The following is a 116,658-nucleotide window of genomic DNA, read 5'->3' as shown; positions in this document are numbered from 1 at the left end:
CAACACTAATTCTGAATCACCCCTTATGTTAACATTTCTCGCCCCCAGACTAATTAACATTTCAAGGCCTGTAATTAGAGCCTCATACTCAGCCTCATTATTAGAACAAAGCCCTTTGATTTTATATTTGAATTTAGTTGGAACTTTATTGGGGGATATTATTAAAATTCCGATTCCAGTTCCATGTTTGTGTTTCGAACCATCGAAATACAAAATCCAAGGCTCTGTATTGACATAATCTTGCGGCATTTCGATCACTGAGTGATCTACAATAAAATCTGCCACAATTTGACCCTTAACAGATTTCAAAGGCTTGTACGTTAAAGAATATTCTGTTAATGCCAAAGCCCATTTTCCAATTCTACTGTGTAAAATAGGTTTTGACAACATGTGCTTAATAATATCATAATGAGAATATACATAAACATCAACAGGCTTTATATATTGCTTAAGTTTTGCACAAGAGAAATACAAACAAAGACAAAGTTTTTCTATGGCAGTATATCTAGTTTCTGCACCATTTAGTACACGACTAAGATAATAAATTGCATGCTCTATGCCATCATCATCTTCCTGAGCCAACATGCTACCAATGGTCTTGTCAGACGCAGCAATATACAACTTCATAGTCTTGTTTCGACTAGGAGGCATTAACACAGGAGGCTTGATCAGATATTCTTTAATTTCATCGAAAGCCTTTTGATGCACTTCATCCCATTTGAATGGTTCATCTTTCTTGAGTCGAAGTAATGGCGAAAAAGTTTGAGCTTTGCCACTTAGATTCGAAATGAATCGCCTCAAGAAGTTGATTTTTCCTAGCAAAGACTGAAGCTATTTTTTGGTCGAAGGAGGCTTCGTCTCAAGAATAGCCTTTGTCTTGTTTTGATTTATCTCAATGCCTTTTTTATGCACCACAAAACCAAGGAAATCTCCTGCACGCACACAAAAAGCACACTTTAATGGATTCATTTTTAATCCATGTTTCCTCATTCGTTCGAAAGATTGCCTAAGGTAATCCAAATGGCTATCTTCTGAGGAGGATTTGATGATTATATCATCAATATAAACTTGCATAAATGTGTCAATAAAATCATGAAACATGGAATTCATGGCCCTTTGATAAGTGGCCCCAGCATTTTTCAACCCAAAGGGCATAACCACCCATTCATAAGTGCCTAAAGCACCAGGGCATCGAAATGCTGTTTTTGACACATCACTTTCAGCAATAAATATTTGGTTATAACCAGAATAACCATCTAACATGCTTAAAAATTCGAAGCCAGCTGCTGAATCTACCAACATTTCTGCTACTGGCATAGCATATTCATCTTTAGGTGTAGCATTATTTAAATCCCTAAAATCTATGCATACTCTAAGAGTTCCATTCTTTTTAATGACATGGACTATATTTGCTAACCATTCGACATACCTGGCAGATCTGATGAATTTACACCTCAGCAGCCTTTCGATCTCTTCCTTAATCTTGGACATGATTTCTGGTGCGAATCTTCTTGGTAGTTGTTTTACTGGTCTTTTTCCCTCCTTAATAGGTAATTTCATTTTGACCATTTCTCTGCTTAACCCAGGCATTTCGTGGTAATCCCAAGCAAAACAGTCTTTAAATTCTCTAAGAAGAGGCACCAACTTTTCTTTTAGACTTGAGGTGATATTGGCACTGATATAGGTTGGCTTTTTTATCGAGCCATCTCCAATGTCGATCTCCTCCAAAGGATCTTGAGCCTGCATCTTTGGCGCCTCACTTATGGGATTTTTCTCAAAACCCAGTGGCTCATCATCATAAATGCAGTCCAGTCTTCGATCCTTTGTTTCTTTGTTTTCATGATCTTCGATCTTGGCTTCAACTGCCATATTTTGTTGGGATTCAGCCTCAAAGGCCGTATTTAGTCTATTTTCGGCCATATAAGCCGTAATTCTGGCCCATGCAGTGGCCTCAGTCATATTAATCTTCACATATATTCCACCCAGTTGGTGGAATGACTCCATCTTCAGAGAAAACAACATCAATTTCCTCTTTCTCCCATATAAACCCATAGGTAGGATGGAGTTTGACAGAGTGGATAACATTGTCACTTGACTCGAAAACAGCCTCCTTGTCACCACAAGGTGCTATGTTAGCCAAATTTTTGTCAAAGGTTTGTGGAGTAACATTATCAACCTCTGACTTATAGAAGCTTTGATCTGCCTCTATATTTTCAACAATCCCATCCTCCCTCCAGATAATGAGTTTCTGGTGGAGAGTAGATGGCACAGCCCCAACTCCATGGATCCATTCCCTTCCTAATAGCAAGTTAAAATTAGCCTTGGACTGTATCACCAGGAATAGAGTTGGTCGAACTATACTGCCTACAGCAACATCTATTTGAATGGCTCCCAAAGAATAGCCAGTTTTGCCCTCATAATTAGAGAGCACAATGTTGTGAGCAGATAGATCAGTGTCATGTTTCCCGATCTTGTAGAGCATAGATCGAGGCATTAAGTTAACAGCCGCTCCTCCATCTATGAGCACTTTGTTGATTCCAACATTCTCAACTTTTGCCCTGATGAAAAGAGGTTTGAGATGACTTTTCATCTGAAAATCTGGCTTTTCGAAATAAGCTAATTGTTCTTCCACACAGCCATTGTTCATAACATAGTAACATACTGGCTTTGGGTCAGCCATATCAAAATGATCGAACTCACTTTCGATCTCAGTAACTTCAGACTGGACATCATATTCAGATGGCAAGATAGATACCACACAGATGACATCAAAGTCTGGTTCAGAATCCAGTAGATCCTCATCCTCCATCTTATCTTCATCCACTGGAGGCAGGAGTCTCTCTTTTACTGGCCTCCTAGATACTTCTTTATACTGGCCCGTTTGCAGATTCTGTTGGGCCAATTTCTTCTGACGCTGGAACCTACGCCATTGGGTCCTCGTCATAGGATTCTTTCCTCTGTAATTGTTCCTATAAGAGTACCTATTAGCCTCCTGTGGGCCAATTTGCTTCGTTCCACTCGAACCACCTACTTCCATGGCCCCTTTGTTGAACCTTATGAGTCCCTGGTGCATCCATTTTTCGACCGGAACTGAACCAGGAGGAGCGAAAGTATTCGTTCGACCAGACTTCTGATTAGTGTTGGACTGCACCATAACCCTTTTGCCTTTATCGAAACGTTGGTTCTGCTTTGCCCCCTTGTTAACAACTTGGTATTTTTTGAGGCCCTCAGTAGCCTCCCTATCACATACTGCACTGCAGCGAGGGCAGAGCATCACAATCTTGTTTTCGAGTTTGCATCTGTTCAAGAAATCAATTAAATCCTCCTCAGCCTGAGGATACACAACCTTCATTTGTTCGTTGTAATCCTCTTCAGATATGTCCTGAACTTGCACCTGAGACAACTCCATTGCCTCGACCATCATTATTTCTTGGGGCTCTGCATAAAGAGTTTCAGCAGCTTTAGATGTTTCAGCATTTGCCTGGGCAGCCTTTGGTTTCTCACCAAATTTGAGCCTCCCTTCGTTGAGAGCCTTTTGAACCAAATCCCTGAAAAGAACACAACGTGAGGTTTTATGGCCAAGGAAATTATGAAATTTACAATAACCCCTTTTCCTCTGTTGTTCGATTGGGGGTACTTTCAAGCCCTTAGGAACAACAATTTGGCCATCTGTGACTAATAAATCAAATATTTCATCACATTTAGTTATGTCAAATGTATAAGTTTTAGACACGAACTTATCATTTTTAGGTTCAACAGGGTTTTTCCCATTGGAAGGTCTAAGGAGTTTACAAACATAAGGAGGTCCAGGTTTTAATTCTGCTAAATCAACCTCATTGTCTTCGATATCTTCATAAATAATATCGAACTCCTGGTCACTGTCATTGGTTTCGACATATGCAACCTTTTCCTTCTTGTGGAACTTAACATTTCTAGCCTTTTCAACCTTCAATCGTTCGAGTTGTCGAACTCTATCAGCCAATTGAGCCATATCCCTTAAATACTGGGTATCTAATTTCTTTCTAATCGAATAGTCTAGGCCACCAGCAGCCATTTCGACTAATTCGTGTTCAGGGACTTGGGTGAAACACCTTGCTTTTAAGAGTCTGAATCTGTTCAAATAATCATCAATTGATTCAGGTGCCTTACGTCGAACGCTGGCTAACTCTTTAAGGCTTATCTTAGACTGTCCCATATAGAATTGCTCATGGAAAATCCTCTCCAATTGGTTCCAATTATGTATGGAATGAGGAGGAAGGGTTGTAAACCATGTGAAAGCATTTTTAGTTAAGGAATTAGGGAAATATTTCATTCTTAAATTTTCATTATTAGCCAAGTCCCCTGCCTCGACCAAATATCTAGCAACGTGTTCGACAGTGGACTCATTTGTTTCTCCTGCAAACTTAGTAAACTTAGGGATTTTCACACCCCTTGGTAACTCTGTCTGTAACACATACTCAGATAATGGAGACACAAAATTGGGCCTGTGTAAGCCCAAGTTCAAACCATTCTGTACTAAAATTGTTTCGACCATTTGGGCCAGGTTATTCTGCCTATCGAAACGGTTTTGTTGAATATTCCCTATTACTTCATCAGCATTTTGGTTTCTATTTACCAAAACTATACCAGGGTTTGGTTCGACCTGTTGGGCTGGTGGCTCTATGTGTGCCAATGGTTGTGGTGCTTGAGCCATTTGCATCCCTGGATTGTTAGGCATCTGTATCTCTTGGACAGGCGCCTGTATTTGGATCTGTCGAATTGGTGGTTGCTTATGGGTGGTGCCCCAAAAAAGTCAGCAATTCGACTTATTTGATTTGTTAACATTTGGTAACTATCATTTGTATTTTGAATTAAGGGGTTAATGACAGTTCCTATTTGTTGTGTTAACATGTTAACCATATCATGGTTACTTTCATCCATTTGTTGTCTGAGTGACAAAACGGATGTATTGGTTAAATGTTGAGGAATTACCCTACCTTGATTGCCCGCTACAGACCCTGATGGAGAGGACATATTAAGATTCTCTATATTTGGTTGAGAGTTTTTCAACCCTGCCATCAAAGATGTAGGCATACCGTATAGAGGGTTTTGAAGCGGTCGAAAGGGACTTCCACTGGGATTCCCTAAACTGGGGTTATTCCATGGGGCAAAAGCAGACGCTGACGTGGTCGAACTTGCCAACGTCATGTTGGTCATGGGAGAAGTTACCCCTGTCTGATTCATAACCGTCGAAGCGGTCGAACTTATCGTGCCAACAGTTTGGTCAGGAATTGCTCCTATGCCAGAATTTATATTGGCATTACTGACAGATGTCTGCGTTGGTTGCCCCTCCATATTTGGAAGGTCATTGTTTCGATTACTTGGGGGTGGTCTAGTCATCCTTGTACGAGTTTTAAATTCTGTTAAGTGTGGAACAGATTTCCCACTTCTTAAATGCATACAAGATCAAAACAATTAAGAGTGCAATAAACCAACAGCACTAAATAAAACTTTAATAATAATTTAAAGCAGAAACACACAATTGACCGGTCCCACCGGGCGTGCCAATTTGTTTACGCTGAAATCTGGTAAACAATCGCTAGTCTAAGTTAATTGCTTGCGAGATCAACTAGTGAATCTCAGGAGCATGTCATTTGTGTGTTTGCATTAAATGTAAAGCCTTTAATGCTCATCATTGCAACAAACATTCACTGGTTTGAGATTTGCAGAAAGTAAAATTCTTTGACAGAATCGAAATGCTGGAAGTAACTTGACAAGGGAAAGGTAAATTGCAGAATTTAAAGGATCAGCGAGTTCATTCGATCGAATGAACCATTTAAAAGGCAGGAATTATAAAGTGAAACGTAAATTGCATTGCACTTGAAATGTAAAGTTTACAGAAACTTAAAATGGTTCACAATCATACATTCTCCTTGCGTACTCGTTTCTCTCTGCACTGGGTACTTTGAGTGTATAAGGATTTGTAGAAATGATTTGCGACCCCGAAATCTGACTAAAAAACTGCTATATATAGACATTCGAAAATAAACTGCCCTAACGGTCGAAATACTATCCTAATGCCAAGTGTCCTGCTACGTACACCTTGCATGCACATAACTGCTCCTTAGAACGGTTATCCATATCGCTCGAAGTCGAACTAGTTTTGTGAAGTTTTGTCAGAAATTGCGCTAAGTCCAGAAATCTTGTTGCCTTGACTTCGATTCGACCATACGCCAGCTCGATTCGCCCAATGGTTTGAAGCCCTCTTTCTTGTCTTAGCCTTATATTTTGTAAATACTTCCTTGAACCTGTGAATCCCTTTCCATAGACTCTTCTTTCTTTTCGATTCAAACAGAATCTGACAAAATTCGTATTTAGAGCATATTTTTAGCTCATCAAAAATATGGGCTAACAATACCCTAACACGGGTGTCTTAGTTGATGGACAACCCTTTCGATTAATACTGCTGCCTTTCAATTAATACGGTGGTTGATCAATTATATCGGCTAACTTCAATGGTTTGACTAAAGGAAAGTTCTTCTACCACGACCCATTTAGTCAACCCCATTTTTTGGTGTCAATACATACTAAGTAATATTGTTCATAATGAAATAAAAAAATAAGGAATTTAAATAAGTTTTTCAACCATAATTAGCTAAGGAGTCAAGTCTGTTAATCTTGTACCAATAAAATAAAATAGAGACTTTAGAAAATAAAAAATATTGATAGATTAAACTTTTCAATATATATAATAACCCAATTAAGATGCAACATAATTAATTTTTATCAACCAAATTAGTAACTCGGGTTGATATTTGGCTTACAAAAACCAAGTTTGATGATTGATTCATAAACCGCAGATTGAGTAGGTTTCATCCTTTTCAAATTAAATTAAGAACAAAACTTTAGACACAATTGTAGATACAATTTTTTTTTAGCATACAGTTGCTCTACACACAGATGCCAGTCTGTTTTCCCTACCTTTCATTTTATTTTCATAGTTAATAATTAACAGCGATTAAACGAAATCACTTTTTTTGGCACTACTTTCTCATGGATAATTGTAACCGAAGATTTAACACAAAGTATGTCAAGAGGTGGTTGTACGTGAATGATGCTTGTAGATACTGCATTAATTTTTTAGTGGTATCTTCTCATATGCCAATAATCTGTGCTGGTATAGGCCAAGAAGCTATTCCATGGTTTTAGGCAGTTTTTTTCCCCTTTATTTGTATTTCTCTGTAGCACATCTTGTGTATTTAATGATATCTTTGATTGCTGATAAAAAAAATAAAAAATAAAAACTTATGGTTCTAGACCAATGTTGAACTACCAGATAAGATGCCTATTTCAGAACAATGTAAAAAGACTTGACTTGACTTGACTGTCCTTCCTCTAACTTTACTGTCATGTGATAATGAGATAGCGTGTGTATATATAACCAAGATTAAAAAAGTATATGGCAAGACATTCTGGAGTGCATGAAAACAAGTTACTGTACAGGTTCTCCCATAATAAGACCGGTTTTTGTAAACTGAAAGCATGAAAATATATTAAGAAGAAATAAAAAGAGGGTGATGCGGGATTTGAAGTGTAAGTGAAAGTCCAACCTCTGCATAAGCAATTGGTACTAGTTAGTATGGATAACTTATGTAAATAAGCTAAAGACATCTTATGGACTATTTATATGAAAATAAGTATTTCTAGTACAAGATAAGTAAAAATAAGTTATGAGTAATGATAAATTTTTATATTATATTCTCTTATTATCTTTTACGATAAATATTGAATGAAAAGTAAAAATATTTATTGTTATAACTATAAAACAACACATTTAAAATTTACCATAAAAATAATATAGGAAGATTTGTAGGAGAATATAATAAGAGAGTTAAGAATTATTCTAAAATAAATCATAAATGAGTGTCTGATGTATTATTAGTCCTTTCGAAATTGCTGGTAGCTAAACTCGGGGGAAAAGATGCTGTTTTGGTGCGTGATATTTATTTTGCATAGTTAATGTCTATGGAGGTCACCAAGTGGACTTGGTCGTACGCTAACATTAGTCATAGCAACGTCATGTGTTGACGTAAATTCGATGACATACGAGAAATTTCATGTCAGACTATTCATAAATGTCTCCAAGTAACAGCAGTACTGGTCCGTGTTAATTTTAAATAACATTTTTTATTTCTAAATAAATAGAGCAGAATGAATTTAATTAAAATATGCTGTAAAAAATTATATTGTTTAGTTATAAATCATTATATATATATTTTTTAAAATTTTAACAATTGCTTCGAGAGTTATCTATAAAATACTAATTAATTAATAATTTAATTTTTTACATTAATAATATATCAAATTTAAATTTTAACAAGACACTAAAAGGAATTTCTTTTAACAAACACTTGAAGTAATGTATGATTAGAAATTGTATTTATAAATTATAATACATATTTGTATAACTTTTTATAAATTTTTTTGAGGGAATATAACTTTTTATAATGAAAAAAATGACATGAAAACGAGATTAATGTTTGAGATGAGATAGTCGATATAGAAAACAAGATATTAAGAATAATTTTTATTTTTTTGCTAAATTAATCTTTAACTATAAATTTTATATTAAAATCTGCGTTTAGATGACTAAACTTACATGCAAAGTGATGCCTCGAGCTCCAATCCTACAATTAAAATAAGCACTTTTGCAGTTTTATGTCTGCAATTAATCATATCCACATTTTTTTTGGGAAGACACTTTCGGCGGTGCCGTATATGGTAGTTCAATTATAGACTTGAACTGATGTATTTATTAATTAATTAATTAACTATTGGACAATTGAGATTTGTAATCTACAATTAGTCAAAACTGCTTACAACTCATTAATCAATTTGGCTTACATGTGGTAATATATATATTAGGTTTAATAATTATTTTGATATTTGATTTTTTTTAGTTAAATTTATTTTTTTATTTGAAAATTTGAATTTGATATTTTAATTTATTTATTAGGTTTAATTTGACCTTTATTTTTAATATTTGCTACACATTTCATAGTAATAATATATATTTGAATGGATCGGATAACTGACAGGTTAAATCTTAAACCAGTACGACAGCCTGTATATTTAGATCTAGTTGTCAGGTCTCTAACTCTACAATCATGTCTGGGAGCAAAATGTTTTATGGTAAGGACCCCTCTTGGTAAGTTGTTATATGATTGCCCTTAATTGTTGAACACTTTTTCAATGACCTTTTGTTTTATCTTTCTCGTTTTTTGTAGGAGCTGAGCTAGCTAGGGTACCCGTAGTACATTTTATATGAGCAATCAATAATGACATTGTGATTGATGCATTTGCTTGAATCAAAGGTATGACACTTACACAGATTATGGTTGAGCAAAGTTAGTGATGATCTTATGCAACATTGTTGATGCGAATGTATAGGATCCTTCCAACTTCCTGGATCTCCCATATATAGATGACTCTTATTGATAAAAGTTGCTTTAATTCTCCATATACAATACCAACATAGTCTTCTTTGTCATCATCATGTTGGAGCAATAAAAAAGTCAATTTTTTTATGTTTAAAATTTGTTTATGGGAGATATAAGATGAATTGAATAATTAAAAAAGAAAAAAAAAGACTGAAAAAAATACAGTTTCGATTTCATCTATTGTTATAAAAGGATGAATATATTTTAATAAATTTTTGGTGTGAATATTTTTTATGATTATTATAATATTTTCCCATTGTTTTACTATGGATATTAAAAAAGGACTTAAATGTATCTTGGTCTCTGAAAATATAATTAATTTTGGTTCTGATTTTTAAAAATTATTAGTTTAACTCTCTTAAATTCACATATACATTTAAGGTTTTCTTAATAACTATTTAGTGATAATACGACATGTATTTAAATATGTTAACAACTATTCTAAGATAATACTATATAATGTAATGTGTTTTGTGTAGTGATATATCAATAGAAAATGTTTTTAAAAATTGTTGGCCAAACTAATACAAAAAATTAAAGGATGAAAACTAAAATTTATTACATTTTCAGGACCGGCATCAAACATTTATTGATACCATAGAATATTAATAAAAAGTGAATTGTCATTTTTTTAGTTAAATAAATTTAAAAGTTAAAACTTATATAATTCATTTATTTTTAATTTCTCTTCCACTCATCTAAAGAAAGAAAAAAACCCAGTTATTTTAATTCATTCAATCATATTTTTCTGATTTCTTTATTTAGACAAAGTAGGTAATTAAGAATTTTAATGAGTATTTAAATCTCCATATATTGACGGATCTAATTGGCCTAGCTTATTTTCAGCTAAAGAAAGAGCTTAAAAAATACTATAAGTGTAGAAGTTGTTTGTTAAGTTTTTATTAAGCTTAAAAGCTCCTTCAAATCTAAAATTGTTAGGTTAAAAAAATTAGAAGCTTTAGATTTTTTTTAAAAACTAATAATCATGTACAGTGAAAATCATATTTATAAAATAAAAAATATTGTGGAAAAATAATTTTATCTATATAAAATTGTTCTAAGGATAATAATTTTTCTTAAATGCATTTATTTAAAACTTTAATTTTTAAAAATGTCAAAAACTAATTTAATTAATAAAAATTCATCTTAATGATGATTCGAAAATCGCTTATTATATACCATTAATCGAATAGATTTAAATATCAATTACAAAGTATAAAATGTTTAAAACTTCTACTTATTTTTAATAATATTTTTGTAAAGAAACATATGTAGACATAATAGAATAATGTCAAATTAAAAAGTGATGTTAAGGAAAAAAAGTCAATGACACTTTATCTTACAAGCGTTAACCTCTTGTTGCAACAACAACACGATTACTCAGAATAAAAAGAACAACACGATGACCAATAAGCTTTTGGTTCGATGGCCAATTGTTTCATAAATACCTCCAGAATATAGCAATAGGTTGTGCCGTTGTGGTTTTCAAAGAAAAAAAAAATAACAGTTTGAATGTCTACGTTTTTTTGTTGTTGTGAGGAGATGAATGTCTACAGGTTTAGAACTTAAATGAATGGCTTAAAAAAACTGCAAAATCTACTAAAAATGCTCCTCAAGATAGATTTTATATATGTTCCTTAATTTTTATTTTTCTTTTTACTAAATAAGCTACTTATTATTTTAAAATTTTATTTCAAGAATTGTTTAGCCCAAATTTCTTATTTTAAGGAGAAAAAAAGTTATAAGAAAATAAGCCAAACCGAATATACTTTTATTTACTCCGCAAATTCCCACTTGTAAACTTGATGGAGGAAGCTGCAAATTTCATACAAAACAAGTTTTGGGAAAGGATTTTTTGGAGTGCAGGAGAGAGAAGAAGACATAAAAAAAATAAGAAAGGATATTTTATGAAAAATAATAATATTTTAATAAATTATTTAAACATACAACATATTTATTGCTACTTTTAATTTGCGTGTAAGACTTTAAAAATAAAAATTTAGGATAAATATTCAAATACTTTTGTAAAAATGTGAGGCTTGATAAATTGGTTTTAAAAAAATAAAAAATTTAAATTTAGTTTCTATGAAAAAATAACATAAATTAGTTATATAAATAATTTAATAATTTAATGATAAGTTGATTTTTAAACTTTGCAACATAATATTAAATTGTTTTCTAAAAATATAATTTATTATTAAATTGGTCCTAAAATATAATTTATTATTAAATTGGTCCTTAAATATTATAATTTAATAATAAAATTATCTTACAAATTTAACTGTAGAATTAATTTATCGTATTTTTTATATATTTAGAGACTAAATTTATATATTTTTTATTTTTTAAAACCAATTTATTATCATATCATACTTTTTTTCGAGAATAAATTTCACTATTTTTTTATAATTAATTAAATCAAAATTGAAAAATAAAACTGTTGTTTTTTCCTCTCCCGCCACGCAAAATGCAATAAAAAAAAGGAATTGAATGCGATAATAATCATATTACTGAAACATATAATAAATAATCAAGTTTTAAAATTAAATACTTTTTCTAGTATATTTTTAAGGGTGTGTTTGATTCGCTAAAAAAATAAGAGATTGGACAATAAAAAAATATTTGTCGAACGTTTGATTTAAAAAATGACTAAGTGACAATATAAAATAAAGAATGATAGACTAAACAAATATAAAAAAACTTGTAACTCATTAAATCACAATACAACTTTTTGTCTCATGGCTAACAAAAGTAAAAATATAATATTATACTTATTTTCATACTTTTCATTATCCCACATTTTTTTTCTTTTTCTATATGTACCTCCTTCTCTAAATCTCTTTATCCAAATGTCGTGCTTTGGGCGCTGCCTGCTGACAAGAGTTGTATGGACTACTGTTATTCCTTTTTTACTCATTATTTTTTTTCTTTTCATTGTTAATTTATTAAAATGTTTTCATCGTCATCTTCCTTCTTCTCGCTATGTTTTTTTTTTCTTTTGGCCAATGTGAATTCATTGACAAATGCACTAATTCGTCCAAGTAGTATTTTAAACGGTAAGACTGAGTATCATTTTCGCAGGAATTTTATTTGTACTCAAGACAGTGTATACCTAATTTGTGTGCAATTAATGAATGAATTTAAGGAATGTGAATTGAGTCATTTTGTTTGTAATTTAGATATTTATGTGATTTTAGACTAAGACCGAGCAAAGAAAACAAATACTGGAAATGACAAAGAAATGTGAATGCAGAAGTTGATTATATTGGGGGCTTCCTACCGAGACTTCTCTTGACGTAAGATCATTAATTTTTCTCTATTTAATTGTACTCTAGTTATCACCTACATTTATTAAATTACTTTAACCGTGATTCCTCACATGAGAGAGTCTAATTCCCGTAGTTTCTTTTTCAAACCCTCAAGAACTAAACTAGTTGAACTGCATGATTAATAGAGATGTATAAATCGACTAAACTACCTCACACTATCCCTAGTAATGAAGCATTTTAGATGTTCTTCTAAGTTCTAAAGATTAACCACATTTTACAATACTTAAACCTTAACATAACATATAAATAGATGATCAAACCAAATACATGGAAATAAACACAGAAAGAGACAATGAAACTAGTAATAATATTAAATAAATAGTGAGAGTCTTTACATCAAGAAAGTTTGGTGGGAAGCTCCCCAACAATGGGTTGTTTAACCCTTCATGGTCATGAAGGGCTTAACTATACAAAAAGGGTGTAAAATATGAAGGGACAAGGAATGAAGATGAATCAGTGGAAGAGGATTGACTCCTAATGGTTGTCTTTTTCTTCTAGCTCAAGCTCTAGGGCTCTATTACGTCTGAATACAAACCTCATTTTCTTTTCTCTGTTTTTCACTTAAAAACCATCATGAGCTGAGATTTTGCGATTTTGCGCCGAGAGCGTCAGCGCACTAAGCGCGAGTAAGTGATTGGACGTTAAGCGCCCCTTCGCATGACTTCAGATTCTCCAAGCTGCTTCTTTGTGCTAAGCGGAAACCTTCCCGCTAAGCGACAATAGCTCGCTAAGCGAATCTTCAGGCTTCAACTTCTATTCCTATCCCTTGTGTGTATTTTTACAAAATAAAAACCACCAAAACAGTATGAATTAGCAGTTTAAGGCACCTATTGCACAAAGGCTAAGAGGATGCCAAAATTTTAATGATTCACACAAAAAAAGAAGCAATAAAATGAAAGAATATTGTTAATTCTTATATGTTTTAATTACATAATCTACTTATGCACATCAGTTATCCGTCAACTCTGGGGTGACGCCATCGTCATGACCTTATGGCGGCCTCGCACCGCAAAGCCCTGGGCTCGGTGGCGTTAGGGGTCACGCCTCCTCCGTGGAGATGCCTTTCGTTTATTGCATCATCAAGGTGCTGCTAATGCACTTAGGGTTTATAATAAAATTTGCATTATTTTGTCCAGGACATAAGTACATCAAATAAGATACAACATAAAATTACTTGTACCATGCATTGACCATCAAACAATGTATAGTACAAAAAATTGTCTTGTGACTATGTTACCTATCTAGTGTTGTTCTATCTATCTTGTCTTTCAAATCACACACACCCTAAAATTAACTTATGATCTATTTGGTTGGAAGGAAGAAAAATGAGAAAAATAATATTATTTTTAAATATAAATTAGAAAAATAAAGAAAAAATTTAATTTTTGTAGCAACAAAACAATTTTTTCTTTCATTTTTCATTCAATCAAATAGAAAAAATATTTCATTAGTCCGTTTTTTTTTCTATCCTTCCACTTTCTCTCTTTTCATTTTCTTTGCTAGGTATCTTCTTTTAAGAGATCTCAATTTGAGATCTTAACCACCTTTTTGGTGGATCTCATATCCCGGTCACATGCCACCCACCCCACCCCCACTCTCCACTCCGCGACAAACCCCACCCTCACCTCCATTCGCTGCGAACCCCACCCTCTACTACACGACAAACCCTCATATGATAAAGGTTTGTCTATTTTTCAACTCAATTTAATTAAATATAATTGGGTTGGATTTGGTTGAATTTTTTTTATTTTGTGAACCCAATTTAACTAATATAATTTTAATTGGATTGGATTGATCTATTCATATGATAAAGTATAAATATGTACACTAAATATTATTCATAAACAATACATTATCTTAAAATGAACAAAAAAAGATACACTCCCCAAAAAAAATTATTATTTTAAAATAAATAGTGTATTATCTTAAAAATGTTGTGTACTTAATTCACTGTTCGGATTCCAAATTTTAAACTCACCTTCCAATTTAATTTTAATTGAATTTATTAAATTAAAATTAATCAAACCCACAAAATTTAAGTGAGTTGAATTGAATTCAACAAATTTGCATGTTGCATGGGATACCCTTATAACCCTAATACATATAATTTTGGCATGCATTATTGTCCTTTTGAGATTTTAGATTCCCTTTCTTTACTCCAATGACCCAAGTCTTTCGTCGAGCATTTGTCATTTAGGGTGGTGCAAATGATAAAAGTGGAATCGACTTAAGCCACACATGTGAAGTCATTTCATGCGATAGGGAAGATCACGGTTGGAATGAAATTAAGATGGACTACTTTTTTTTATAAACCGAAAATTTTATTAAAAGTAAATTTAAATGACATTTTCTTAAAGTAATAAAAATAATTTGTTAAAATCATTATAATTCCTTCAAAAAATATTTTTAATTCTTGAGATGTAAAATTAGTTATTTTTTATAGAATGTAAAATTATTTATTAAATTACAGTAATAAATCTTGTTTAGCATTTTTTGGATAATAACAAATCAATTTTTTTTTTGAAAAATTATTATTTTTGGGTCATGTTTTATTAAATTTGAAAATTTTATTGTAGACATTTCAAAGTAATCTTTTTCCAATAAATGTATTATGTTTATTTACACAATATGAATGTAATATTGTTAAAGAATAATTGTAATTCTTACTGCATATTTAATTTATTCAATTCTGATATAAATTTTTGGTAACTAAAAGAAAAGTTAAGCAGTTTTTTTTAAAAAAATATCGCGATTAGAAACGAAGAGGAAAATTATAGCATTAGTTAAGAAAAATACTGAAGTAACAGATGAGATCTTATGAGTGAAAAAAAAGGGATCAAAATAAAATAAATGATTTCAAAAATATATATTTATTTATGTTTAATAAATTAATATTATTTTTAATTTGCTATTAACTTTTAATTTATACCTTAAAATCAGTAATTATAATATTTATTTAAGAGTCTGAAGAAATGAATTTTATCCTTGATGTTTTTTTTTGGATTAGGAATAAAATAAATAAAATAAGCAGGAAAGAAATAAATGTTATAGAAATATAAGAGAAATAAAATGAATTTTTTTTTGAATGGATAAAAATTGAAAACGAGAAAATAAATGTGCTTGTTTAAATGGGAAAAAAGTGTTTTTTGATTGAATAAAAATTGAAAACGATAAAATAAATGACTTTTTCTTTTCTTGTTTAAATGAACAGAGAAAAAGGGGACAAAAATATATAAATCATACGAAAAATATTTTATACCAATTCAAAAAACGTAACCTTAATCTATTGTTTTTTAAAGATAATTTTTTTTATTGCATCTCCTGAAGACCAAGTCTTGTGTGAGGTGGGAAAGTCACATGATTGATCAGCTATGACTCAGTCAATCTTCTAACCCAACTATACGCCACTGCAAGTGGATTTACACTCTGTTTGATTTTGAGAGCTCAAACTCACTTTAAACTTTTAATATATTCATGCTTCCACACGTTTTTTAGGGTCATAGTTTATAAGTTATTATCTTTCTTTTCTTCTCTATTTTATTCTTATTATTTTATTAAATTCAAACGTCCTTTATCTAATTTTATGTTTTTTTCTTTGTTTTAAAATAATATTAATAAAGTATTTAAATGTAAAAAAATGAAAACATTTTTAGATTACCATACTATAGGAAGGTTAACATTTCCAATATAACAAATCCAAAATTAAATAATCATATATAATAAAATTATTAATTCTTATAATAATTATTTAAAAGTTATAATTAAATTAATTTCTAGTTAACAACGTAGATATTATATTAAAATTAATTATTTTAAAATTTGATATTTTTAACTTTGTTTGTAAAAAATAATTCAGAAAAATAATCGTGAAATCATATATCATTGTTACAATATTCGAAACATATTTTGAAGTTTATAGGAGGAGTAAAAAAAAATTCTTTCTAGTAAAAAATAGACTTTCTTATAATGTGTAAAATTGTATTTTCCATAAGATTTTTTATATTTTTTTGTAAATTCCACAAAAAATAAATTTTTTTCCTTTCAATTCCAAAAAACACTAGTTAACAAAATGCAAAAAGTAATCAATATCGATTGAAATACTTGATGACATGTAGGCAACCGTACCGAAAAATATGGGTTTCTCATTATACACTCATAATTTTTTAAGTTTTATTCTTGTTCCATTTTTTGTTGCAAAAATATCATTGTTATTTTATAATGGTTTTACCTGTTTTAAGTAAAATTTTATTCAATAAAGAATATCTATAATCTATAATCTATAATCAGTATAAAATGTATATATTTTAGAAGACTAATGAAATTATTATTATTCTTTTGAACGTATTCTTAATATTGGTAAATGACAAATTAGATTATCAAGATGATAATAATTTGAGGTTTGATATACAATTTAATATTTTAAAAGTAAAAAAATAGCATTTCATTTTTTTTTATAGCTGATGCTATTTTATAACTTGCTTAATTCTAATGTTATTTTAAATGGAAAATAAATAGTAAAGGGACTCTAGTGAGTTTTTCTTCTTTTTTTTTTACTGTGGGACTATGGTGAGTTAGTGAGTTTTTTTTTTTTTTTGTTACAATAGTGGGTTAGTGACTAACAGTTTGCTTAATAGAAAAAAAAATAGGCGAGAGATCCGATGAATAAAAGTGAGGAAAAAAAAAGAAATATCTGAGGAAGTTTAAGAAAAATAAGAAGAAATTGAAAAGAGAGAGAAAAAAAAAAAGATAATCGAATACCATTCACGCTTATTTACTATATAGCAAAAAGTTATTATTAACCTAAAATATATTCCGAGTGATTATACGTTTTCAGTTTTAAATTTTAAAAACAAAGACATGTTTTAGTAAATGGATCTCAATTAAATTCTAGTTAAGTTTAAAAATATTTTTAAACTCATTTTTAAAACTCACAAAAGAGTTTTAAGTTGTATTTTATTCTATTTTTGTTTTAAAACTATTTTGCAAGATAAATTTTGAAAAGTCTTTTTAAAAATAATACAAAAATTAAAATAATTTTGATTTTAAATATACCATTTAATTCCCTTCATTTCATTCAAAAAACATACATATTACAATTGTGGTTGTCTTTTCTACTTTTACCACCACTACTAATATTATCATTAATTTACCCATATGAATATCAATTCTTACTCATTGTTATCATTATCCGTCATTATTGTTCATTTATTGTCACTTCTACCATCTTCCACTCTCCCATTATCACCAAACAAGCCCACATGACAAAGATATTAGATTTTGAATATTAAAAATTTACAAAACAAAAGTTACATTTGTTATTTAGAAATATTATTTATTAAAAAAAGTAGAAGTGAATTTTCAAAAATTTTAGTATTTTTATTTAAGGTTTTGACTAAATCAATTTTTTGACTATTAATAAGTGGCAACAAATAACTTGTAAAAAGCCTAAAATTATATCTATATTTTCAACTAAATATTGCTTTTATGATTATAATCAGACAAGATATTTGTTTTCAAGAAAGCCCTAAAAAGTAACAAACTTTTTATAATGTTTTTTAATAAAAAAAACTGACCTAATTTTACCATGCATCATAATTCATGGATAAATTCCGTGCAAAACCATTGTTTTAAAATTTTAAAAGTTTGAAGGCGATTACGTCAATGGTCTCTGGAACTATTAACTGCCTAATGACTGTGACAAATTTATCAAAAAAAAAAAAAAATTACACTGAGAGGTGAGTTTTTCTGTTAATTGTTTTATTCTAATATATATATATATATATATATATATTAAACTCTTTTATTAATCACAAATTAAGTTTAATGATATGTTTAATTATTATTTTGATTTTCTAATTTAATTTTTAGGTTTCTAATTTTGAATTTAAAACTAAAGAAACACATAGAGTAACAGCCACAGAAATTAACTGCGTTGTTCAGAAAACTTTCATGGTTTGTTGTCCGACACGGCTGCCCAAACCGTATTGTTTGAACATAGTCTGTGCTCCTAAGTTAATCTACGTAGCATGGTGTGTTGTCATGCTCTTTAAATTTATATATATAAATTTAAGAATATAAAATAGTTTCCGATAAAATAAGTAAAATCAGTCAGCTTTTTAAGATTCGAATTTCACTTGTCATTAAAATGAGTTTTAGAATAGTTTGTTTCGGATACGATTAAAAATTTAAATTAAATATATTTATTTCTCATCAAATAATACATTTGCAAGATAAATTGGTCCCTAATTGATTTACAATTATTGTCAAACCGAAATTATACCATGAATATTAATATGTAATTGATCTTAATTTTTATTGTCACCTAATATGTAATTAAGTGTAATTGGTAATTTAGTTATGTAATAAAATTAATTATAGTAATCATCCTGCCGTTACTATAATTACTTGAATTGATATATTATCTTAATAATATTTATTTATTAAATTAATCTAATAATTAATTAAATTAATAAAAAATTAACAATATCTAATATGCAAGATACAGTATAATTATTATAATCATTTTAATTATAAATTAGTGTAATTCAAAATATAAAAAAAAAATTACTAGATTCATGAAATTCTGTCTAGACTATATCATTTATAATTTCACTGCCTTAGTTATTTTTTGTGCAATTATATGACAACTATCGTAAAGGTAAAATCTTGATCATTTATTCATATTGTTTCAAGTCTCTTTTTCTCTTTATCTAATATATATACTACAAGATACAACTGTTTTTTTTTCATTTATGGATAAATTTTAATTTGTAATTCAATTAAAAATATATATAAAAACAAGATAAAGTATAACTAAAATATACACTCCAAATATTCAAGTTTATGCCATATAATTTATCATGTTTATCAAAATATTCATGGCTTATATATTGTTTGTAATTGATCATTTTTATAGCTTTATTTGTTTAGCTCATAAAAATACAGAATTATACTGATTATCATGAATATATACTTTGACTAAATGAATCAATTATGAATTATATGGATTTTAGTTTTATATATTATGGTAATCAATTTGATTAATCTAATGGAATATTCTTTTAAATGCAATAATCATTATAGCGTTCCTAAAAATTCTTTATAGTATTTAATCAAAAGTACATTCCATTTTCATTTTTAAATATAGGTTTCTCATCTTTTTTTTTTCTCCAATGCATTGCACGATGATTATTATTTATATTTTCATTATCAATATTTTTATGAATACATGATTAATTTATGGGATTGATAGAATTTATGGAAGCTGATGGGCGTGTTTCTTAGCTATTTTTTACGTACATAAATCTTTCAAAATAAAGTAGGCAATTATTTGATGATTTATTTATATTATCTAATTATTTAATTTTTGTGAAGACATTTAATTATTTAACATATGAAAAGATGTTAATTTTTAATAAATTTTAATTTAATTAGAATGAAACATGTTATCTTTTTTATTTATTTATGGATTTTAATTTGCATTTTAAGTATAAAATTTATTTCAAAATAATAAAAATAACTCTCAGCCACACAATTTATTCGTGAATCACATCGTATCTAATTAAGAAAATGAATGTGATATCTAATTATTTTATGTATGCATTCTTATATTTATATTGTTTCGTTCTTTCATTTAATTTAATTTTCAATATTTTTCACAATCATAAAGTAATTAACTCCATAAAAAAGATTTTAATGAAATAATAGGCGACTTCATTTAAATTGTACTCACATCTAATTATTTTATGTATGCATTCTTATTTTTATATTTTTTATTCAATTTTATTTTAATATTTTTCCACAATCATAAACTAATTAACTATATGAGACAATGACCAGAGAGTACTACTATGACCCACCTCACCATATTTTCATTCCTAATAACATTTTATTTTGGTCAATATAAAATCATATTTTTATAAAATATTTGCATTTAAGATTTTTCATATCTACTATCTATTTGTATACAGGTATATTTTAAAACTATATATCACTACAATATTAACATGAAAATAAAAATTATCATTCTAATTTTTTTTTTAAAATATCATCGTACTTCATTTTACTAATATTGTTAAAACTTATAATCCTTTTATACAACAAGTCTTAAAATAATACATTTTAAAAACTGACATATTAATAAAAGATATATTACCTTTAAAAAAATTAATATCACATATTAATTAAATTAATAATAATATTAATTTCTCCTGTATTACAGGGGTTTATATACTAGTTTCTATAAATATATCTAATGTAAGAATATGTTTTTTTTAAATTTCTATAAATATATCTAATGTAAAAGACTTTGTACCTGATTTCCTCCGAACCAATCCAACCGACCACAGGATGGAAGATGCGCTCACGTGTTTAAATAGATCTTTTCCACATGGTTTTTGTCCATTGTACTGGTGACCTCTTTATTTAATTAATATTCGAGATAATCAATCAAGTTTAAACAACTTTATGCTCATTAATTTATGCGCTTGGTGCTATTGTTACACCTCCTTTATGTGTATGTACTTTTCTTAGAAATATATCAATAAGTTCTAATTCTAGATTTATTAAAATGCTTCTTAAAAAGTATAATTTGTTAAATTATTGTTTTAAACAGAAAACGATATTATATTAACAGTTATTATATAATACCTGTGCGATGCAGGGAGAATTTTTTTCATATAAAAATTATATTAACGATTTTATTAATTTTATATATTGTTGAGAAAAATTAAAATCAATTGAAACATCCCTAATATAAAACTTATTTATTAATAAAAAAATAGTAAAAGATTTTTTTTGAAAGTATTGTGGATGGACATGCATAGACGTGATGATCTAACTCTTCATTTTTTTTCTCGTGTTGTTAGATTTTTTTATATATAGTGTTGACCAACTCACATGTTTACAATGTGTTTCTTTTTAAGAGTTGTATATATATACACATGTATGCATGTTGTGTGTGTAACTTCATGTTGAGTTGTTCTGGTAATGCATCTTATGATAACATGTTGAACTATCATGAGGCACATGATTTTATTAATTTGATCGTTTTAGATTTAGGCATTTCATCTTGAAATTGTGAGTTTTAGTTTTTGACGATTGGCATTCATGAATAATCTAATTGAAGAGTTTGAAATAAATTAAAATAAAGTTTTTCATATTGATAGTTAGCATATAGCGATGATGGATCGTTCCAAACAAGGGAATGATTTATGTCTCTTTCGATTTACAAAGGGTGGTTAGCACTCCTTGAGCTAGAGAAATATAAATATAAGAGGGGGTGACAAAAGCAAGAAGGACATCACGAGGTTATAAGCTTAGATCTGGCAAAAGGACTAAGAATTAATGATAACGTGTTTGATGTACAAAGGGATATGTTCTATGTTTCTAGTGTTATGTCTTATGCAGAATATGTTTAAATCTTGAATGTTTCATGTTATATGCTTTATGTGAATATTAATGTATGTTCCTAGGATATTCATTGAGACATTGTCTCTCTTTAGTTTATTTTAATGTAAAAGCATCAAAGGCTCATAAACACAACTCAAATCAATGCAATAAAACTCCTACAACTGAACAAAAGATAACAAAGGAAGCTAAAGAAATGGTGTCGAAATGATATACAAAGGAGCACTAGTTCTGTCAAAGGAGAAACAGAGGGTTTCTTCAATAAGAATATGAATCCTTTATACTAGATATTAGAATTCAAATCGACATCAAATATTTTAGGGCTATCAACATAGCCATTACCTGGATTTCCGTTAACCATGTTAGATTGTAACTAAAAGTGTTAAAACAAACACTAAGAATAAGAGGGCTTAATGTGTGAGGACTAGATATTATAGAGACTAGAACTCGCATCTTTTTGTTTGATATGAAATTAATTTGTCTAATACAGAGAGCAAAATATTATTTTAACATTTAAAATAATAACAAAACAGTAAGATTTGTACATGGTCCACAATAGGGACGATAAATAAAAATAAAAATAAAAATTGAAGCCTCCCCTGCATCCTTATATAAATGCATGATAAGAAATACTTTAGGCTTATCTTTCTTGAAACTGCTCACTCGTCACTTCCCTCTTTCCACTTCCCAGCTCACCAAAGGAGTGTCTTTTCTTTTAATCAAGTTAGTTGTTTATATTTAACAATCTAGAGTTAAGGATTTTTGTTTTGGTTTTGTTTTTCGTGCTAAGATTTAAGGATTTTAAAGAATGGACACAAAAGTGCTTTCTTCCGGAGTTCAGTACTCAAATCTACCGGAGAGTTACATCCGACCCGAGTCGGAGCGACCTCGTCTTTCCGAGGTTTCGGAGTGCGAGGATGTTCCTATCATCGACTTGGGTTGTCAAAATAGAGCCCAGATTGTTCACCAGATCGGTGAAGCCTGCAGAAACTATGGTTTTTTCCAGGTCCTCTCCCCTGTGTTTCAACATTTTCTCAAGTTTTTACTAAACTACTATATGTATTTTTTTTTTTAAAAAAAAAAAAAAGAAGAAAGAAACTCATGATATAATTTTGAATAAATTAAACAGGTGATTAATCACGGGGTGGCTTTAGAAGCCGCAAAGGAAATGGCAGAGGTGGCACATGGATTCTTCAAGTTGCCAGTGGAGGAGAAGCTGAAATTGTACTCTGAAGACCCCTCAAAGACAATGAGACTGTCCACTAGTTTTAATGTTAAAAAAGAGACGGTGCATAATTGGAGGGATTATCTTAGACTTCACTGCTATCCTTTGGACAAATATGCTCCTGAATGGCCTTCTAATCCACCCTCTTTCAAGTAAGTCTTCTCTTCCCTCTCAGCCATACATCTCTCACTCGACAATTTCTGCTTGCTGACTTGGTCTGACAAGCTTCATGTCATGTTTTATGTTTTATATGCATGTGACACTTTTGGTTTTATTAAGAGTTAATAACTTGTGATGCAATATATATGACGCCTCCTTTACTTTATATGATGTCATTGATGTTCCCTTTTTATAATTAAATTTATTCCATAAACATAAAAACCTTTCCTATATGCTAACACTTTAGATTTGTTTTGGCTCAAAAGACAATAAAAAAAAAGATGTTAACACTTTTTTATTATATAAAAAATTTATATAATAAATAAGAATCATTTAGTCTTTTAATATGAAAACCACATTTCTCTTTTCATTCAATTCACCTTTGCGCGGACTAAAATAATACAGGATCTTTCATAATTTTTTATGTTGTCTTACCGACTCAAAAGTCGAATGAAATATTTAATGTATAAGTTACTTAATAATGCATGTTGATTATATGAAACAGATATGAGTTCGATTTTTTATAATACATTTTTGAGGAGGAGTAAAAAGTCTTGGCTATAACTAAATTTCTGACTGAATGATTGTTGTTAATAATAATAAAAAAAAAGCCGAATGAAATACTTCTATTCTTTGTCGTTGTATGTTTCTTCTCTCTTCATTCTCTCGTTTCAATATAGAAACCACCTCTATCTTCTTATTCTTTCTACGTATGAATTGCAAAAGAAATAGTGAGTCTCACATTTTTTTTGCGTTGTCTTCCCTCCTTCTACCACACTGAATAGATGAAATACTTTTATCACCTTTTACTGTTGTCCTACGTTTCTGTCCTCCCTATTTTCTCTTTTCAAACAAAATTATTAATGTAAAAATATTTGCATGATTACTTAACTAAAATTTATTTCAAAATATTTTTCAAGTAATTATTATAATTTTTTTTATCAAATATGACTATATTTAGTTGGATTTCAGTATAAAAAAATATATTAACATTTTAATAAAATTCTTTTTATATTCTCTCATCATCATTATTATTTTATAATTAGTAAGTTAAAATACGTTTGATAAGATATTTTAATTAATTTTTATTTTTTTTATTTGTCGAAAACTTAGTTAATCGTTTGATAAACAAATTTTTTTTAGTATTTTTATAATAATTTTTAGTATTTTTTAAACATTAAATTTTAATTTATATATATACTTTTAATATATTTATAAAAAAATTAATATTTTTTAAAAATAAATTATAATTTAATTATTTTTTATTTTTAAATTTTCTTTTATTTCAATCATATCAAATACTTATAATTTAATAAAATGATTTTTCAAATTTTAATTATTAGTTTTCAAATAATTTGTTAACTTTTAATTGAATTTTTAACTAATTTTATCAAATATAATATTAATGAAAAATACAAAATTATATATAAAATTAATACTTTTAGAAAGTACAAAGTACAAAATATACTTTTTAGTTATGCACGTGTCTGTTTCAACTTTCATTATTTATCTTCTTTCCTTTTGGGAAATTAAAGTGGCGCAAATTTCATGATAAAGTAGTGTGGTCCTGTCGGGGATCAGAATCGTATTCAATAAATAAATAAAGAGACTCTTTTGGATAAAATAAAAGAGTCTGGCTATCTTGTGACCCAGTCTTACCTTTGATTAATAAAATTAAAAATAATTTTTTTATTAAAAATTATATTAGAGTGTATCTCTTTTGTTTCATATTATATGAAATTTTTATACAGTTATTAAAAATGTAATTATATCTTGAATTTTATAAAAATATGCTGTAATTTTTTAATATATCATTTACCTTTTCAATTAATTATCTAGTAACAATTACTCTAATAAAGGATATTTAATGAAAAATAATAATTAATATTTTGTTAAATTTATAAAATAACAATTAATTTGAAATAATTTTCCACTAAAACGTCATAAAATAAAGAGTATTTAAATATTATAGAAGAATGTATTTTTGTGAAATCAAATAAAATATTTTTCTTTTTATTTTCTTGATGCTTGTGAAAATAAATAAGAGTCTCGTTAATTAATGTTTCAATCCTTACTCCTCTGTGATAAGTAATGTTGGATGTCTCAATTCTGATCTCAACTTCTCAGGGCAGATTTTAATTATGAAAAACTTGATGTATATTTGATTTTCAATTAAAATTATTGTGACGTGTGCTCTAATATAATTCAACAAGTAAAAGTAAAATGAAAACAGAAGTAAAAGTGATTAGCAAAAACTATTTTAACCTCAAACATACTTTTTTACGTTATTTCTAAACATATACTTAAACCAGTTATGCTTATTAAAGTTGAATCGAGTAGAAATAATTTGTGTGTGTTTTAAGTTTTTTCTTCTTCTTTTCATTTAAAATTAGCTATCTCGTTATTCCTCACCCAAAAAAAAAGTAGCTATCTCGTTAACCCACTACTTTCAGCATAGTGAAGGAGAGTATATATGTCGTAAATAAAAATATATATTTCGTTTGAACTAAATAATTTCCAATAGGGACGATAAATAAAAATAGTGAATTGAAATAAACAAATATATAAAAACTTATATATGTCATAAATGAAAAAATATATTTTTAGAAATAATATATTTATGAAAATCATTAGTAAGTTATGATTAAATATGATTTCAAGTTTTAAATTTCAATTCGACTAAATTAAAAAAAAATCAATTTCAATTGGACTGAATAATTTCCAAATTACAATACAATATAAAAATAAAGGTTATTTGAGTAAAATTAGTTAAAAAAATAGTTGCAAGTTAGAAAGTTAGCTCAAAAGTAATTTTTTTTTATTAAAGTTAGAAGCTGAAGATGTAGTTTATTAATTTATAAGTATTTGGTAAAATTATTTGTTAAAGTAACTTTAAAGTGTAAAAAATAATAAAAAATTAAAATTATTATTTATTTAAAAATGATAATTAAGGAATTTGATAAATATATTAAGGATAAAAATATAAAAATCAAGAAATTAAAAGGTAGTGTTTTAAAAAATGCTACTAAAAATATATTTATCCAAACAAGCTTTTTAATAAAAAAATAAAAATTAACTAAAATATCTTGTAAAATATAATCAATTCAAATAGTATGATTATCGGTTGAGGTAGAATTGTGTGTATGCATTATTATTTTACAATGTGAATGTTTCATAAGAAATCATGATGGCATGAAGACAGAATAGTAATCAAATATAAAAACATTACAATTGTCCTTAAATTTAAAACGTTACACTCTTGACTTTAGAGTCTTGTTTTGCAAATTTTTAAAGGAAAGATTTGGTGGAGTCTAGACAAAAAATGAAAGCGAGTGAAATCGATAAAAAATTAATGTGTCCAAATTAAATTTTAATGTAAATAAAAATTATTTTAAAAGAACTCTAAGATTTAAGCAACTTTGTAAAATTATCTTACTTTTATTTTATCATTTCTATCTATTTCCTTTCATTTTTCTCCTTAGACTAAAGATACCTAAGCATATGTCTAGTTAGGCTGAAAATAAGAGAAATGATTTTGAACGGAAAGAAAACATCAAAATTTTCAATTCCATTGTTTTTTTGGTAATGCTAAGAAAGAGGGGAAAAAGAAAAATTTATGTGAATACTAAATAAAAAAGAGTTTATTTTCAAATTCATTTAAAAATGAAATGATGACACTCTTCTGTAAATAAAAAAGAAACAAATATAGCATTCACACAAACTAAGAAGTTTAACCTTATTGATTAAAGAAGATGTATAAATTATTATAATTTTTTTGGTATTTTTTATATTCTTACATATAAAAAATATAATATTTTATTTTTATTTAAAGTATTTATATTATATAATATATATTCATATTTTTTTACTTTTACCAAATAACACAAATAATATAAATTTTTGTGTTTTCTTTCTTTCTTATTTTTTTTCCTATATCAAATGCTATAACTCAAGTAAAATTTATCACCCTTTATATAAATAGTGATGCTGTGTAGACATCTATACATGTCATTCACTCTATGAATACATATAATTATTTTCTCATATTAGTTTTTATTATGTCTTATCATGTTTTTTCTTACTCCAAAGGGCAATTTGGACCCATGTGTCTATAGAGTATTTTTCTTATATAAATTTGACTTATTGGTGCATTAATTTGGCGGTGACGTGGGTAGATATTTCCATCTTGACGTAACCTCTTTGATTGATTGATCCTCAGATTTGATGCTTGTCCCTACCCCGCTACCACCATAACGTCTTCCTTTTTTATAGTTGAAATATTCTTGTCATACTTAATTACTTATTCGATTTTATTATAATTATCCTTTTAGATTGTTTTATATACATTAAAAATATTTAATGAAAAATTATAAAATTAATCTTACTGTTATTAATTGATTTCAATTTTTTCACCATGATAATATCATTAAAAATATAATTAAAAATAATAATTAATACTTTATTAAAAACTTAAAATAATAAATATTTAAGATTTTTTTTTAATTTTTTTCTACAACTATTATTACACCAGAGAGGCACGGAGGGATACAAATATTATAATGACAAGAAAAAATTAAATCCGCCTACAATTTTTTTTTATCAACTCTCTTGTACATTAAATATTAAATGCATTTCATATTGTCTATATGTTAAATATATTTATTTTTTATAAAGTAGAAGAAAAGTTATAAAAATATATGGTAATACTCTTTTAAGAATAATTTGACTACAAAATTTTTTAAAATATTCTTTGATACGAAAAAAAATGTTGATTATCGTTTATAATTTTTAATGAAATATTAAAATTTTATATTAATTTTCACCCTAATAAATACTATTACATTGATACACTTGAAAGATGATTTGCGGATATTTTATACTTTTTTAGTTTCAAAAATATTGTTTTTGTGAATAAAACATGAGAATGTTATTCTCGACTATTTAATAAAAAAACATATTTGATTAATTATGAAATTAGTTAAAAATATTTTTATATTTTCATAAATAATTAAACATATATTTGGTTAAATTATTTTTTTGGAAATAATTATTATACTTATTAAAATATTCTTATTATGTTAAATATGTTATTTCTTATTAAATAAGTAATTTTTTTATAAAATCAACAAATGACAAACAAATGGTTCAAATTATTATATATCTCATGTTTCGATATAAATTTTTTTTCTCTACTCCTTTAATATTTATTAGAGCATGATAAAAAAAACATAAATATACCTATTTGCACCACATTAAAAATGTAAGGAACAATTGGCCATGAGCTCATCACGTGGTTAGTGATACCACCAAAACCAACGAAGTGTTGTTACCCAACCAAGAAGTTCACCACTACAACACGTCATTCAAATATTTAATGGAATTTCACTCAAACCCAACATATAAGAAAGAAGTAAACAATAACTCAATAAGTAGCAATATACGGTTATGGTTCTATTACTTCGGTGTGAGTTTAAAAGCTGCAACTATAAGCATGTTATCTTATAACATGGGAGTGTGATGATGATTAGGAAAAGAATATATGTGTATTTTTACTCAAGGAAATTTTTGTTCCATGTAAATAAATATTTTATATCCCTTACCCGTGAAACAAATATTTCCGTAGAGTGAAATTAAATGGAATAACAAAAAAAAATATTTGTAATAAAATAGTTGATGAAGATGTGAGATCCAACCTAATTTTTGAAAATTTATTCTCAAATTCATGATATAGTATTTTTACCGAACAAGAAATTATAGAAATTAAGAAAAAAATATTTTAATAAAATTGACTCTTAATAAATGCTATTATTTTTTTGGTAAGGCTAATAAATACTATAGTTATCTTAAAAATAATGATTTTTCTTAATTGATGTAAAAATCAATTAAAATGGAGGAAGTACACGATGAGTTAGAGTAAAAAGTTCATTTCCAATAAAATCCCCACACGTCCGATTTGCGTTGATGAGCATCAGCATCATTCCAATTATAGAAAACGCAAACCCATGTGATGGATGCTATTTAGGCTTTTAAGTCGAGCATCAGCATTATTGTAATTTTTTTCTTATTATTTTTTTTTCTACAGTTTGATTTTTATTTAAAAAATTTATAATTCTGATTAAATTCTCAATGTTTCATATGTTTTTTTTTTCTTTTTTCAATTCAACATTAAATCTAACATATTTACCGAAGATATAATCAAAATTAAAAATTAAACCAAAATTACATATATTCTAAAATAAAAAAACTAAATCAGTAAATAAAAGAATCAAAATTATAATTTAAGCTAACATTTTTATACTCACCCCCCTCTTGATTTGGCATTGGCAGGGAAACTGTGACAGAATACTGCACATTAGTTAGGGAATTGGGGTTGAGAATACAGGAGTACATATCGGAGAGTTTGGGCCTAGAAAAAGATTACATAAAGAATGTATTAGGGGAACAAGGGCAGCACATGGCAGTGAACTACTATCCACCATGCCCAGAACCAGAACTTACCTATGGATTGCCAGGGCATACTGACCCAAATGCACTCACTATTCTGCTCCAAGACCTTCAGGTTTGTGGCCTTCAAGTTCTCAAAAATGGCAAGTGGCTCGCCGTTAATCCTCAACCTAATGCCTTTGTCATTAACATTGGCGATCAACTCCAGGTATTTCTAACTAACTTCCTCTTTATGTGCAAGCCTCATTTCTAACTCAAGATATATAGGAGCATTCACTCATACATACACACCTAATAGTCATTTGTTGCTTCAAGTATTCAAGTTTCAAATCTTGTTGTTTTTCTTTCACATGAATTTCCTTTTAAGTTCATTTAAAACATGGCTATAATATATTATTGGTCCTTATAAAACCAATGAGTATTAAATTGATCTCTATAAAAGTTGTTCTTATTTTCATTATTTTTGTTCTTAGACAATAAGCATATTTTTGTTCTGCCTTACCTAATTTATTTATTTTTATTTACATCCTCCAAAATTTAAAATTATTATTTTTTATTTTTAACTTTCATTTTAAGGTAGATAAATAGTATTTATTTTGGAGATCTAGAAAGATAACAGAGTTATGACATACTCACATGATATTACATACACCAGTGGGTGCCACTTAAAAGATGGGCACTTGACTTTTCATTAAAGGCACAAATATTTAATATTATAAGGACCAAAAATAAAGATTTCACCTTCTTAGGAAATAAAAAACAAAGCAAATATTTTATAAAAACTAAAATCAAAATTCGTTATTGTTTTTACATGAACTAAAAATATACTTTTTATCAGAAACATTCTGTCTCCTATGTATCTCTTTCCTTGTAAAGTGATTTGATACTTTTAGTGGAGTGTAAAGGGATGCAAGACATAAATAAATGATGTCAACCTAACAGTACCTGAAATTTTGTTTTGCTTGATTTAGCTTTTCACATAGCATGTCTGCTTACTTTTTATAGTGAAGCCTAGTCTGGCATTGGAGCTGACGCATGGCCTACACCCATATGGGCTTTATGTGTTTGGGCCATAATTAGCCCAAGTTAGATAATTTAGATAAGGTCAATTAGGTATAGCTAGGATTGGATAAAAGCATATGGCAAAGCCTAAATGCTATAAAACATAGCACACATATAAGAGTAAAATTGGTATAACTTTTACTAGAGCAGTTTGCAAATGGATGATAAAATTAATATATTTTTAAAACAAATTTAGTTTCACCTTCATAGAAAATGTAAAGGGAGACACAGTGGGAATTAAGGGCAGAAAATGAAAATGTTGCAATGCTGGCTGTTGCTTCCTGCACTCTTTTTGGAATACTTCATTTTTTCCTTATGGATTGATAATTACAGAAGTTAAAAAAGGCATGCATTCTGGAATATGATTTTAAATTTCAGATTGACCAGTTTGGATGACAAAAGGGAGTGCAGGAAGCAATAGCCGGCAATGCTCCTTAGATATATATATATGCGTGTGTGTGTGTGTTTCTTTATTGGGCTGGATCTTGTCTTTTGAATTTAGCCCATTGTTGTAACAACCAATTTGATACTTGCCCTCGAGTGCTTGCAGGCTTTGAGTAATGGGCTTTATAAGAGTGTGTGGCATCGTGCTGTTGTCAATGTTGAGAAACCAAGGCTTTCTGTGGCTTCATTTCTTTGTCCAAATGACGAGGCATTGATAAGCCCTGCAAAACCACTCACGGAAGGTGGATCCGAAGCAATATACAGAGGATTTACATATGCAGAATACTATAAGAAGTTTTGGAGCAGGAACTTAGACCAAGAACACTGTTTGGAATTTTTCAAGAACAAGTAACCCAAGGGTATCTTAATATTTTGTTTTTCACTCCTCCTTGTTAGTGCCACTTGCTTTTGTTGTTTTATTGTTGGTGCATTTGGTTAGTGCAAATTGTAGTTTGTTACACAACTTCTGTGTCAGACGCTCATGATTTCTCTTGTGGTGATATAGCTGCAAGACTGAACTGCTTATTCCTTTGCTTCATGTGGAAGAGGTTACATTTCCCGAGAAGCAATCGTGCTATAGTAGCTTTATCTTAGGAAGAGAAAAATGTCTTGTAATATTCATATGTTGAACCTTCAAAATTTCCTATTGCTGCTCATGCATTCTTGGTCTTAGAGAAGCGCTAAGGGAAAGTATCTTAATTTTAGAACTTTATTATTGTCATAATTCTGAGAATATGTTCCATAAATATCAGTATCTTGGGTTGCTTCCTATCTTTTATACACCGAAGAACCACTGGCCACACAGTGTCCCCATTGGACTGGGGATAATGTGTTAGCTCTTTATTATAACGTTCTGTTCATTCAAAAAGATAATGGATTTACCACCAAAGAAAATTATAGCCATGGTTCAGTGAAATTTCATTACTTTATGTACGTATGTATTGGTAATATAGCAGTTAATCAAAGGAAAAAGGGTTGGCATTAAGGAGGAAACACAGAACTATATATGTAATCCACAATATGAAACTTGTTATTTGATATTGGCACTATACATTGAATTTATTCATTATTCCAGGAAAAAATTACATTTTTTCCGATAAAGCTTTGGAAAGGAGCACCTTGATATGAATCCACGCCAAAGAACTTAAACCTTTTTGAGAAATTCCATGACGTAGGTATTGAAAGCACAGCACAGGACAAGGAAACCTTGGAATCCAGAGCCTTTGGCCAGAGCCTCAAACTCTTCTTCTGTTCTCTCTTTCCCACCTGGATTGTGAGCCAACATGATCACATCGCCGTGAACCACACCCTTTGTGGCCAAGCTAGAGTCTGGAGCCACCGGAAGAATGCATTCCGCCACAATCACTTTCCCATTATCTGGTAGTGCCTCATAGCAGTTCTTCAAGAACTTCAAGCAGTGATCATCACTCCAATCGTGGCAAATCCACTGAATGTGTAAATGATATCACAAGTCATTAACATAAACAAGTGAAACATGAGTTGGTGGTACCAAAAAGTAACGGCTCAAAACTTGATTCTGAGAAAAGAAAACCTTGAAAGACCCTTTAATTTCTAGAGTTGGTAAGACAATGGAATGGATTCAGATTTTAAAATTCACCTTCATAAAAATAGCATCAGCTTTTGGAACACTGACAAACATATCTCCACCAACATGCTCCACTCCTAATAAAAAATATCAATGCCAATTTTGATGTTCGGTAACCATTAGTCAAACAATATTAACCAAGAATTTTCTTCATTGTAATTGTAGAGTGATCAGTCATCCCCTTGTTGAAAACCTTGTTAAACCTTGGATTCTGTTCCATGGTATTCGAAGGCTGTCATTCCATACGCCTTGTTAAATGGAATGCCCCCGTCAAGGACTGCATCTTTCAAATAGTACCTACAACAACACAATCGTGTTAAGCCCTGATTTAACTCTTTATCAAGTAGTTTAATTCAATTATTTAAACATAATCGCGTCCATGGTGAAACTCTTCTTAATTGTTTAGTCCAGGTCAAGATCACATAAAGTAATTTTGGACGAAGTTGATACATTTAATCAGCCATATATACCTATTATATAAAGTCCCTACAAATAATACTACTGTTTTGGACGAAGTTGATACATTTCGTTGGTTCAACTCCTCGCGTCATATAGAGACACGTGTAGAGTAATTGTTGAGTCTTGACAAAATAATTTGTTGGACCAATATGGAATTGTGCTGCTGCTCATATTGAAAGCCTGAAGAAAAATAATACTACTATTTCACAATCACACTCACGCTTCCGCCGCCATTGGTGATTTGGTGGTAAGTGAAACGTGACCTCTCATAGTTCTGACTTTGGGCAGAATGTCATCGGACAATCATCGTCAATATTACTTTCAGTCTTTCAGTAGTAACTTTTTAAATTAAAGTAAAATATAAAAAAATGTCAATTTTCCTAAAAAAGTTTAAATTTTATTTCTAATATTGTTTTCATCTTATCTTCCAAACAGACTCCATAGAAGTAAAAAGAGGATAATCATTCTTTTCTAGATGATAATCATTAATAACAAAACAATCTTCCTAAAAAATAGGAATGCCTACTATAAATTATTAGTAAGGAGTATTTATGATGAGAGTTATTTAATAGATTACTTAATAAAAAAATATTATTTTGATGTTGCATATTGTGATTTTGAATTTTTTTTAAATTGAAAAGAGTCATCTATATAAATAAATTACTACTCATAAATTACTTAATTTTGTATTAAATACAATAAAAAAATAAAATATTTATGAATTAAGTAACTTGTTATTAGAAATATCCATTAAAGAAGATTAAGATTAAGATTGAGGTGACATAAATTGGATATATTATCACACTTAGAAGCAAAGATGATACTATTGGCTAATTTTAGAATCTGGAATTGATGGACAAGTAAAACAGAGAAGGACTTAGAAAATGGTATAAGAGATTGAGTGAGAAAAAGTGAGATACCAGCTTTCCATGAGGACTTTGTCCTGGTTCATGAGGTTGAGAGCAGCAATGGAGACAGCATCTTCGTTCCTGACCAAGTACTTAGCAACAGGGGCAAGACCATAGAGTCTCTCTCTCTCAACCTTGCCATGCGGGAGAGTGCGAAGAGAAAAAGAGAGGATATTATAGCAAGCCAAGAGGCGCAATATGCGGTCCAACAAAACGGGTGCATCAGGGTTGTGTGTTGGGAGCCGAGAAGCAATGTCGGAGGGGGAAAGGTGAACACCAGGGCCAGCCTTGGCTATGATTTCCAACAGATCAATCTCAAGATCTGATTTGAGAACAATAGGGAGTACTGAGGCACTGGCTAGTTGCATGGCGAAAAGGTTTGCCTCTTTATCAGATACGTGGGTTGGAGTAATCTGAGTCTCACCTAATGAACCCATGATTCAAGATTTTGTATATTGGAATGAATGTTTTTGCTCTGTGAGCTTGTGACCACAAAGGTGGCAAGTGAACTGGTTATTTATGCATAGATATTTAGCAATGATTTAATGGCCCACCCATCTATCCTTGTTTCCTGCCCCCAACCACCCCACCATGGCCCCACAAAGATCATTCGTACATACGTCAATCGAGATTGTACTTGAATAGTTTATGTCTTTTTGTTATGCTTATGCATCAAATATTAAGAGAAGAGAAGAAAAAAAAACTTATTAATTGACTAATTAACTTGTAACCTACCTCACAAAGAGATAGACAAATTCGTCATTAGGTGGCTGATATAGGGAGTTGGTGGGATAGAGGTGTGAGATGATATTGAAGGTGGAAAAGACTCTTATTTATGTGGGAGGAAGAGTTGCTTGGAGAGTGGATTGAAGGGTGTGTGATATCTATGGTAGAGGTCGCAAATATATGGGTACGAAGAGAAGATACATCCCACATTTATTCGTGTGATTTGTTTAGAGGGTAAAAATAAAGAAAATAAAAATAATAGATAAATTTTTAGTATAATTTTTTTTCCAATAATATTATTTTTTCTCTCTACTAAACATACCATTAGATCAGCATATAAGGTTATAATGATTTATTTTTCACCTGATTCTATTTTTATGTTTGAAAGGAGTCTCCACAAAGGTACAATTTTTTGTTTGAAATTGTCTCCAAACCGGATATCGACCTTGTCGAATTTAGCAGGTGGAAGAATTATACCAAACAATGTCAATATGGGTATAGGATGTAATAAGGAAGTAGCTTGTATAATAATACAAGTATTTTTAAAAAGGTGGGGACAGAGTGTTTGAGTTTTGGTGGTGGGACACTGACTCATAATTACTCAATGTTAACTGATTTACAAGTGTATCAATTTTATCACAAGAAAATAATAATAGAAATTAAAATTACATTAATAAATAAGAAGAATAATTATATTATAAGAGACTTTGGCTGCTCGGCTTCAATTGAGGGATTTTAGTCTCTCATGATAAGAGGCTTTACACTTAAAAGACTAATAGAACAAGTCAAGAAAAAGGGAAATGAATAAGAAAAATGATTTCTTCTAAGGGATAGACCCGAGGTTTTGGATAACCTTGAGACTTATTTTTTCCTTCTACTTCCTCCTCCTTATATAAACGTAACTTACTTTTCATGCTGATTTCGCACTTAGCACAAACTTTCACGCTAAGCGCACCTTTGAATTTCGTTGTGTGTCCTTTCGCGCGTTAAGCCTAAGTTGCACGCTAAACCTAGGTGGGGCGCTATAAAGCACTTGAAATTTTTTTTTTTTTGAATTCTGCTAATAAAAAATTATAAAAATGTTAGTTTCTTTATGATTTCCTTAAAAACAATAATAAAGTATATAAATTACACCCATTTATTAGTCAAAATTGACTATCAAATTAACTTATATTTCACAGTTATCACTCAACAAAGAGCACCTTTATTATTTTTAATTTAGAGGAATTATTAATTGTGATGCATCAAATATGTAACTAGATTCTAAGTGGTGTGGTATTCTATTGTGTGGACAATTTGAGGAAATATAAATTAATTCACCTATGTTTTCAACAATAAAGAGGGATTTGGATGGACTATTGGAAAAGATTAAACTTCAATATTGGAAATGAATCACCGTAAGAAATGAGTTTAATTATTCACTTTCCTATTGACTTGATTACTCACGGGCTTGTCTGGATGCAACACAAAGGAAGCTGAGGTTGAGGATGGGCGTCACTAACATAGTAGTACAATATATGTGCAATTGGTGGAAGGATGTCGATGCTATGATGCTTAATAATTAATCGGTGAAATTTTGATCATGGCACTGTACATGGATGACATCTTAATTTTGTGTTTGAATTAGGAGTGATATAAATGGGACATAAATATGAACCATATAAATAGAGGGAAGATAGAGTAAAAAAACATGTTTGGATGGCTAGAAATAGAATGGAAAAACAACAACAAATTTCTCCTATAAGGGTTGGCACTTAAGAGAACGCGTAGCTAGAACTATATATGAACCAGAACCACAATATGAAACTTGTTATTATTTTATAAAGGCGGTATACATTGAACTTGTTCGTTATTCTTTTCATAAAGCATTAGAAGAAATTTACGTTTTTCCGGGAAAACATTCGTAAGTAGCACCCCAAGCAGAGTCTCAAAGTCAAAATCCAAATGCAACTTGATATGAATCCACGCCAAAGAACTTAAACCTTTTTGAGAAATTCCATGACGTAGGTATTGAAAGCACAGCACAGGACTTGGAAACCTTGGAATCCAGAGCCTTTGGCCAGAGCCTCAAACTCTTTCTCTGTTCTCTCTTTCCCACCTGGATTGTGAGCCAACATGATCACATCGATGTGAACCACACCCTTTGTGGCCAAGCTAGAGTCTGGAGCCACCGGAAGAATGCATTCCGCCACAATCACTTTCCCATTATCTGGTAGTGCCTCATAGCAGTTCTTCAAAAACTTCAAGCAGTGCTCATCACTCCAATCGTGGCAAATCCACTGAATGTGTAAATGATATCACAAGTCATTAACATAAACAAGTGAAACATGATTTTGTGGTACCAAAAAGTAACGGCTCAAAACTTGATTGAGAAAAGAAAACCTTGAAAGGCCTTTAATTTCTAGAGTTGGTAAGACAATGGAATGGATTCAGATTTTAAAATTCACCTTCATAAAAATAGCATCAGCTTTTGGAACACTGACAAACATATCTCCACCAACATGTTCCACTCCTAATAAAAAATATCAATGCCAATTTTGATGTTAGGTAACCATTAGTCAAACAATATTAACCAACATATAACAACTTATGACTAATTGACAATGGTAAGTGATCTAATATAAGCAGGACCTCTAAATTTGACATGATGATGATTCAATTTAAAATACCTGGATAAGATGGGGCATCTTCAATGACATGGGGCAAATCAAAATTAATGCCCTTAATAGTGGGATACTTTGAGACAATCATGTTGACTACAGCTCCAGTTCCTCCACCAACATCAACCAGGGATTTAAGTCCCTCAAAGCCTGTGTAGGTCTCAAGAATTTTCTTCATTGTAATGGTAGAGTGATCAGCCATCCCCTTGTTGAAAACCTTGTTAAACCTTGGATCCGTTCCATGGTATTCAAAGGCTGTCATTCCATATGCTTTGTTAAATGGAATACCCCCTTCAAGGACTGCATCTTTCAAATAGTACCTACAAGAACACAACCGTGTCATAGTGATACAAAATTCTTAAATCAAATAATTTATCATACAACCAATTATGCATTTTAATTAATTTAGTTATGTATTGATACATACACATAATTTAAGTTAATAACAGTTCCTTTTATTTTAACTTTCAACTCTCAGTAAAAGGTTTAACTTCCCTGATACCCTTACTCTCCCTTTTCTTTTCTTCCCTTCTATTGCTCCCATAACAAAACAATCTTCCTAAAACATAGGCATGCCTACTAAATGTAATCTTCCTAAAATAAAAAAAGATGACAATCGGCAAATTTTAGAATATGGAATTCAGTTCATGGAAAAGATAAAGACAAAGAGTGAGAAAAAGTGAGATACCAGCTTTCCATGAGGATTTTGTCCTGGTTCATGAGGTTGAGAGCAGCAATGGAGACAGCATCTTCGTTCCTGACCAAGTACTTAGCAACAGGGGCGAGACCATAGAGCCTCTCAACCTTGCCATGAGGGAGAGTGCGAAGAGAAAAAGAGAGGATATTGTAGCAAGCCAAGAGGCGCAATATACGGTCCAACATAACGGGTGCATCAGGGTTGTGTGTTGGGAGCCGAGAAGCAATGTCGGAGGGGGAAAGGTGAACACCAGGGCCAGCCTTGGCTATGATTTCCAACAGATCAAGCTCAAGAGCTGATTTGAGAACCATAGGGAGTACTGAGGCACTGGCTAGTTGCATGGCGAAAAGGTTTGCCTCTTCATCAGATACATGGGTTGGAGTAATCTGAGTCTCACCTGTTGAACCCATGCCTCAGATTGTGTCTTTGCTCTGTGAAGTGAAGTGCTTATATATGCATAGAGTTCAGAAATGAATGATGATGTTAATGGTCCACCCACCTACACTTGTGCCCCACCCCAACCACCACACCCGAGCCACAAATATGGAATATGATATGATCCATGTGAAATGTGAGGGTGGGTGAAATTAAATAAAATAATGTGGTTATATATACATATTAACTAAAGAGGGAAAGTTATTAATTTGCTAACTTCGCAAAGAACTCGACATTTTAAGCCATGCTATTTTTGCTCAAGTTTCATGAGGTTTTACATTTTGAAGAGATAACGGAGTAAACATACATATATAGCTAGCCAAGCTACCATGTCAAAACTAGTGTGCCTTGCCCAAATTAGTCTCGGACGGGTTGCGTTAAATTTCATTAATTGAACCAGAGTTCGTAAATTAGTAAATTTATTAAGGAAACACATATGATCTTGTTTTGCTTAAACTAAAAGTTGGTGAAATTTTCCAACGAATGGTAGGAAGTATTAGAAAACTCAGACAAAAAAGAAACACTCGTACGACTAGGTCAATAGCATGAAAAATACTCCTCTTCATTTACGGGTATTTTTTAGTATGAGAGATATAGACACAAAAATTTTGCAGTAGGAGAAGTATAGACACAATTAACAAGTCCGAGTAGGAGAGAATCCCAACCCCAATACTAAATACTAAATAATAACGACAGGAAAATGAAATTCCAATCAGGAGCACTTTTCTGTAGTGTCCTGTCCACATTTTTCTCGCTCGAGTATTGAAAATGGAGCATCTATACGTGTTACGTAGTATGTCTCTGTTAGACTTTCAACTAATGTACATAAGAGTCAGCATTTGTAGCTACTCCAAAGTCTAACCTGTCCTACCTACGTAGACAAATGGTATTCAAATTCAGATATTCATAAAAAGAATTTATACATTATTAATGATGAGCTATGCATGTCATTGGAGCCACATGGTTCAAGACCATCGAGATTGCAGAGTAAGTAGTTCATTTCCTTAACCACACCATAGGAAGAGCACGAAGTATATGTTTGGAGACCCACTCACACATTTTAGAAATTTCAAGTCAAATGGCAAAACAAGAAGAAATGTTTAGAATATTGTATGTCCTATAACTCGCGTTACTTTATATTTAGACAACAATTATATAATATATAGTTGTGATTTTTGTACTGATTTCTTGTGAGTCACTTAACTCACCTAGAATGGTGAGATAATTGATTGCAGCAAGTCAGGGCCATGCCATGGTTTGGTAAGGACGAGAAAAGAACCAAATAAAGACTTCGCCATGTCATATGCAAGAGAGAACCAAATAAAAAGGTTTTAATTACAAGACTTGAATTTCAACATTCATAATTCACAATTAAAAAAAAAATGGCGTTATAACATTGACTAGGGAATTGAGAGAAGAGTTTAAATTTATCTCACTAGAAGCTAACAAACTAATGACTTGTCGATCAAAATATTTGAATTATATTTATATAAGCTAATGTTAATTTATTATTATTTGTATAACAATATTAAATTATTTTTCTGTAAAATTTTTTTTGGTGATATTTGGTTCATTTTATGTTTTTATTCTATCTTTTAACTCTGGAAACAAATGAAAAGTGTGATAACTAATAAAAACATATTATATATCTTAAAATGACAAAAAAAAAACAAATTAAACACTCCTAAAGGCAAGAGGAGATTTTCCATATTTCAGAATTAGTTTAAATCACCAATTTAAGTAAAATCAGAACTGCAGTAAAGTTAAGAATAGTTGCTCAACATTTTCCCAAAATTAATTGTAGTTACTAAAAAGTAAAAACAGTAGTTCAGCTTACCCCATATTTATTAAGGAATATGACATCCTAATAGTTTTGGTAGCATCTCCACGTTAGGCTAGTTCACATCTTACCTAATTTTTAAAAGAAATGGTACCAAGTATAATTAGAGGAAATAAAAGAAGGTGGAACCTACTAGTGTTTTTTTTCTTCCTCTGTTTGGTGCTTGAAGCCTACTAGTGTGTGAATGACAGACCCGTGATCTTATATTCTGAGTTTGTTTAATAATTCATTTAGTTATTATGATTTTTAAACTTATTTTTTTTACTTTTTATAATTAATAATTAAATTTTTTAGTGTCTAAAGTTTAGATCATGATAACTAAAAAATTTATTTATTAATTTTAAAAATAAAAAAAGATAAATTTAAAAACTATACAAATTAAATAAGTAATTAATAATTTAACTTTTAATAAACCCAAAACAAATTCCACAAACATATTTAAATTCCCACCACCTTTGGGTTTCTTGCTCCTGTTTGACACCACATACGAGGAAGGGAGCGCGACTGCTTCAAACTAAAATATACAGTACTTAGATAATGGTTATTATGCACGATTAGTTACATATATTTTAATAAAAGAAAACCCTATACACGTATTAGAGAATATAAAAAAAATGCAAATATTAGAACACTAACATTTACTATATAACAGTTGTCTACTTTTCAAAAACATCTTAATTATACAATAAACTCATTTTAAGATTTCCCATAAATAATTATAAAGTTCATTTTAAGAATTAATTAAGATTTTTCCTCCTTAATGACTATCCTCCAAAGGAGGACAAATACTTGTCATCATATGTAAAAATAATGCGCAAACACACAAAATATCGATAAGAATTTCATACTCCATTAATGGAATTTTATTCAATAATACTCCTTTTAATCCTTAATACGAGGTGCTTGCAATATAATTATACAGACAAATAAAAGTAAGTAAATCAGTAAGTTTTATAGGTTTTTTTTTAATATCACTAATGTATTAATTTTATCCTTGTTAATAGTGTGACTTGTTATGATGAAGTGAAAACATTACAGTGAGCATTATACACCACTATAAAAAAAACACAAATACTTAAAAATATTTTATAAGGATAAACAATGAAAAAAATTAAATATTGCAAAGAAACTAACTTTAAAATAATTTATAAAATAATCATTAATTCTTTCTACATTATGTCTTATATTAAGAACTCCAGGGAGTAGTTGTCAAGAGAATGCCATCACCTTTATAAAATTAACTAAACATAGTAAATATTTTAGTGATTTATTATTTTATTTTTGAAATAAAAAGTTATAAGATCAACTTTTATTAAAATTATTTTTTTTACCATATTTCACCCTTTTAACATAAATGTTATGTAAACACTATCACATTAAAATTATTTTTCTAAAAAAAAAATTTAATATTTTGATTTAGAAACGAGAGAATGAAAATTGAAGATTTGAAAGTATAAGAGATCCAACATTAGAATTTTACCTTTTTTATTATAAGCTTCACCTAATTAAAAGATAAATTACAATAGCAAATAATTAAAAAAAAGAATATTAATGACAATAATAATTTTGAAAAACAATACTACTTATATAATTTTATATTTAAATAAAAAATATGGTTAAGATATCTTTATACAAGTTATAAATTATTTTTATAAATTAGTATAAAGAGTTTCTTGAAATAATTTGAAGACAACTTATAAACATATTAAAAACCATGTAATAATTTTTTAATTCAAATAAGTTATAACTATTTTTTTAAATGGTCTTTCTTAATTAAAAATAGTTTCGATTTCAAAAAATACTCATTTATTTTTTTAAAGCCTCCTTAATTTTTGAAGAGTTCCTTAGGGGTGTTTGGTTTGGTTGTTTTCTGTTTTCATTTTCACTGGAAATAGAAAATGGTGATAGAAATGTATTTGGTTGGATTTCTGTTTTCATTTTGAATGAAAATATTTTTTCAAACAAACCAAAAAATGAAAACAATAAAAAAATCTTGTTTTCAGATGAAACTAGGAATCTCATTTTGGATAAAAATAAAAATACGGTGACAGTGAATCCAATTTTAAGCAAATCTAAAAATATATTTCCTTTTAAAAACACATTTTCAGTATTTTTATTTTTTGAAAGCAAAAAACAAAAAGTTAAACCCAAATATATTTTCAGAATTCTAATATTTTAAAAATAAAAATAATTTTTAAAAAATAAAAATAAAAAATAAAAAAAAAATAAAAATACAAATCAAACATAATCTTAATTTCTTGGAAAGGAAAGGCCAAATAAAAAGGTGGGCAGCACAGCATGTAGTAGAGTCTGCAACGACGCCGCATTAGAAAGGGAAAGTGAAGGGTCACATCATAATGAGATTCCTAATTTGATATGGACAAATTTTATCCGATGCTTTAATGGTATTGGATAAACAACCTACACTAGAAATATTTTTATTGGGAATTGTATGGTATATAATATTTTTTTTACGTTTTTTATAATTTATCTAATAAATATTTATTCTTTTAGTATTTTAATAAATATGTTTAGTGATGGAGCTCTGAAATCGGAATTTCTTGGGAGGCAACCGGACAGGGAGAGAAAGGAAAGAAGCAAGAAAATGGAAGAAGAAAAGGGAAAAAGTTCAGACCTTGTAATTCTATCTACCAAAGAGGAGACTTCAGTTCCAGCCCTAGTCTGTCTGAGAAAAGAGGACATTAAACGTTTCGAGGAAACCGAGGAATGCTTCGTCTTAGACTTCGATCCATTTCACTCGCTCGACTTCTCCAAGCTTTCCTTGGACCATCAAGATGTCTCCATTCTTGCTGAAAAGGGCGAGGTATACATTTTACTTTAATACTTTAATTAAATTATCATTATTATTACTAGAAAAAAAATACTCAGTGCCTCTCTAATTTTTTTAAAATAATAAATAATAAAATTAAAATAATATTAGTTAGTTTTCAGAATGTGAGTGAAGTGTGAATAGTTTAGGGATTAAAAAAATTTAAAAAGGTAATTTTAAGAATAAAAAAAATGTATACACCAAAATATTTTATTTACTTTATTAATCGTATACATGATTTGCTTCAAGTGTCTATTTAGTTCCCCTGATTGCTGTCTGCTGGCTTGAAGGGTGTGTTTCTGAATTAGTCTCACGTTGGATAAATTTTTCAATAAGTCACTGGAGGAATTAAAATAAAAAGTAAAATAAATTAGTTTTTTTTTTCATAAAAGTTAATTTATTTATGTAAAATTATTTTCAACTCAATGAAAGAACCTTAATTATTTTATCTTCTTATTTTTTCGGGTTACATGTGGTTGTACTAGTGATTTTTTTGTTGTTGACAAATTTATAGGTAGCTTGCAGGGATTACCCGCATCCAAGGCATTTGTGTGTCAAATTTCCGTTTACTGCAACACCTCACGGGAGCTATTGTGAAATGGTAATGATTGGAGTTGCTGTCTTTATTTTTTGTTTGTAGTCCACCTTGCCTCTCACCACCAACTAATTCTGAAATCTCTTTGGTCAAATGCAGTGTTACTGTTATGTATGTGATTCAGCTGCACCATGTAAGTATTGGAACCCATCTACACTCTCACACTGTGATGCAGATAGCGATGATGACTGGAAGGAAGAAAGGAATCGGAAGAAATTTCAAAGTATTCTCGCTAGTTAGAAACAAAATGCAGAAGGAAAAACTCTTGTTTAAATTTAGGTCCCCTTGAATGTGCATGGAAAGTAATGGAGGACAAAATCAAATTGAAATTAAGCCAAACGTAGCATTTTTAACGTTTCAACTTTTAGTTAATTTCACTGAACATAATCTTTATCTTCCATCTATAGTGTAAATATTAGAAAAATAAAATATTGAGTTGTATTGAGAAGTTAATCCAAATTCACTTTTAATCATTCCCACAACTAGAAGTAGGTACATGGATTGTGACCCATAGATGGCCTGCTTAACTTACAATTTGCTCTGGTTGCGGACTTTAAAATATGCAGCAATTTCGAATGTTGACCTATTTTAAATTTTGTTATTATATTTTTTTAATTACGATTTACGCAAGGTAAATATGAGGCAAGAAAATGAAACTTGTTTTCAATATAAGCGAATTTGGTTAGGTCAACCTTTAGTGTCAGGTCAAACTTGTGAGTCAATGTAGACTAAGTCAACACAAACTACATTAACCTATATATCTACCTTTAGTCAAAACACATTAGTTTCTTCTACTTCCATTTAAAATTTTAATATTATTGAACATGGTTATTTATTTATTTGTCCAAAGAAAACTCATAATTTATTTTTAAAAAGTTTTTTTTTATCTTTTTACCCCATAAACTTTTTAGGACTTTTGCTTTTAATTCTTAAACATTTTTGACTGATTTTATTCCTTTATTTTTTTTTCTGATGTTTTACTTTTATCCTATTGACTATAAGACTAAAAGTAAGGACATGAAAAAAAAAGTTAAAAGATTAAAAGTAAAGAGGAAAAAAAGAGTGCAAGGGAGTTAGCTAGTAAAAAAAGTTTATGACTAAGCATATTTCCAAACATAAATCCTAACAAATTTAGGGGTTAAAGATATGCTAAACCCTAGGAGGTGCCTGATAGAAGGAAATTTTTTTCATGCCAGCACATCATGATTTTTAGGAATAATTAAATTTTTTTTGGTTGATAAAAAATATTTTAAAGAATATTTATATAATTTTTTTAAGAATCAAAGAGTTAGTAATATTTTTATCAAATTTTTTAATTATTTATCACATTAAATAATCTAATAAAAGAGTAATGCTACAATGAAACTTTTTCAACTATTTTTTTTTAGATTTTTATCTCTCCTCGTGAAAACAATCTTGTTGAAAATAACTTAAAAACATTACTTGAAAACTTTAGGATTAAATAATCTAATAGAAGAGTAATGTTACAATAAGACTTTTTTTTATCTCTCATCGTGAGAAAAATTGTGAGAAATATCTCAAAAACATTACTTGAAAACTTTGGGATTGTTACTTTTTTAAAAAGTAAATCAAATTTTTTAAACTTAGATATCCGATTTTTTTTAAAAAAAATGTACCAAACGTCCCTAAAAAATGATAATGTGTATAATGTCAAAAACAAAAATTATTTACGAGATAAAAAAATGAAGGAATATGAAATACTCTCACCATTTTTCTTATCTACTTTAAAAGTTATTTAATAAATTAAAAAAATAAAATTAATATTCTTATTTTATATTAAAATTACCTTTTGACTTTTTAATATGACCTCTACTACTTTTTTTTCTTCTCGTTCATACAAATGCATATAATGTATTAGGTAGAGATAAAATCATAATCCAACAAGAGTAAATCTTTACATTACTTCGCAAAATTGTTCGAGTTAGACATTTTAATCCTTAAGATGTTAAGTCTTCCATTAGTTCTTAATTTTTCATAATGTCATTCACTTTAATTCTTTTGGTGTAAAATGATTATAAAAAATAAGGATCAAAATTATTAAAATGAATGACTTTTTGGAGAGTCATGAAGTAACAGAGATTTTTCAAATTTAAAAAACTGAAATATCATACTTATACAATTTGATGAATAGTTTAAGGGTTTCATTAAATAATTAATATTATTTTTAACTTTTAACAGAACATAAATAAAAAGAATATTTTTCTTACAAAAGCATAAGAAGAATTCGAATAGTAGAAAAACCATGCCAATCTAAGAGAAGTAAAACCTTTTAAAAAAATTGAGTAAGAAGGAAAGATTGCCTCGAACCAATATTTTTAAATTTTTATATGTAATATAAAAACATTATTATTAATTGAAAGAAAATAATGATAACGGTCATATTTGCTGGAAATCGAAGATTGGGTATTTTGAATTTCATCGGCTATTCCACTTCCACTCCCCTATATATTGTTATGATCATCGTTGAACCCTAAGAGGATGTGTTGTGAAAGAGAAGAAGAAATTAAGATGAAAACACCCACCACCAAAGTGGCGAAGACCCTTTCGAAACGTACACGACCACAATATGACATCGACATTGACTCCCCCATCAGGGCCATAGCTTGTCTCAAAAAAATCGACGACATGCGCCGCTTCGAGGAAACCGAGGATTGCTTCATCCTAGGTTTTGACCCTTCCTCCGCCGCCGTTCCCCTCTTGGTTGATTCTTCTGCCGATGATGTCTCCGTCATTGCTGAAAAGGGCCAGGTACATTGCAGTACAACCCTTCTTCTCACTCTTTTTTCATGGGTTTTAAATTATTGAGGATAAAAATAAAAACCCTTTCTTTGAGGTGTTGGAATTCAAGATTTTGAGTTATTGTGGCATAGGTTGCTTGCAGAGATTACCCGCACTCAAGACATTTGTGCCTCAAATTCCCATTCACGACCACGCCTCATGAGAGCTATTGTGAAATGGTAATTGAACTAGCTTATTGCTATCATCATATTATACATGCTACTATTAAGTTAGTCTTGTGAAATTTCACCTTACATTTGTGACAGTGAATAATGTTTTGTTGAGTGCAGTGCTATTGTTATGTTTGTGATACGGCTGCCCCGTGTAAGGACTGGAAGGGCTGGCATTGCAATGCAGAGAGTGGTATTTACTGGAAGAATAAAAGGAGTTTGAAGAAAATTCAACCAGTGCGTCTCTATAATTCTCAACCATGAAGGATGAGTGATTGGAATGGTTGCACTATGATCGTGGCAGAGTCTTATTGTATTTGGGAGACTCTCACACAGTATGGTTTAGTCTGGAAATGTGGTAAAAAAATGTACTCAACTCAAACGTTCTGTGTGAAAGGGGTTTGTGGGCACTATAGATAAGTAACAAAAATGTACCCAAACTTGTGAAAGGGGTTTGTGGGCACTATAAGGGTTTGTGGCACCCTGATGTGTAGATTCTTTCTGCTCTGGGATTAGGGGATTTTCGAGCTATTACTGCTGGATGGATCTATTGAAGTTATATATTTCATGTTCTTCAAGAATTCGTTTTGTAATTACTGGTTTTGTGCGTGTTTGTTTTTTTTACGCACGGTCATTTTTCTGGGCAAACTTCAGTTCATTGTGATATATAAGGGGCACACTAGAAGAATGATGTTATGCTTGTTGTCGTGACTAATTGTGTTGTGTCAAACGCCAAGCAACATTGCTACTCCACAAGTTAGTGGACGGTCATAAGCAGAAGCTACAAAACTGAAGTTTATTGAGTCTAATAACTAAGAAATGTATGTATGCCATGAGAAGATGTGATGCAAAGAGACTGAGAGGAAAAAGAAAATGATATGGCCATCACGCCGCCACTTTGTCATTACCGAGTCCCATTCTGCGTCTCTCCTTCCCCATTTATTTGCTATTTCCCCCTAATTATTATCGGATTCATTTCATAATTTAATTAGTTTTGGGCAAGTTCTCTTGCGTTTGCATAAGTGACACGGATCAAGTTCCCCGTGTACACTAATCGGAATTAGCAGAGATTGGATGTATATTATACTCTTCGTTTGAGTTTGGTTATAATTTTCTTGTAAAAATAAAATGGAATACCAACCGGGATTTCTGATTCAGTGAGATCCTTGAGCCAAATTGAATAATGATTAATTGGTCTTTTTTTTTTTTTCCTGAATGTCTAGTTTGTTGCTTATTTCAATATGAAATAAAAAAGGGATGAAAAGCCGTAATAAAAATAAATAAAAAACATATGACGCTTGATTTGACTGTTTAAAGTTTTCATTTTTAAAGAAAATGTTAACTCAGTGTTATTTTTTATACATATTTTCTAAATTTTGAAAATTAAAAAAATAAAAATTATTTAAAAAAAACAAAAACAAAAAATAAACACTTAAATCTAATGCCATCTAAATAGTTAGAATAATAGTATCCGTAGCTATTTTAGAAATAACTTAATAAATATTGATGAGGTGATATATAAAAGAAATCAAACTAGAATCATCATAGACACACACAAATGTAAGGTGAAACAACAAAATACAAATTCTCAAATAAAAAATATATAGGAAAATACAAAAGGTGATTCTTCTCTTCAGGGACAAGCGATCCTGGCAGCGGAGCAATAATGACGTGGTCAACCTAGTATTGACACCGTGTCTATTTGGGGGGGTTTAAATAGCAATACAAGAGGTTCAAATTATAGGCCCCATATTTCTCTTAGTAAAGAAAACTGGGCCCAATAAACTTGAAAACCCTCGACGGTGAATGAGCAATCCCTATCTATATCTACTTATCGTCTAAGCTCAGTGATCAGAACCTACGCCGAGTGAAACCCCAAATACCAATCCAATCCTCTCCCAACTCACAAAGCCATGTCTCCAGGTCCCGTTGTCGACGCTTCCCCTGAGGTTGATGCAGAGCAACAACTTCCCTCCGTCGATGACGCCACTCAGAAGAAGATACCCCAACCACAGGTTCCTCCTCACTTATTACTACTGTTGTTTTAATTTCGATTGTGTTTAGGGTTTCTTGGGTTGGACTCGTTTCTGTTCATGTTTGATGTCTCATTTCCGTGAATGGTGTCAGGAGGACGATGCTCCCCTTGTCGAGGACTTGAAGGATGATGACAAAGACGACGACGATGAAGACGACGACGACGACGACGACGAAGATGACAAGGAAGACGATGCTCAAGGTCCTCTTCTCTTTCACTGCGTTTTCCTCTGTTTACCTCTTAGCCTGATAAAATCCTTATTTGGTCCTTTTTTATGTTTTTGTTAGTAAACCCTATGGTTCTAATCGATTATTTGGTTTCCGCGTGCTTGTGCATTTTTCTGGGGTTTGTGTGGAGTTCTGTATTTATCCGTGAGACCTAATTCATGTTGGAAGCATTATGACTCCTATTTGTGTTAAACAAATTGACATATAGATTGGATTTTATTCTTATTATCATACTGGAACGATCTTAACAAGGTCTCTAATCATAGAGAAATTTTAGCTGTTTGCTAGCAGTAACAGTTAATGTTCAACTTCTTCATCCCTTTGCTGTTATTTGTATGTATTTATTTGTTCATTGGCTGTTAGTCTTTGCTGATTGTTGTTGTTTTTGTTGAAGTAAAAACATTGTTTTCATGTGGGACTAGAGGCTTGGCAAAACCCTAAATTAGTTGTCACTTGATTGATTGGAATTTATATGTTGGGGTTTGAAAAGCATATCTGAGCTACATTCTATTGTTATTTGTCGCTAATGTCCAAACTTCTGGAATGTGAATGATTGGTAGCATAGTCACTAAATATTTATCTGAGAATTTTAACAAAGGTGACTTGGTCATAACGTGTGTTCCTTGCTAAAGAATGATGTTACATTAGCAAAAGAAGAAATTAGTAACATATTTGATTAGTTTGCATTAATTTTCACTGTAAATTATTAACTCAAGCATAACATTTTGGAGAATGTAAAATAGATGTTCAATCTTACTATATCCTAAGGTGGTCTCTGCTCTGAGTCCTAAAGATTGACCACTAGTTCTTTTTTATCCCCCCCTTCAGCTTCACATTTTATGAGTAGATGGTTGGATCTTTGTTTTATCTTTATTTACTATAGTTATCAACAGATCAACTAGGTGAGCACCTCATTGAATCTGCAGCACCTCAATTTGAAGAGGGATGACCCTTTTTGGAGATCTTCAGAGTACTGCTTCTGATCACTGAGCTCTTTCTTATACCAACATTATAATTTTTGTGATTCTTTTTCTTGATGTTGAACTGAACATCTTAACTATATTCAGCAACTACTGTTCTTTGCTTATGATTTTATAGGATGAATTGTTTCGATGAAAAAGAGACACACTTTATAGCTGTCACATAGTTTTGGAATAAAGGGTTTTACCAAGAGAAATTGATGTGTTTATGTACTGTTACTTTGCCCTCTGTTGCTGCAGCCATTTCTATGCTCTATTTGTTTGGCTTGTTATCTGTTGACCTTGTTCATAAATTCGTTTTATTTGACTTTGAGATTCAGGTGGTGCTGAGGGTTCAAAGCAGAGCAGAAGTGAGAAGAAGAGCCGAAAAGCAATGTTGAAGCTGGGACTGAAACCTGTTACTGGTGTTAGTAGGGTCACAATCAAGAGAACAAAAAATGTGAGTCATTATATATTATTGTTCTTTACTGTGATCTATCTGGAAGATGGATGGCTTCTAACCAAATTATTTTATGCATTAGATTCTTTTCTTCATCTCAAAACCCGATGTCTTCAAGAGTCCAAACTCTGAGACCTATGTCATATTTGGGGAGGCGAAAATAGAGGACTTGAGCTCTCAGTTGCAGACACAGGCTGCTCAACAGTTCAGGATGCCAGATATGGGATCTGTAACGGCAAAACAAGAAGATGCTGCAGCTGCAGCAGCGCAACCTGAAGAAGAGGAGGAGGTTGATGAAACTGGTGTCGAGCCCCATGACATTGATTTGGTGATGACACAGGCAGGAGTGTCAAGAAGCAAGGCTGTCAAGGCTCTCAAGACTCACAACGGGGACATTGTTGGAGCCATCATGGAACTCACTACTTAATTGGGGTTTATGTTCTATTTGTTTGTTTTTTGGGAATGATATTAGAACTAGTGCCGTTTCTATGTTAAACCGAATCAACATAACCGTTATATGTTTGGGATTTGGGTTTTACCCTTTACATCATAATTTTGTTGCGTTCTAAAAAAGTTCTGAATGATCATATTATTGTTTTAGTTTTTTTTAGTACTATTGGTTAGCATTTCTCACAGAAAAATAGGGTTTCTTTTTAAATAGTGTCAAGGGGAGAAATTTTAAATTACTCTATTGAATGCTTTTAATTAGTATTAGTATTTAGAAGAATCAGGAAGTTGAACAATCTATTTCATAATCCAATTCGTAGGTTTTTCAACTGAATTTACTGGGAAAGATTGGATTAACTATGCCTTCGCCCTCTTTTATTGTAGTTATAATGGCTTGAAATTGTAGTGAAAGCTGGTTTTTGTTCGATATTCCACTTGGTTATCCAATAATGTGACTGATTCTTTATTATCGGCACAATGATTTGTTACATAAATAAAAGGTGTTCCTAAGTTACACGGTAAACTATATTCAAAATCTTTTGGGGTTTAATAAAATATAAAGAAAATTATACTCAATATCTTAGGTTGATTAAAATTACCTCTGGTACTTATTTTTAACATTTTTTGGACTTTTTAATTAACTAAAAGTGATCGACAAAGATTATTAATTAGCAAAGTTGATAAACACTTTGTATGTGATAAAAAAAATATCCTTAGGCTTTTATCAGCATATTTTATGCTGCTAAAATGTGAAAAAAATATGCTGCTAAAATATTATTGAGTGTCAATAACATTTTTTTAAACATATTTTCTATTGTTAAATTTATTAAAGAATATAAGATTAGGAGTAAAACTCATTATGTAAAAGAGGGGATCCATACAAGGTTTAGATTTTTAATAAATTTTAGTTAATAACAGATAGTGTATTTAAAAGAGTGCATCTTGCAATACCCAAAAAAGTCCCAAGGAAATAATGGGCCTAGGAATCCAAAAACCCTCAAGACGAGGAGGGAACGAATGAATAGAAGAAAAGGAGACTCATCATCATCATCGTATCGTATCTGCAACAATTTCTAATTTCGGGCTTCACTGTTTAGTGTAACTCTCAAGCCATGTCTCCGGGTCCCGTTCTTGACGCCGGCGCCGACCAACAAATCCCCTACGTCGACGACGCATCCCTCAAGAAGAAACCTCACCCCCTGGTCCCCCCATTTCCTTTCGATTCCGTTTCTATTTTCCACTCTACTCTGTCTCTCATTCGCTTCCTCGATCTGTTTTTTCTCAGGAAGATGACGCTCCTATTGTCGAAGACGTCAAGGACGATGACAAAGACGAAACCGAAGACGAGGACGAGGACGACGATGACAAGGAAGATGACGCCCAAGGTCCTCCTCTGTTCCTTCCTTCTCGTATCGTTAATTTCATAATCACAATGTTTTCTGTTTTGTATTTCTTTTTTTTATGTATCACTGTTAATATTGATTAATGGATTTACATATATAGATTTACATCTGAGAAATGTTAACTATTTAGCCTTGTTGTAGAAAATGAACTTGATATGTTTACTCTATTTGGCTAATATTTCTGTGCTTATGATTCTTATATAATTTTGATATTTCTCTCAATGAGAAAAACGATGAGTTTACATGCACTGACAGTTTAAAAAATAACCAATATGAAATCATTGTTAACTAATACTATAATTTTTAAGCTACTTATTATAAAAGTTTACAAACTTAGTATACATGATAGTATTTCTCGTTGGTTTGTTGAGACTGTAAAATATCTTTACACTGTCAGTACATATGTTATTTATTCAAAAAGGGATTGTGCTATGCAGTTGTCTATTGATTTGTAGTGTTACGGGTGTTAGGGTTTTACCTGAAGAAAAATGCAATGTACATCTTTTAATTGTTCGTCTTCTATTGCAACACCATATCTGTTTATCTGTTTTCTTGGACTAAATGGATTTTAAGATGCAGGTGCTGCTGAGGGTGGGAAGCAGAGCAGAAGTGAGAAGAAGAGCCGAAAAGCAATGCTGAAGTTGGGACTGAAACCTGTTACTGGTGTTAGTAGGGTCACAATCAAGAGGACAAAGAATGTGAGTCATTGTTTATATTGTTATTGTTCTATCCGTGATCTATCTTGGAGGTTGATGGTTTTTAACCAAATTGTTTTATGCATTAGATTCTTTTTTTCATCTCAAAACCTGATGTCTTCAAGAGTCCAAATTCTGAGACCTATGTCATATTTGGGGAGGCAAAAATAGAGGACTTGAGCTCTCAGTTGCAGACGCAGGCTGCTCAACAGTTCAGGATGCCAGATGTGGAATCTGTACTGGCAAAACAAGATCAAGATGCTGCAGCTGCAGCAGCACAGCCTGAAGAAGAGGAGGAGGTTGATGAAACTGGTGTCGAGCCCCACGACATTGATTTGGTGATGACACAGGCAGGAGTATCAAGAAGCAAGGCTGTCAAGGCCCTCAAGACTCACAACGGGGACATTGTTGGTGCCATCATGGAGCTCACTACTTAGTTTCGGTTTATGTTCTATTTGTAGTTGTTGATTTTTGGGGATGATTTTGGAACTAGTGCCATCCTTATAATTTTGTGGTAGCCAAACCATATCTCTGGTCCTTATGGTTGTGTTTACCTTATAATTTTGTTGCTCTCTAAAATTTGTGGTACAATATGATGATCAATGATCATATTCTTTTGTTATTTTTACTTATAGTAGCCTTCTGTGAGCTCTATATCTTTGTGCGCTTAAGCTTTTAGCCCTGAAATTCGTTTGTTTGTTTGTTGTTTAATACGGCTAAAATTCATTTCTGTAAACTTTAGGCATATATGGTTGGTTTATTATATCCGTACCTGCAACACTAAAGGCTCATGTCCCAGGGCCTTTGGAAATGGGGGCCATCGAGCCATGAATTTTTGTAGTCTTGGGAGATATTGATGATTGGACTAAATTGAATTAATTTTAAAAATTGAAGATGATATTTGTTGCATTTACAAGTTTAAAACGAGAAAAAGACACTCAAAGTAATTATTTATAGATGTATTGACGAACCTAAACGTGAAATTTACTAATTTATCATTAGTCCTCCACGATGTCTAGCTTGGATAAATATACGCTGGTTGTTGATAGAGATGCATTGTGATTGGACGATCTTTGCAATATGCAAAAAGAAATTGATTTGGATAATGTGAGTAAATTCTTGTGGCACATGACAAGCTATCTATTTCAGGGCAAACAGAAAGAACTTTGATTCACCGACAGATGAATGTCAGTTACGTTAACACACACATACACACAAAAAAGAAGCAAAGTTACTTGCTCTGTAATCAAGCAGGAAAAGAAAAAAAAAACTCAGAAGAAACATGACTTAGAATTTGTAAATCTTCTTTGCTGCAGGCACTTGAGTCCTTCACCACTATTGCTAACTATTGACCACCCTGCAATTTGTTCTAATCTCTCCAGCATTACCTTTTAAGACAATGATTTGACCCATCTTCACCATTGCATCTGCAAATTGACTTGCCCATAAATAGGGATCCCTGGCATTTTGTTTCACCTGGCTGGCTGTTTCAGCATTAGTTAAGAGAGTTTGGTCAGATGTGAAGAGGCCTCGGTTTGCTAATATATCAACATAGTACCCCACATCAGCAATTCCAGGACTTGAAGGGTCCATTGGAACCACCAAGTTTTGGTTCGTGCTGCCTTGTGGACATTGCCGCTTCAGAAGTGCTGCATATGAGGGATCTAAACTTGGATCCTGGCTTGAAGTGGTACTGAAGTTGTATAATCTGCTGCTGAAAGCCGAGCAATGAGAGCGACCGATGGTGTGTGCTCCTGCATGCACAATGTACATGCCATTAGCAAATTTAAGCTACAAGCAAAACCATAAAGAAGAGTTATGTTGAAGCTCAATGTATACCTGAAAGGGTGACCATTTCATCTTGTGTTAATCCCTTTCTTGCAAAGAGTTGAGTGAGTTGGTTTACATTGAAAGTTGGAGGAGGTAACTCTGTTCTTGTATCTGAAGCTAGTGAGATTCTGCCATCTCTTCTTCCTGCTGGAACATCATAACCAAGCCCTCGAGCCTGTGTGAAGCAAGGAATAATACAAGGTCATTTTCTTGCTTTCAAAGATGTTTCTACTTTATAGAACAAAGTAGGCAAACTTACAAACTCCACACTGTCCCTTGCTGCAAATGCAACAATGTCAGCGCATGAAACAATTCCTGGGCATACTGCTTCTAGTTTAGCCTTGGCATTATCAATGACTTCATATCCTCGGAGACTTGGTTTATTTGCGGGAGAGTCTTTCTCTGCAGTGTTTAAGGGAGTGGAATCAAGAAGCACTGATGCATCACACCCCTAAATTTAACAAAGCGGTTAAAGTTTTACTACAGAAAACAGGTAATTACCAAATTTTACTACCAAGATTTAAGGGGAATGGATAAATAATAAATGACTTCATATAATGAGTTAATGACTTACTCTAATAAAGCAATCATGAAAATGCATTCTTACAAGCCCAGCTGCAATTCCAGGATTATTAGTAACACCTTTTCTGACTTCATCCTTCACAATGAACTCAGCCATGCTACATGAATAGCTGTAATACCCAACCTGCAGCTCAGAATGAGCATTTTGATTGAACAAATATAGGATAAAAAATGTAGTTATACATTTAAGCTTATTTGGCTTCATTTTCTCTGAAAGATTGTTTTGCATTTAAGTACGCTTATGACATAAGTATAGCCTATTTATACATGAAAGGCAATGATTAAGAGGGTTATTCTGCCCTTAGTGCCAAGTGATAAGGCAATAAGCTGGATTATTATTATGATTTGATCCTCAAGAATGCAAGTGATTGGGGAGCTATAAGAAAGGACAAGTAGAACAAGTTATATCGCGCTATTATTGTAGTGGTCCAATAAGAATAAACGTCCACCAACATTTTTTTCATCCAATATTCTTCTACAAACATAGTTATGTATTAAGTATATATATATAAATATGATTAACTTGTCTCCTGAATAATTAAAAATAAATGAATATAATTTTATATAATTATCAATACATGATTAATATTAATCATTTATGAGGCAAAATTTACTACTCCCTCGGTTCTCAATTACAACACACAGTGGCGGACCTAGGTTCATTTGAGGGGGTGCACTTGCACCCCCTCATTTTTTAAAATTTATCAAATTTATAAATAAAATTTTATATTTTTGTATTTTATTTTATTTATATTTATATAATTAAACTTCTTAATTTTATTTTTTATAATTTACACTCACTAATTTAGGGTCTTGGATCCGTCACTGACAACACATTTATAACTAATTCACATATATTAAAGAAGTTAATTAATTTAGTTAATAACATTAAATTGTGATATTTTTTTAAAAATTACTCTTAAAATTATTGTGACTCACTTTTTCTACTTAATTATTTTTTAATTAAATAAATAATATACGGAGACAATAATAGTAATGGAGTTTTAAGTTTTAAAAATAAACTCTTGAGTTCTCAAATATTCATAAAAAAGATAATTCATAACAATTATTATTTATGGATTAAAATAATTAAGGATATTTTGATAAAATAATAATCAATGAAAAAGTTAGAAAATAATAATATAAAAAGAAACAGATAAATTTCAAAATAATTTTTTATATTTAGGGACGGATGGAACATTATTAGACATTTTAATAAGCTCATGACATTGATCACCTGTGAGACAAAGTTAATCTAGACATTTTAATAACCTCACAGAAATATTAATCACACATTAATAGTTATATATAATCACGTTTTTTTACTCTTAATCATTTATGAGGCAAAAATAACCATATTTATTTATATATGTAGTTTTTTTTTAAGATTATTTATATATTAATGCATGCAGTTAATCATGTGTGACAGTCAATAACTGTTTGACACTATTAATTACTTGAAAATTAACTGTACGACACTATAAATAATTGTATATAATTACCTTAATTTACTTTCAATCACTTTGTTAAACCGGATTAATTATATTTATACAAGTAATTAATCGCGTCTGCTAGATGAAAACGGAACGATTATCAATAGTGCTCTTATGATAGTATGCCACTTTTCAAGATTTCACCTTAAATCGATTTTAGTTGACTTGAGTGCACGAAAATCCAAATTAGTTGTTACTGGAAAGTTTAAAAGTTGAATACATTAGTAAATATGATAGCCAAAAAAAAAAAATTGTGTTGGATAATGTACATGCTAGGTCTACGAGTTAGTTGTTGCAACAACTTTTACATTCCTGGAAAGAAGGCATGGATTAGGAAAAATGATTTTCAGACTTAGCATTTAATATCCAAGACAAATCGATAAAGTCACATTTTAAGACTAGTTATATGTTCTAAACCATTATTTCTCATGAATTGATGTATTCCAATGGGATTAGGTGTAGCTTTGATCGTGACTGAATGGTGATCTAAATGGAAACCTAAACCGTAAAGGACTTTAGTTGTTAAGTCAGATGCTTTTCTTTATTCAATTGCTCTACTTAATTTAGACTTATGGGAATCTTAAACATATACTAAATTCCACGAGGCTAGGTAGCAAATATATGTGAATAATGTTAATGGCGTATCTTTTTGAATCTTGACTGCCCTCAAGGTTTTTTTTTTCTTTTCTTTGAGACTCTATAGAGTTTAAGCATCCCTTCTTAGAACATTTTTTCCCTTTTACACATACATAGAGCTAAGTTCAATTATTTTACATTTGCGAGAATAATGTTGTAAAATGAAATACATTTAGATTGAAAATGTGACTATTGACAACCGGCAGAACTGTTAAAACTTAAAAGCATTCAATTTGCTACCAATATTTTAGAAAATGTTTGCCGAAATTCTTTAAAAAAAAATTTGGTCCGTTTTAAAACCAAACTAAAGTACTCCGGTTCAGTTTTAAAACCAACAAAAACTAGGAGTAGATGAAGGCAATGGGGGTAGAACACTGAGATAATAAAGATAAAGACAGCCACAACAAAAACAAATGAAGAAATCAAGAAATAGAGGTAATCAGAAATGATGAAGAATGTAACTTGTAAGCCGTTAAAATCATTCTTATGTGGTAAATCCATTAAAATCATTCTGATACCGTGAAAGACTGACGCTAATAACTTTGGTCAAACTATAAACTATAGACTAATCCATTAAAAATAACCAATAATTTTCACCAATTTTATGGTGATGCTAAATGCCTTCAAATACCTAAAACAATACTAAATGTTGCAACAGAAACACAATACCTAAAGCATACACATTTGTTGAACCAAAACACAAACATTTTGTTGTACCACAAATATATAGCATCAAAATTCTTTAGGGACAAAAACAAAGGCTCCCGATAGCACAAGAAAGGAGTACTTGGAAGTAGCAAGTTAAATTTCATAAATTCAGGCGCAGTTTTAGCAAATAAACAGCAATCGAGTAAAGTGGCCTTTGAAAATAAAAAACAAACAAATCAAGACTCCAAAGCTCGATTAATTTGGAAGACTAAATGGTCTGTTCTTTGGCAATTTAACAACTTATTTTTTCTTTCACTTGCACTTATTTATCAACATGTGCAAGTGAGCAAGCACACATTAGATAAAAATAAAGTCTGACATTGTTATATACAAACAAAGACTGATAAAGACCAAATTCTGCAATATGAATGTCTGATTAAAGATAATAACCCTAACCCATAAACATTTATTCAGTCATATACTCAAAACATAAACATTTATTGAACCATATAAAATAACTCTTATAGGTTTCAAAACCGGCCTACAAGCTTTTCTCCACATGTTCCCAATCTGATGCAAAGCCATCGGAGTAGTAAGTAGGAGGCTGAAACTCACAGGTTCCACTAGGCTGAGTTTCTTGATTGTCCTCCGAATCCAGATGAAACTCTTTTGGGATTGACTTGTCCACGGCAGTGTAGGAATTGAGATGCACCACAGCAGGATTTACATGGACGTCCAAACTTTTACCCTCAGATACATATGTTGAATTTGTTGTGTCATCCATTTCTTTGCCAGCAGATCCATCTCCATCTAATTGCTTCCCTTCTGAAGTAGAACTTGAACCTTCAATCCGGGATTTAAGAATATGAAACCTAGCCAGAACAGATGTCTCATAATCAGTACAGTTTTTTTCAGGAATAGGAGAATCTTGGGATAAACTAACTTGGTTTTGATTATCCCTCCCTCTAGGTGATGACTTGTCTGCTATGTCTAATGGTTCCTCCAGATTATCAATGGATGACTGGTCAACCCGGGCTTTGAGAACTTGGTATCTGGCCATAACAGAAGACTCATCATTTCTTTCAGCCTCATCGTCTGAGCAGGGAACAAAATAATTATTGATGAAGCTATCCAGGTTTTGACCACCTTTTCCTTCAGGTGTCATTGCATTAGGCTTGTTCATATCAGTGGAAATATTCAAGCAAGATAGTTCCTCCAGATTGGTTGCATCCAAGACACGAAATTTAAGGGCAGCAGAAGAATCAGGGTTTGGATGATGCACTTTAGTTGCAAAACTCTGACTCTGGCTCAAAGACGGAACAACCTCAGATTTAGATTGCTTCTCCATCTCTACAACATCATACAAGATATTAGCTTAAAAATAAATCAATTTTCCAGGTTATTTATCCAGGACATTTATAACAATGGATCATATTGAGATAAAGAAAAAATGTCAACCTTTTTCCTGGTATGAATGTTTATCCATTTCAATCTTTATTTGATTATAGCGAGCCTTGTAATAGACGGAACAAAGTGCAGCTTCAGCCTCAAGCCACAGGTTCTTATATAATACAGTCTGAGGCTCTGCTCCTTCATCATCATCATGGAAATTCTCACTAAGAATCCTCTTTAGATCCTATAATTCAAAAAGTATGAGTATGCCAACAATAATTAAATATTTCCTTTCTGCTGTAATTTACCTCCTTTATAATTGAAAACATGTATTAGTAAACAGAGAGAAATAACACTGCCTGGATTACCTTAGTCATGTTACAAGCCTTTGTCATTTCTGTCTTGGTTAATTGTGGCCTCTTGAAACTTGCATTCTGAGAATATATTCAGAGAACTTACATAAGTAATGCAGGACTAATAATTCGTTCAACATATAAACATACACAAAATTCCACCTTCAATATCATGGAATGAAAAAAACCAAGAAGCCCCTCTTTTTCCTTCAACAAAATGGATCTATACATGCTATAAATTAGGGAACTATTTCATGCAGCTTCTATAGCTATGTATATCTCTTTTCCATCATTACATTTTATGCAATATAAATGTGTTAATCTGTGTTACCTGTGGCAGGGTCTTTACATAAGGATATCAAAGTAAGATCCACAAAACAAACAAATATATTTAAAAACTGAACTAGAAACCAACATAATTCATAATCTATATTCAGAGGACAGCACCTATGACATAGTGAAAACCAATTCTATCCTCTTCCGAAACCCAGCAAGCTTAGCAGTTAGCATTGTATCAAAATAATTCTTCTCTTCTTTTTGCTAATGATTCTCCAAATTTCATTATTTTAAATAACAGGTAAAGCACTCTTTGACCTACATTACTACAATCCATTATTATCCCAAACTCATCACAAGAAAGCCGCATTAAAATCATTGTAACCACAAGTACATTCTCATATAGCTTAATCACCAAAATTTATGGTATCCTCTCCTAGTTTTCAAATGTCAACTCAACATCAATGCTCAACACTTGAGAGGACTTTAAGCTATATATTCACTGATTGCTTGATTTGATTTGATGCAAAGGTTATTGTCACATAGAGGAAAAGTTAATTTACTAGAGGTGGCTACATTAGTTTGGAAAACTTTTGTTTTTTATGCTACATGTGTGAAAGCATGAATTACAATTGTTGTTAGATTTTTATCATCAAACAATGAGGCAATATATATATAAGTTTTTATGTCTACTCATAAGTAATAAAAAATGTGTTTCCAATACACTAGAGAGCTAGGTTTTGTTATTGAATATAAGAAATAAGAATATACCTGGTGAAACTCACGTGATTCTCGAGCACTCTTAGAAGTTTCTGGCTGATTGAAAAAACATTCTTGTGCAGGGGCAATTTGTTCAGCATTCTTTAAAGCACATGTATTAAGATTACTGATCACGTTTTTAAGGATATTACAATCTCGCTCTTTCAATTCACAGGCATCATTTAAGCAATGATAAAGAAGCAATTCTGATAAATTTTGCAATGTATCAAGCAGCATTTGGACATTTAATTTTTCAGTTGATACTTTCCTAGCTGAATTTTCAGGTGTAGTAGTTGTATCTACTACTGAAGAAGGTGAAGGCGGGACATGTTCAGCAGAGCAAGATGAACTATATTCCGAGCAATTATTCACATTGCATCCAGAATCTACATCACCTGTACATACTAAAGCTTGCTGTTTCTGAAAAATAATAAATTCCTTTAAGTCTACATGTTGAAGCCCCATCTGAGAAGATCCAGATGCACAGTCAGTTGGCTTGGCTGGTGGCACAGTATTTTCCTTCATTTTGGTAATATCCAGATAATGAAGTCCAAAACCACAGCTAGGCTTAGATTGAAAAGGACCATCATTCACAGCACTACCTGACTTGAAATATTCAGGTGCAAACTTTGTTACCAAAAATTTCCTTGGAGAACCTGCTGAACTTCTTTCCTGATTGACAATTTTGGTATGCGTTTGATAGCCATTTGAATTTTCACCTGATTTTTTCATATTGTTTTCTGTATCAAGCAGAATATTCTGAGGCTCCTGAATGATAGAACCAAAGCTGATTTCCTTTTTGTGTACATATTCTTGAGGCAGAGCTGCAGAAGGTTCAAAATGAGAAAAGCGAGCAGCAGAAGCTCCCTTCCAGCAAGGTGAGTCTTCAGCCGGATTGCATTGGTCAACACCCTCAAAAGATTTCTGAACAAAATTGGCACCCTCAGTAGCATTAGGTCTCAATCTTAAATTATCCACATTTGCATGACTTCCTCTAAATATATAATCAACAACATTCATCGAAACATTCTTGTCTGAAATCATTGCTTTGTTTGATGAGGAAGGCTCATTTCTTCCTAGATGCATATGGATAGGACCTGAATCAAAGAACCCAGCAGTTCCAGGACTAGGCATGTGAGAAGCCTCCTTTGTATTATAGAAATCATTGTGCCCAACATGTTCATCTGCTATAATATCCTCAATATTCAAATCTGTAACCAACCCTGTTCTAGGCATTGAAGAAACAGTATCAACTCTTGAAGGTTTATCACCATGCCTTGAGTGTTTGTCATATGAACCAATGTTCAACGAGTGATTGTTCCCTGAATCAGAAACTACTTTCAAAGGGGCCTCTTGATGAGTTTCTAGAGACATTGAAGGGGATCGCATAACAGATGTACCAGAAAATTCAACTGGCATGGGTTTGATAGTTCCCCACCAGTTAGATGTATCATGTATATGATTTGCACTTGCAGGCATATTGTAGTTTTCCCAATCAATAATTTGTGGAACCTCACAATTAGCAGAGTCCTTCACATCTTGATTCCCTGCATTAAATAATAATAATAATAATAATAAACGCTTAATTTAAACATAAAAGATGAAAAGTTTATTTCCCACATAGCTCCATCCAATTACAATATTTATTTTCTTACTTTAATTGTTCTGAAACTCAACTAGAAACAAAGAAGAGAGCATTGATCTAAAGGCATAAAATTTATATGAGATGAGTTAATTCAAAATACATAAGAGTAATACTCTCAACAGCCCAGATTTTGTCCATATTTTATTATGTTATATAGTATCAACACTATAAACGTAATACGATGAGACAGACATTATAAACAAATTAAAAAAACGCCAAAACAAGACAAGGGAAACAAAACAAGACAAAACAAAACACACCTTGGTTCCTCTTTTGTTCACCAACCGAACCAGCCACATTTGTTTCCTTTGAGGAGAGACTTCTCCCAACTTCGATCAGTTTCTCTTTACTGCGGCTATTGAACTCCGGAAACTGGTCCCAGGAAACACCACCTTGACCAGAAAACCCTAATTCGGGTGACTTATTAGCTACCCTAAGCGAAGGCCAACCCGAAGAGGGAGCCTCAGAAGACCAATGATAAGGCGCCGCCGAATTAGAAGAGTGATCGTGAATTGCAGAAGACGCATAGTAGGGTTGGGCTTCAACAAGGCTTGACCTTGCGGGATAAGAAGGCAAACCCAGATGAGGGAATTGCGCACTGGAATCCAATTGTCTAACGGGGCTCGAAAAGAAATCGTACCCGTAGGGCTGAAAGTGAATTGGGGGCACAGTTTCTGCGGATTCGGCTGAATCCATGAACTGAGACGAAGCCTCACTGGAAGTGTAGGGATTCACACTAAACGGCGCCGCAAAAGCTGATAAATTTGAAGCCGGCGAAGAGTAATAGGGCCAATCGTGATATCCTCCCACACCCTTCATCGCTCGCTTGCAGATTACGCTGCGATGAACGAACGATCAGTCAAACTGGTGCGGACCCACCAGAATTCGGAGTGGTTTTTGATGAAAACGAGAGCAAGTTTGGAACTTTGGGTAGAAAATTTGACAGATTTATTGATTTTGTAACAGCAATTGCAAAAGAAGTTGCGAAAATGAAATCGAAATGATAACAAATAACAAACATAAAGGAAGAAGAGATGGCGAGAAAGAAGGGGGTGCAACTACAACGCAAATGGTAAGTAGTATCTTGTCAAATATTGCGATTCGGAATTTCAGTCCAAACACAACAGCACGTAGAGAGATCTCTGCATTCAATTTTTATTTATAAGAAAATTACCGAATAAATCTATTACAGAATTAAATAAGGAAATACGTATTTACTGTATTATTGATTGAATTCAAATACATTATTATAATCATATTTTTTTAAAATTAAAAGATAAAATTGCTTTTTATGTGATAGAAGATTTTCTTTAAAATCTATTTATTAGTAGAACATAAAGTTTGTTTGAATTGACAAAGATAATGTATTTATTATTGATCATTAATCCGTTCCTGCGGTAAGTTTGTTAAATATTTGTTGAAATATTTAAGATGTAAGATATCTGATCAAATGTTTAAGATTTTTTTTTTAATTTGGTTTAATTTTTATTTTAGCAACAACGATTTGAGTAAAAAAAAATTGACCTTTAATATAAACAATAACAAAATAATCGTCAAAACTAACAAGATATTTGAAAGACTTGTTAAATTAATATTTAAATAACAACAAATTGTTGATTCATATGATATTATATCATATGATATTAGGTATAGCTTATTTAAGAAAAATCTTAAATTTAATTTTTATGATAAAAAAATATGATTGTGATTGATTAGATTTTTTTGACGAAAATTAATTAATATTTTATATCAATTTTACAGGGATAATTTTTTTTTTAATTTAGGCTATTAGAATGAGAGTAGATAAAATGTGAAATATTTTTATTTTAATAAAATCAAAATGTTTGTTAAAATATTTAAGATGTAAGATATGTAACAACTATTTGAGTAAAAAAAAATTGACCTTTAATATAAACAATAATAAAATAATCGTCAAAACTAATAAGATATTTGAAAGACCCGTCAAATTAATATTTGAATAACAACAAATTATTGATTCATATGATATTATACCATATGATATTAGTAGGTAAAGCTTATTTAAGAAAAGTCTTAAGTTTAACTTTTATGATAAAAAAATATGATTGTGATTGATTATATTTTTTTTTGACGAAAATTAATTAATATTTTATATCAATTTTATAGGGACAATTTTTTTTTAATTTAGGCTATTAGAATGAGAGTAGATAAAATGTGAAATATTTTTATTTTAATAAAATCAATTTTTTTGGGCACATTTTAGACATTATTATTGTTGTGCTTTATCACGGTGGAATGGTGGATGATCATGGTTCTAGTGGCAATGACATCTCCACCACAATACACTTGTACATTCCAAACTAAAAAAAGGAAATAACTAACTATGCTCCAAATTAAAGAAAGGAAATAATAACTAGTTAACATTATTAAAGTGTCAAATTTAAATGAAATTAAACTTGATTTTCTTAAATAAGATATTAAATTTGAGTATTATCAATAAAAATAATATAGTTGGAAGGAAGATCCACTAAATGTGGACAATCAAGTTTTTTTTAAAAATAGAGTAGTTATCAATTAAATTGATAATACTCACAAAAATGTCATGATGACAAAATAAAACTAGTTAGTATCACTCTTTAACCAGTTGGGCTTTTGAATCTTTCCTTTGGACTCTTTTCAGGGTAAGGCCTCCCTTTATGATTGTTGAAGTGGACCAAGAGGCCAACTATCAAGAAGTTTAAATGAAGAGTGAAAAGTCTAGAATGAAATTATTCCCATTTCCTAAACCAGCATATGCCTGAATCAGACCAAAATGCTTGCCTACGATAATTTTTGGCTGCTTTTATACTGAATTTAACACCATGCATGATTCCAAATGCATTTTTCCCTCAAAACCACCTTCCATCGTAATATTTTTCACCTTGTATACCAAAAGATTTTAACATGACATGAGATAAACAATAATAGCAACAAAAAATTATTATGACTAAGAAAAATCATAGAATGACCCCAATTATATATATGCATCACGTATCTTGGTTAACTACAATAACTTACTTATTTTAACAATGCAATGGTGACGAGCCTTAGTAGCTTGAGTAACAATTAATTAATCAAATTTTATTAAGATTTGTTAAGTGGCTATGTGGGGAATTTGCAACAAATATGATGTGCTAGCAAGTGTAAGTATAGCAATAGAAAAGGTGTTTGTTTTTGTAACCAAGACAATCATTTCCTAGAATTCACCGTTTTTCATAGCAAAGCGCTTTTCAGCTTTAACTATGGCTCGGTTATAAGTTTGAAAGCATGGGATTAGAAACTTTCCTTACCTCTCTTGCATAGAATTGCTTTTTTCGACCATTTGGGCTTATTTGTCCTTTGCATTATACATTCCCTTTTACATTATGTACTGAAATTTTGGTGGTTTCTTCATTGAATCTAATCTCTAAATATGAAGATGCTTGATATGGGCCTTTAAAAAGATCTACCCCTTGGATTGTTGGTTCCTGTTTCCAATTATGACCATTATGATCACAGTAAATTCTGCATCACTGATCCATTGAAATCCAAGTATTTCTAACACGATAAGGCACCCAATTATCATTTGAAACTCAATTTAGTTCGGACAAACCTATGTGTTGGCAAACAACAGCTAGCCAAATCACATGGCATATTTCCGAAACAGGCAAATTAATATATTCAATGCATGCATCTACCAAATTAAAATATTTTCTTTTGATAAGATAATTGATACAAAAATGCATGATTTAACATACCCCTCATGTAAGGGGTTGAATGGGAGAAATTCAATACTAAAAATAATGAAAGTAACCAGAATTAATCTCTCTCACACACACCTCATTAAGGCTGCAAGTTGTTCAAAGGGAGTTCTATTGTTGAACGCATACCACATGACAAAGTCCTACATGATAAGTTGATAGCAGATTCATTTTCACCACGATGATGGCCACCATTTACCTGCGATTAAGTGAACCCACCACATAAACATAGCATGTGAATCCATTTCTTTCTTTTGATACCATATATTTTATACCAAGATTGAGGTAATCATCTCATAAAAATTTGTTAATTATGACATGCCTAATCCCCACAGAAAATGCTAGATTTCAAACCTTTTTGGGCCCAACCGCTTACGCTTTATTATATATGTCATATCAATTCCCCACCCCATAATTCAAAACCCTCTTGGCAAAAAGTCCACTTGTATTAACTACTAAACCCATAAAAAGAGAATGAACTTTGCTTCTAGGACCCTGAAGACACTCCTCTATGTAAAGTTCTTCACTTACAAAAAAATATGATAATGGTAGTGAGCATGATGGAGATCTTGGGAGAGTACACGGCGGTGCTGACAAGAGTAACAGAGAACCTCCTTCCAAGGCGTAGCACACGATTAATTGGTGGTCTCAGGAACCTTTTTGCTTCCACAACTTTTTCTCCAGAATCAGCTTCTTTTTTGGTCTACTTTTGATAAGTACGTGTAACTGTACTATATGTAAGACATATATTTGCAAAAACATGATTCTGTGAGGAGTGATGAAAATTGTAAGGAAAGGCTTTCCTTCTGTCAAAATATGAAATGAACGAGGATGCAAAGCTACAAAGTTCACACGGGCTACAAGTACCCACGGGTGCACAAGCAGAAAGGATAAAAGAGTAAATTATTGAGAATGCCAACTCGGCAGGATTAATAACAAACTCTCCATCCAGAATTATTCATTTTCTGTTTTTTGCTTTTCTGTTTTGCATTTTCTTCTTATATAAATAACAGGCACCAGCCTGATGTAATTTTCATGGATTGAAGTCAATGCACAATTTTGCACATTACCTCCTTCCTTGCTTTTATTTCTTAACACCTTCCAAGGGGGGCGTGTTAGATGTTTCAGCATTTGATATGTTATTATATGAGACCAGTCTCTTAGTTCTTTGGTTAATCTATTTTTCATTTAATTAGACCTCACGCTTTCTTAGATTGTATTTTAATTACTAGTTGACGTATTCCGGTAAAAAAAAATGAAAAAAAGGTTTTTTTAGTAACATTGTTTTTCATTTTTTAGAAAAAAAATTATTCCCTTTAATTTTATTTGTCTTTTTAAAAGTATAAGACAATAATTATTATTTTATAAATTATATTTTTTTCCACCTAATTTTAATTGTTTTACGTATACACACATTCATATGAAAATAAAGATAAAAGAATAATAGATGACAGAAAATTAACCCATAAAATAGATAAAGGATATGATAGAAAATAAAATAAAATAAAATTTATAATAAAAATATTAATATTAATTATATGTACTAATTATTCTTGTGCCACTACACAGTACTTATAAAAAAATGAGTATAGAATATGGACAAAATAAAGTACTTATCAACCAGGGAATGCATGTTGTAAAAAAAAAAATGAAGGGATTGGAATTCATAATTGTTGCAAATGTTAGTTTATTGTTTATTTACCATATAAAGCTAGGTCATTTATATTTTATTAAAAGTTTCATTATTTGAATATAAAAAATCAACATTAATTATGACATCATATATAATTATTTTAGTCATCTATTATTTTTACATACTCCCATCTTAATTAAGTTATATATATATATATATATATATATATATATATATATATATATATATTAATTTTAATAATAAATTTTGCATAAAAACTTGCGTCATGATTAGTGAAATTAATTTTGCTCCCAAAACATGATTAGGAAAAAAACTTATTAAAAGTAGTCATTTAGAATTTTTGGCAAAAGATTATTTTTTATTAAGAAAATTGATAGATTTTTTGCATCAATAATAATTTGATGATAGAAAAATAAGCATCCAAGGATAAACTGAATCTTAGATCACGTTTAAAGAAACTTTTCTTTTTTATTCTTAACTCAGTTAGTAAAGGAACTTAATTTGAACCTAGTTATCCAATGAGCCGAGTGAAATGTTTAATTAGTCAATAATGACGGCAGATCATAATATATAGTATGTATTCCATAAAAATGAAAATTTATGATATATAGGGCATTTTGGTATTTCCAATCATTGCATTGCTGGTCAAGATGACAATTTTCCTGGGTCTTAATTATCCCATTCTTTAGGGAGTGCACTTAACCAGAATAACAATTATTCCCCCTTTTACCGTTCATATTTCTTTTCAGAAATCATTATCCTTTCGCAGTTCATCATTAGCGTGTGGTGTGGACACAAAGAAGAATAAGAGTCACAAAAAAATTAATTGTGATTATCAATAGTTGTATATGATTTTAAAGATTTAAATATATTTTTAATTTTTGAAATTAAAATTATATATATTTTTTAATTTTTTAAATAAAAAATTAATTTTTAATTCTTAAAATCTGAAAAATATTTGTTTTTTTTCCCAAATATATTAATGTGTGAAATTATAAAAATTGGTATATTTATCTTTCCTCTTTATTTATCGGGTGACTAGTTTTTTTTATCATAAATGATTAGTTTCCTTTTTAGTTCTTAGTTTAGGGGTTATGAATTTATGATGTAATTGTCTAAAGTTACTCATCTTTTTGTTCTTAATGAAATTTTTTATTTTTTTTTATTAATTATCTTTCTTTCTTTAATGTTTATTTGGAATCTATCATTCTAGTAATAAATTATTTTGCATGTAATTGGTAGATTTAGATAGAGAATATTTTACATCAAATTGCATGATTAAACTATTTTAGTAATTTCAGATAGATTAATTAAACTGTTTCAGCATTAAATTACATAATTAAACTTAAATTGATAGATCTATGATCATTGAGGTATTGATGTAAGGTAAAGAACATCTTTTAACTTTGATCATATGCTTGAGTTGATTTGCTTTTGAAAATAGGTAATTATTTGGACACGAAATTTCATTAGGACTCAAATTGAAAAAAAATTAGTATTAATAAGTCATAACCCATGGTCATTCTTATCATCCCTTAAACCTCTCTTATATGTATTTAATTATTTTATTATAAAAACCAAAACCATAAAATATTTAATCCTTCTTTTTAATCAATTCTACTATTAATTTAATAAACTTAACTAATTAGAAATATATTTGATCGTTTAGATTCAATCTCCGAACTTTCAAATTCATTGTTAGTAGTATGTAGGATACACTTTCTCTTATGTAAATCTAATATATTTTACGCATCAATGTGAAAGAGAAATAAATTTTTTTATAGTAGTTTTTATGTGAGTCTATATTTTCTTTTATAAAACTCAATCTTTTTTACAAAAAATTAAATAATTTTTCATATAATATCTTTGGCATGATTTAGTTCTCTTTTAATTTTTTCTTCGTCTTCAAAGGAGAATAAGGCAAAATGTATTAAATTTTAATGTATTGAAATGTGTTAGAATAAACTTAATTAGAATAGTAAATTCTAATGGTACCTTTTTAACCTTAATTTATCTGAATTCTCTCACCCCCACTATACAACAAAACTAATAAATGAATTTTATTTTTTTTGAAATGAATCATTATGTCTTAATTATTGTGAAGCAAGAGGAACAGTATATGAAGGTTGACTATAAGCCTTCTGTCATCTTTTGTATCGAGATCTTTTGCAGTTTAATTTTTAACTGCATGAATCTCAATCGTTAGTATAAAATTTTACTTAAGCATAATATTAATAGAAAAATAACATAAGGAAGATTGAACGGTGAAAGATTAAATTGCATCGCTGTAATTATTTTTTAACTGGCCTGGAGGGGATTGGTATCAGTCATCATTTTCTCCTTTCCTGTTCATTTCGCTGTTTTACACCTATCATTGTCTTTTGAACGTATATATTTTGTGATCATTTATCATCATCTCAATTTATGTCGGAGTAGAAATTGCTAATAGTGTGGATTTGGCCTGAAAGATGTGGCACTTATCTTTATATTTTTGGATCTTCAATCTATACAAGAGAACCAACACCATTTTAGATAAGGGAATTCAAAAAAAGAGGAAGGAGTGAGAAGTGAAAGAGAACGTGATGGAAATATAATTTTGTTGTTTTTTTTCCAGTAATTTATTCCTTATCATTTGTTGCTGATTTCCTGATTTTAAAAATATATATTTTTAATTTTTTAACGTATGTAATTAGTATTTGATATGCTTTTTTATTTTTTATTTATTTGCTGTGCCTAGATGTGACGGGTTGCAGTGTCTAATAAGTAATATAATAAAGAAAAGTAGATTATCAAAATATTATTATTCTTTGGGTAATCATTATCATCATCAACAGTAAATTAATTCAAATCAATCAACCAAGCTGAAAAGAAATTTTTTAAGAAAAATAAAATGAGGATACATATTTGAATTTCATAAACATTTTTACAATATTTATTCGTGTATGTAATAAATAATACATCGTACATATATAAAAAGGACAGAACCATATATTATTAATCAACTCATTTGACACATTCCAGTCACCAACTCAGCTCTAAATTCCTCATACTGGGTTGCTACTTAATTACAAATTACTATTTAAAATCTTTGCTTTGATCTTGTGAGACGAATTTATGAAATGCAGCATGCATTGGGATTTTCATCACTGAAGAGCTGAGGGGGTGGGATTCCTTCAATCACACAGAGTGGTTGGTAATAGTAATAGTGGTACATCATCCTCTTCATGCTTTCATCATCATCAATGTTAAGCACCACTACTCCATTCTCATCACCACCCACTTCTTCCACACCTTTCTCTTCTTTATTCTCATTCTCGTCTTTGCCACCTTCTTCTTTCTCTTCTTCATCAGGTTTTGCCTCTTCTGCTGCAGGTTTCTCTAATTCTTTATTTTCTTCTTTCTTTTCTGGTTCAGCTTCAGGTTCAGGCTGGGAAACTATTTTGACCTGTTTTTTGGTGCGTCTATAAACATAGTCCACTAGCTTGTTTGCATCCATGGTCCCCGTCACAATAGCCTTCCCTGTGCTAAGCTCTGTCACTGCTGTTTCAACTCCTACATTAATAAAAGAAAAAACTTAATTACTATTTTAATTTTAAAATTTGGGGTCTATTGATTTTAGTTTCTGAAATTTAAAAATATTTTTTTAGTTATTGAATTTTGAAAAATTATTTTTTTAATTTTTGATATACTAAATTAATATTTTATGATAAAAATTTAATATTTTATAATAATTTTTAAATATGAATTCAAGTCGATAAAAAATAAAAATTAATTTAAAATAATTAAAAATCATGTGATGTACGAAAAAAATATTTTTTAAAATTTAAGGATTAAAATAAATATTTTTAAATTTCAAAGATTAAAAAAATACTTACTCCAAATTCAAATTCAAGGAATAAAAAATAATTAAACCTAAAACAAAACACATTTTTGCATTAATTTAAGATCGTATATCAATAAACATTATTCTGTTGAATAGGTATGGCGCAAGCCAAAGGGATGATTTTGTATTTTTAGGCATGTCATACTTACAGTACATATGACCATCATTCATGCATAGCGCATGATTAGATTTAGGTTGTTCATAAAAAAAGGTGTAATAAAACAGTTCTAAGGTAAATGCTATTAATAGTTTTTAAATCATGTTGCTTTTTTTTGTTCCATCTGTAACAGAGGTCAAGTCGTCGCTGCATTTTCAATCATGTTGTTTTAGTGCGTTTGAATATAAAATTTTGACTGAGAAAAATAATTTATTAGAAAATTTAAATTTTTTTAATTTAAAGTTCATTGTTAGAATATTTTTTTCATAAAAAATTTAAATTTTTGTAATTTTAAAACAAAATTTTAAATAACTAAAAATGTGAAATTTTAATTTCTTTCTAAAAGGTGAGAAATTAAATTTTTTTTCTTGATAGAAGAGTCTTTCAAAATATTTGTGTATTTCCTTTATCATCTTTATTCTCTCTTTCATCTAAAAGTTTTCGAAATTCAGTTTCGCGACTATTTCCTCACATCGATGATGATCTTTTTTAAGAAGCAGCGTCTGACTTCGTGGAACGATCGATTGGGTGCAGGCGTAGGAGGACACGTAAAACTGCATCTGTCAGTCAGGGGAGCGATCGTCATTGTCCATCACGAAGCGAAGGTGAAGGTCTGAGTCATGCCTTGCACCCTTGACGAAATGTTGTGGTCGGGTGTGGTGGTGTACATCGCCGTGTCACTCCCCGTGTCGCATTGATATTCTTCTCTCTAAAAGCACACCAATCATATATTTTCTTCTCTGTGTATTCATTTTCTTTCATCCTCGCAATTTTAATTTTTTTTTATCCAAACACACAATTTTAAAAATAGAAGAATTTTAATTGAAGTATTTAAAATTCTTAGAATTTAAATTTTTTTATAGAATTCACTTTCTTTCTTTTTAATTATTTATTAAAATTCTAAGTTTCTTAAATTTCTTCTTCTCACATTTTATTTATATTTAACATTTATTCACACCATTATTTTTTATCACATCATTTATTATATTTTTTCTATTTTTATCTCTCTTTCCCACACTCATTTTGATTGAGAAAAATAATTTATTAGAAAATTTAAATTTTTTAATCTAAAATTCATTGTTAGAATGTTTTTTCATAAAAAATTTAAATTTTTGTAATTTTAAAACAAAATTTTAAATAACTAAAAATGTGAAATTTTAATTTCTTTCTAAAAGGTGAGAAATTAATTTTTTTTCTTGATAGAAGAGTCTTTCAAAATATTCATGTATTTCCTTTATCATATTTATTCTCTCTTTCATCTAAAAGTTTCCGAAATTCCGTTTCGCGACTCTTTCCTCACATCGATGATGATCTTTTTTAAGAAGCAGCGTCTCACTTCGCGGAGCGTCGATTGGGTGCGGGCGTAGGAGGATACGTAAAACTGCATCTGTCAGTCAGGGGAGCGATCGTCATTGTCCATCACGAAGCGAAGGTGAAGGTCTGAGTCATGCCTTGCACCCTTGACTAAATGTTGTGGTCGGGTGTGGTGGTGTACATCGCCGTGTCACTCCCCGTGTCGCATTGATATTCTTCTCTCTAAAAACACACCAATCATATATTTTCTTCTCTGTGTATTCATTTTCTCGCAATTTTTTTTTTATCCAAACACACAATTTTAAAAATAGAAAAATTTTAATTGAAGTATTTAAAATTCTTAGAATTTAAATTTTTTATAGAATTCACTTTCTTTCTTTTTAATTATTTATTAAAATTCTAAGTTTCTTAAATTTCTTCTTCTCACATTTTATTTATATTTAACATTTATTCACACCATTATTTTTTATCACATCATTTATTATATTTTTTCTATTTTTATCTCTCTCTTCCCCAGACTCATTTCATATCCTTTCGTTGTTAAAATATTATTATTCCTGTTAAATATTTGCGTTATATTTTATATATTCACTTCTATCTAATTAATTCATCCCTTTTACACCTTAATTTATTCCTCTACATATGTCTCTCTTACTTATTGTTAACGTCTCTTTCTATAAAAAAAATTATGAATATTTTATATAGGCATATATATCACCCAAAATGAATGTGAAATAATCATCATGGAGGATTTTTTGGTTTGTCACATGCAATCACAAAATTGCATAGGAACCACTAAATTTTATATTTAACAAAGTACCGGTCAATTTTTTTAACATTTTTAGAATGCTTGATTCAAATTAATTCTTCAAAGTGATTATATATTTCCCCCAAATAAAATCAATCCAAACCAATCCCTTTCAAATCAACCAGCTATGTAGCCAACACGTTAAAATGAGAAGATATAATAAGTACCTCTCATTTTGAGTATCTTCCTCTTGAGCTGCGCAGCACAAGCTTCACAATGCATGCTTATGTTAAGTTCTACAATAACCGGTTCACTAGCCTGGAACAGAAACCAATTATACCATTTATCGATTGAATATGTACATGTATATCAGTATATATAATATATATACTTCAATTTAGCTTAACTTTTTTTTTTCTTTGGCGACCAGGAGAAGAAAAATCTCGTGATACCTGAGAAGGTATAGGTTCTCCTTCTACTGCTTCTGGCAATGGAGATATAACTTTGGCTCTTTTCTTTGTTTTCTTCGAAATCATGTTGCAGATTGCTTGAGGCTCCACTGTTCCCTTTATGGTCACTTCATTTTTAGCCATATCAATCACCACTCCCTCAACTCCTGTTAGAAGATAAAAACAAATTAATGAAAATGAGTGGACATGCATATGCATGACATGAGGAATATATTCGAAATTAAGCAAATTAAGAGATAGCAGACAGAATAGAATGAACCTCTCATTTTCATAATAGATTTCTTAATTTTCTTGGCGCATCCTTTACAATGTAAGTCAAGAAACAACACACACGGAGATGGTGGTTTAGGCTGTTTCTTCTCTTCTTGATTTTCCTCTGGCTTAGACTCATGGGCCTTGGGTGATTCCTGCCAATAAAAATAAAATAAAATAGTACAACAAAATATAGTGAGTTCTAGCTAGCCCAGAGAAATCTGTAAGAAGATTAACTGATATCAATGAGAAAGCAGAATGCCAAAACTGAAGGCTCACTTGTTTTGCTTCCTCACCCATTTACTCTATGAGTTGAGATGAGAAATCAACTTAGAATTTTGATTTTTGGGAGAAAAAATGGGCTTAAAAATACAAGAGATGAAGTTGTTGGTTAACAAGAAAACAGTTACCCAAAGGAAGGGTAGGAGTATCACACTCTGAGTATGAAAAGTGGGTGATGGGTAATTAGCATATGAAGCCAAACTAAGATATTCCAGAGCACATGCAGTGTCACTAACAGCACAAAGAAAAGACTCCTAGTTTAATATTTCATTTGGAATTGTTTTCAAACTTGAATGTTGATGGTGAAAAGGGGAGAATCCGTTGGAGCATGGTTATCATGTTTATAGACAGGGAGGAGATTAATAGTGATTCATGTCATGGCCAAGAGGGAGGGAGAGAGAAAAAGGTTGTTGCTTATTGAAAATGAAAACACTTGCCGATTAGTAGATTTTTCAAGACAAGGTGGTGAAGTGTCAAATTCTCATACATGCATGGCATGTGTATAAAGTGTACGTGACACCTCCTTAGCAATTACATAGATTTGTAAATTACGTACCTTCCCACGTAGATGTGCATTTTTGTGGTATGAGTATTGAGTATCTGATCTGTATTTTACATATAATTACTTTTTATGTTTCAATTTCCATCACATTACTTTTCTTACATCTGTCATTCTTTTTTCATTCTATATATCTCTTCCTTCCATTTAAATTATATGTTTATCAAAACTCTTCTCTGTTTTCTACATCAAACATCTGTAATTGTAAAATTATTACAACTACACCTAGTTAAGAAAAACAAAATTAATATATTTATTGTTTAAAAAAAATACTCTTCTATAAAGTGTAATGAAAAAAATATTTGCGTTAAATCAAACATTACTTAGACTCTATTTTAATCAAAAATAAAAAAATGCACAAGGCTAAAATGATCCATGATGCAACCTTTAAGATACTTTGATCACTACGCATGTGAATTAATTATAACATAACATTTTTTTTGTTAAAATTAAAGTTATATTACTTATATATTTTTTATTTTTTATATTATATCATTTTATTTTGTATTTTTCTTTTTTTATCATGAAAACATATTTAAACTTATTGCGCAGTATTTTAAAAAATTAATATCATATTTATATTCATATATATCCGATCCTTTTCAAACACATCTCTTTGGGTCATTTTCCCAAATTGGAGAATTTTTAGAAAATAAATAGAAAAAATATTTATTTATTGAAACATATTATCAACATGAATTTGTTTTGACTGTTTAGTTGAGTGGGTCAAGTCGCTAATAAATTGCTTCTATGCAAAATATGAAGTCAAAGTCAAATTTATTAATCAAATTAATAAGTTTGATTTGTACTGTTTATGTGTAGTGAAACATGCATGTGGAGTCAAATTCATTTGATTAGCTAGTTTGATAAATTAGTCTCTCATTTTTGGAGGTGTTGTCAATTTGGTTCCTGAGATTTAAAAAATATCAAAATGATCCTCGACTTTACATTTCGCTTGTCACGTTAGTCCCTGTCGTTAGTAGTTTCCTAACACCGTTTAGTAAATGTGTGATGTGACACAGTACCACCTGGACGCACACGTGACAAATGTAATTGGAAAATAAGCAATGTGATGTCATAGGGACTAATATGACATAATTTTAAATGTTATATTGGAAAATGAATAGTCAATTTTTGTATATTGTGTCAAATTGATCCCTAATAGTTTTCAGTCTAATTGAAAACGTGATGAATTCCCTCTCACCATTTTCTCTCTCCTATGGTTGAAGGATAACATTCCTGTGCTAGGTCCACATAGATCATCACTCTCCCAGTGGTGGTGGTTGTCGTTCTTCGTCACCCTCCACTATTCATTGACGCAATCAGTGCTTTTGTATGTTCCACGTTGATTATTGTCACCCTCTAGTGTTGATCGACGTAATCAGTGTTTTCCAATAGAGGTAAGGGTTTTGTTTTTCACTGCATTTGGTCTTCTCGTGTTGATTAACGTGGCATTCCCCCTTGTGCTTGAATTAGCAGACATGGTAGACTACAAAATAATAGAAGAAGAACTACAAAGATGGAAAAAGATGAATAGGAGAAGAATAAGAATTGGATGAGAGTATGAGTAGGAGGAAAAATGGAATGAAAACGTGAATGTTAAAGTAGTAATTAGGGTTTTAACATTTTGTGGAAAAAGATGATCACCTAAATTATGTCATTTTAGTCTCTTTAATGTCAATTTAGTTCCTCCTTACGTGACAAATAGAAGAAATTGATGTGAAAGTTTCACGTCACACATTTACTAATAGTATTAAGAGATTACTAACAATGTTAAGAGACTACTAACATGACAAATAGAATGTAAAGTTGAGGATCATTTTGACATTTTTTAAATCTCAGGAACCAAATTGACAACGCTTCCAAAAGTGAGAGACTAATTTGATACTTTACTCTTTGATGTTTTTTATATTAAAAAAAATTAGGACTAGTCCTACGTGGTATGTCACCTCAGAGCCAATTTAAAAATAATAAATAGCTTGAATGCAAAAGCCTTGAACTTCATTAAGTAATTAAGCCTTAAGTTCAGCATGCATTAAATTGTTGTAAACGGTTCATTATATAGAATTACTTAACGAGATACAATCTTTGAATAGTTTGTTTGAGCAGGGCAACAGTCTTATGCGGCGGAAATGGAATATAAATAATTAAAGATGAAAGTTTTTACGGTGTTTCCACTAATTTTGATGTTTTAATATTGTTAATTTTTTAATCAATTAAATTATATGTCATTGTTTTATTAATTATTATTTTTGTTTCTTCAAATTAATTCTTAATTATTATTTTTAAAATTTTAAAATTATTTTTTAAATTAAAAAATATGATTAAATATAACTTTAAAAATTTGAATCCTAAAATCTTTTTAATTACTCTTAACGCTTTTTATAAAACTTATGCTTAAGAAATAATAATAATAAGAAAATTTTAAAACCTAAACCCAAAAGATATTTTTATAAAAACCGTTGAAAATGACTAAAAAATTTAAGGGTTTAAACTTTTAAAGTTATCTTTAATCATATATATTTTTTAATTTAAAAAATTTACACTTTAAAATTTTTAAAAATAATAATCAAGAACTAATATGAAAAAATAAAAAATAATTAATAATAAAATGACATGAAATTTAATCGATTAAAAAAACTAACAATATCAAAATCCTAAAATTATTAGGGAGCCGTCAAAACTCTCGTATAAAGATAACTCTTTGTTACAGAGAAGCAAACTGACCAGCTCACTTGTTTGCTATTTGGGCACGCCATGTTAATGAGCCTTAATTGATTACTTTCAATCAACCAACCAAGCACCTCCTGTAGGTTGTATAGTCTTATAATGGCATGATTTTATTGGGGTTGCTTTACTTGTGATGTTTTGATGTAAGATTTTTCTTCCTTTGAAATAAAAAAAGAAGCTTTGAATAGTTTTATAATATTATTTTAATTATGTATTATTTAAAAAATGGGATTGACCTTAATGTGACATTTCATGTGAAACTCATTAATTAAGTGACACTTCATGTGAGAATTAGTCCCAAGTTATAAAATAAATTATAGTTCTATATTAACTTGTCAAATTAATAAATTTTACTTTAATCATTACTTGGTATGAAACTAGCAAAACTAATTAATTTTATGTTACATAGAGGGTTAAAGTCAAACTCATTAATTTAACTAAAAAGTTAGTCGATAATAAAAAATTTTGTGACAGTAATATATTTAAGAATAATATTATTTTGTATTTAATTTCTAAAAATGTTCTAATTTGGTAAATCAACCATTATCTATACATCCTATTCCTATATTATCTTTCTATGTTATTCTTTGTCTCTCTCGATATCATTTGACATGTTTTTATTTTTATTTTTTCTTCTTCTGATCTAACACTTTTATTTTGAAATCATTCATATTACTACATAGTAGTAACGTGCATATATGTACCCAATAATATCATCTTAGTAACTATAGTGGAGATAACATTACATGTTATATCATTTATAAGTGATGATAGTAACCATTTTTAAAAGTTAAAAATATTTTACTTTTTTTAACGTATTTAAAAAATCCTCAAGTTATAGTCTTCAAGATTATATAGATATTTGAATCATCAAGTGCAGCGTACTTAATTACTAAAAAGTTGTATTAAACATTTTTCTTTGCCTCACTCATCAATTGATGGAAGAGCAGTTGCAAAACAAATAAGCTAGACTGTCATGAGTGTGATCACAGATATATTGTGATTTCTTAAAATGAGGCTTAACTTATTAAACATTGGCTTTCTACGTTAGAGCTTAAGCAACGCATTTCCAACCCGATTTTCATGGCATATAATTGGGATGAATGAAACGTGGGAATATGAGAGATAGCTTGCATCTTGCGTGTAAACACCCGTACAAGAAAGGTAGTCCCCACATGGATTGTTTGTGACTTTCTAGTTTCAATGACAGTAAAATTTTATGCATCTTCATTTAGTAGCACCATTAGTAGATTAATTTGGATTGTAAAATGTCTCTTTTTGGCTTTATGACTGATTAAATCCCTCTTCCCTCTATCTTATATGTAGACAAAATCCAATATGCCAAAACGTGGTGGGGTCAAACTCTGCGTTTAAGCATTACCTTACCAAACTATGCTAACAAGATAGGTGGATTGGTCGGGTAAAATTCTTCTACTATCACATCAAAACCAAACAAGGCCCTTGAATCCAATCCTTTCTAAATTGGGTTGTTTCTCAATAGCTTACTTGAAAAGCTTTTGATTTGATCACTGCACATTTTTGGAACAATGCAAATGGAAGAATCCCGTGTCCCGACTTACAAGGTACTATGTAATAACACGTGGAGATGAGATGACTCATCATTGTGCACAGAATGTTTCAATTCTAACAATTTCTGAGAGACTGAGACACCATACATTTATGTTGTGCTAAGCGGAGTGGAGTGCAACCAAGAAGTATATTGTTGACACAGCTACGTGTGGAAATGAACAAATCTAAGGTCGAAGAATATTGAATATTTTTTATTCAAATTGAAAAGATTACAATGTTCTAATCGAATATAATATAATGATTTTTAAGCCAGGTTTAACTCGTAATTACCATGATAAAACGTAAAACATAATGTAAAAATAGGAAAACGTAGTCTAAAGCATAGGGATGATAGCCATGGGTTAATTTGGAGAAAAATTCTGTCCAAACTAAATAATTGATGAGATCATCTTGGGTTAGTTTTCTTTCTTTTTTCTTTTTGCAAATTTTTAGTGTTTAACTCAAACTCAACCAATCTAGTCAAATTGAAGTTAATTAAAATCTGGGTTATTGAGTTTTGAAAAAAATATATTTTGAAATGCACATTTAAAAACTATAAATATGTGTTTGAAAAAGAAGGGTTTGGTGAGTGGTGACACCGTGACAGATCTAAAATTCATTGACCTAGAATCTGAACTGAATGCTGAAGGCTTGACGCCATTTTACCCTACCCAATTCGACCACTTGAGACAAGCTGTCCACCCTACCTAAAGCATGTTGAAACAGCAATTTTTGAGGCAAAAAGCCACGTTACTTGGATTCTACCGGGTTATGGATTTGTCTGTGACTTTTTCTTGAAATACAGCAATAGCTGCCTAAAGTTACAACTTACAACAACTATATACTACTTGGCACTCAACAAATATTACTACTCAATATAATCAAAAGCAGGAGAGTAGATTTTAATGACATGGGTAACATGGGATTGTCCAAACATTGAAAAGAAAGCTGATTAAGAATCCTAATGTGTGTGGTCCCTTATGTTAGCTTTGGCAGTTAAGAAGAATCTGGATAATTGATTAGGTTGATTAGTAGAGCCTTCATACTCAAATCAACCACCTATTCTCTTTTCTTGAGCCAATGGTAGCTGAATATATATGTGTTCACCATTCTTATATAATTGCATTATGAATTTCTCATCACATGAATACTGGGACTATGGGCTTAAAGACTTTTACTAATCAGTGCCATTGCTTTAGGATGAACATATTCATCTTGGAAAACTGACATCCAATAGGAAAATTCCATGCGTTCACTCTGTTATTTTCAATTAAAAAGCTAAGCAACATTATTCATAAAGAGAAAAATTAGATCTGGTCCAATGTCATTCTCAAGGAATAATGCGCATGCATCATGGAATTATAGTCATCAGTTTTTCTATATATCATCGTGTAAATTCTGCAATATTCTTGAATTTTCCTTTCCCTTTTGTAATGTGCACTAATAGGGCCTACCGAAGGATAAAACAAGTAAAATTTAAGAAGCATTGAGATTTTATTTGAAATTTTAAAAATATCATTGAAGTAAAATTAAAAATGAAATTGAAATTTTATTTGAACTTCTTTTTGGTATTTATCACTAATGAACTTTGAGATGTCTAATTGAAACTTCAAATGCTCTTGTATTATATTTATGAGAAATATTATATAAGAAGCATTATTGGAGAACCTTCAAAAGAAAACATGAAATCATATATTGAGGGATAACCTCCATAAAGGGATACGCGCGGATCTAGCTTAGATATCAAACAGGAAAGTGCTAATGATGCATTCTTTTACACTCTCTTTTTTAACTTTTTATTTATTGTTGGATGAAGTTTTATGTGAATTTCATTGAAAGGCTGAACTGCATATTTCTAAACCTTGTGCAACCCGTCATGGTGTAGGACATGAAATGTAATTTGTTAGAGTTACGTAGTGAGAATTAGAGTGAGAGAGAGTTTTGGGAGTCAAGTGTTGTTATGGTGTATGTCATGAGCAAGATTATCAAACTGGACTCGTGGCTCAACTCGTAGATTTGTAAGAGTCTACTTTATATAAAATAATAATAAAATATTTATAAATAACATATTAATTAAATATTTCAACAATATCATAAAATAAAATAATAAATCATAAAGTTCAGAATATTTAATTAACCAATTCTAGTCATAATACATCACTATTAGATAATAACTTGCTGAAGTTATAATAGTGGTAGACCATTCTCATCGAGGATTTGATGTTATTAGATAACAAAGGTTTGATATTATTAAATGTGAGAATTTTGTATTTGAGAATAATACACTAAATGAAGGTATGTTGAATACAAAGAGAAAACAATAAAAAATGACTTACATTTTGATCTAATTTTTTTAACTTGCTAACTCATTGACTCGGTGATAAACTCGAGAGTTTACCGAGTTTACTTAGAGTTTATAGAGTTTGTCCAAGAATCTATTAAAAAAAAGTTTACTCAAGAGTCAACTCACAAAAAACAAATGAACTCATAAACTTATAAGAGTTAACAGTTAACTCGAAAGTTTGATAACCATAATCATGAGAGAGTCTCCCTATATTAGGGTGTCTGTTATAGTAATGTCATCGTAGTGCTCATCTTAACATTACTAGTCATGTGTCATATTATAAGTAGTGATGTAATTGTAGTGTTCATCGTACTAGTCACGTGCCATATTATAAGTATTTCTGTTGGAAATTTCATTCTGATAATTGTCATCAAGTTACTATTTAAGTCAGTTATAACTAAGGCCTTGAACTTATTATTTCGCTTATTATCCTTAAGTCGGTCTCTTTGGTGCTAAGTTGCTTCCTCTATAGTTATTTAAGAATACAACCTAAGTTACTACTCCTTCCATTCTAAAACAACTTTCGTCCTAAATTAATTTATACATCAAGAAAAGAATAATAAATAAATAAATAATAATAATTTTATAAAATTAATCTTATATTATCATTAATTTATTTATAAATTTTATGATTTATCATTAATATTATTAGAAATATAAGTAAAAAAATAATTAAAATTATATTAAAATATTATAGTGACAATTATTATTAGACAATTTTTTTTTACAATTATAATAAGATGAAAGTAGAAACAAATTTCCTTTTAAGTTACAATGATGAAGACTATTGAGTATGCTTTGCTCTCAAAACTCAAGACAACACTCATGATTACGAAGTGATATTTTAGCTTTATGTTATGTGAACTCTAAGGAAAAAACAAAGTAAATTTGTTAACTATTGAAAGTTATTTGTGCATTTTAAGACGAGTCACAAACTTTAGTTATTTAAATCAAAAGTGTTACCAAGAACACCTTTGAAAGAATATGAAATCAAACACGATTGTAAACTCCATTTGTCTTGGGAAAGATTTGCCGGATCATATCCTACATAATAAAAAGAGTATTTCTTGATAGAATATCAGTTTCAAGGATTATTGATGAATAATTATGAGTTCATTATACCTTTTAATTTATATGAGAAATGTTATTCCTTTTAAAGAGATATATCTTTTCGGAAAGAATGATAATATCTGAACATTTTAATATATGCATTCCACCAACAGTAATATTGAGGTCGCATTGCACGTTGTGGGACACAAGTTAGAACCATGAGTATCAATGTGAATAGAAATCTTATATTGAATATAAATAAATATGTCGAACATATAAGTAACAATAACTCAAATTTAATGTCTTAGGTTTTGGATTGAATATGATATCATTTTTATTTATATAATTTATTGGTAATCTATGGATGAAGATCTCCCAAATATTTTTATCCCTTCTTACTCCCTAATAAGTGATAACAATAGTGTAAGTATATAAGGTGCATTAGTGGCAATGTCCTTCTATTCCCAAACAATAAAAACACCCAAATTTATAAAGATTTGACCGAGAGGATATATACTTCATATTATAAGAATTATTCTTGTAAAGAATGTATAACTAACATTTTTTACTAAAAAGCTTTCATGTACTTTATCATCATTGGTATTGTTCCATACTTGACTTTCACATGTCAAAAGTGGATAGTCTTCTATTCTGCCACTACAAACAGGGGTCCGGGTAACGATACTTATTTTGACACTCGAATCGATTTCAATTAAAGGTGAGGGGTTAATATATAGGAATCTATTTTTACTCGAGGTACATCGTGGATTATATAAAGCAAGCTCCTTGGGTTGAAGCCTCGACAGAATTGATCATTGTTGTGGACGCAGGTTAAAGGCAAAATGTGGAATCATGGTACCAATTACCAAATGGCATTGTCAAATGAGAATGGTCCAAAAATTAAGGAAAATCCCTGATGTGTATGAGTATGATCTAGGTCATTTGAGCGGACCAAGTATGGGCATCGTCATGGTGGATTTGATCCAGTTATACAATGATAATGTATGAAGTAAAATTATTATTGTATAATTGAAGGGTTAATACTGAAGAAATTTTATACCAATAAGACACAACAACCACATTTTAATAAATAGTTATATATAATTTGATACTTTTTTATTTTTATAATTTAATTTTGTCATTTAACATGTAAGCGATCCCAGCTCAAGGTTAGTTTTAGGTTTCGCAGCCAACAAATTACGATTCATTTTTTTTCTTTCTTTCTTTTACTTGATTTTGAGAGTTTTTGTTGTTGAATAGGACTTATGAGATAATTCCGGCGGTGAATTGAGGGATTCAGATTGTGCCGGAGAAGAAGGCGTTTGTGATTGAGCGATTCGGGAAGTGCGTCAAGACTCTTCCCTCCGGAATCCATTTTTTGGTTCCCTTCGTTGATCCGCTTATGTGCATTCGCTCAAGGAAGAGGCTATTAGCATTCCCGACTAGAGTGATATTAGCAAGGACAATGTCACCATCATCATCGACGGCGTCCTTTATGTCAAGGTAGAACTGTCTTTCTGTCTATCTATTCGGTTTTTGTATTTGAGTGCTTAGTGGCTTTGACATGTTTGGATAAAGAAAAATTAACAAGAAAAAATGAATTTAATTTAAATTAGCTTGTGTATAAGCTTCAGCTATAGAAGCTATTTCATATAGATACTCACTATAGCTGATTTTAGTTTAAGTGTAAGATAATTTTAACTTACGGGAGCAGTTTGACTCATTTAACTTTTTTTTTTTCTCCAAGTGTTTATTAAGAACTTTGTCAAAATAGGGCTATCTTTTATTTATTTATTATTGTTTTTTGTTTTGGGAGTTCAGATTGTGGATCCTAAACTGGCGTCTTATGGGGTGGAGAATCCCATTTATGCTGTGATTCAGCTGGCACAGACAACAATGCGTAGTGAGCTTGGTAAGATTACTCTTGACAAGACCTTTGAGGAAAGGGACACACTCAATGAAAAAAGATTGTGGTGAGTTTAGATATTAGTTCTTTGAATTTGATGTTTGTGCAGTTATTTGCTCCCCCTTTTCTTACCTGAGGAAGCATCTTAGGTACTTTAATTTCAGTCACGCTTAAAATCTTGTTGGTGGAAGTCTTGTATAAAGCAGAACATAAATTAGTTTTAAAAAAATAAAAGCAAGTCTCTTTTGATGGAGCTATGCAAACTGTGGAAAGGATGATTTATTTAACTTAGAATTTCATAGTTCTGCACCAATATTTTTGCCAATATTTTTTCACAACCCTTACACCACTAACAAACAACGGAACTTGTAAGCATGATACTTGTAGTAAATAACTAGAAAGTATTAAAATGTCCAAGGTTAAAATATGAAGATTAATAGTAGTTATCAACCAACAAGTTCGGGCTAGGAGGAGGATAGATTCCATTAAAAATGATAAGTCAAATTATCAGGTGAAAATTAATTATTGACAAAAACTTATAAATAATTCGTAGGTCACACCAATAAATAATAGTGATACAAAAAAATAGTGGTTATCAATGAAAAAAAAAAGTAAATTATAATTTAACCTTAAATAATTTTATATTTTTAACTTGTTCTTTTTTAATGAGAGCAAAAAAGTATAAAGTATAAATGTTCTTTAGAAATTGAGAGTCCACAATCTGTCTTTGGTTATAATAATGTTCATTATTATTTCTCACCTTTTTCTACTCATTTATTTCATTTTCTTTATTTCTCTTCAATTAAACATCTTTCATTTTTATACTTCATTTCTCACATTTTAACTTACTTATTTTATTTTCATTTGAGTGTTCGTGAATTATAAGCAAATGTTCAATCCCGCTTACTCTGCTCTTTTCTCATTCTCTCCTATTTTAACTTCTCTACTAGACCAGAACCACCACTACCACCACAATTTTCAAAGCTGCTTGAACTAACAATTCAGCGCATTGCACACAGATTTCTTGCAAGGATAGCCTCGAAATACAACTCCAACGTCGCATATAATAACAAATTCAACGAAATTCAAAAGACTTGTTAATGATTGAAGTATGATTCTTGAATAGGGTCTTGGCTTTGCAAGTTTTAGCTGAATTGAAATGAGTAAATTCTTTAGGGTGGTGGATGGGAAGTTCCTATACGTTTCATGGATATAACTAAAATACAGGCAATCCAAGTTCACAAAAGTATGCTATATGGAAACACATCAGAAGCACTTGAGAAACACATCAAAGCACTTGAGATTGTCATGTGAATTTGGATTATTGGGTCAAGTGTCACTGCCACGGCTCTACAAATAATAATTATAGACCCCACAGGCAATAGGCAACATGCATAGTTGGATATTGGCAGCCTCCCTGACCTTTTCCCTCACTAGAAGTTCATAAATCCGGGAAAATAATGAAGGTACGACTAAATACATTTTTGAGGTAATGGAGATGTTCTACGGAAAAGAAATTGTAGTTTAAAATGAAGTGGGGATTTTGTGCGTCTAACAAGCAATATGGGAAAGACTAAATGGCTCAAGCCTACCAACTTGATATTTATATTGAGGGTGGGTTATTGTCGAAGCAGAAATCAGAGAGAATGCAGGTGTGCTTCGTCACATTAATTGGATTGCCACAAGCTGAAACCACTACTGAGAATTGCTGTGGTGTGGAGGGTAGAAGACTGAGAAAACAAACACAAACTATACTGGCACTGTATGTTGAAGCCATTGTCGTTAGAAAAAAAAAATTTGACATGCTACTGCAAATGGTAGATATGTTATAACACTAGTAGTGGTAAGAGCAACTGGGTTTGACACTGAGAAGGGGCAGAATACAATGGGAATTTTTCTCATAAACATCATCTAACGGGGAAATTAATATATATATATATATATATATATATATGTGTGTGTGTGTGTGTGTGTGTGTGTGTGTGTGTGTGAAAGACCGAGTTCTTCACCTTAAACTGGCAATATAAAATACATTAATTTCTAATTGTCAGATGCTAACTACATTAATTGATCACATATTAATTCAGTCAATCACCAACTGAGTATCCACTCATCACAAGACATATCACACAAGCTGAAAACCAATTGACAAAGAGGTCAAGAAGAGACAGAAATGCAAGATAGATTACTAATTCCAGAGAATAGTCAACACCAAAGCATATAGAAGTAACGATTTCAAAAAAAATATTCCCATAAGAAAAAGTTTGACAACACAAAATTGTAAAATCCAATCTGAACGAGTTAACAAAAAAGGTCCCCAAACTAAACCATCAAGGTACTCGTTGTTTTCAACATCTACTCTTCCAGTATTGTTCCCTTCTCACTAACATAAATACCATCCAGAAATTTCCTGATATCCTTGTTTTTAACATGGCATTTCTGTAGCAAACAAACAAATAAACAATTAATTAAACCCTAAACCAATACCAAAATTGAGAAAAGTTTGTATGGAAACATGTGCATGGAGAAAGAGGAGGATTAAACCTGGTTAATGAGAGCACAGGACCTAGAAACAAGTTCAATGTCGTTTCCATCCAAAATCAACTCATCTTTAACTTTTTCAGATCGAACAACGGACACGCCATCAAGCATGTCGACTTTCCTCACCTAATGATACACGTAATAACCAAATCAATCACTAAACTTAATACCACAATTTATTTCCTAGTAGCAAATGATTAAGAAATTAAATAAATAAATTAAAAAAATCGAGATGAAGAGAGTAAAGTACCTTCTTCTCGCCAAGGAAATTTCGGATCTCAATAGACTTGTTGCTGTTGCCGATGCTTGCGTTGATGGGAAAATGGGCATAAACGAACCTCATTTTGTAGCGGTAGCCCTTGGTGACGCCGGTGATAAGATTCTCCACGTGGCTCAAGGCGGTGCGAATGGCGGCGGATGTTTTCCGAGAACCAAACCACGCGTCAATTTTCAGCTTTCTTTTACCGTTTTCGTCAGTAATGAGCTGAAAATCGAGATTCAAATGCTTGAAGTCTCGCACCAATTTTCCGCGGGGGCCCTCAACTTCGATGACCTTGGCATGAACTTTGATGCTCACGCCGTCCGGGATGTTCATGGTCTCGGTGGAAAGAATCGTCTTCATTTTTGCAACTCACGGAATCTCGGCTACTGCCCCTCTCACGATCCTCTCAACTCACAACTTCAAAACCCTAATTCACGTTTATATATAACTATTGGGTTAGGGTCATACCTCACGGCCCATGTCCATATCCCATTAACCTTATATTTTTATCTTTAAACAAAAAATTTAAAAGTTAATTTATTTGGGTTAGGCCCACAACTTACATCCAAGTTTGGGGCTTTTAAATCTTTTACCTCCAAATTTGTATTATGCACCTCATTTTATATGTGTGGATAAAAATAAGTATAAATAGTCACTTTTATCTTTAAATGTATAATTCACTAATAAATGTGTCTTTGGAAGATCAAAATATAAAATTTAGTCTCCAAAAGTGTAAAATGTACAACAAATATATTTGGTCGTTAACATCTATCGGTCATCATTAATAAAATAGCCTATGTGACATAGAGGGATGAACTTGTCACTGAAATGATTGTTAAGGTGACAACCTCTAATTGTCAACATAGGGACATATTTATCATATAATATTTTCTTGATTTTTTGTATTTCCAGTCTCTAGGAATAGGAATAGGATAAGTAGTAATGTTTTGTCCATGAATGTGTAATTTGCTGACAAATGTGTCCCTGAAAGACGAAAATATAAAATTTAGTCATCGAAAGTGTAAAAAGTGAAACAAGTATATCTGACCGTTAACTTTCCAAAAAGTGGAATATGAAATATATTTATATTTTATTTATAGTAGATAGTGACTAATTATTATAATTTGAAAAAATTTGTAACAATTGATACACTGTTATAAGGTTTATTTTGGTAAATTAGTATAATTTTTATTTTAGATAATTTTTATTGCGACACACAAGTTATGGTTGATAATCAATATTATCTTTATTATCATGTTTGCTTTAAATTATGTTTGCAAATATATTTTTTAAGTGATTATTGTAATGTTATGCTTATAACTATAAAAAATGACAAAAATTTACCCTAAAATTATATCTTACCCTTAAATAAAATGAAATTTTAGGTCTAACAAATTAGTCCAATATATACTGATATTTAGGTTCAATAAAAAAATTGCTTACATTTTCGTCCAATAATGATAACTTGTTGACATTTTGGTCCAATGAAACATACTAACATTTAGGTCTAAAAAAATTACTAACATTTTCCTTCTATAAAAAAATATTGACATTTTTGTCCAACAAAAAAATTACTGATATTTACGTTCAAAAATGGTATCTTACTGACATTTTCATTCAATCTAGTCAAAATGGTCATGCTGGTAATTATTTTAATGATAAATTTGTCTCTTTGTGTCACATGTGTTATTTTATTAATGGTGACGGACGAAAGTTAACAATCTAATATATTTGTTGCACTTTTTACATGTTCGGGGACTAAATTTTGTATTTTTAACTTTTAGGGATGCATTTATCAGCGAATTACACAATAAGAGACAAAAATAATTATTTACCCTAAAAATAATCATTTCACCATGATTTCTCATTCTAGTGTATGATCATTTTGGAAGGTAATTTCTTCCTTTTGGAATTTTTTTTTTTTCTGAAGGTAAAAGTTACCTTATAAAATGATAATTCAGAATAATTTTGAAATACTTATTTTTATTCAGAAATAGCTATTTTGGAATAGTTTTGTATCACCTTATTTTAGAATAATTTTTTCCAAAATAGTTTTGGAGTAATTATTTCTATTATGGAATAACTATTCTAAAAGGTAAAAATTGTTTAATGGAATAGCCAGAAATTCTACCTTCTAAAATAACAATAAATGTTGCAAAACTATTTAATAAAAGTTATCCCATGAGGTTTTGAAATGACAATTTTGAAATAAAGTATTTCAAAACTCTTCTTCAATCACCTTTTGGCAAACCAAAAATTTACTTCCAAATTATTTCAGAATAATCATTCTAGAAAAGTTATGTTTTGTATTGTATATTTCATTGAATATGTTTTGTATCAATTCTTTTATTACTTTTTAAATAGTTATAATTTAGTGTATTTTAGATCTCTTAATTTAATTTTGTCATATTATGTGCAAGTGTTATACTAGTCAATAGTCATTGGTTTGAATTTATTAACCCAACCACTTTGTTCAAGTCATACTGAATGTTTGAAATTAATTTTAATCAATTTTGGGTTCAAATGTTTTGTACTTGAAACTAGTTTAAATACTACCTACAAAATAAATTTTACTACCTTCAATCCTTATTATAATATCCAAATTAAAAATGTGATTTGATGTATTTTATAAAGTTTAACTAAAATGTTCTATACATCAATTATTTTTTCACACAAATATTATACTAAAGTGGGTCGTAGACTTGGTAGTGAGAGACATATATCCCATTAATATTTTTTAGCTTTGTTCATGGGATAGTTTTGAAAAATATTAATTTAAGATAAATTTAATAGTCTCAAATAAATTAACCAATTTTTCTAGACCATGATAAATTAATTAATTGGACCTTGTAACAATGATGGGAAATAACAGAAATTATGTTTATATCATATAGTTCGTTGAATATATTTTGTAACATTTTTTATTACTTTTAAAATAGTTATATATAATTTAGCACTTTTTTATTTTTTATAATTTAATTTTGTTATTTAACATGTAAGTGTTATACAGTTATTGGAATGAAATGACCATATATTTCTTCATCAAATTTTGTATGTGAATTTTTTAAATGTGTAATTTTTTTTCTATGTGCCTTGAAGTCTCGCACCAATTTTTCACAAGGACTCTCAACCTTGATGACCTTGGCATGAACCTTGATGCTCACAACACGAAGGATGTTCATGGTCTTTGAGGAAAGAATAGTCTTCATCTTTACAACTCGCATAATCTTTGCAACTGTCCCTCTCGGGCAACGCCTATCGGGTGACAACTCCAAAACCCTAATTCATGTTTATGTGTAAGTATTGGGTTAGGTCGTACCTCACATCCCATGTCTATATCCCAATAACCTAATATTTTTAACTTCAAAAACTTTAAAAGCTAATTATTTGGGTTAGGCCCACAACTTACACCCAAGTTTGGGGCATTTGGATCTCTGCATCTCTCATTGTGTGTGAAAAAAATAATACCCCTTTCACCAGAAACTCCCATCTTGGAATGGAAGGTAATCTTTACCTTTTAGAGTGACTTTTTCTAGAAGGTAAGAATTATTGTCTCAAATGATTGTCTCAAAATTTCTTAAATAAGTGACTATACAATATTTCATAATACTAAGGCTAAACATGGTTTTTTTTATAAATCTAACCAGTACATAAATTTGTTTTGAATTTATTAACCCAGTCACTTTTTTTCCATGTCAAAGGTTTGAATAAAACTATTTAAATACTGCTTTTAAACCACAAATCAATTATTGGAATAAAATTTTAATAAATTTATGTTTTATATTATATATTTCATTGAATATGTTTTGTAACAATTTTTTCATTACTTTTAAAATAATTATAATGTAGTGTATATTGGATTTATTAACCCAATCACTCTTTTTTATGTCATGTTGAATATTATGCGAGACTCGTTGAAAATCATTCTAATCAATCTTGGTTTCAAATGCTTTGTACTTGAAACTAGGTTAAATGCTAACTACAAAGGAATTATTGAAATAAAACTGTCTACTTTCAATGCTTATTATAAGATCTAAATTAAAGATGTGATTTGATCTGTTTTATAAAGTTAAATTTAAAATGTTCTCTCCATCAGTTCTTTTATCACAAAAAAATATTCCAATAAAATCAGTCATAGAATGACGTGAGAGACACATATTTCATTAATATTTATTAGTTTTGTTCATGGGTTATTTAAAAAATAATAATTTAAGATAAATTTAATAGTGTCAAATAAATTAACAATTTTTTCTAAATCCTGGTAAATTAATTAATTGGACCTTATAATAATGATAGGAAAAAATAATAAAAATTATGTTTATATTATATATTTCCTTGAATATATTTTGTAACAATTTTTATTACTTTTAAAATAATTATACATAATTTAGTACATTTTTATTTTTATAATTTAATTTTTTTCATATAACATGTAAGTGTTATACTAGTTATTGGACTAAAATGACCATATATTTTTGCATCTATGTGATTTTTTTTAATGTGTGTTTTGAAATATGAATTACAAAATATTTGACAAGAAAATATTAATAATAAAAAATAACATTGCAACAAAAGCTAAGAAAAAGAAATTTAGACACAAAAAATGGTTCTTGTTGAATTTTATTTTTAAGGATAAGGATGAATGTTAAATTTTTACAATCTCCTGTCCACCAACAAAAAAATACTGATGAATAACTTAAAAGTAAAAACTTCTGTGTAAAAAAACTTAAAAGTAAAAATAAAAAGATTCCAACTTTTCCATATTAAACAAATGGGCACCCAATTAACATTTTAGATTTTCTTTTTTTATTTTAATTTCAAAATAAAGGGTTAACAACCTAAGTGTAAGCATTGGTCCTATAGCCCAATTAACATAGGAACCTGGAACTATCTAACTAGAGTTTTGTGTTTCCATTCAAAACCAATTCATCCTTTACCTTTTCTCTCAAGGAACTTCATGATATCTTTGTTTCTAGTTTTGTGTAATCAGGTATACTCTCTCTTTCTCTATGCACATGTCACCACCCAAACTTTTCCCAATTTTGCTATTGGTTTAGCTTTAATTAATTGTTTATTTGTTTGTTTTCTACAGAGATGCCATCTTAAAGCTAAGGATATCAGGAAGAAGTTCCTCGAGGGCGTTTCCGTTCGATCTGAAAAAGTGAAGGATGAGTTGGTTTTGGATGGAAACCACAATGAGCTTGTTTCTAGGTCTTGGGCTCTCATTAATCAGGTATATATACTCTTTCTCTATGCACATGTCACCACCCAAACTTTTCCCAATCCTGCAATTGGTTTAGCTTTAATTAATTGTTTATTTATTTGTTTTCTACAGCTTAAAAATAAGGATATCAGGGAGTTCTTTGATGGTATGGTATTTATGTCAGCGAGCGAAGGGAGCAATATCAGAGAAGAGTAGAGGGTAGAGGATGAAAACATTTATGTTAGGTTTTTGGTTTGGAGATCCTTTTGATTAGCTGGGATTTTACAATTTTGTGTTGTCAAACTTTTTCTTTTGAAAATATCTATTTGAGTTCTACTCTAGGTATTGAATATTTGCTTGAAGCGGTAAATTATCATGCATTGTTGTCTCTACTTCTTTGTTTTGTCCATGGGTATTTTGCTTACACGATCTGTGTGTTGTGATGAGAGAGAGTGGTTGACTCAGCAGCTTAATTACTGAATTATTAAGTTGTCAAGGATCTGTACTTGATTAGATGCAGTTAGATTTAAAAATTGAATGTGATTAAAGTTAGAAGTTGTATTATTGTGTCTTTCACCTAATTAAACAAGAAATCAAATTGATTTTATTATTATTTACTTGATGTTTTCCCCTCATAAGCATTGCATGGCACATGCTTTAGATGATCATCTGATTATTGTTAATTTCATCACGGCCTAATGTATATGTGAAATTCATTGTTTTTTTCTCCCCTTCAGTTTTGAGTTCAACCTGTGATTTTTTTCCCGCATGGCTACTGTTATATCATTTTTTACCACATGCAGTAGAATCAATTTATACCATCGTTAAGCTTAAAATACAGAAACCAATGTCTTCATTGAATCTACATACTATTATCGTCTCTGCCTTCTTATTGTTCTAGTCTTCACATTCCCAGTAAAGTCCGTAGTCCAATCAATGTGATAGTTATCGTATCTCTAATCACTGATTTCAGCTTCAACAATAACCATGTTCATAAACTAAAGCTCCTTGACTCTCCCGAGTTGTCAAACGTATGCTCTCCAAAATTCCTAATGAACCTCCTATCCATACAAATATCAATCAAGGCGTTTATTCATCCATCTCTTAAACAACCATTCCTTTTAAGTTGAACAATTTGAATGCCTAAATCTTAACCAGACCCACATGTTATATTGGAACTTCTCCTCCACTAACGACTATTGTACGATATTGGATGCAGTTCATCATTTCTTGTGGCCATATTAGAAGGCTATTTTTACATGTAATTTGTACAAAGTGAGAGAGCAACTCCCACTTTAGTTGGCCTTATAATTCATTCATTTCCTTTACACTATTTTAGGTCACACTAACATATATACATTATGAGTATAGAGGTCCAGAGGTTGAATTAGATCAGTTTTAAAGAAAAAAATTGAATCCAAATCCAATAACTTTGATTTTTTTTAATTCACCATCCAATAGATCACGAATTGGGAGAAGAATCTGAACTATTTCGTTTGGCTTGTATTTCCGATTTATGCTCCACTCTCATGAGGGAAGACACACATTGGCCTCGTTATCTTTAAGTTGAAACCAAAGACAAGGAAACGTTTAATCACTCAAGCTTTCTCACAATTTTTATGATAACAAACATTATTATATATGTGTTAATATTGGACGAAAGTTATCAAGCATGCATATATATTTAGACTTTACGAAAATGTCTATGTTCTCATCTATGAATCATTCATGATGTTTTCTGTAAGCGCTACCAAAAGCTATCCCACACACTTATATATTTGAGCAATTAACTCATCAATAATAATAATAATAATAATAATAATAATAATAATAATAATAATAATAATAATAATAATAATACATTAAAATGCACTTTTTAGTCTTTTGTTTAATTGTGAAAATCTGTGTTTGGTCCTTTATTTTCTTAAAAAACTCATTTTGCCCACGGAGCTAGGAATTTGCTTCAAGGGGACCAAGAAAATTTTTTTTGCATGTATAAAAATATAAAAAAATTAAGATCTAATGTATGATATATATCTAATTTTTTTATAAAGAAAAAATATATAACTATATCGAGTACAAAAATATTATTATCTAGCTAATTTGATCATTTATATAAATATAAGAAACAAATAGATATATTTTTCTTGCAATTATAAAAACACAGACTCGTATTTAAATATATTAGTTATACATTTATATAAGAAATTAACAAAATATATATATATATATATATATATATATATATATATATATATATATATAATTTATTGCGAAGTTTACTAATGAGGCAATCAATCATTTCATTAATTATTAACAATTTAAGTCAATTTCATACGAAAAAAATATTCATTAATGTTATTAAATATATAACTACTACTTAAACAATTGAATTATATTGGCATTTTTAGAATAAAAATTAAATTCATGATATTTTTAATTAAAATTAACTAACTTCAACATTTTTATTAGTTTTGATATATTAGTTATTGATTTCTTTTATATATTATTAGAGGTCGTATAAGAAAAAAGAAATAAATTAGATGCATAAAATAATTTTGAATAATTGTACCTGACACTTTAATGTTACAAATACTTCATTAATATCTATAATTTTTCTTTATCATACTATTTCTATCAAATTAAATTATCTATTATACCTACATTTTTCTCCTTAAGTGTCACTTAATAAGATAATTTTCATATATATTCTTCAATAATTTTTTTTATAAATTTTTGGAGGTTCATAATTTTTTTATATTATATTAAATTTACTTTGGAAAAAACTTGGGGGACATCCATGTTCCCCTCCACCACTGCATTTCAATTTTTTAACTTTTAAATTTAAGTTATGGTTGTCCTTCCACCAACATGAAAGTAATACCATTAGTGTTCTATATTCGGGGCAATTATAAAATACACTTTGCAGCAAGTTTTAATGGCCAATAAGTTTTTTAGGCAAACTCCCAATAAGTTAAAAGGCCAAAATGTATTTTTTTTAAAATAAAGAAGCAAAATGATTCTTTACAATAAAATAAAGGATCAAAAATATATTTTAACTATTAAATTTAAAAATGTGTCTTTTTTTTTCTTTTCCTCTCCTTTCCCAATTAAACCAAACAAACATGTAGAAATAATAGTCAAAATGAAAAGTTATTATATTAATAAAAGTAAAACTACAAGATTTAATCTGAACCGATAATGGAAGATGTAATACATATTTTTTTTTTAATTTTATTAAAATTTGTTTAATGCAACAAAATATATTAAGTTGTAACTAAATTATATGTCTATTTTTTCATGAAATATATGTTTATATATCAAAGGGACCTTATTTATTATTGCCATGGGTGGATGGACGGTCGCTGTAGGCGGTAAACCCGTACCTGAAATAATTTTCTCCCCATGAAACACACAATACCTACTCTCCCTTCTTCCTCTTCCCTTATTCTCACCCGAGCATAAAGGTTCCTTAGAATCTCACAGCACAAACATAAATTATCTCTCAATTAATCATCTCAAATTACCATATTTTTATCTTTGTTTGTATAATTAATCTTCTTAATTGTCTACCCCTTTTAATTTATCCTCTTTTATATCTATACTTAAATTAAATTTAATATTTTAAAAAATTATAAATAGTTAAAATTTACCTCATATCAAATTATTATCGTTCAAAATATAATTCATACATTCAAAGATACTTATTTAATTATAATGTATTTTAATTACAATATAATTTATATATTCAAAAGTAATTATGTATTAATTAGGAACTTTAATTATAAAAAATTAAATCATTATTTTACACTATTTATAGGTAAAATAATAATTTTGATTGAACAACAATACAAACACCTAATAAAAGAACATTACCTGAATTTTGTCCTATCAGTCCAAAATACCTTTGAAAAACGTCCCTACTTAATAATGCCCCTAAATATAATGTATATATTGTATAAAATGTGGTGTGTGAAATATCCTTGAAAATTGTCCCTACTTAATTAATAATGCATATATATAGTATAACATGAAGCGAGAAACATGGCTTGACAACCCAGACTTTCCTAACCTAATATATAGTTTGAGCAAATAAAATGTCTGGCTTATCTGTTACCATTATCTGCCTTCCAAAGCTTTCCAATCATTTTTTTTTTCTTTTTCCCATGTGCTAATCAAATAATACAAACTTCAGTTCCTGATTGGTGTACACAAAACCAAACAAAAGCCTTTTCTCACCACAAATTGATTCTTCTTCCTTTTCTTTAGGTAGGGACAATTCAGAGTGTCTGAAAGAGAGAGAGGCAGAGAGAGCATGAAAATTGTTAAGGAATGGTTCAAGTGGTCGTAGACATGCTTTTAGTGCAAGTTTTTGCAACTGGGATGCAGATTCTATCGAGGATCATACTGGTTGCTGCTACTGTGTTGCTCCTTTTGCTTTCTACTTTGAAAGGCAAGCTTTCTTCCCTTGTATATAGCTTCATGTAGAATATAGCTCATTGTTCTGCATGCATTTATAACTTATAGGCTTAATTTCTTCCTGATTTTGATCTCAATTTCCACTGCCCTAGCTTGTTGTTTGTTCTCTATATTTGGATTTGGTTGCAGAGACCGCGCGAAGAAGTTGAGGTAGTCGATTGAGTTTTGGCTCTTCCTTAACGTCTTGGTGGATATTATTTTATAATACAAGATTATTAAATTAACATTTAAATGTGTTCTGTCCACAAATAGTGACTGTCTATCCACCGAAGTTCGGAGTCAGCAAATACAAATAGTAAGATTAAGACCGGAATATGAAGAAATTAATTAAGACCTAACAAGAAGTAAGACTTTGACTCGTATGAGTTTATTATGACCCTTCCGTTTCATAGGTTGGAATTGAAACTTAACTTTAATTCCTTAGTTAATATATATGTATATAACAAAAAAATATGTAGTATTCCTTTATTTTTATCAGAAAGGGACTAAAAATATCACAATAAATTTTTTTATCATGCGAATTATTAAAACACTGCTTTAATTTTAATTATAAATAATCTAAAAAATATTATTATTATTATTCTATACAATTATAGCCATCATTATTTATTCACCAATGGTTGGTCATCGCCCATCGGCAGTAGCAGACGCTGATTCGTTGATTCCAAACTTTATCGTTATTTTTCTTCTTCTTTACTTTCGGCCAAAAAGACTGAAAAAAAAAGAAGACTTTAATTACTACGTCGATTGCGCCAATGCAGCATCACCCCGCCACCACTTTTTTTCTTTTTCTTTTAAGCCAGGGTTTGTAGTCTTTTTGCTGAATCAATTTTTTTATGTATTAAACATTTTTTTTCAAAATTTTAACAACTGTTCTTAAATATTTAAAACTAAGATTAAAATATGAAAAATAAAGAAATATATGTGGAATAAATAAAAATATAATAAACTAAATTGAAAAAAGGTAATTAAATAAAAATATTTTTAAAGAGTACAAATTTAGAAAATGTCTTCTTACAAATTTAGTGGAAGAAATTTAGTATTATATATAAATACAAATTATTATGGATTAATGTACTTTACCCTAAATTCTTATAGGTACAAAATATGTTAATGCTCATTTTTATTATATATTACGTACATTTTTAAGGCGAAAAATTAGTATTAAAAAAGAGAGAAGGTCCACCAATCTAATAATTAGGATGTATTTTTAACTAAACAATTTAATTAGAGACTTATCGAAAAAAATACTTATCATGTAAATACAATGTATAAGTTATAATGAAAGAAAAAACATGATTAAATCTTTTTGATATAACTTGTAAGTTATTTTTATAAATTATCTTGAAGAGTGTATTAGAATAAATTAAAAAAAATATAAAAAGGCACATCTTAAGTTATTTTCATACACTCGATTTCCTGAATGTTTAAGTCTAATTATTTTATAAATGTTTTTATAAATGTTTATAATTTCTTGGTTAAAATGTATTGTATATGTATTTTGATTATTGAGATTTAAAAGAAAAAGAAAGTGGAAAGTAAAAGCTTTTAATTTTTTTTATTAATGGAAAGCTACTTTAGAAAAGAATGGTTTGATGTCATAGATATATGTACTCAATGTTTAATCAAGAAAAGAAAGAGATTGCTAATTTATCTGTAAGTCTGCATTTTTTTTTTTAATTTTAGTGCACTAAAGATTTTAGTTTTTCATTTTAATCCGTTTTATTTCTGTAAATGTAAATTCGCTTAGGAACTAAAATTTAAAAATTACAAACTTACAACCTAACGATAATAAAAATAAAGCCAAATTTATATTTAAGTAAAAAAAATGAGTTATCGACAAAAATAATAAGTAATGTATATGAATAACATCATTAAAAAAAAAGCATATTATCTATTATAGTCTAAAAAGGTAAGTATTACTTTTAAAAGGTAAGGAAACTCAAATATATTGGATCCCAAAATTCGGTAACTTGGGGAGGAAAAGGCATTGAATAAGACCGAAAGGAAGGAGAGGTGGGTCAAATCGGTTCGGCCGTTGGGGCAGTTAAAGTATGGTGGAAAAATTATAAAAGAGTGGCTAAAACCTATTTCTGAGACAACGTTTGCTATTATCGGCTCTCTGTTTTTTTTTTCTTTTCATTTCTGCATTTGACCCCTCACACCACACCAAGTTCTGAAAGTCCTTTTCCTCCCTCCTTTTCAAACCTCAATCATCATCGTATCCTTTCATAATTCAGATACCAAACCAAACAAAACAACAACCATTTCCAATTGCGGTTACTTTCCCATCAAATAATAAATATTTCATCATCTTTGATTGCATACAATAATTACTATATTAGGGGGCAGCATTGGTGGGCTGGGTTTGGACGTAGAATGATAACGGATAGGTGGGCTAAGAGCATGGGAAGGATTTCAAGGATTGGGAGTTTTGCGATTTCTTCTTCCATTAAGGAAAACCAACAACAACCTTGTATTACCTGCACCACTTTTAACATTCTCGCCCCCATATACAAACGCATCAACCATGAGGTTTTTTGTTTTAGCATTGTAATAATGTCTAAATAATAATAAAACCCATTGAAAATGGTAATTTAAGTTTTCATTTTTGTTATGGAAGCAGGATCCGAGTTGCCGCGAGAGCGACTACAGAGCGTATTGGTTGGCAAGGAATCACAGGATATTGGATTGGTTGTTGAATGATAGGTCTTCCATTATCTGTCTTCAGGTTTGTGTTGTGAAAGTTAAATTGATTGCAGTGAGATTTTATCTATCTATCTATCTATATTATAATGGGTCATATGTTTGCATGTGAGGGGCTAAACACCAGAGAAATTTTTACCAATGGGCCATGAGTGCACCATAGGCTAATGATTAATTACGTGGGTTTTGTGCAGGAATTTTGGGTTGGAAATGAAGAGCTTGTTAATTTGTACGAAAAGAGCCTTGGAGACGCTGGTTATGTCAGTTTCAAGCTTGGAAGGACGAACAACCGTGGGGACGGTATGATGATATACACGTTCTCCCTCAATTCCTAAACACCACCTTTTTGGATCAGTATTGGTTTTGTCGGAATTTCATCCTCTTCTTTATTGCAAATAGATGTCAATTGCTGAATTTAAATGGGTAGTTGTCTTTTTTCCCATTGGATTTTGTGGTAAACAATTCTATCTGCATGCTGTTGTCCTTGAAATTTCCATTAATACTCCTTCCGTCTTGTGGTTTAACGTAATGCGCATATTTTATGAAAATAATTGATTATACCAATTCCCATGACAAAATACTCTTATTTAACAAAAGGAGATTGAATTTAGCACAAGAGGTTATTTTTTCACGACGCAGCAAACGAAGGTTCAAATCCCTTTGAGAGAGATATCCATATTTAAGATCTGGCCATGCCTGAATAGGTTTGTTTTTAGAGAAATAAAAAAAATACTGTTAATTATACTCTATATCTATTAGTGCATTTATTTTTTGAGAGTATTATTGAAAAAAAGTAATTAATACATTTTTTATACTAAAATGGCATAATTTGACACTGAAGAATATTTCAACAGTAACAAAGAAAATAAGAGACTGAGGGAGTATTATATAGTTAGATTCCTCTCAGGGTGAAGTTTGTGTATAACAATTGTGTCCATGTTTCACTTCGTATATGTTCTTAAATTTTGATGAGTATTACCTATGCAATGGATATGAAGAGTGGAAAACCAAAAAAATTTCATTATCATGTAAAAATTCAATGAGAGTCCATTCCCATTTGGGATCTGACGAACTAATTTATTGAAATTGGCAAACGGGGATACCACATAATGGATTCAGAAAGTATTTGTTGAGAAAGTGAACAAACATTTAAAATTGTTTTTATTGAGAAAAAACATGTTCTGTTTTTTAATTTCTAGCGAATGGAAGTTTCAGTCAGTTGAATTGTAATCCGGCTCTCATAAATGTTGTTATGTTCCATGTGCTTAGTTTTGATCCAGAACTGCCTGTTGAAGATTTATGTACACTACAAAGTACAAATTCTCATATGGTTTCCTCCGGGCTCTGCAGGTCTTCTAATAGCAGTGCAAAGGGAGTACTTTAATATTCTTAATTATAAGGAGTTGCATTTCAATGATTTTGGTGATCGTGTGGCTCAGTTGTTACATGTTGAACTAGCTTCTCCGATTTCGCAATGGCGAAACAGTAATATTAGGCAGGAAATTTTGATTGTTAACACTCACCTGATATTTCCCCATGATTCAACTCTATCCCTTGTACGACTGCAGCAGGTATCTAAGCTTTTTGAATGACATTTAGTCTATCTTAAATCGCATACCAATTATTAAGATTGCTGTCTCACTTAGACAGATTTACCATAAAATTTACTTTCCTGCAGGTTTACAAGATACTTCAATACGTAGAATCTTATCAGAATGATTTCCAACTCAAGCCAATGCCAATCGTACTTTGCGGGTAAACTCTCCACATGGATTTTAATGTACTTTTTTTTTTTGTTTAAAACAATTTAATTGTGTTTTTATTTGGAGTTTTGTTTTTTTAACAGTGACTGGAATGGAAGCAAACGTGGACACGTCTACAAGTTCTTGAGGTCTCAGGGCTTTGTATCATCTTATGATACTGCACATCATTACACTGATGCAGATGCTCACAAGGTCATATATTTAGCATTTTTAGATTTTTTCTTCTGGACAATATGCCAGTCACTTATATTTATTTAACATTGTGTCAATGCAGTGGGTTAGCCACCGCAATCACCGGGGAAATATATGTGCTGTTGATTTTATTTGGCTTCTCAATCCCGACAAATATCGAAAACTACTAAAAGCTAGTTGGAGTGAAGCAGTTTTTGGTATGTTCAAGGTAATCATGGAATATTTGGACCTAGACTAAAACTATTAAGCGTAATAATTTTACCATCTTTGCTTGGAATATATATCTCTAGGTGACAGGTGTTTCCTATAGATTTAACATAGAAGAGTTGAACACTTAGTGAGGCAAAACATTCAATATTAGACAAGGATTCTGATTTTGTGAAACAGAATTATCATTGACAATAAATTTCTCCATTTTCAGTATCTACTACGGAGAGCTATATTGACTGAGAGTGATGCATTTGCCTTTCTAAAGGTTGATAACGAAGATTGTATTACCTATTCTGGTTTCTGTGAAGCACTTAAACAGGTATGTTGTAGTATTGACTGTAGGATAAGCACTCTGAAATTTCAGTTAGTTCTTGGGAATTGTGATTGAGAAATAATCCTGATGGTTATTTTTTTTATTAATGTGCAGCTCAGTTTAACTGGTCATTGCCATGGATTGAGCGACGAAGAGATAAAGGACTTGTGGGTCCAAGCAGATGTAGATGGAAACGGTGTTCTTGATTATAAAAAATTTCTGGTAATGTATTTGACATTGACATTGAATTAGCTCTTGGCATAAATATTATACAAGATTTAAAATCTTGAATTTTTCCTATAAAAATTGTGAGAGGATCCCTGAATCTAAATGGCTTTCTCCATAAGGCATATAGTATTGCACTGATGATAGCAATGCTATAAGGAATTTGCCTATCAGTATTTTAGTTTCTGAGTCATCAGACATAAACATATCAAAATCAAAGAGTTCTGTCATGTGTAATTCGTAGAAACTATTGCTAGCATGTCATTTGATCAATAGTGGCTGATACAAGAACAAATAAGCCTTGTTCCACTAGGAAGTGGCTGATCCAACAAGAACAACTAACCTGTAAAGGGCATATGTAATGTCATTTAGTGAAGTAAAACATTTCTGCATAGAGAATCATTGCTGAGTTCTTATTTTGTTTTTCGCCAAGTGAGATAAGGCTTTGTTGTAGAATAAGTGGCAGAATTCCCTTTTATTTTTTTAATCCTTTCTTTTTCTAGTTTGTTGGATAAATCCATGATCTTGATATAATTCGGATGCAGCAGCAAATCTGGAGTTCAACAGCTCCAGATATAGATGACAACAAGAATGGTGATCAGGACGACGGTTCAAATGATGCACAGGAGCAAACAATTGGTTTCAGTGTAAAAAACGCAGTTTTGTTCCCTCCAGAAGTAGAGAAAGGTAGATGGCCTGAAGACTACTCCCTTTCTGATCATGCACGGCTCACTGTAGTGTTTTCGCCCATAAGAATGCCATGCTCCCAGTTGATTTGCTGACAATGTTTTTGGCCTCTCTAGCATAGGTTTTAGAATTACGACTTATGTACATATATATGTCACTATAAGAATGGGTGAAACAGTGGAACGAGCAAGGGAAGATACAAGAGTTCTTTTCTGGGGTGATTTTAAAGAGCCCTGTGTTGTGATTACTGCACCATCACTTGACAAGGTAAGCATAAGCATACTAATAAAGAGTGCAATTTGAAGGCAGTAGCACTCTAGTATCTCTGGCTGGCGGCATTGCTGATGATGACATTTGCAGTGAGCAACACTCCTCACCCAGTTTGTTTTTCCCATTTATTGTTCTTGTATGGTGAAACATGAAAGATTAGACCAAAGGAAGCAACAGAAGAAATGATCTGTATAGTTGTGTATAGGTCCTAGGCGTCAAACCATTTTGTAGCTAGGTAAGATGGCACCCCCAGCTAGAGCTTTCTTTAAATAGGGGAGAATTCAGACAACATTGTCTTGTAACATATTTTTCTCTTGATACAGTTGTGATAAATTCATTGTACAAAGTTCGATAAACTAGTTTCTTTTTAAGAACTCAGGTGCTCTCCTCCCTCCCCCTCCTTCCCCTCGAAAAAAAAAACAAGAAAGGAAATACAACTATATACAGGCAAAACTCACTCTCATTTGTAACAGAAAAAGTTCCCTGTTATTTTAAGCAATGAAATTTGTGTTTTGAATCCTAAACTCGGTTAATATTTTACATCTTAGAGGCCACAATTACTTGATAGTGAAAATGAAAACTTGGGAAACGGTGAATTAACGAATAAGTTGGATTTAAGAAGGATGCTACTATTTTTTGGTGGTGAGCAACGGGTGAAAAAGCCACTTAGGCAAGAAAAAACAAAGGTTGCATATCATCTCTTAATACACCCCGCCTAACATGAGGTCGGAGAAGAAAATCTATGAGCCCAAAATTCCAGTTCCTAAGCATGGCCCATATCAAGCCTAGAATGAATGTTATGTTATCATTCTACAAGTAGCAATACCACAAAGATATTAACGCCGAACTTTAAATTTGTATTTTTGTGTGTTCTCTATGGTGTAACTAGTGTGTATTCCTATATATCTTCAGTCCTTTTATGTGATTTTTCTAACAGTGGTATTAGACTTGATGGTGAGCACATGTGACCAATCAAACAAGTATTGATGATCGATCCTTGTAGGGATGATTATATTGAAAGTTCTGTTAGTAGTGTAGTATGTCTTGTAGACGGTAGTTAATGACGGCACAAGTGTATATGATTGCACCATCTAATACCCATGCATAAATATTTATAATTAGATTAGAGATATGATAAGGCAGCGCCCATAAGCAACAAAAGCATGGTGGAGAGACATATTAATCATAAAGTTTGAAAATTTTAATTGAGTGAAAGATTTTTAGCAATGTCAATTATAAATTTTTAAATAAAATATAGTATTAAAATTGTTCAAAATTGGGGTTTCTATGCATAATAAATTGGCAAGGAAAAGTGATTATTATTGATATGCATGACAATTTCTATGGAGTTAATTCTAGAAAGGGGATCGGTCATTATGAAGAAAAGACACACCATCCTAACCTAAAGAGGAGAAAAAAGGATGTTCATGTATCAAGTAGAAGAGGTGTGTCTTGTGAGTGATTATATATTATTTTTGATAATTTTTTAGTGGAGGATTCAAGTTTGTAATGTGATATATTATTTAGGGAGTGTTTTTTAGTTTATAAAAAAATATGTAATCTTATTTATGATAATGAATATGTTGAGGTGTTTTCATAGAGGTAACTTGTAAGTAAGGAGTATTAAATCATATTAAACTTGTATTTTTATTATTTTCAACATGGTGCATTTGGTGTGTATTTCCATCATTGGTCCTTATTGAGTGAATAGAATACTATAAGTTTGTGGAAGTATATCCTTACTTTAATAAAAAGAAGTCTGTAGGTTCCACGCACCTATCTTTACCTATTCCTTTAAAAGTTAATGACATAATTTGGTCATGGACAAAACTCAAAGATGAGTTTTTGTTGAAAACATTTTTATCTTTTTTCATGTAGTTAACAGTATTATTAAAGCTATTCAACCACTTGCCAGTTGCCATGTGTCATGAAGTTATCAAATTTTCTTCCGTCTCTATTTTGTGTAAAGAAATTTCCCTATATTGTTATTTTTATTTCTTTTGCATTTTTATTTTCATTAAAATATATAGATTGCTTTCTCTGTCCGTACAAGATATAGGTGAACTATTCTAGTAGTTTATTAAAATGATAAGTACATGCTTGGTTGCAGGCTGCAGCCTTGCAGGAATTTTTAATTTTTTATACATATATCATAATCCATTAATATTGCATGTAAGCATAATTGTCTTTTATGTTAGACAATGTAAGCTGGTGTATTTTTTTTTTATTCTGTCGCAAGCTGGTGTATGAGGATTCATAACTGAACAAAAAATCAACTTCTAAAAATCCAGCATTCTAAATAAGTATCAAAAGGAAAATGAATAAAATGATCCGGTTATCAAGCAAGGTGTTGAGCATGTTTTGAACTATTCTTTGGCAACGCAACAAGAGGTCAACAATAGACCGGTTTTAATTTCAGCCATTAGTTTGTGATATCAAGCTTCGGCCTTGTGTCAATCCTGCAATCCATGATTTAGTTACCATTATTAAAGTTAGATTCTCTTAACCCTTTTAAATAAGCTCAAGTCAGCATTTCTTTTTTCCAATCCTTTTCCTCGAAATTTGCAAGGATTATTTAAAAGAAGAAAAAGTTCTATGAACTTTAAGTATTTCAGTCAATCCTTAACAAAGATAAAGTTCTTATTTCATTTTCTTACTTTTTGTGCTTGGAAGGGCTACACTTACACGGTCGGTTGTTATTTGGGTAATTTTTTTTACATGTTCTCTCGGATGTAAAATGAGTGGAATGAAGAAAAACAGTGAGAGAAATCAGAGATGTGGTCGAAAAAAACTACTAGTAGTATAAAAAGATGCAGAAAAACAATATATAAGTGCGTGTTATATATATATTTTTTTATTTTTGAGTGAAAAGAACAATATATAAGCAATTCTATACGTAGAAGAAATCCTTGTTCACTGCAGGATACAAGTGTCTGCATGTTTGGTTCACAATTTTGTGAATGCAATTCGAAAAGTAAGACTTTCGGTTGCACCTTCATATGTGGGCCGGATATTTAACACTATAGATAAAGGTCCAAGACTCTTGAAATTGTCTTATTTTGGGTTGCTCTTCTTTCTTGATGAATTAGAGCTCTAATTCCCCCTTTTTAGTTTACCTTAAGAAAAAAGAGTTTAATCACCATGGATTATCCGTTTCAAAATATCTATACAATCAACTAGTATGAAATTATTATTATGTCTTTTGAGGTAATTATTATAAAAAATAATAAATTTATTATATATAATAATTTAAGATTTAATGATAATATAAAATTGTTTTGCATTGTGAATATGCCATCTAATTTGTCAAACAAAAATACAAAAAACATAAGTAAATAAATAGAAATCTCAATAAAAATTTAGAAATAAAATAAATAACATATTTGATTCTAATATTCTAATTTTTTTATTTGAGGACATAATGGGTTAAAATATAAAATAAATAGGTTAAAATCTCTTAAAAATAATACAAAAATAGATAATTCAGAAAATTATATATAATTATCTTTAATTTTATTTATTTACTGTCCCTTTTTATATACATGTTTTAAAATAATATTTCAAAGTCAAAAGGAATAACTTTTTGTTGTCTCATTCTGATATTCCCTCAAGATTTTCCTTTTTCTTATTGTGATAGTAGATATCCATTTTTTTTAACAAAGTGGATATCAAATTTCAATTGTATCATTTCAATCAAGTAGCATGAAACGGCAGCCATATACGACAAATTATGTAAAGCTTGACATGTGCACTAACTTCAAATGTGACTTGTTAACCCATAAAAGTAAATGAAACACTTCTCTTTTAGAAGTTGAGACTGGGGTTATCGGAAAAAAAAGTTTGGACACTGGGCAACGTATTTCCAAAGATAATGTGCTAGTTCGAGATAGGCGATGGTTAATACGTCCAAAACTCAAATTTCTTCTCTAAAGTTATACGAAATTTCTGTTAAAAAAAAACTACAAATTTGCAACGTTTTAACTAATGAATACTAATTTAAGTTTTTTCTATATAGACGACAAGGCTTGTTAAGCTCTGATCCAATAGTCTATCAGTAGCTAGAAATAGCAATAGCAATAGCAGTCGAAGAGAGGAATCTTTGCTTTTTAATTGTTGGATTAGAGGTATAGTGTTAAATTGATTATGTTACTCATCAAGACCAATAAAGACGAGGGTTAGCGCATATTCGGAAATCCATTTAGCTGCCTCTAAAATTATGTTTGAAGAAAAAGTATCGAAGGAGTTGCTTTCAGCAACTTTTGTTTTCCATAAACGAATGGTTATCCAAACACAAAGGAGTTGTATATTAGTCAAGAGGTCTAAAAGTCAAAAAATTATTAAATAATTTGGGACTAATATATATTTATAATTCGGAATATTAATCTTAACCTAATAAGTATTCAAGTCTCTTTTATTTAATTTTCAAGAAAAAATTCACAACACTTAATTATGTCTTATGTAATCTCATGAGATTGGTCAATTAGATCTAGTATCTGACAAGTTGTAGGAATTTTTACTTTTTTATTTTAAAAATGAATTAAATATAAGTACATCTAAAAGTGTTCTACAAGTGTGGAGGTTTTTCTATTCTTAGATTGAAACATTATTTCCTTTCTCTAAATTTTCAGTATCAGAAGAAATTGTGTCATGTCAAAATTAATATAGATTACAATGCTCTTAATTAATCCATCTAATAATTTATTCCAAAAGCCAGAAGTTACCGAGGTTGTTGTGGCCAATTTCAACTTGTAACCTTGCTTATTTTGCAAGTAACAACACTTCATTAGTCTGAGCTTAGCATGCAGTTATCGTTGAAGAACCGGTAATGAAGCTGCCGAAAGCTAATTAAGATGAACCAATAGTTATAGAACGATAAAAGGTTTTGTATTAGGGTTGAAATTGAATTTCCGACATATAGACGAGATTCCACTAATTTAGTAGTGCAGTATAGTCATATTGGCTTTACCTTTAACTGCCCCTTTTCTTTTATGATATGTAGGTTTCCTACTTTTCTTTTTCCTTGGATTCGCCTTTTTGGCACGTGAAGTAAGATGCTATCATGCATGTTCATGATTATTTCAACATATATTACGCAAACTGCAAGATACGGATATAGTCACGAACACAGAAGCTATATCTTTCTTTAGGTAAAATTCAGAATTTATATACGGGATCTAATTCTATTGATTAAACAAAGTGTACGTGCGTTGCTGTAAAGTCTTTTATTCGTCTTTGATTCCTTTGAATAAAAAGAAATTCAGAATATATATTGACATCCCTTCACTAAAGTTCACAGATTTTCAAATCCACTCTGAGAGAAGAATTTACAGTGGCATTGAAGTCACAAATACTAGAAATATCTCATTACATCGGAATGGAACCTCTAAGCAGGAGAGACTTCCTGTCAAGGAAGAACAAATCGAGAGCAAACACTGAAAAGATAGGGATAAAATTTGGATATGTACGGCTTCCATTTATAAACGTTAGGTTCCATTTATGAATATGCCTAAGCTGGTCCCCTGCAATAACATGTCATCCTGGTCGTTGTTGAATCAGTAGATGCTAGAGGGACATGAATCAGTATGATGTTACTGATCGAACATATGAGACCAAAGATATGAGTACGTACCAATCAGTAGAAGTGTGTGCATCTACACCTAAATAATTTTTCAAAATAAAAAGAGAATGCCACCTTCGAATTTTTCTATGATGACATTTAAAAGTTTAATTTTTCGCACAAGTGAAGCTAAATACATCAGTGAGTACTGGGTTGTGCTATGTAACTTCTCATTCTTTCATCACAGGGCAGTACATGGATATGTTCGAAATTAACTTGGACTTCAGTAATGAATTCCAATTTCTCGTGCTTCTTGATATTTTCAGTAATGAATTCCAATTTCCCATTCTTTATGATTTAGATATTACAAAATAAGCCACGAGCGCATGTGTTGCAAGGTTATTCTAGATATTACAAAAAAGAGTTACTTTCATGAATTTATTGAATGAAAAAATTATGTCTCGTTCAAAGGCCCTATTGTAAAATATGTTTTTCAATAAATTATCATCAATGTTAAATTAGATCTTAAAAATATATTTAATATTGTATAATCAAGTTAAATTTGAATTTTATAAAGCCAATAATAACATATTTTCACCTATATCTTAATGTTAAATTATCACAAAGTAAATCTTTAAATAAACTTATAACTTGTAAGTTAAGCCAAACTTTTATACAAGTCATATTAAGTCTCAGATTTTGTCAATGTCCTCCCTCTCTCTATTGAGATACTTTTTAGGCAAAATAATGCTATGGGATTCACCAAAGCTCAAAAGAAATTTTGGAATGTCATATGGTGTGCGGTTATCTCATGAATATGGAGGAAGAAGAATAACATCATTTTCAACTAGCAATGAATGAAAATAAGTGGCTTAATGGATAATATTGTGTTTGTGTCTTGGTCATGGTTGCATAATTATTCCTCCGATTTTCAGTATTCCTATGTTCAATGGGTAAGCAACAGCTAGTTTGCATGTGTTATTGCATATCAATTTGGCCACTTATTCTTGTGTAACCAACGGACATTAATGATGGTGGAGCTGCATATTATAGTTGGTACGTGATGCTAATTAACAACGAAGGCTTTGTTGGGTAGATTTATTTTGTTTGCATTTTATCGTAATATTTTTGGTTGTTTGGATCTTTGTAGCCCCAGATTGGGTGCAGTAGTGGGGTTAATTATCCAGTATCTAATCTACATGTTCTATGTACTGCATAAACCTAATATGATATATTAACTGACTTTAGAATCTTTTGTAATTTTTGGTAACTCTGATATCCTTATATTATATATAATATTATGTTTGTCGATTTAGAAAAACGACTACGTTATGATAAGTTTTGATTTGGAAGATTACTGCCAGAAGGCTATCAAATAATATAGGGTAGGTAATGGATGATCTATAATCACTATTTAAACATTCATTCTTGGACACCTTAATTTTTTTTTTAAAAAGAGAGTATAATTTACATGAAAAAAATGTACGAGAGTGTATCAAAATATTCGATGATAGTACTACTATTAAATATATTAAAAGTGAATTAATAAAATATCAATATCTCTTAAAAAACTTATAGAGACCACAAAATCTTTTTATGTTTAGATTGAATAAGACTACTATATATAGTATATAATAAAATCCTGAATAAATATTTAATAGATCTACATATCTTGAATTTAAACTTGAAACTACCAATAAAATTGAGTTAATTCAAGTACTTGGCTATTCAAGGCAATGCTGTGGGAGGTGATTCAAGGTACACAGATATTTGAATTGAACTATTCAACTACGGTTCTTAAGAGAGAAGGCACAGAAGCAAGAGGAAAATAATGAAGACGGAGTAAACAGTAACGCCACCAATAATGCTTAATTTGGCTTCGTTTTTAAGAAAATTAATTTGTTTTGGTTCGCGTACTAGTTTATTTGCTTCTAGAAATGGTCAAATTTGAATTTTATAAGGTTCATTCACAAATTTGTGCTGTCACTCGTTCATCTATTTGTGAAAAAAGGCTCAACGTAATGATGACCCGTCATCAAAATTACTGTCTCAAGTTAAAATTATTCCGGAGTTAAACTATGCTATAACCTCTTACATTTTGACAGCCTATTTAAGAAAATTAAATTCACTAATTGATAATTATATACATGTTACAATTAATCTCTTAATACTTTTGTTTAATTTTATTTTATTACAATTAAAATATGATATAATTTTAGTATATATTAAAGAATAAATTGTAGTTTGTCTCCTTTAATTTCACATGTACTCTCCTCAATTTTTACTACTAAAATTACTACTAAGCATGGCATAAAAATAGTTTGGGATGAGTGATCTAAATTAATTATAAAACATATTATACCAATAAATAATTCTGTTGGTCTAAAAAATCGTTATATATTGAATCCGTTTGTTTAAGCTTTTAAAAAAACATTGTTTGATAAAATAATTTTTTTAAAAAATATGAATTATTTTTGTCTCTCCCTTCTTCCTTTATGGCATTGGACACGGTCTATGAACAACATCGAACCATTGCGATGACGTACGTAGCAATTACTATCATTGTTTCTCTTATAATTTGTTCCACCGTCTCTAACAGTACACAAAATAATCAATTATTTAACAGCCCAATTCCCGCACCAACAACGACTATCTCTCTACATGCAGTTCGATGCGGTGTTGCTGTTAGAGACGATCAGATTCTTCGTTCTCCTTCTATTCAATATCTGAGCGACAGTAACGTTAATAAGATTGAAGATGATTGAATTAAGAAATTAGGGATTGAATTAGGAAGAGTAGGGATAAAGTGGTCATTTAATAAAACATTAAATAAAATATATAAGAATTAGTATTAGATTCTTAGGTTTGAATTAAAAAAAAATCAAATTTGATAGACTGATGTAATTATGTAATCTAAATGACTGAGATGTATGTTGTAGATTGAAAGAATGAGAAGCACGTGCATGGCTGAGATTTCTTTTCTTTTCTATAATATGCATGCAATATAGTAGTCCGAGATTTCGTAGGTGAATAATACATGCATATCACCTCACCTGCATTCGTTTTGTGGCAATTAATTTATCAGCGTGTATTATTTAAAAACCTAAAAATCAAAATAGTCAATTCATAAAGATACTTGAGTTTTATTGAATTGAATCTCGTACAAATTAAGGGAAAAAGAGAGTGATCGACAATGTTTAAACTAATAAAATTTATTTAATTAGTGTTATTGAATCTCACCCACATATATAGTTTAGTTTGCTCAAGGCAAATTGATTTTCTGATAAAGAGGGACTGATATATTACTCTTACCCACACATATTACTCTTTAAAAGACAAGAGATATGAGGTTGATTTGATAGTTTCAATTTTTTCTATTAACATTTCTAACAAAAACTAATAAATTAATATTTGATGATAAAAAAAACTTTAAGTCTCCTCTTGGCACTGTAGATCCTTAGTCTGACATGATTTTTTAATTTTAGTGCCAAATTCTCTTGTAATGTAGCTGTTTAGTGGTTTTTCAGACTCCAAAGAAGAAAAGGAGAAGAAAAGAAAATGAGTGTGGTATCAACTTAGAAGACCTTTTAGGTTTTATTTTATTGCATTTGATGAAAATTACTTTTATGATAAAACCTAGGTGAATATGACTTTTATACTAATGAGTAAAATTTGGTGATAAATAAGTTAGAATGTGACAAAACATATAAGGGGTATAATTAAGTTGGTTGAATACAGTATGAGTTATTATAAGTTTTTTTATCTGTCTTTTATTATTACAAGATCAATAAAAAACATTTCTTGTGTTGACATTTGGAGGAGTGCTTTTAAAAAGAAAATAGATCAACAAAACATAAATTATTCCAATAAAAATTAGAATTTAAGGAGAATGAAAGAGGACAAATTGTTGGTTTTATTCTGTCCACATGCCAAATTATTATACCTTATATTAACCTTGAGTACTTTATTTTATTGTATCCACAAGTCAGTTTATTATTGTTGTTATCATTTCCTTAACTTATTTTTTTTTTCTTCTCCATATTTACTTTTCGGAACAATTTAGGCATTATCCTAAAACAAAAATAAAAAAATATTCATATAAAAAACTTATATATAAATTGCAGGCATTATCTTTTAACATGTGATGCTTGTCTAAAAAAAACATATGATGCTTCTTCTTGAATAAACACAATCATCGTCAAATTCTATTGTGCATTGAAATGAATCATGCGAATGTCAACGAATATCTTTTTTTAGGTGTGTTTGGTAGAGTGGAGAAAAATAATACTTAAGACAAATTTTATGTTTCTTTTTTAAGACCTACGTGTTTTACCTCTTACTTTAATTCAATTTTTTTTCCTACTTTCATCTTCTAAACCAAATAGACATTTAAAACACTTTACTAGCTAGGACACCATATCGTATTACTCAATAAACAAATCCGTGTAAAATATCTAATAATTAGTATTTGATATGATGTAGCAAGCAAGATGAGTATTGTTTTTACTTGTTTTTTTTATATATATATAAAAAAACAAGATGAGCAATCATGGATCGGCACTTTTTTCATTTTAAATGCCTTATTAATATATTTTTATGGATAAAACTGGTTTATATTATTTCACTATTAATATAGGTAGCAATACAATTTGGCAAAACTTCAAACAAATAGGGACTACCATGAGAATAAGTTGACTTATGAGCAATTTTATTGGCTCGTCTTTTAACAAACCAACCATTAACATTTGTTAAATCCAGAAGAAGCCTAGCTACCACATTTGATAATAATTAATGTTACCCAAACTTAGAATTATCCTGGCTGTCTATCTCCACTATATATGGTATCATGGAAACCTTTATTTCTAAGGTATTCTAAAATAAAGAGAAGAGCCAATGCCTCCTCCTCTCTGATTGTGGGTAGAATTGGCGAGCTTAGTTCACAATTAGATCATCACGTACTCCAACACAAGTCAACATTTGACTCCTTCAATGTCAGTTTATCCCTTGTGTGCTATCAACTAGAGGAATTCTAAGAATTTCATGGGAATCCTCTTCATCAAATAAAGCTTCATTGATATTTATCTTCCATATATTGTCCCTCCTCGTGGTTTTTAATAAGATCAATCATCATAATACTTGGCTGTGCACTCCTTCTCTCTTTGACAAGGATCTTTGCAGACTATAAGCTTCTCCACGTATATATATATATATAGCTAGGGTCATTCCCCAACTCCGCCTGCATAAAATTAAATCACAACTAGGGAAATATCGAGACTTGAGTAGCCTTGTAGCTAGAGAATGAGAGTTAGTCATAATGGACCAACCTTGCTTCCCCAGTAATGCAACATTGAAGCCTTCCAAATCCCTGAATCCAATTTATCCCACGGCCTGCCCTCCCATTATTTCCCCACCAGAATTTATTAAACATATTCTAGATATCATTCACCAGAGAATCTGGAAATAGAAAAATACTCATATAATATGTGGGAATGGATTGAATTGAAAAACTGCTTTAATCATAATCCCCTTATTAATAATATATTGATATATCATTAAAAAAATTATTTCTTATTTTTCATGTCATATATTATTTCCTCTTTGTCACATTATTTAGTGTTATATTTAATTTGTATTTTGTTTTCTTCTACAAATGTCTTTTGTACTGTTTTGAAAATTGTACTGGTGGATTAGAGTAGAAATAGGTTTGATCACACGTCAGCAGGTCCAATACTTCCTAAATTGGTGCAAAACCATTGAACCCATAAAAAATTAGTAGGTTAACTAGTGTAACCGGTTTCGAAAAAATATTTTTTAAAAAAAAAACTCAAAATAATATTGTTTTGATTTTTTTTAAAATTATTATAACTTATTCCACTTTTAAGTAAAGTTTATTATTATTATTATTATCAATTTGTGTATATTATATTATTTTTTATTTAATATTATTAGGATATTATATTAAAATATTAAAAAATATATACTTTATTAAGATTTTTTTTATTAATACAGAAAAGGTAAAATGAATAGAATGATAATGCATAATGGAGTGAGAAAGGATAAGAAGAGTTGGGAAGAAGGTCTTGCTGAGACGAGATGGAGATTGTTGTTTGTTCTTTTATAATTAGTAGGAATGCTTGTATTATATTAACGCACCAATTAGAAATAAAAATGTTTACAAATTTATAAATTAATAAAGATGTGATATAATTACTTTTTTTACAAGAGAAAAAAAAAAGGAAACAGAATCACAGACGAGGAAGAAAGTTTACAAAGCATAAAGAAGAGCAGCACAAATATATAAATTAAATTTTCATTTTTTTAACTACATGTATCCTTCATAAAAATAAAATTTTCTGAGTACGGTTGATGATAATAATTTTTTTTCTAAATATTCAAACACAAACATAGAATTTTTAACTAACTTGCAACAATTCCACCACAATTGATCCATATATTTAG

The 116,658-nt window shown here is 30.3% G+C and overlaps 12 protein-coding genes and 2 pseudogenes across 14 annotated transcripts; 8 read left to right on the top strand and 6 right to left on the bottom strand.

The window, feature by feature from the left end:
* Positions 1–22,856: 22,856 nt before the first annotated feature.
* On the top strand, positions 22,857–32,328 carry LOC114410223 (protein DOWNY MILDEW RESISTANCE 6-like). Its single transcript, XM_028374068.1, has 4 exons — positions 22,857–23,222; positions 23,346–23,593; positions 29,928–30,252; positions 31,657–32,328. Exons 1-4 carry the CDS (start codon positions 23,025–23,027, stop codon positions 31,900–31,902), a joined length of 1,017 nt encoding a protein of 338 aa, XP_028229869.1. The 5' UTR covers positions 22,857–23,024; the 3' UTR covers positions 31,903–32,328.
* Positions 32,329–32,578: 250 nt separating this feature from the next.
* Positions 32,579–35,002, bottom strand: LOC114410224 (annotated as a pseudogene).
* Positions 35,003–36,963: 1,961 nt separating this feature from the next.
* On the bottom strand, positions 36,964–39,048 carry LOC114410222 (caffeic acid 3-O-methyltransferase-like). Its single transcript, XM_028374067.1, has 4 exons — positions 38,598–39,048; positions 37,919–38,229; positions 37,697–37,761; positions 36,964–37,528 (listed from the first exon to the last, which is right to left on the bottom strand). The coding sequence occupies exons 1-4, from the start codon at positions 39,014–39,016 to the stop codon at positions 37,226–37,228; spliced, it is 1,098 nt and encodes a 365-aa protein (XP_028229868.1). The 5' UTR covers positions 39,017–39,048; the 3' UTR covers positions 36,964–37,225.
* Positions 39,049–43,393: 4,345 nt separating this feature from the next.
* LOC114410220 lies at positions 43,394–44,779 on the top strand. The gene is made up of 3 exons (XM_028374065.1): positions 43,394–43,705; positions 44,226–44,312; positions 44,406–44,779. The coding sequence occupies exons 1-3, from the start codon at positions 43,409–43,411 to the stop codon at positions 44,544–44,546; spliced, it is 525 nt and encodes a 174-aa protein (XP_028229866.1). The 5' UTR covers positions 43,394–43,408; the 3' UTR covers positions 44,547–44,779.
* Positions 44,780–46,770: 1,991 nt separating this feature from the next.
* LOC114410221 lies at positions 46,771–47,960 on the top strand. The gene is made up of 3 exons (XM_028374066.1): positions 46,771–47,075; positions 47,198–47,284; positions 47,396–47,960. Exons 1-3 carry the CDS (start codon positions 46,806–46,808, stop codon positions 47,537–47,539), a joined length of 501 nt encoding a protein of 166 aa, XP_028229867.1. The 5' UTR covers positions 46,771–46,805; the 3' UTR covers positions 47,540–47,960.
* Positions 47,961–49,085: 1,125 nt separating this feature from the next.
* Positions 49,086–51,566, top strand: LOC114410219 (nascent polypeptide-associated complex subunit alpha-like protein 2). 2 transcript variants are annotated; one of them, XM_028374062.1, is made up of 4 exons: positions 49,086–49,290; positions 49,403–49,511; positions 50,838–50,956; positions 51,039–51,566. In XM_028374062.1, the coding sequence occupies exons 1-4, from the start codon at positions 49,189–49,191 to the stop codon at positions 51,381–51,383; spliced, it is 675 nt and encodes a 224-aa protein (XP_028229863.1). In that variant the 5' UTR covers positions 49,086–49,188; the 3' UTR covers positions 51,384–51,566. The 2 variants fall into 2 exon arrangements, with proteins under 2 accessions (XP_028229863.1, XP_028229864.1); XM_028374063.1 differs by having other exon boundaries at positions 49,108–49,284; positions 49,400–49,511.
* Positions 51,567–52,359: 793 nt separating this feature from the next.
* LOC114410218 (nascent polypeptide-associated complex subunit alpha-like protein 2) lies at positions 52,360–54,135 on the top strand. Its single transcript, XM_028374061.1, has 4 exons — positions 52,360–52,605; positions 52,689–52,788; positions 53,386–53,504; positions 53,591–54,135. Exons 1-4 carry the CDS (start codon positions 52,516–52,518, stop codon positions 53,936–53,938), a joined length of 657 nt encoding a protein of 218 aa, XP_028229862.1. The 5' UTR covers positions 52,360–52,515; the 3' UTR covers positions 53,939–54,135.
* A 447-nt stretch (positions 54,136–54,582) lies between these two features.
* On the bottom strand, positions 54,583–56,236 carry LOC114410216 (peroxidase 5-like). Its single transcript, XM_028374060.1, has 4 exons — positions 55,906–56,236; positions 55,591–55,782; positions 55,341–55,506; positions 54,583–55,255 (listed from the first exon to the last, which is right to left on the bottom strand). The coding sequence occupies exons 1-4, from the start codon at positions 56,140–56,142 to the stop codon at positions 54,843–54,845; spliced, it is 1,008 nt and encodes a 335-aa protein (XP_028229861.1). The 5' UTR covers positions 56,143–56,236; the 3' UTR covers positions 54,583–54,842.
* A 2,713-nt stretch (positions 56,237–58,949) lies between these two features.
* LOC114410215 lies at positions 58,950–64,254 on the bottom strand. Its single transcript, XM_028374059.1, has 5 exons — positions 63,376–64,254; positions 61,483–63,017; positions 60,451–60,516; positions 60,149–60,326; positions 58,950–60,040 (listed from the first exon to the last, which is right to left on the bottom strand). Exons 1-5 carry the CDS (start codon positions 63,932–63,934, stop codon positions 59,232–59,234), a joined length of 3,147 nt encoding a protein of 1,048 aa, XP_028229860.1. The 5' UTR covers positions 63,935–64,254; the 3' UTR covers positions 58,950–59,231.
* A 7,182-nt stretch (positions 64,255–71,436) lies between these two features.
* On the bottom strand, positions 71,437–75,997 carry LOC114408233 (heavy metal-associated isoprenylated plant protein 9-like). The gene is made up of 5 exons (XM_028371297.1): positions 75,631–75,997; positions 75,359–75,506; positions 75,082–75,245; positions 74,857–74,947; positions 71,437–72,079 (listed from the first exon to the last, which is right to left on the bottom strand). The coding sequence occupies exons 1-5, from the start codon at positions 75,649–75,651 to the stop codon at positions 71,640–71,642; spliced, it is 864 nt and encodes a 287-aa protein (XP_028227098.1). The 5' UTR covers positions 75,652–75,997; the 3' UTR covers positions 71,437–71,639.
* Positions 75,998–84,773: 8,776 nt separating this feature from the next.
* On the top strand, positions 84,774–86,005 carry LOC114410906 (annotated as a pseudogene).
* Positions 86,006–87,955: 1,950 nt separating this feature from the next.
* LOC114410214 (60S ribosomal protein L9-like) lies at positions 87,956–89,020 on the bottom strand. The gene is made up of 3 exons (XM_028374058.1): positions 88,583–89,020; positions 88,336–88,458; positions 87,956–88,230 (listed from the first exon to the last, which is right to left on the bottom strand). Exons 1-3 carry the CDS (start codon positions 88,952–88,954, stop codon positions 88,147–88,149), a joined length of 579 nt encoding a protein of 192 aa, XP_028229859.1. The 5' UTR covers positions 88,955–89,020; the 3' UTR covers positions 87,956–88,146.
* A 4,462-nt stretch (positions 89,021–93,482) lies between these two features.
* Positions 93,483–94,278, top strand: LOC114408232 (60S ribosomal protein L9-like). Its single transcript, XM_028371296.1, has 3 exons — positions 93,483–93,584; positions 93,687–93,827; positions 93,930–94,278. The coding sequence occupies exons 1-3, from the start codon at positions 93,552–93,554 to the stop codon at positions 94,011–94,013; spliced, it is 258 nt and encodes an 85-aa protein (XP_028227097.1). The 5' UTR covers positions 93,483–93,551; the 3' UTR covers positions 94,014–94,278.
* A 6,069-nt stretch (positions 94,279–100,347) lies between these two features.
* On the top strand, positions 100,348–105,033 carry LOC114410213 (uncharacterized calcium-binding protein At1g02270-like). 2 transcript variants are annotated; one of them, XM_028374057.1, is made up of 10 exons: positions 100,348–100,811; positions 100,903–101,007; positions 101,177–101,282; positions 102,333–102,553; positions 102,661–102,737; positions 102,829–102,937; positions 103,020–103,145; positions 103,359–103,466; positions 103,575–103,682; positions 104,234–105,033. In XM_028374057.1, exons 1-10 carry the CDS (start codon positions 100,656–100,658, stop codon positions 104,465–104,467), a joined length of 1,350 nt encoding a protein of 449 aa, XP_028229858.1. In that variant the 5' UTR covers positions 100,348–100,655; the 3' UTR covers positions 104,468–105,033. The 2 variants fall into 2 exon arrangements, with proteins under 2 accessions (XP_028229858.1, XP_028229857.1); XM_028374056.1 differs by having other exon boundaries at positions 104,231–105,033.
* The last annotated feature ends 11,625 nt before the right edge of the window (positions 105,034–116,658 follow it).

Source organism: Glycine soja, chromosome 4 (assembly GCF_004193775.1).
Source record: "Glycine soja cultivar W05 chromosome 4, ASM419377v2, whole genome shotgun sequence".
Lineage (NCBI taxonomy): Eukaryota > Viridiplantae > Streptophyta > Magnoliopsida > Fabales > Fabaceae > Glycine > Glycine soja.
This window is presented reverse-complemented; position numbering and strand designations above follow the sequence as displayed.

Coding starts and splice junctions, on each gene's coding strand:
- LOC114410223 (XM_028374068.1), top strand. CDS start 23,025: ATGGACACAAAAGTGCTTTCTTCCGGAGTTCAGTACTCAAATCTACCG. Junction 23,223..23,345: donor GAAACTATGGTTTTTTCCAG/GTCCTCTCCCCT, acceptor TAAATTAAACAG/GTGATTAATCACGGGGTGGC. Junction 30,253..31,656: donor ACATTGGCGATCAACTCCAG/GTATTTCTAACT, acceptor GAGTGCTTGCAG/GCTTTGAGTAATGGGCTTTA.
- LOC114410222 (XM_028374067.1), bottom strand. CDS start 39,016: ATGGGTTCAACAGGTGAGACTCAGATTACTCCAACCCATGTATCTGAT. Junction 38,230..38,597: donor AAAATCCTCATGGAAAGCTG/GTATCTCACTTT, acceptor GTGTTCTTGTAG/GTACTATTTGAAAGATGCAG. Junction 37,762..37,918: donor AGATGCCCCATCTTATCCAG/GTATTTTAAATT, acceptor ATTTTTTATTAG/GAGTGGAACATGTTGGTGGA.
- LOC114410220 (XM_028374065.1), top strand. CDS start 43,409: ATGTTTAGTGATGGAGCTCTGAAATCGGAATTTCTTGGGAGGCAACCG. Junction 43,706..44,225: donor TTCTTGCTGAAAAGGGCGAG/GTATACATTTTA, acceptor ACAAATTTATAG/GTAGCTTGCAGGGATTACCC. Junction 44,313..44,405: donor ACGGGAGCTATTGTGAAATG/GTAATGATTGGA, acceptor GGTCAAATGCAG/TGTTACTGTTATGTATGTGA.
- LOC114410221 (XM_028374066.1), top strand. CDS start 46,806: ATGTGTTGTGAAAGAGAAGAAGAAATTAAGATGAAAACACCCACCACC. Junction 47,076..47,197: donor TCATTGCTGAAAAGGGCCAG/GTACATTGCAGT, acceptor ATTGTGGCATAG/GTTGCTTGCAGAGATTACCC. Junction 47,285..47,395: donor ATGAGAGCTATTGTGAAATG/GTAATTGAACTA, acceptor TGTTGAGTGCAG/TGCTATTGTTATGTTTGTGA.
- LOC114410219 (XM_028374062.1), top strand. CDS start 49,189: ATGTCTCCAGGTCCCGTTGTCGACGCTTCCCCTGAGGTTGATGCAGAG. Junction 49,291..49,402: donor AGAAGATACCCCAACCACAG/GTTCCTCCTCAC, acceptor GAATGGTGTCAG/GAGGACGATGCTCCCCTTGT. Junction 49,512..50,837: donor CAAGGAAGACGATGCTCAAG/GTCCTCTTCTCT, acceptor TTTGAGATTCAG/GTGGTGCTGAGGGTTCAAAG.
- LOC114410218 (XM_028374061.1), top strand. CDS start 52,516: ATGTCTCCGGGTCCCGTTCTTGACGCCGGCGCCGACCAACAAATCCCC. Junction 52,606..52,688: donor AGAAGAAACCTCACCCCCTG/GTCCCCCCATTT, acceptor GTTTTTTCTCAG/GAAGATGACGCTCCTATTGT. Junction 52,789..53,385: donor CAAGGAAGATGACGCCCAAG/GTCCTCCTCTGT, acceptor TTTAAGATGCAG/GTGCTGCTGAGGGTGGGAAG.
- LOC114410216 (XM_028374060.1), bottom strand. CDS start 56,142: ATGCAAAACAATCTTTCAGAGAAAATGAAGCCAAATAAGCTTAAATGT. Junction 55,507..55,590: donor CAAGGGACAGTGTGGAGTTT/GTAAGTTTGCCT, acceptor TGCTTCACACAG/GCTCGAGGGCTTGGTTATGA. Junction 55,256..55,340: donor TGAAATGGTCACCCTTTCAG/GTATACATTGAG, acceptor TTGTGCATGCAG/GAGCACACACCATCGGTCGC.
- LOC114410215 (XM_028374059.1), bottom strand. CDS start 63,934: ATGAAGGGTGTGGGAGGATATCACGATTGGCCCTATTACTCTTCGCCG. Junction 60,517..61,482: donor AATCACGTGAGTTTCACCAG/GTATATTCTTAT, acceptor ATATATTCTCAG/AATGCAAGTTTCAAGAGGCC. Junction 60,041..60,148: donor ACATTCATACCAGGAAAAAG/GTTGACATTTTT, acceptor ATGATGTTGTAG/AGATGGAGAAGCAATCTAAA.
- LOC114408233 (XM_028371297.1), bottom strand. CDS start 75,651: ATGGGTGAGGAAGCAAAACAA. Junction 75,507..75,630: donor TGGGTGAGGAAGCAAAACAA/GTGAGCCTTCAG, acceptor TTTTATTGGCAG/GAATCACCCAAGGCCCATGA. Junction 75,246..75,358: donor ATCTATTATGAAAATGAGAG/GTTCATTCTATT, acceptor ATCTTCTAACAG/GAGTTGAGGGAGTGGTGATT.
- LOC114410214 (XM_028374058.1), bottom strand. CDS start 88,954: ATGAAGACGATTCTTTCCACCGAGACCATGAACATCCCGGACGGCGTG. Junction 88,459..88,582: donor ATTTCCTTGGCGAGAAGAAG/GTACTTTACTCT, acceptor GTGTATCATTAG/GTGAGGAAAGTCGACATGCT. Junction 88,231..88,335: donor CCTGTGCTCTCATTAACCAG/GTTTAATCCTCC, acceptor TGTTTGCTACAG/AAATGCCATGTTAAAAACAA.
- LOC114408232 (XM_028371296.1), top strand. CDS start 93,552: ATGATATCTTTGTTTCTAGTTTTGTGTAATCAG. Junction 93,585..93,686: donor TTCTAGTTTTGTGTAATCAG/GTATACTCTCTC, acceptor TGTTTTCTACAG/AGATGCCATCTTAAAGCTAA. Junction 93,828..93,929: donor CTTGGGCTCTCATTAATCAG/GTATATATACTC, acceptor TGTTTTCTACAG/CTTAAAAATAAGGATATCAG.
- LOC114410213 (XM_028374056.1), top strand. CDS start 100,656: ATGATAACGGATAGGTGGGCTAAGAGCATGGGAAGGATTTCAAGGATT. Junction 102,938..103,019: donor CTGATGCAGATGCTCACAAG/GTCATATATTTA, acceptor GTGTCAATGCAG/TGGGTTAGCCACCGCAATCA. Junction 103,467..103,574: donor TCTGTGAAGCACTTAAACAG/GTATGTTGTAGT, acceptor ATTAATGTGCAG/CTCAGTTTAACTGGTCATTG.